This window comes from Nycticebus coucang, chromosome 18 (genome assembly GCF_027406575.1).
Source record: "Nycticebus coucang isolate mNycCou1 chromosome 18, mNycCou1.pri, whole genome shotgun sequence".
NCBI classification, from domain to species: Eukaryota; Metazoa; Chordata; class Mammalia; order Primates; family Lorisidae; genus Nycticebus; species Nycticebus coucang.
In genome coordinates this window covers 45,301,876-45,425,566 of record NC_069797.1, presented here as the reverse complement: position 1 = coordinate 45,425,566, position 123,691 = coordinate 45,301,876, and the positions used below count along the sequence as shown (strand labels likewise).

Sequence of the window (123,691 nt, the reverse complement as noted above, 5' to 3'; positions counted from 1 at the left end):
CCAATTTCACCATAAGCTAATTAATACACATGAAGAAGGTTACTATACTATATTTCTGGTCACAAAAACTTCACCAGACTTCTAAATAAAGACTCAGACCACTTCTAATTTTGAACACTGAAATAAATGTGAACTATATATACATTCAGGAAAGATTAATAAAAACAAGTAAGATAATTATTTGACCAAATATTCCAGCACAGGGTCTTGGTGGTCAGAACCTGTCCTAGCAGCTCAGGGCACCGGGGGTGGGGTGGGGGGGGTGGGGGGGGATCAGCCCTAGACAGGATATTGTCCCATTGCAGGGCACACTCATACTCACCCACGCACACTCATACTCACCCACACTCACTCAAACTGGCTCCACATAGACATGCTGATTCACCTAACTTGCACTTCTTTGAGATGTGACAGGAAACCAGAGTACCCAGGGAAAACCCAGGCAGACATGGGGATAACATGTAAACTCCACAGACAGAGGCCCTAGCTGGAAATTGATTTTTTTTTTCTCATGAACATTATAACTAAAGAACATTGAACAAAATGACTCTGTTCAAGGACCTGCTCTATTACCAATTTGACAGCACTTAATATCATATGTGGAGAAGAATACCACCACCCTTATTCACATCAACTGAACATAACTAATACTTTCACCGCTGTGAGTTTCCCCTCTCTTTTTAGAAGGAATTGTCAAATTACACAAATATTTAAGGATCACTGACGAGGTCCACAATAGAGTTCTCAACACAATTGCACTGGATACTGTTCAAATTCTATGAGCTAAAGAAACTTTAGAGACATGGGAACGTTTCTTAAAAAACTCTAGAAAACTGGTGAATCTGCCACAACCAAGAGAATTACGATGTATCCACATTCTTTAAATAAATGTTCACAGTCCTTTCCATAATTATTTTCATCTTTTTTATTGTTTACCTTTCCAAGTGACTATAAACTCTATTTTGATAATGTACATATAACTATTTTATAATTTTTGAAGCAATGGTAGTGACTGTAAGAGCTGCAGGTGCACACATGCACACATTAGTTTACATGCACACATTTCAGGCAGATGCTAGGTTCAAGCAGGTACAGGAGACTGAATATTAGTATTGGTTCTTGACCACCGCCCCATATTTCTGCTGTTACATGACTTTGAAGACCTGCTCCTTGACTTTGGGCTTGAACAAGTGACCTGCTTTGGACAGTGGGATGGTAGCAGGCATGACACTAAAAAAGGTGTGAAATGTGTCTGTGCAGTTAAGTGTGCCCTCTGGCATTTCTACCAGTGCTATGAAAAGAGCTGCCCCCAGCTACCTCCTGCTCCTTTACATTGAATCTCAGAATTAACTCACATACTAAGTACTTGAGCAGGGAGCCAAGCTGGTGCAGATCTGCAGCTCAGAGGAAACCCACTCAACCCAGCACAGCCTAGCTCAGCTGACTTCCAACTATCACAGTCTGAAGCAGAGCCACACAGCCCGAGAATAAGTGATTGCTATTTTAAGCTACTGGGTCTGGGGTGGTTTGTTACATAGCATTACTCTGACAAGCACTGGCTGATATAGGGGATTCTACTGGGATAGCTGGTATATCCAAATCTGGGTGCTACTGAGTCCAGGTTAATGAGAGTGTCCTGCCAGAATATTCATTCAAAAGTGACTGAATAGCTACTGCATAGGCAGTGTGACATAATGGTTACAATTGTGGACTGTGAGGTCATCAACAGACATGGCTTGAATCCTAACTCTGAAACTTAATACCTATGTTACACTGAAGCCAAGTGGCATTGGGAAAATTTATTAACCTTCTAAATTCTCATTTATTAAAAAAAGAATTATAATAAAACTTACCTCATAGGTTGTCTTGAGATTTATGAGAGATAATGCATATAATATGCTTGATAGAGAGTAAAAGCCTAATACTTGGAAACTATTATTGCTATTATTATTATTATTCCCCCTTCTCTCTGCAAATCATCCTAATTTATATTTGCATATCACTCCATTCTTGGACACACAATAGAAAGTCTAAAGGTTTTTTGCTTGTTCTTTTTTTGTTGTTTTGAGACAGTCTCACTTTGTCACCCTCAGTAGGGTGCGTGGCATCATGGCTCACAGCAACCTCAAACTCTTGGGCTCAAGAGATCCTCTTGCCTCAGCCTTCCAAGTAGCTGGAACTACAAGCTCCCACCATAACGCCCAGCTATTTTTAGAGATGGGGTCTCGTTCTTGCTCAAGCTGGTCTCGAACTCCTGAGTTTAGGCGATCCACCCACTTCAGCCTCCCAAAGTGCTAGGATTACAGGTGTGAGCCACCATGCCCCGCCTTTAAAAGTTTTTTGAATGACAAAAGCTATAGAGACTAATCACGTATATATTAAAATATACAACTTTACATGTAGTTGAAAGAAACATATTTTATTAGAAAATATGGTTCTTTTTTTAAATATGATTTGGCTCTTATGACCACACCCATGCTCCCGGCTTCCCTTCACATTTCCTCAGCACTTCTATACACACACACCCCTTCCTGTTTGGAAGCAGCAAGACAATGGTAAGATGTTTGGAACTTGGACATGGGCCTTTCCAGACTGCTGCATGGTTCTGAAAGTGGACTATAATTTCTGCCCTGGGTCCAGGACATTGCCCTCAACTTATGGCTGCCCAGCAGGTGGGGACACTGAGGTCACTGTCTGGTTCCCGATGGCCAGTGCCAGGCTTCTTTCCAATCCAAACAGAAATGAGAGGAACACTGGCAGAGGCTTAGGAGCATGAGATGGGTACAAATAAACATACTAGGGGAGTAGACTGGACAGGGAACAATCTGTGAAACCACTTCTAAGGCTAATGTTATATGACATTTCATTCAAGAAGAAATGCTAGGTCGGTGCCTGTGGCTCAAAGGAGTAGGGTGCCAGCGCCATATGCCAGAGGTGGCAGGTTCAAGCCCAGCCCCAGCCAAAAACTACAAAAAAATGTATTTAAAAAAAAAAAAAGAAGAAGAAGGAATGCTAGACTTTTAATTGGAAGAGAAAAGCTCTAGTTCTTCTGGGGGGAAAATAGGGAAATATGTTTTATATCTCTCTCTGTGGGATCTTATTTAGGATGATAAAGGTTCAGACAGATTAGGAGACTCTCTAGCAGTAGTTCTCAAACCTTAAAGGGCTTAAGAATTATCTGAGGGGCAGAGCACAATGGCTCATGCCTATAATCTCAATACTTTGGGAGGCCGAGGCAGGAGGACTGCCTGAGACCAGGAGTTTTTTTGTTTTTGAGACAGTCTCACTCTGTCACCCTGGGTAGAGTGACTTGGCAACTTCAATCTCTTGGGCTCAGGCAAGCCTCTTGCCTCAGTCTCCCAAGTAGCTGGGATTACACGCATGTGCCAAAACACCTGGCTAGTTTTTTTCAAATTTTACTAGAAATGGGGTCTCACTCTTGCTCAGGCTGGTCTTGAACTTGTTAGCTCAAGCAAACCACCCACCTCAGCATCCCAGAGTGCTAAGATTATAGACATTAGCCACCATGCCCAACTGAGGTCAGCAGTTTGAGACCAGCATGGGCTACATAGCAAGACCTCTGTGTCTACAAAAAAATTTTAAAAATTATCCAGACATGATGGTGTATGTATGTAGCCCCAGCTACTTCAGAGGCTAAGACAGGAGGACCACTTGAGCCCAGGAGTTTCAGGTTTCACTGAACTATGATGAGGAAACTACACTGTAACCAGGGCAATGTAGCAAGACCCTCTTTCTCAAAAAAAAAAAAAAAGAAAGAAAGAAAGAAAGAAAGAAAAAGAATAACCAGGGATTCACCACACGTTCAGAAAGCCTCTGATGTAGAAGATATAGACAAAGCTTAAAAAAGAAAGAAGGAAAATAAAAAGAAAAGGTAACTTGGGACAATGAGAGACCATGCAATTAGAAAAAATAAGTAAAATAATATCTTCTGAGATAAGAGAAATTTCCTTCCATGAAATGTGAACAATATACTGTAAAAAAAGAAATATTCTGGCTCTGCGCCCATAGCACAGTGGCTGAGGCACTGGCCACATGCAGTGAAGCTGGCGGGTTCGAACCCAGCCCAGGCCAGCTAAGCAACAACGACAACTGAAACAAAAAAATAGCCAGGCATTGTGGTGGGCACCTGTAGTCCCAGCTACTTGGGAGGCCGAGGCAGGAGAATTGCTTAAGCCCAAGAGTTTGAGGTTGTTGTGAGCTGTGACACTCTACCAAGGGCAATATAGACTCTGTCTCAAAAAAAAAAAAAGAAAAGAAAAGAAATATTTAGAAAACAAATTAACAAAAAAAGATCTTGCCTGTGGCTCAGTGAGTAGGGCGCCGGCCCCATACGCCAAGGGTGGCGGGTTCAAACCCAGCCCCGGCCAAACTGCAACCAAAAAATAGCCAGGCGTTGTGGCGGGCGCCTGTAGACCCAGCTACTCGGGAGGCTGAGGCAAGAGAATCATGTAAGCCCAAGAGTTAGAGGTTGCTGTGAGCCGTGTGACGCCACAGCACTCTACCAGAGGGCGGTACAGTGAGACTCTGTCTCTACAAAAAAAAAAAAAAAATACAATAGCAGAAATTAAAAGCTCAATAAAAAATGCAAGGATAATGCTAAGGAAATCTTTTAGAAAAATAGAGTAAAAATAAGAGTGAGATTAAAAAAACAAGAGAAGCCAGGTGTGGTGGCTCGTGCCTGTAACCCTAACACTCTGGGAGGCCAAGGCAAGTGGATTGCCGGAGCTCAGGAGTTTGAGATCAGCCTTAGCCAGAGCAAGACCCTACCTCTAAAAATAGCTAGGCACTGTGGTGAGTTCCTATAGTCCCAGCTACTCAAGAGACTGAGACAAGAGGATCACTCAAGCCCAAGAGTTTGAGGTTGCTATGAGCTATGATGCCATGGCACTCTGCCAAGGGCAACAAAGTGAGACTCTGTCTCAACAACAAAAAAAATAAAAAAAGAGAGAGAGAAAATATTTTTTAAAGAGAGGACATTTACCCTCACCAATTGAAAACTTATGTTGACACAAAAACCTGCATTCAGATATTTATAGCAACTTTATTCATAGTTGTAAAAACTTGGAAGCAACCAAGATGTCCTTCAGGAGGTGAATGAGTAAATAAACTGTGGCACACCCAGACAACAAAATATTTTCAGTACTAGAAAAAATACAGAGAGAGCTATCAGGACATGAAAAGACGTGGAAGAAACTTAAGTGGATATGACACAGTGAAAAAAGCCAATCTGAGGACAGGCTGCCTGCTGAGCCTGCTGCAGAAGTTGATTTGTACTTTGTTTATCTTGATGACTGGACAGTTTGAGTGTCCCTGCCAAAACACACGTTGAAATTTAATTGCCACTGATGGTACTGGAAGATGGGGCCTTCAAGAGGTTGTTAGATGAAAGGAACATGACCCTCCTGAAAGTATTAAGGAGTACTCTTGAGAGCAAGTTCTCAAGGGAGTGAGTTTGTGCTAGAGAGTGCAGGTTGTTATAAAAGCAAGCTTGGCTTGCTCTTTTGGTCTCTTTGTGCAGTGTTGGCCAGCTTACCCTTCAGTCTCTTCTCCCAGTTACGATGCAGTACAGTTCAAAAGCCTTAGTCAGAAGCTGACACCACATCCCTGGACTTCCCAGCCTCCAGAATAGTGAGCCAAATAAACTTTTCTTTATAGTTTACCCAGTCACAAGTATTCTGTTAGTGAGTTATTACAAGAGTTTTGAGATACATAAAAATCAAGAAATGTATTTTCTTTTTTTTTTTTTTGTAGAGACAGAGTCTCACTGTACCGCCCTCGGGTAGAGTGTCGTGGCGTCACAGGGCTCACAGCAACCTCTAACTCTTGGGCCTACGTGATTCTCTTGCCTCAGCCTCCCGAGCAGCTGGGACTACAGGCGCCCGCCACAACGCCCAGCTATTAAGAAATGTATTTTCTCGTAGGGACAGAAATGAAAGAAGCCCTCCCAGCAAGACTGATAAGGCCAACAAGTTGAAACTTCCACAGGTGAATTAGAAAGGACGCTGTCAACTGTACTTCTTAGAAGTAAAATAATGGACCATGATGTATTCTGTCTAGTGATCCACATAACAACAGAAAATGAACTAAGACAGGGTGGCGCCTGTGGCTCAAGGAGTAGGGCGCCGGTCCCATGTGCCGGAGGTGGTGGGTTCAAACCTAGCCCTGGCCAAAAACCACAAAAAAAAAAAAAAAAGGTGAACTAAGACAATGACCTGATGAGACTCTGCTCTCCCTTTCCTCTGCTTCCATTCCCCATTTCCTGGATAAACTGAAGAGACTCATGTCTCCTTTGAGGGAGTCACTAATGAGCCAAGACGAAAATATCAAAACCAGCCCCCTTCCTCTCCGACTAAACATATTTTTGCCAGGTGTTCAAACCACAGCCCTGCTCCAATACCTGCCTGGTGATTTCCCAAGGTGGATCTTCTCAGGGAAGCTGAATCCAAACTCCGTCCCAGAGACACTGTTGGGCCTACCTCCTCCTGGGAACCTTCCCTTCTGGGTGGCTTTACTATTTCCCAGCAAATCCAGGTTTGGGCTTGTTTTCAGTCTTTCATAATAAACCTATATTGTTTAGGGATACTCCCAGGGATGGCAAAACTATAAAGAAAAGCAAAAAATGAAGGGCACAACGTTAGGATAGTAATTCCCTTTGATGTTGAGACAGAGGCAGCAATCAGAGGGGCACAGGAGAGTCCCCTAAAGTCCAGTATATTAAACTGGGGAGTGGGTACACAGGTATTTGTTTTATTATTTTTTAACTGTATATATGCTTTCTGATCTCTTCCTTATGTGTAATAAGTTTTGAAATTTAAGTCAAGAAAAGTTTGAGTGCATAAATAAAAGAATTAACTGGGGAACTCATCAAGAAGGCAAATTCCTGGCTCCACTACAATTCTGATTCAGGAGACTTCATTAGGAGCTGAGAATCCACATTTTGGAATGACTCTGATGCAAGAAGTCCAAAACTCACATCCTGGACACCTTACCTGTGTTAAGAGCATCACATGCTTTGGCATCAATAAAGCTGAGTTCAAAGCACCAGCTCAGTTGACTCCTGGCTAGGTAACATCAACCAAGTTTTCTTTGTCTGCAAAATAAGGATGTTAAACTGAGCACAGTGCTTAGGACCTACTAACCAGGCAACACAGCTTGGCTATCATAATAATAATAAGTTATTTTTTTCTTTGAGACGGATTCTCACTTTGTCATCCTTGGTAGAGTGCCATGGTGTCACAGCTCACAGCAACCTCAAACTCCTGGGCTTGAGTGATCCTCTTGCCTCAGCTTCCTGAGTAGCTGGGACTAGAGGCATCTGCCACAATGAGGCTTTTTTTTTTTTTTTTTTTTGTAGAGACAGAGTCTCACTTTATGGCCCTCGGTAGAGTGCCGTGGCCTCACGCAGCTCACAGCAACCTCCAACTCCTGGGCTTAAGCGATTCTCTTGCCTCAGCCTCCCAAGTAGCTGGGACTACAAGCATCCGCCACAACGCCCGGCTATTTTTTTGGTTGCAGTTTGGCAGGGGCCAGGTTTGAACCCACCACCCTCAGTATATGGGGCCAGCACCCTACCGACTGAACCACAGGCACCGCCCGCTTATTTTATTTTTTAAGGTGGGATTTTACCCTTGCTCAGTGTGGTCTCAAAGCAATACACCTATATTGACCTTCTCAATATACCTGAGCTCTCCTGAGCTCAAGCAATACACCTGTATTGACCTTCCAGAGTGCTAAAATTACAGGCATGAGCCACCACAGCCTGGCCCCTATTGTTATTGCTTTTAGTGAAATAAGAGTGTATTTCCTCAGATGTGGTCATTTCTTTCTTTCTTTTTTTTTTTTTTGAGACAGAGTCTCACTTGGTCACTCCCCCTGGTAGACTGCAGTGGCATTGCAGCTCACAGCAACCTCAAACTCTTGGACTCAAGTGATTCTCTAGCCTCAGCCTCCCAAGTAGGTAAGACACCAGGTGCTCACCACAACACCCAGCTATTTTTAGAGACGGGGGTCTCAATCTTGCTCAGCGTGGTCTCGAACTTCTGAGCTCAATCCACCCTCCCCAGCCTCCCAGAATGCTGGAATTACAGGCATGAACCACCGCGCCCTGCCTAAATGTGGTAATTTCTATTGATATGACTCTATACAGGTAAATCTTCCAGATAATTTTTGACTCAGCAAAGAAAGACTAATATGGTTAACAATTTTCCCATAAGCCTTACATTTTTCATATTCTTTAGCCAAATGTGAGAATAAGGAAATAATCCTAAACAGAGGAATTATTTATAATAGAAAGATATTAGAAACAACTTACCTAGTCAACAAGAAAAACTGTGAGCTATCTTTATAGACTGGAATATAATATAGCTATTATATATGACTTTTTAAAACAACATGTAGATGTTATTTTGCAATGCTAAAATGAAAAAGAATCAGATAGAGAATACAAGTTCTAACAATTAAGTTCAGGATCTCATCTTAGAAAAAGTGCTACATACCACTTTGCTGAACATCACTACTATCACCTTCAAAGTATTCCCCTTGAGAAAGTAGACACTGATGCCAGTGCCTGGTCCACTCTTCAAAGCAATTTAGAAACTTTTTCTGGAATGATCAGGCTGTAGTAATACGAGCTTTAACAATTAAGTTCATGAACTTGCCACTGTGTACTTAGGTTGGCAGCACTGTACAACCAACTTGGTAAGATTCCATAACTTCAGTATATCGGTGTCTCACAGCTGTGTTCATGTCAACATGTGGCAGTGTCTTGCTGAATGGTATTCATTATTGTTGTTACATGTTTTGTGTGCCATATGATAGTGCTGATGGTCATTCCAAAAAAAGTGTTCCAAAATTGCTTTGAAGGGTGGACTAAGCACTGACATTGGTCCACAGCTTCCCAAGGGGAGTGTACTTTGAAGGTCACCATAGCGATATTCAGCAATCAGGTATGTAGCACTTTTTCTAGAATGAGTTCGCAAACTTAATTATCAGGCTTCATATATCTACCCACATCATCAAAAGTATATATACAAAAAAAAAAAAGAAAGAAAGAAAACCATTTCCATAGAAAATAATGGAAGAAAATAGACCAAAATGTTCAAACAGAGGGATAATCCAAGATGGCGGCCAAGTAACAGCCTCCCTACAACAGGGCACAGTGAGTCTGGGGAGATAAGACTCCAGGCATCTCCGGTTGGTGGGATCTACCTATAATCATCCCTTTAAGGATACAGGGAGTCAGCAAGGGACTTCTGGACCCCAAGAGGAGGACAAAAACAGTGGAAAACTGGCAAGTGGTTGTGTGTGTCCGATTGACCTAATCTCACCAGCAGCCGTAAGTACAAGCAGCAGTGAGACTGCAAACTGGAAAGGCCTTACCTGTGAACTGTCTCAGTGTTTTTGGACTTGCCACTCAGTTTAACTGCCTTGGGGAGAGCTTGAGCAGGAGTGCGGAGAACTTTGGGTGTTGTGTAGGGCCCCAGCTGAGCCGCTGAGCCGGACAAAGCTAATAGTGTTCGGCTGTGGACCACAGGGAGCCATTGTGAGAGAACTGCCCTGGCAAGCTCCACCCTCAGGGTATGGAGCAAGGATCAGGCAGGAGCTAGTAACCTAGTGACTAAGCAGCCTAAAGGCGGGGACTGAGCTGCCTTACAGCCTTAACCCTCAGGGGCAGAGTGAGACCAGTTTTGGCACAATGGAGCCTCAGGCTATTGCCCTGGGTAGAGTGCCGTGGCATCACAGCTCATAGCAACCTCAAACTCCTCAGCTTGACGCCGCCCAGACCTCCATAAGAGCTGTGCCGCGACCCCCGATCCTGACCTGTGCCCACCAGGCCTCCACATGCACTGACCAGGAACTGCAGGAGCTGCGCAACCCTGCGTCCTCCCTCCTATACCCTCCCTGCCTCCACACCGGCCCGCTCATCTGGCCAGGGAGTCTGGTAGCCGTGTGCCCTCCGGAGCCCTCCCTGCCTCTGCGCAGAGCCCTTCTCCTGGCCAGAGACTGTTGGAGCCTTGGGCTTTCTATGCCAAAGTCACTGGGCGCCAGGAACTCCCAGAACCGTGCGCACCACCTCCCGCCTTGTTGCTGGATCCAGGTGTGTCACACTCCAGAGCTGCTTCCACAACCAGAACTCCCTGGCTGGGGCAGCCCCAGAGGAACTACACAGGGCCACTCCCTACAAAGATCCAGCAACAATACAATGATCCCACTGGGGTCTAATCTTGGAGAGACACCTCCCCAATTCTGAGAATGGCCAGAGGCAATGGTGAAAAACAATCATGAGGCGAAATCAATGGAAAAACTCTGGCAATATAAATAATCAGAGTAGATCAACTCCCCCAAGGAACAATGGGGCAGACACAGCACAAGATCCCACACACAAACAAATAGCTGAGATGTCAGAAATCGAATTCAGAATCTGGATAGCAAATAAGATCGAATTAGAATTCCAAGCAGCAACCCAAAAGATATCTCAAGAAGTCAATGAATTCAAAGACCAAATGACCAAAGATTTTGACACATTGAGACAAGAAATTGCAGCCCTCAAAGATCTGAGAAACACAGTAGAATCCCTCAGTACCAGAATGGAGCAAGCAGAAGAAAAGATTTATGACATTGAAGACAAAGCTTTTGAACTCTCCCAAACTCTCAGAGAGGAAGAGAAATGGAGGACAAAAACAGATCACTCTCTCAGAGAGCTCTGGGATAATTTGAAGAAAACCAATATTCGTCTTATAGTGATCCCCGAAAGCAACAAAGTGGCTTCACAAGGCATAGAGTCTCTTCTCCATGAGATTATGAAGGAGAACTTTCCAGACATGCCAAGAGATTCTGAAATTCAGATAGCAGACAGTTTCAGAACTCCAGCACGACTCAACCCAAATAAGACATCCCCCAGACACATCATAATCAACTTCACTAAAGTTAATATGAAGGAGAAAATTCTTAAAGCAGTGAGATGAAAGAAAACCATCACCTACAAGGGCAAAAATACTAGAATAACTGCAGATCTCTCTGCTGAAACCTTTCAAGCTAGAAGAGGATGGTCATTGACTTTTAATCTCCTAAAACAAAATAACTTTCAACCCAGGATCCTGTACCCAGCTAAACTAAGTTTCATTTATGACGGAGAAATTAAATACTTCAATTACATTCACATGTTGAAGAAATTTGCCATAACTAAACCAGCTCTCCAGGATATTCTCAGACCTATCTGCCATAAAGACCAGCATAATCCTCCACCACAAAAGTAAACCCACTCAGAAAATTTTGATCAGATTCCAACTTCCACAGTCACAAAAGGATTAAAAATGTCCACACTCTTTTTCATTATACCACACTATTAATTACCCTCTTGGTCTTCATAATTCAGACTGTTAAACACTTCAGCCTCAATATTCAAAATGTGTTCCTGGAACTAGCAGCAGCATCACCTGAGATCTTATTAGAAATGAAGATTCTCAAGCTTCTTCCCCCGAAATGAAATCAGAATCTGCATTTTAGCAAGATTCCCAGGACAAGGTTCTTAGAGAAGAAACAGAATAAGATAAACTCTCTTGCTGAGCAAGATGGCTCACGCCTGTTATTCTAACACTCTGGGAGGCTGAGGCAGGTGGATTGCTTGAGCTTAGGAGTTAGACCAGCCTGAGCAAGAGCAAGACCCCATCTCTACTAAAAATAGAAAACTAGCTGGGTGTTTTGTGGCACACACCTATAGTCTCAGCTACTTGAGAGGTTGAGGCAGGAGGATTGATTGAGCCCAAGAGTTTGAGGTTCCTGTGAAGTATGATGCCATGGTACTCTACCCAGGGCATCATAGTGAGACTCTTGTCGCCAAAAAAAGGAAAAAAAAAAGATAAAACTATCTCTATGATGGCTTAATTTAGGGTGAAGCTGAGTAAGTAAAAATGATCTTAGTCCCAACATTGGTTGTGTGCATGAAGTATGTTTCTTAATTTCTCTATGCCTTGTAAAATGGGGATGATGCACTCGGTATGGTGCCTACCAAGTGCAGAGATAGAGGCTGGGGTGCACTAAGCCATTACACACAGTGCTAGATAATAATGCTGCTTGTTAGGCATGTTTCAACAAGTCTGGTGCTCCCTGCATGGTGCCTGGCATATACTGTGCATTCAACCAGTATGCGTTTAATAACTAGCCAGGACTGCAGTGACATTTATCAATGTTTGACTGGACTATCACATTCCTTAGTATATAACACTCTCCAAACTGCCAATGTTCTCCATTCCAACATTCAAAACCATGCCAGCACCCACTTCTCACAGATAGTGAGGAACAGGGACGGTTGAAGGTCATAGATTAATCTTAACTCATACTGTAAATCTGCAGTCCCCAACCCTCAGCTGCAGACAAGGACTTTGTGGCCCGTTAGGAACCAGTTACACAGCAGTTGAGGGAAGTAAGGTGAGTTGAGGGAAGCTTCACCTGTACTTACAGGCCCTCCTGGTTGCCAGCATCACTGCCTGAGCCCTGCCTTTGATAGAGGGCATTAGATTCTCATAGGAATATGAATGATCCCTACTATAAACTGCCTGTACAAGGGATATAGATCGTGTGCTATTTATGAGAATCTACTAGCAGTGTTTTTGCAACCTGTGTGCCCTGGCATACTGGTGTGCTGCGAAAGGATCTTAGGATGCCTCAAAAATTTTTAAAGATCATTAATTAAATTATTTTTTAAAGAAATTCCAAGCACAGTAAGTATATTCTTTTTTTTAAATTCTTTTTTATCAACACAATTTAAGTGTGCCATGAGATAAAAATAAAGAAAGAAAAGTTGAGAAACACTGATCTAATGCCCCATGACCTGAGAAAGAGACGAAGTGGCTTGAATTATCCCTAAGCCATCCCCTCCCTTTCGCCCGCCTACCCCTTGGGGGAAAAATTGTCTGCCATGAAAACGGTCCCTGGTACCAAAAAGGTTGGGGACCGCTGCTGTAAATAATTTGTACTGTAACTTTCATTGGCAATCCACAGACTTCAAACATCCACCCTCTTTAACGCCCCCATTGTTACTCAGTCCCCTCTTTTCCCTAGGCCACGCCCCACTCTGTGGTGTCCCGCCCCTTCCATCATCCCTATTTTCTACGTCCCCGCCCCCTCAGCCCGGCCGCTTTCCCTCCCACCTCACACCTCCGCCCCACCCCTCAGCCCGGCCGCCAACCGCCGGGCTCCCCGCCGCAGGCCCCGCCCCCGCCGCCCGCGGCCCCGGCCGGGCGCTCAAGTCTCCAGTTGCTGGCGCCTCAACCCTCCGCACGCGCGGCCTGGTCGCCGCCCGCAGGCCCCGCGTCGAGTTCCTGTGGCTCGAGGACGGCTGGAGGGCTGACTGGGAGCCGCCCCTCCGCCTCGTGCGATAGGGCCCAAGGGCGGGCGGGGCTGAGGCGCCGGTCTCCGGAGGCATCGCGAGAGAGGCCGGGGCGCCGGGCCGCGCGTGGGTGCGGGCGGGGCCCTGGAGGAGGCCACGCCCCGGGCCGGGAGCGGCGGGACGCCCCCTGGGGGAGTGCGGGACTGAGGCCGGCGCTGGCGGTTACCGACACCGACTGGCGCAGTGACGCGGAGGCGTCCGGCCTCTCCGCGGAAGGCAACCTGTAAACGTGTGTTGTGAGCCTCCCAGAGTCATCCCGGCGGCGAGGTGCGGAGGCGGCGACAGCCTCCGGCTGCGGACGCTCTCCCGCGGCTGGGCCGAAGAAGGCCGGAGGGAGGGAACGGGAGCGTGACGGCTGGACGCTGTCCCCTTGGCTGGCAGGTGCGCGGTTGGCGCCTGGGAAGCGACGCGCGTGCCGGCCCGGGGAGAGAGCGCAGCCACCTGGACGGATGGCGCTCGCCTTCGCCCGTGGAAGGCGGGGAGGGAAGAGCAAGCCCGGCGTGGACCCCGCCTGTTTCTTTCCTAGTTAGACGCGGTCCTTGGAGAAGATGGAAGGGGAGAGGCGGCCGGCGCTGGTCCCGCCCTCCGAGGGCCTGTTTGCAGACGGGCATCTGCTCCTGTGGACGCTGTGCTCGGTGCTGCTGCCGGTGTTCATCACCTTATGGTGTAGCCTCCAGCGGTCGCGCCGGCAGCTGCACCGCAGGGACATCTTTCGCAAGAGCAAGCACCGGTGGCATGACACGGACCTGTTCAGCCAGCCCACCTACTGCTGCGTGTGTGCGCAGCACATTCTGCAGGGCGCCTTCTGCGACTGCTGTGGGCTACGCGTGGACGAGGGCTGCCTCAAGAAGGCCGACAAGCGCTTCCAGTGCAAAGAGATAATGCTCAAGAATGACAGCAAGGCCCTGGACGCCATGCCCCATCACTGGATCCGCGGCAACGTGCCCCTGTGCAGTTACTGTGTGGTTTGCAAGCAGCACTGCGGTAATCAGCCTAAGCTCTGCGATTACAGGTATGGCCTTTATGGGTACGCGCTGGCCCAGAATGCACAGGTGGGAGTCATGATTTCATAGAGTGGACGTAAAGGCCTGCTTTAATCTCTGCAGGTGACCTAAACTGTTCATTTCAAGGAAGCAAGCTAATAAACTTTCCCGGTATTGTGCAAGCGGAGCGGCTTTGCATTTAATCGTTTGCTGAGATGATGCGCCTATCCTGCACTCCTCAGCCAACCTGCCCTTTTCGGGTAATAAAATTTGGCTCCTAACTTTCATCCAGAGGTTTCTAACTGCTGCGTACCACTGTTGTTACTATTAATTATCTCCTTTTTTTTTTTTTTCTTAAGACAGAGTCTCACTCTGTCACCCTAGATAGAGTGCGGTGGCGGTCATAGCTCACAGCAACCTCAAACTCTTAGGCTCAAGTGATCCTCTTTAGCCTTAGCCGCTCTGGTAGCTGGGACTACAGATGCCCGCCACAATGCCCGGCCAGTTTCTCCTATTTTTTTTAGTAGAGAAGGGGTCTTGCTCTTGCTCAGGCTGGTCTTGAACTCCTGAGCTCAGGCCATCCACCCATCCCAGCCTCCCATAGTGCTAGGATTACAGGCATGAGCCACCAGGCGAGGCCAGTTATCTCCTTTTCTAAATAAAGAAAAATGAAGTGTTGACAAATTAACTTTTTCCTTCATCCAGAAAACTGATTCATGGTGGGTTTTGCGCTAAGAATGTACAGCAAAAACAAATGTCATTCCAAAGCAATGCTTAAATATCTTTTCCTAGTATAGCTATTAGTGCCATCGTGAAATTTACTGGAAAAAAAAAAACCTGAAAGGAACATTCCTTTTGACAGATGGTCTTTCAGAACATGTAGAACCTTAGGTAAGTGACCTTGATTACGCCTGGCTTATACATACGTACTAGACAACACACATTTGTCATTAAATATTGTCTGAAAATAGATGAAGATGTTCTTTGTTGATGTCAGAGACGGGTTAAAAAGGGATGTTGTTTTGCGGATCATCTATTCTAAGCCATTTCATAATTGAGAAAATTATAGCCCCATAGGTCTACCCAGTTGTAAAATAGGACGGGCTTCCAAGATTTCTAACCCCCTGGATAGGATTAGGAAGACTAAGACGTAGCCTCCAGCCTCCTCTGAGCCTTAAGTCTGGATATCTTCATTGTAATGAATTTTACTTCTGACACATAGAAAGGTCTATAAACACATTTAAGAACGGAAATAGAAAGCTGGCGCTACACAGGAAGCTACTTTTTTGCAGATTCTTCTCATGCTAAACATTCACAAACGTGTGAATGTTTCTTGCAAAAGAATCTTTTCTAATTAGCATGAGCATATTTTGGACAACTACAAAGTTCTGTGACCATCTTTTTGTCTGGTGTCTTGGTTGTTATTGTTTTTAATTGAAAAACACTTTGTCTCACTTTGTCTCCCTTGGTGGAGTGCCATGGTGTCACAGCTCATAGCAACCTCAAACTCTTGGGCTCAAGCTATCCTCTTGCCTCAGTTTTTTATTTTTAGTAGAGACGAGGGGGTCTCACTCTTTGTCAGGCTGGTCTCAAACTCTTGAGCTCAAGCAATCCACTCTCCTTGACCTCCCAGGGTCCTAGAATTAGAGGTGTGAGCCACGTTGCCCAGCCTCTGGCGTCTTTAAAGTTTAGATGTCCTTCTTGGCATCAGTGAGAGCCAAGTTACAATGACTTAAGTATTGTTAGATTTCCTTTCCTTCTCTGCTTCTGTGCAGAATTAGATAAAAGTGGGCTTCCATAAATAACTATTTCAAACACTCCTTAATAAATAATCATAGTGCTTCTAGTTCTCCATGCAAATGATCTTTTTAAAAATGCACATCTGATCAAGTCCCTGCTCTGCTTAAAACCCTTTAAATTGCTTGTTACCATTTATGCTGATCATCTTACATTGTAAAGTCTGAAGTGCTTATTAATAGAGCAGGTGAGAGATGGTAATGGTCTCTGGCCTCTCTGCTCTTCTAGTCTAATCAACCACCTGCATTAATTTTTTTTTTTTTTTTTTTTGAGACAGCATCTCAAGCTGTCACCCTATGTAGAATGCCGTGGCGTCACAGCTCACAGCAACCTCAAACTCTTGGGCTTAAGAGATTCTCTTGCCTGAGACTCCCAAGTAGCTGGGACTACAGGCACCCACCACAACGCCCAGCTACTTTTTGGTTGCAGTTGTCATTATTGTTTAACAGGCCCCGGCTGGGCTCGAACCTGCCAGCCTTGGTATATGTGGCTGTTGCTCTAATCAGCTATGGGTGCTGAGCCCACCGACATTAAATTTTATGCACAAATAACACTAAGCTGGTTGGAGTTTCCTAAAACATCAGGCTTTTTCTTACTACCCTTCTTTTTCTCAGCTTTCCTCTCTTAGGATCCTTTTACTAGCTAGCTTCTAGGCACCCTTAAAGACTCATCTCATGTCCTTTCCTTCAAGAACCTTTCCCTGCCCTAGTTCTCTACCCCTACCACACATTTTTCCTTCTTTGATGACATAACATCCTGTATGTCAGTGGTTCTCAAAGTAAGACCCTACACCAGCAACATCAGTATCACTCCAAAAGCATACTGTTGTTCCGGTAAAATTTCATTCACATACTCAGATGGCAGACATTTTTGTGGTTTGCTAATCCTTGTTCTAGTGTCAGTCTCATAAATGACCATCTCAACTTCACATATAATTCAGCTGTCTTGTCCAGCATACTAAAGAAGAGAACTATTGCGAACAACTTTTTAGAGAAAATAAGCGGTATTGCCACTAGGGTTATTTTCCTTGTTAAGCTTTTTTAATAAATAAATAAATGAAGCAGTCATACTCCTGCACAAAAAATGCACATAATTTCATGAAGCAGTCCATATTTCCATTCAAGGGAACTTATTAGGGTAATGCTCTTTGGCTTGCTAAGGATTTTAATTACATGAATACGTTTATTTATCAAAATTCAGCAAGTATGCATATTTGTACATTTCATTGTATACAGAAATAAGATAGATTAATGAATGGATAAAAATGCTGGCTCGGCGCCTGTGGCTCAAGCAGCTAGGGCGCCAGCCACATACACCTGAGCTGGTGGGTTCGAATCCAGCCCAGACCCACCAAACAACAATGACGGCTACAACCAAAAGAAAAGACGGGCGTTGTGGCTTGTGCCTGTGGTCCCAGCTACTTGGGAAGTGGAGGCAGGAGAATCGCTTCAACCCAGAAGTTGGAGGTTGCTGTGAGCTCTAATGCCACAGCACTCTACCCAGGGCGACAGCTTAAGGCTGTCTCAAAAAAAAAAAAAAATTACGACACAATTGCAGTAAGTAATTTATTCCAGAATGTAACTGGTAGGCAATCAGTGTTCACTGAAAAAAAATTTTTTTTTGTTTTTTTCCTATAAAATACAGTGGAACCTCTGTAGTTGACCAGCTCCCTCCATTGACCACCTCCTTAAGTTGACCTAATTTTCATAGACTGGACATGCGCCACATGTATGTATCAGTACAGTAGGCCTAGTTCCTTATGTTGATCACCCCTGTATATTGACCAGTTAGTTACAGTCCCTTGAGTGGTCAACTTAAGGTTCTACTATGTTTAAAAAACAAAGGAGACTTGCTGAAATACTGAAGAGTGAATTCTCATGATGTCTGTGGTTTACTTTCAAATGATTCAGCAAAATACAAGTTTATGTTGAAAACAAAGACAATTGAGAGAGATTAATTAATTAATTAATTAAGAATCAAGCCAGATGAAGTGGCACACACCTATGATCTTAGCACTTTGGTTTTTAGACCAGCCTGAGCAAGACCCTGTCTGTAAAAAGAAATAAAAAGATTAGCTGGTCATGCTCACCCCTGTAGACTCAGCTACTTAGGAGGCTAAGGCAAGAGGATCTCTTGAGCCCAGGAGTCTGAGGTTGCAGTGACTTATGATGAGGCCACTGCACTCTTAACACAGGTGACAAAGCAAGACCCTGTCTCAAACAAAAAAAAAAAAAAAAAAATCAGACTAAAGAGGGAATTTAAAGGTATTGATTTTGCTATCCTTTGGACAAAGTTTGAAATTTTTCAAAATAAAAAGGAAAAATAAAGATCATAATAAAGATCATAAGCAATAAGCACAATGGCACAATATTATAACTAAAACCTCAAGACATTGTTAGTACTATCTTATTTTGTACTTGGGTTTGAAATCTAGGTTGATAAATACTAATTAGAGATATATAAAGACAATAATAGATTTCAAGTTTGAATATATTTCTAAAGAAAAATGTTACATAGGGCGGCGCCTGTGGCTCAAGGAGTAGGGCGCCGGTCCCATATGCCAGAGGTGGTGGGTTCAAACCTAGCCCTGGCCAAAAAAAATAAATAAATAAATAAAAAAGAAAAAAAGAAAAATGTTACATAAAATGAATAGTAAGCATTTTAGCTTTACCTTTACAAAGAAAAGGCTTACAATAACCATCACCTTGGTTAAAAGAATCTTACTGAAATTTGTGAGAATCTAGTAAATAAATGATATATTACAGATTAGTTGAGATAGAAAAGATTATTTTATGAATCTTGCTAGGACAAGTGCTGTTTGGGGGAAAAATGGTTAGCTTTTTGTAATACACTAAAATAAGTTCCAGGAAGATTAATGCAGGAGTTCTTAATTTTCTGGTTCATGGATAAAATTCCAGAAAAGCCTTGTACTTTCATGAGATTTTTTTTTATTTTTTTTGGCCAGTGCTGGGTTTGAACCCACCACCTCTGGCATATAGAACCGGCGCCCTACCCCTTTGAGCCACAGGCGCTGCCCTCTTTCATGAGATTCTTAATGGAATCTGCAGCACCAGAAGGTTAAGAAACACTGAATTAAAAATGCAAATATGAAAACTGAATGGTTGGGCTTAGAAATGGGGGCTTTTAAGCATAACAGCATTTTAATAAACTACAAAAGAAATTGTAGATCTGTAGTATATCAAAAAAATAAGCTTAAATACATTAAAAAGTACATTTAAGCCTGGCACAGTGGCTCACACCTGTAGTCCAGCACTTTGGGAGGCTGAGGTGGGAGGATTGCTTCCAGACAAGAGTATAAAGACCAGCGTGGGCAATGGATAGACACCATCTCTACAAAAAATAGAAAAATTAGCCAGGTATGGTGGTGCACACCTGTAATCTGCTTGGGAAGCTGAGGAAGGAGGATTGCTTGAGCCTAGGAGTTTCAGATTGCAGAGAGCTTGATGACACCACTGCATTCTAACCCAAGCAACACACTGCCTCAAGTAAAACAAAAAGACAAAAAGTAAATTTAAAAGAAATCTGAATCATGTTTGCAATAAATATGACAGAAAAGAAGTTGATATCTTAGTTAAACAAAAGTGCTTGTAGGCTTGGTGCCTGTAGCTCAGTGAGTAGGGTGCTGGCCACATACACCAAGGCTGGCAGGTTCAAACCTGGCCCAGGCCTGCTAAACAATGACAACTGCAGCCAAAAAATAGCCAGGCATTGTGGTGGGCACCTGTAGTCCCAGCTAGTTGGAAGGTTAAGGCAAGAGAATCACTTAAGCCCAAAAGTTTGAGGTTGCTGTAAGCTGTGATGTGACACCACTCTATCAAGGGCAACATAGTGAGACTCTGTCTCAAACAAACAAAAAAAAAGTGCATGTAATTATTTAAACCCCATGAAAGATGAATATAGGATATAAATAAAGTCACAAAAGAAGGCAAAAAAGGGGTGGCGCCTGTGGCTCAGTCTGTAGGGCGCCAGCCCCATATGCCGAGGGTGGCGGGTTCAAACCCAGCCCCGGCCAAACTGCAACCAAAAAATAGCCGGGCATTGTGGTGGGCGCCTGTGGTCCCAGCTGCTTGGGAGGCTGAGGCAGGAGAATCGCTTAAGCCCAGGAGTTGGAGGTTGCTGTGAGCTGTGTGAGGCCACGGCACTCTGCCGAGGGCCATAAAGTGAGACTCTGTCTCTACAAAAAAAAAAAAAAAAAGAAGGCAAAAAAGAATCTCAGCTTTAGGTAGCGATCAAAGACCTCCAAATGAAAACAAAAGAATACTTTTTCTCTCTATCATATTACCAAGGAAAACTTTTTAAGTACTGATGAGCAATATTAGCAAGTGTTAGTTATGATGGATTCCTTCATGTACTGGTCCCAAGCATATTGGACAAATATCCAGAAACTATCTAAATGTCTTTAAAAAAAAAAAACAGAAACAGGGTTAATTAAATTATGGTATGTCCGTATGATACATTGTTATACATTCTTTACAAACTGTGTATTTTTTGTTTGTTTGTTTTGTACAGACAGAGTCTCACCTTATGGCCCTCGGTAGAGTGCCATGGCATCACACAGCTCACAGCAACCTCCAACTCCTGGGCTTAAGCGATTCTCTTGCCTCAGCCTCCAAGTAGCTGGGACTACAGGCGCCCGCCACAATGCCCGGCTATTTTTTGGTTGCAGTTCAGCCGGGGCCGGGTTTGAACCCGCCACCCTCAGTATATGGGGCTGGCGCCCTACCAACTGAGCCACAGGCACCACCCTACAAACTATGTTTTTAAGAAATATCTGATAGGGGCGGCGCCTGTGGCTCAGTCGGTGAGGCGCCGGCCCCATATACCGAGGGTGGCGGGTTCAAACCTGGCCCCGGCTGAACTGCAACCAGAAAAAAAAAAAGAAATATCTGATGATGGCTCGGCCCCTGTAGCACAGTGGTTACAGTGCCAGCCACATACACCAAGGGTGGCGGGTTCCAACCTGGCCCGGACCAGCTAAACAACAATGACAACTGCAACAAAAAATAGTCAGGCTTTGTGGCAGGCACCTGTAGTCCCAGCTACTTGGAAGGCTGAGGCAAGAGACTCGCTTAAGCCCAAGAGTTTAAGGTTGCTGTGAGCTGTGACGCCACGGCACTCTACCAAGAGCAACATAGTGAGACTCCGTCTCAAAAAAAAAAAAAAGAAAAGAAATATCTGATGACATACAAAACTGTTCATGATACAGTGTATCCATGTATAGGTATATATGCATATTATATCATATTTCTAACCTGAAAAACAAACATATAGACACTGTAAAACTAAGACTAAGTACATCAGAATCCAGAATCTCTGGATGATTTTTTATTTTATGGCTTTTTATATTTCTAAATTCTCAAGCATAAGCTAGTATTATTTAAAATACAATTTAAAAAATTTATAGGCCGAGCGCAGTGGCTTATGCTGTAATCCCAGCACTTGGGAGGGCCGATGCCGGTGGATTGCCTGAGCTCACCAGTTCGAGACCAGCCTGTACAAGAGTAAGACCCCATCTCTAAAAAATAGCCAGGCATTGTGGTGGGCACCTGTAGTCCCAGCTACTTGGGAGGTTGAGGCAAGAGAATCACTTAAGCCCAAGAGTTTGAGGTTGCTGTGAGCTGTGATGTAACTGCACTCTACTGAGGGCGACAAAGTAAAACTCTGTCTCAAAAAAAAAAAATTTATATAAGTAGTTCATGAATATATTCTGGTTTTTAGGATCTTGAGTAATGATCAAAAGTTAATGTTCTTCCATCCCTCAGAGATTTTCTCCCAGAGGAAACTATTACAAAATAATTCAGTAGGTATCCCTGCAGGTAACTTTCAATAATAATATACTATTTTAAAAGTATATTGGTGATAGACCAATAAAAGGAGGTAGTATACCTCAGCATTTAATTGATCTATTATCTCAAGCTTAGTTTGAGAATAAGTATCAACACGCCCCCTGGGTGAGGGCTCTTCTACAAATGGAACTTTACCCTGGAAGTGAGAACAATATAACCTAAAAATTGTACCCTCATGTTAATTTGAATAAAGTTTAAAAAAAAGAAAACAAGTATCAAAAGCGTTATTGTGCAAGTTATTTTATGGTATTCTCTTTAATAGATTATGCAGATCACTCTTCTTTTAGCTGTAAGTAGAAACTCTCAGAATAAACAGGAGTAATTACTTGACAAATCTGAATATCCAAAGGCAAAAAACAGCCTTAACTAGAAAGAGCTCTGGGTGAAAGGGTATTTGTCTTCTTTTTAAATTCATTTAATAATAACAGTTCTTTTCTGATGGCCTGTTTCTATTTGTCTAGTCAGATCTGCCTATCCTTGAGTGGATTAAATACTTAGCAGATTAATAATAGAAACCTGGGACCTTTCTGAGCACGCTTCCCAGTTTGTTCCATGAATTGGATCCAAACTAGAGACAAATCTGAATCCAAATGTTCTTTCTGTATTTGAAAAGCAAACATAAATTGATTTTATATTAACTGCCAAAAACAAATGGACTATTATATTTATATTTATGAGCTAAGAGCTTTTCAAACTGGACCCTGGGAAACTCTTCAAGGGGCGAGGTCAGCAGGGCATTTGAGCAGCAAGGACTTCAGGCCTCACAAAACCATCTGTCAAAGCACAAATATGCATAAAACTGTTGTTCTAGATCAGCTTTGGTTTATATAGATTATATATCTTTTTTTTTTTTTTTTTTTTGCGGTTTTTGGCCGGGGCTGAGTTTGAACCCACCACCTCCGGCATATGGGGCCGGTGCCGTACTCCTTGAGCCACAGGCACCGCCCTATATAGATTATATCAATATTTACCAGGCTATAAATTAAAACTGAGAAACTTAAGATATTTGTTCATTTTAAAATAATAAGGATAACATAAGTAACATATCTTTATGAAAAATGAAAATTTGGTGGGAAGATAATCATTTTACAGTTTTGTGCATTATTTGACTTGAGATTCAGCTAGATTCTCATATCTGCTATTATTATGGCACATGTCATACAGCTTCGGAAAACTTCACTGTATACTTTTGAGAGAATGGGGATGAAACAACTTCTTAGTATTATTATTTACTTTAATCTCACACAGATACCCTGAATGGATCTTGGGGGTCCCAAGTCACACTTCAAGAAACAAATAATGTTCAAATGTTACTGCTCTGTTTTCATTATGCAGATATGGTTATATTATCTTTTATTTGCCACATTCTATGCTTAAATAATGATGAAATTATTATTGGTTTTTTGACAAAAATGATTGGGTTTGGGGTCAATAAGATTATGGTTTAAAATTAATTAGTGTCTTTGTTTCTTGCTTCAGGTGTATTTGGTGCCAGAAAACAGTACATGATGAGTGCATGAAAAGTAGCTTAAAGAATGAAAAGTGTGATTTTGGAGAATTCAAAAACCTCATCATTCCACCCAGTTATTTAAGCGCCATTAATCAGATGCGTAAAGACAAAAAAACAGATTATGAAATGGTAATTAAAGGTTTTTTCCTCATGTAATTGATTTCTAAAAAGTTAAGTCATTGTGTGAGACAGTTAAGATTGTATGTAAGAAGAATCAGAGCCAGGATTCTCTAAGGATGAGAGAAAAGGATGAGGTCAAAACCAAAGGGGAACATAAAATGTAATTATGGTAAGCCATAAAGTCCTATGCTGAGTAAATGTATCTCTCAGTCTTTATGTAGCTGTTACGGAAAGATTACAAAATTTATTTATTTCCTACTTTAATATACTGAAGTAATTGATCTATTTTGTTTTAAAATTGCACCTTGTCCAAGTTAAAATTTTGTATCTTAAATGTCACTTTTGTTGGCAGCGGCTGTAACTCAGTGGGTAGGGCACCGGCCACATACACCGAGGCTGGTGGGTTCAAACCCGGCCCAGGCCAGCTAAAACAACAATGACAACTGCAACAGCAACCAAAATATAGCTGGGCATTGTGGCGGGCACCTGTAGTACCAGCTACTTGGAGGCTGAGGCAAGAGAATCGCTAAGCCCAAGAGTTGGAGGTTGCTGTGAGCTGTTACACCACAGCACTCTACCCAGAACGACAGCTTGAGACTGTCTCTCAAAAAAATAAATAAATAAATGCAATGTCACTTTTGTCAATATTACTGCAAGGAAAAGGAGCATTTTAAATTTTTCAAACTTTAATGTTTTAATAAGTATTTTTTAAGTCTAAATCTCTTACTTATCTGAATTCAGTCTGAGATCAAAAGAGATAAGAATCACTAAGTAAAAATCACAGAACAGCTTCATTGGTGGTTATATCTACAAGAAGAGAGAAAAGGGAAAGAAAAGGTTAGATTGTGAAAAGCATTCATTTCGGGCAGGCAAGGTGGCTTATGCCTATAATCCTAGCACTCTGGGAGGCTGAGGCTAGTGAATTGCTTGAGCTCAGGAGTTCGAGACCAGCCTGAGCAAGAGCAAGACCCTGCCTCTACTAAAAATAGCAAAATTAATTGGGCATTGTGGCAGGCACCTGTAGTCCCAGCTACTTGGGAGGCTAAGGCAAGAGAACCGCTTGAGCCTAAGAATTTGAGGTTGCTGTGAGCTGCAATGCCATGGCACTCTACCAAGGACATCAGAGTGAGACTCTGTCTCAAAAAAAGAAAAGCATTTGTTTTATTTGATTTTGGGGTATTATAAATCTGGACTTTTGTATATTTTTCTTTTTAAAAAGAAGAAAGCTTGCAAACTAAGTGATACTGAAAAGGGAAATTAAGGAAAGAAGTTAGAGAAAAATCAATGTTCATTCTGTGAATGGTTGAAAGAACTTGAGATGTATTGCCTAGGAGATAAGACTGAGAAATAGAGTGCTTCTGTGCGCAGCCATTTTATGGAAAAACAAATGATTTCTAGTTGCTCTAGGAAGCAGAATTAGAATAATGAATCAAAATTATTGAAAGACATTTTCTACTCAATGTAAGTCAAAACTTTCTAATTTGACTTAGCAGTGTAATCAGCTGCCTTTTTAGTGAGTTCCTTCTTATGTGAGTGTGCAAATATATGCTGGACAACTTACCTAGAATGTTGTAGAAGAAAAGTATACGTCAAGTGGAAGGTATCGCTAAGGTCCCCTTCCATTCTGAGAATTCTTTGATTTTTATATTGCATAAGAATAATGGTATTGTTTTTTATTTTTTGCTTGGTACAGTTTTCATTTTAGCAAATTACAGCACCGTTATTATTAAGGCTTAGAAAATGTGCTTGCCATCTCTGAGGTATTAAACCTTTCTCTCTCATGTTAATTTTTTTAGCTCGCCTCCAAGCTCGGAAAGCAGTGGACCCCATTAATAATCCTGGCCAACTCTCGTAGTGGAACTAATATGGGAGAAGGACTGCTGGGAGAATTTAGGATCTTACTGAATCCAGTCCAGGTAACTGAAAAGAAAACCTTCCCTTCTTTGTTAAATTTTTTCATTTTTAGCTTTTTATTTTCCCAAAATGCTATGGTTTTTAAAGCTCTAAATCACTAATCATCTGATAATAGGAAATAATAGTATTACAGAAAGATCAAGACATTCAAATACGTGGAAACACAGGACCCCTCAGGGTGGGATGGTGCCACCACTTTACAAAAGTTGGGCAGTTTCTTAAAAATTTAAACCTGAATTTATCATATCTTCTAGCATTCCCTCTATTAGGAATTTTTTACTTTATTTTTACTTCTCTGTTCTGCCCAGGAGAAGTAAAAACACATGTCTCAAAAAGACTTGAATATAAATGTTCATAGCAGCATTATTCTTTTTTTTGTTTTGTTTTTGTTTTTTGTTTTTTTTTGTAGAGACAGAGTGTCACTTTATGGCCCTCGGTAGAGTGCCGTGGCATCACACAGCTCACAGCAACCTCCAACTCCTGAGCTTAAGCGATTCTCTTGCCTCAGCCTCCCGAGTAGCTGGGACTACAGGTGCCCGCCACAACGCCCAGCTATTTTTTGGTTGCAGTTCAGCCGGGGCCTAGTTTGAACCCGCCACCCTCCGTATATGGGGCCGGCGCCTTACCGACCGAGCTACAGGCGCCGCCCAAGCAGCATTATTCTTAAGAGTCAAAAAGTGGAAACAACCCAACTACAAAATGTGGTATGCCCATACAATGCAGTACCATTCATTGATAAAAAGGAACAAGCTGCTGATACGTACATATTCCAATAAATGTACCTCACAAACATGCTAAGTGAAAGAAACAAGACACAAGGGACCACGTACTGTATGATTCCCTTTATGTGACCTGTCCAGAAACAGCAGATCTATAGAGACAGAGAATAGAATAGTGGTTTCCTGAGGCTGGAGTTACAAGTGGTGAGTGGCTGCAAATGAGCATTGAGGGATCTTACCAAAGGAACAAAAATGTTTTAAACCGGATTGTGGAAGTGGTTGCACAGCTTAGTAAACTTACTAAAAATTGTTGGCTTGTTCCTTTAAATGGGTGAATTTTATGATATGTAAATTATACTCAATTTTTAAAACAAGGAAAGTTGCTAGTCATGAGTACATACACTAGCAACTTCTGCTTGGAAAAACTAAACCCATTGTGCCACAATCAGAAATGCAATAACTTTTTTCCTTTCAATTTGTATTTTTTACACTTTTTTTTTTTTTTTTTTTTTTTTTTTTTGGTGCAGTTTTTGGCCAGGGCCAGGTTTGAACCCACCACCTTCAGTATATGGGGCTAGCACCCTACTCCTTGAGCCACAGGTGCCGCCCAGTATTTTTTACACTTTTAATATAACACAGCTTCAGAAAATTATAAAAATAATTAAAAAAGAGGGCGGCTCCTATGGCTCAGTGAGTAGGGCACCGGCCCCATATACCAAGGGTGGCGGATTCAAACCCAGCCCCGGCCAAACTGCAACAAAAAAATAGCCAGGCATTGGGTGGCGCCTGTGGCTCAAAGGGGTAGGGCGCCAGCCCCATATGCCGGAGGTGGTGGGTTCAAACCCAGCCCCAGCCAGAAACTGCAAAAAAAAAAAAAATTTTTTTTTAAATAGCCGCGCATTGTGGCGGGCACCTGTAGTCCCAGCTACCCAAGGAGGCCAAGGCAAAAGAATCACCTAAGCCCAGGAGTTGGAGGTTGCTGTGAGCTGTGTGACGCCCTGGCACTCTACTGAGGGCAATAAAGTGAGACTCTATCTCTACAAAAAAATAAATAAATAATAGTAATTATAATAAAAAAATCACCTGCAATTTCCCCACATCGGTTTTCATTTGTATTTGAAATTTGTTTCCTTTAATTATCTTTATGGTTACATATTAGTCCTGTAACCCTAATCTAGATACAAATTTACATTTTGGGTTTTTTTTTTTTTAACTTAATGGTATAAATATTTTTTCCTATTGCACACAGTCCTCATAATTATGTATGACTAAAATGATTGAGTGGATGGTCATTGTTTATTTATCCAGTCTCCTACTACTGGAATTGATACTGTCTCCAAGATTGTACTATTACAAATAACGCCACAGTGTCATTGTTTATTTATCCAGTCTCCTACTACTGGAATTGATACTGTCTCCAAGATTGTACTATTACAAATAACGCCACAGTGAATATCTTTATCCACGGGACATTTTTGTCTTTTGAAATATTTTTCTAGGATTATTTATGGAATTATGAGTATCAAAGGTCTTTCTATTTTTATGTCAATTTATATATTGCAATATTTTCTGAAAATTTGTATTAACTTACTCTAGTGATTGTTTTTTTTTTAAACCATTATAAAATATGAAATACTAGTTAAAGGTGAACTTAGCATGGTGAACAGGAAGTTGGCAATGTGATATAATGGATAAACTATATGTTTGAATTTGTGTTTCAGCACTTAATTGTCTGGAGAATCACAGGCAAGTGACTTACCCATCCTGCACCGTAGTCTCCTGATGGACAGAATGAGACTAACTTCTGCTTTGTGGGCTCAGGGCAGAGATGAGCCACAGTGAATATAAAGAATCCGAGGCAGTGCCTGGCATCTTGCTAAAGATAGATACATAGTAGCCAGAATTGTTAATTAGCCTCATCTCTACTCATCCAGAGGGAAATCATTCTCACAGATGAACGGCAGTATGCCATAAGAATCATTTTTTTCTTTGTCTTTTAGGTTTTTGATGTAACTAAAACTCCTCCTATCAAAGCCCTCCAACTTTGTACTCTTCTTCCCTATTATTCAGCTCGAGTACTTGTTTGTGGAGGGGATGGGACTGTGGGCTGGGTCCTGGATGCAGTGGATGAAATGAAGATTAAGGTATTAGTCTTTAAGACCTACCATAGAAATACTTCTAAGATAAATATACAATATTTTTGGTTCATATTTATTATGTAAATGAATGTTAGAAAATATTGCCAATTTCGAGGGACTTTACCTAACAAATGCAATCAGTGTAACCTGGTTTCTTGTACCGTCAGTGAATCCCCAACAATAAAAATAAATAAATCCAATAAAATAAAAATTTTTTTAAAAAAATTGCCTATTTCAAATAGCTAAGAAGGAGGTATTAAGATTAAGCAATTAGCACAACCTTTAAAACAACATATAGTTGTTATATTTGTATCTTTATTGCTTTGGTCTTTAAACTTTATAAAATATTATTACTCTACAAATCTGAAGAAAATATATCTTCCATATTCTAGGGACAAGAAAAGTACATTCCACAAGTTGCAGTCTTGCCTCTGGGAACAGGCAATGATCTGTCCAATACATTGGGTTGGGGTACAGGTTATGCTGGAGAAATCCCAGTCGCACAGGTCTTAAGAAATGTAATGGAAGCAGATGGCATTAAACTAGATCGGTAAGTTACATTTCCCCAAAGAGTTGCCTTTTGGGATTTGGCAATATTGTTTGGTTTGTAAGTGAAGACTTCCATAGATACAAAGTGAAATGTAATTTAAATGTATAAGACTGTATTGTGCTTAAGTATAGATGTTGGTGTTTCCTTTAGTTCGGTGGTTCTCAAACTGTGGGTTGCGATCCCTTTGCAGGTTCCTGCATATCAGATATTGACATTACAATTCATAACAGTAGCAAAATTACAGTTATGAAGTAGCAACGAAAATTATTTTATATGGTTGGGGGTCACCATAACATGAGGCACTATATTAAAGGGTCACAGCATTAGGAAGGTTGAGAACCATTTTTCAGTTGTTATGTAGAACTGGAGTCCATAAGTTACTCCGAGTATTTATCCCTAAGTTTGCATGCTCACTTAGCTGTGTTTACTTTTTCAAATGTCCTTTTAGTAGAAGAACCTCATTTATCCAAACATCCAGATTGTGGGGGGGGGGGGTTGGTTAAAAGTATTGGTTTGTTGTGTTTTTGTTTCATCTTCTGTTTTTTAGATGGAAAGTTCAAATAACAAATAAAGGATACTACAACTTAAGAAAACCCAAGGTATGTTTTTAGTGCTTCTGTTGCAAATACATTCATCAAACATACTTGGGCTGCCTCCATTGCATAAGATGTGGCACCGTGTTGTGGAATAGAAATCTGGTGCTTAGCTGGAGGGAGGTGGTTATGGAGCAGAAGAGAAACCTACGTACTCACTTCACAAGCCGGACTGTGAAGCGTGCTGTAGGAGAGAACAAAGTGCTCAGTTCTGTCCCAGCTGCTCAGGCTAGGAAGATTGCAAAAGAAGTGACATGGGAGTTGGTGCTAAAAGGAACAAAGGAGTTCCAGGCAGAGGGAATAGTGGTGAGAGAGTGCAAAGCACGGTTAGCAAGTAACAACTGATACAGAGATAGCAGACCTACAGTCTTAAAGGATGCTCTAGAGCTAGCATGAAAATAGCTTAGAAGCCTATGCTAGGGCACAAATAAGGAGAATCAGAATGAGGATAGTCCAGAGACATTTTAAAGGTAGAATTGAGCAAGACTTGACAACCAATTAGTATATGTATAAAAAGACAGGAGAAAATACATACTACTACTAGATACGTAAATTAGAAGTTTCAGGTTTGGGTAGGAAGAAAGGGAGTTAGATTTTAGGCCTATTCACTCAAAAGGCTGTGAAGCATTGAACAAAAAGTTAGAAGCTGAAGCTTATTGCCTGGGAACAAAGACAGAGCTGGAGATGTAGGTTGAAGGATCCAGGCTGGGTTTGGAAGAAAAGCAAAGTGCAAGGGTCAATAGCCTGCGTTGAGATTGAATGAAGCTGAGATCCTGAGAGCTGCAAAAGCTGTGAGAACACAATAGTGATAAGTCTGAATGCATAACGAGGAGCCTTTCTTTTTTTTTTTTTGATACAGAGCTTCAAGATATCACCCTGGATAGAGTGCTGTGGCATCACAGCTCACAGCAACCTCCAACTCCTGGGCTCAAGCAGTTCTCTTGCCTCAGCCTCCCAAGTAGCTGAGACTACAGGTGCCCACCACAACACCCGGCTATTTTTTGGTTGTAGTTGTCATTGTTGTTTGGCAGGCGTGGGCTGGATTCGAGCCCGCCAGCTCTGGTGTATGTGGCTGGAGCCTTAGCTGCTTGAGCTACAGGCACCAAGCCATGAAGAGCCTTTCTAAATGGTCAGGTCTGAGGTGTAGCGTATAAAAATGGAAAGTGAGATTCCTGTCTATAGTTAGTTATCAGCTTTGAACTAAAGCTTTATTTATGGTAATTACTTCACCAAACAGTATGAAAATAGCTCTATGTGAAAAGTAAATGCAAAAAATATTCACTTTTCAAAGAAACATTAAGATCGGCCAAACGTAGTAGCCCGTGCTTATAATCCTAGCACTCTAGGAGGCAGAGGTGGGAGGATACCTTGAGCTGAGGAGTTCAAGACCAGCCTGAGCAAGAACAAGACCCCATTTGTACTAAAAATAGAAAAATTTAGCTGAGCATTTTGGTGGGTGCCTGTAGTCCCAGCTACTCAGGAGACTGAGGCAAGAGGATCACTTGAGCCCAGGAATTTGAGGGCTAGGCTGTGAGCTAGAGTGACACCATGGCACCCTAGCCTGGACCACAGAGTGAGACTCTGTCTCAAAGGAAAAGCCATAAAGATTAAGGTTGACATATTAATTATGATGAAGGCTTGGATGGAAGTATAGTCTGTTGCTTATTCTTAACCTTTCTCACAGGTATTTACAATGAACAACTATTTTTCTGTTGGACCTGATGCTCTCATGGCTCTCAATTTTCATGCTCATCGTGAGAAGGCACCGTCTCTGTTTTCTAGCAGAATTCTTAATAAGGTGTGTTGGATAAAATAACATTTCCTGCTTATCACTGAAGGTACAGTAAAAATCAATAGTTCAATTATATTTAGCACTCTTGGTTTGGATTGAGCTAACTTAGGGAACTATTTACCTGCTCTGTTATGTAAGAACATCAAATTAGATCCTTAAATGTCTTTTATCAAAGTATTTTATAATTATAACTAATATTTTTAAGTTCAAAGTAGGGATGAATGACATGCCTGGTGTGGTGGCTTACACCTGTAATCCCAGCACTCTGGGAGACCCAGGAGGGCAGATCACCTGAGCTCACGAGTTCGAGGCCAGCCTGAGCTAGTGTGAAACCCTGTCTCTAAAAATAGCCAGGCATTGAGGTGGGCACCTGTAGTCCCAGCTACTTGGGAGGCTGAGGCAAGAGAATCACTTGAGTCCAAGAGTTTGAGGTTGCTGTGAGCTGTGACTCTACAGCACTCTACCAGGGGTGACAAAATAAGACTCTATCTCAAAAAAAAAAAAAAAAAAGTAGGGATGATTTACAGCATATTTTGCTTAAATGATAACTAAATGGAATGTAGGATAGGTATCTTAAATGGCAACTAAAACTGGAAAGAAATTTTAGGCAGAATAAATTTTTGGTAAAATCATTAATGAAAAACAGATTCCACTGGCTTGTAAAAACTCCAAAAGGCAAATGAGGCAAGGAAAAGAGCAGCTTGTTTACCACAGCTTTTAGCTAAGGTCATCTTCTGCCTCTAGTATAATTGATTCCTTTGGTGGAAGTTTTATTTTAGAATTTTTTTAAATGACTTGTAATTGGGCAACAAGATGTGAAAAATAAATGCAAAACAGTTGCATTCCTGGTTCTGTTTTACAAATATTCCAAATTTTAAAATAGTTCCCTTTTATTAATAGTTACTACGGCAGTAAGTATTGCTATTTGTGCATTTGGTAATTAACACCACATCCCAAAGCTTCTGTCATTCAAAAGGGATAAAATGTTTGTTAGATTTATCTGCATTTGTCTGCATTACCATCCTTAAGTCATCTTAAGTACTAGAAAGAGATGAAATTTTCTAATTTTAATACAGTTTTCTTTATAAAATACAGGTTTGTTTTTTTTTTTTGTAGAGACAGAGTCTCACTTTATGGCCCTCGGTAGAGTGCCGTGGCCTCACACAGCTCACAGCAACCTCCAACTCCTGGGCTTAAGCGATTCTCTTGCCTCAGCCTCCCGAGTAGCTGGGACTATAGGCGCCTGCCACAACGCCCGGCTATTTTTTTTTTTTTTGGTTGCAGTTTGGCCGGGCTGGGTTTAAACCCGCCACCCTCGGTATATGGGGCCGGCGCCTTACCGACTGAGCCACAGGCGCCGCCCTAAAATGCAGATTTTTTGATAAAGTGGAAGAAAACACCAGTTAGACTCAAACCACCCCTATCCCATATTTCTTCCGAGAAAAAGGCTTATTGAACTTAAAAGTTACGGCATCATCTAAGAGAGAGGGATGATTAACATTTCATCTTTTGTGCCACAGTTCACCTAGAACTTTTAAATCATAATAGAATAAAATGTAATATTAAAAATGATGCCAGGGCTCGGCGCCTGTGGCTCAAGTGGCTAAGGCACCAGCCACATACACCTGAGCTGGCGGGTTCAAATCCAGCCCGGGCCCGCCAAACACCAGTGACGGCTGCAACCAAAAAATAGCCAGGCGTTGTGGCAGGCACCTGTAGTCCCAGCTACTTGGGAGACGGAGGCAGGAGAATCACTTGAGCCCAGGAGTTGAAGGTTGCTGTGAGCCTTGATGCCACAGCACTCTGCCCAGGGTGACAGCTTGAGGCTCTTTCTCAAAATATAAATAAATAAATAAATAAATAAATAAATAGATAAAAATGATGCCAGAAGTGTTCTGTAATGTGTTAGAGCAGTGGTTCTCAACCTTCCTTATGCCGCAATGTATTTTCATTATTACAAAGGGGTCACGACCCACAGGTTGAGAACCGCTGTGTTAGAGAAATTTTTACATTGTGTTTTTTTTTTTTTTGAGACAGAGTCTGACTTTTTCACCCTCAATAGGGTGCTGTGGCATCACAGCTCACAGCAACCTCAAATTCTTGGGCTTAAGCGATTCTCTTGCCTCAGCCTCCCAAGTAACTGCGACTACAGGCACTCGCCACAGTGCCTGGCTATTTTTAGAGACGAGGTCTCACTCTGGCTCAGGCTGGTCTCAAACCTGTGAGCCTAGACAATCCATTTGCCTCAGCCTCCCAGAGTGCTGTGATTACAGGTGTGAACCACAGCGCCTGGCCACACAGGTTTTTTTATACACAGAGGGTGCCAGAAAAAATGTATGCACATTTTAAAAAAGGAAAAAACTATATTAAATTTGTAATACTCAAGTCATGTTTGACTTCTGCAAATGTGTATACTTAAAATGTGTATACTTCTTAAAATGTGTATACTTTTTTGGCCCCCTCTGTATTTTCATTGCTGCCCCCAGAAGGTTCTAATTTTAACCTTTAAATTTTTTTTTTTTTTTCGTAGAGACAGAGTTTCACTTTATGGCCCTCGGCAGAGTGCCGTGGTCTCACACAGCTCACTGGGCTTAAGCCATTCTCTTGCCTCAGCCTCCCGAGCAGCTGGGACTACAGGCGCCCGCCACAACGCCCGGCTATTTTTTGGTTGCAGTGTGGCCGGGGCCGGGTTTGAACCCACCACCCTCGGTATATGGGGCCGGCGCCTTACCGACTGAGCCAACCTTTAAATTATTTAGATGGATATTGGGTGGGGCAGAGGTCGCATTCCAAAAGTATCCCTTTTGCTTTCCCTTCTCTCCATACCGAGTCCTCGCTAAGGAAACACAATTCAACATGCGTATCATAAAGTTTAGGTACGGTATGATTTTTCTTAATGTTTACAGGGTTTGTTACGTTGTTTTGATATCATATCTTCCATCTTTTTTTTTATAGGCTGTTTACTTATTCTATGGAACCAAAGATTGTTTAGTGCAAGAATGTAAAGATTTGAATAAAAAAGTTGAGGTAAGCTACTAATACCTTTTCCAAAGTTTAAGTAACTCTGGATTATAAAGATTTTTTTAACATTGTTTTTTTATTTTTTATTTTTTAAAACATTAGCCAGGCATGGTGGCACGTGCCTGTAGTTCCAGCTACTTGGGAGGCTGAGGCAGGAGGATTGCTGTAGTTCAAGGCTGCAGTGAGCCACTATGATCATGGCTATGAGGAGACACTGCACTCCAGTCCGGAGTATTTTCTTCTTCCTGGGCTTTGATAGTAGTGGTAGAGTGAAACTACAAGATCACACTTTAGGGCAGCGCCTGTGGCTCAAGGAGTAGGGTGCCAGCCCAATATACCAGAGGTGGTGGGTTCAAACCCAGCCCTGGCCAAAAAACTGCAAAAAAAAAAAAAAAAAATCACACTTTATTCCATTGTCTGGTATTTAACATTTATAGAAATTGTTTGTTTTTTCTTTGGATTAGAAAACAAGAAAAAATTAAAAAAAAATTATTTGTGAAACCACCCAAAAAATGCCAGAAACTGTCCTAGGTATTGGAGATATGATAAATTCCTTGCTGTATGTTTGCAGTGTAGGAAAAAGATATTTAAACCACATTGCAATGCAGCATGAGAAGTGATGTGATAGGAAAAGTATGTGGTCTTGTAGGAATAAATAAGAGCAGTACATAACCCATGGGCTGCAGAGAACGTCTAGGGAAAGGAACAGGAAGAAGAAAGTTTTTCCAGAAGTGACAAGCTGGCTCTGAAAATTAAATAAAAATTAGCTAAGTGAAGAAGGAAAGGAAGATTGTTCTAGACTGAGAATAGCATGTACAAAAGGCCCAGAGGCAGGGCAGAACATGGCATGTCTAAGTGAGTTCAGGCTGGGGCATAACTTGCAGGAAAGAAAGTGGCAAGAGCCAGGGCCAGGGAGAGATGGTCAGAGGCCAAACCACAAGGATCGTGAGAAGCGTGGATTTTTTGTTTTTTCTGAGACAGAGAGTCTCTTTCTTGCCCCCAGTAAAGTGCCATGGTGTCATAGCTCACAGCACCTCAAACTCTTGGGCTCAAGCGATCCTCTGGCCTCAGCCTCCCGAGTACCTAGGACTACAGGCACCCTCACAATGCCTGGCTATTTTTTAGAGACGGGGTCTCGGTCTTGCTCAGTCTAGCCTGGAACTCGTGAGCTTAAGCCAGAGTGCTGGGATCATAGACGTTTGCTACCACGCCTGGCCCTTGGATTTTTTTTTTTTTTTTTCTGTCTCACTCTGTTGCCCAAGCTAAAGTGGAGTGGCATTGTCATAGCAACCCCAAACTCCTGGATCAAGTGATCCTGCCCTAGTCTCCTAAGCAGCTGGAACTGCAGGCACGTGCCATTGTACCTGGCCTGGAGCAGGATTTCATCATGTGCATAGAGTCAAACCACTGAAAGGTTGTAATTAAGGAATGATACATTTGCCCTTACAAGTGTCAGTGTGCTTGCTCTGTAAGGGATGTATAAGAGGAGAATAAATGGTGTTCTGCACTAAGGTACTATCAGGAATAATGGAAAGAGAAAGAAGTAGCATCAGCTATTGCCCAGTGATTAATCAGATGTGGAGGATAAAGGCAAAGAAGTCAAAAATAACTCCCAGGTTTCTGGCTTAGCAACTGGGGTAGGGGGTAGGGATGCTGCTTTTTCCTCTTCCTGGGGACAGGAAGAGCAGTTCACAGAGAATTTGCTCAACTCAAGTTTTGTACACAGGAGTTTTAGGTGCCATAGTCAGTGAAAGTGTATTATATAGGAAGTCAGACTTATAGATCAGGCCCAGTTCTTTCTTGCGCCAGAAAAATAGAGCCCTCAGCACAGAGGTGGCAATTAAAGTCATGGAAGTGGCTAAGATTGCCCTATAGAGTCCATAGCATGAGAAGGGGAAGGGGCTTAGTATGTAGCTGTGAGGATTGCCGTCAACATACAGCAGGAAGCAGCGCTGTCCATGGTGACTGTGGGGGAAAATCCAGGGAAGAAGAGTCTGTGGTTCCCAGGAGCAAAGGGAGAAGTTTCAAGAAAACACCGGCTCAGCAGTGCCAGGTGCTACTGAAATAGTAGATAACGCCTAAAAACGGGGGGACTTAACGAAATGGATGTCATTGGTGACCCTCAAGCCATGGGAAAGGCCAAATAACGCTGAGTGAGAGATAGAAAGCAGTCTTGTATATGTCATCTCTCACATCTCACATGAAAATGGGTGTGAATTCAGGGCGGCGCCTGTGGCTCAGACTGTGAGGCGCCGGCCCCATATACCGAGGGTGGCGGGTTCAAACCCGGCCCCGGCCAAACTGCAACCAAAAAATAGCCGGGCGTTGTGGCGGGCGCCTGTAGTCCCAGCTACTCGGGAGGCTGAGGCAAGAGAATCGCTTAAGCCCAGGAGTTGGAGGTTGCTGTGAGCTGTGTGAGGCCACGGCACTCTACCCGAGGGCCATAAAGTGAGATTCTGTCTCTACAAAAAAAAAAAAGAAAATGGGTGTGAATTCTAAGTGGATATGTGTGGAAATACTGTGCTCTATAGTAACTATAACTGTTTGTATTTTTTTTAAAGCTAGAACTGGATGGTGAGCAGGTAGCATTGCCTAATTTGGAAGGTATTATAGTCCTGAACATCGGCTACTGGGGCGGTGGCTGCAGACTCTGGGAAGGGATGGGGGACGAGACTTACCCTCTAGCCAGGTATGCACACTTGTAGTCTGTTTTTTATGTCTCTATTTTCTTAAAGCAGTCTGTCGTTTATAGACTTAAATACTTTTCCCCGAAATTTTCTTTTCCGTATATTTCAAGAGTATGAATATTTAAAAAGTTGATGGTTCACCTAATGTTGAAAAGTAATTGCCCTAACATAGCTGATTTTATTTTATCACACCTTATTTTCTGTATTTCTTTTTTCTAATTTTAGACATGACGATGGTTTACTGGAAGTTGTTGGAGTATATGGGTCTTTCCACTGTGCTCAGATTCAAGTGAAATTGGCAAATCCTTTTCGAATAGGACAGGCACATACTGTGCGGGTAGGTGAAATATTACTGCAACAGTCTAATTTGTTTCAGTTCACTTCTAGGCCAGTGATATGTAGAGGAAAGAGTACACACAACAGCTTTGTTAAAAAAATAAAACACTCGGCTTGGCACCCGTAGCACAGTGGTTATGGCACCAGCTACGTACTCTGAGGCTGGCCGATTCGAACTTGGTCCGGGCCAGCTAAACAACTGCAACAATGAAATAGCTGGGCTTTGTGGTTGGTTCCTGTAGTCCCAGCTACTTGGGAGGTTGAAGCAAGAGAATCACTTAAGCCCAAGAGTTTGAGGTTGCTGTAAGCTATGATGCCACAGCACTCTACCAAGGGCAACATAGTAAGACTATCTCAAAAAAAAAAAAAAATAGAAAAGAAAAAAGAAATAAAGCACTCACTGAAAAAGAATCGCTTCCAGGGGCATCCATTCACCACCACCAGTTGGCTATGCATGCTTATCTAAGAGTTGTCTTGGCCTTCCATTTGACCCTGCAGTCCCATTACTAGGTATCTACCCAGAAGAACAAAAATCATTTTACCACAAAGACATCTGCACTAGAGCAGCAGTTCTCAACATGCAGGTCGCGTCCCCTTTTTAACAATGAAAATACATTGCGGCATTAGGAAGGTTGAGAACCACTGCACTAGAGTGTTTATTACACCTCAATTCATAATTGCCAAGTCATGGAAGCAACTAAAGTGCCCATCAAGCCATGAATGGATCAACAAACTGTGGTATATGCATACCATGGAATATTATTCAGCCATTAAAAAAGATAGAGACTAGGGCGGCGCCTGTGGCTCAAGGAGTAGGGCGCCAGTCCCATATGCCAGAGGTGGCGGGTTCAAACCCAGCCCCGGCCAAAAAAATAAAATTAAATTAAATTAAAAAAAAGATGGAGACTAGGGTGGCGCCTGTGGCTCAGTGGGTAGGGCGCCAGCCCCATATAATGAGGGGTTCAAACCTGGCCCTGGCCAAACTGCAGCAAAAAAATAGCCAGGCGTTGTGGCAGGCTCCTATTGTCCCAGCTACTCGAGAGGCTGAGGTGAGAGAATCAGCTAAGCCCAGGAGTTGGAGGTTGCTGTGAGCTGTGACGCCTGAGGGCAATAAAATGAGACTCTGTCTCTGAAAAAAAAAAAAAAAAAAATGGAGACTTTACATTTACCTGAATGTAGTTGAAAGACATTCTTCTTAGTAAAGTATTGCAAGAATGGAAAAATAAATATCCAGTGTACTCCGTGCTAATATGAAATCAATATATAAACAATTACATGTTGACTGGGCACAGTGGCTCACACCTGTAAATCCTAGCACTCTGGGAGGCTGAGGCGTGTGCATTGCTTGAGCTCACAAGTTTGAGACCAGCCTGAGCAAAAGCGAGACCCCATCTCTATTAAAAATAGAAAATCTGAGGCAAGAGGATCACTTGAGCCCAAGAGTTTGAGGTTGCTCTGAGCTGTGACGCCACAGCACTCTACGACCAGAGTGACAGCTTGAGACTTTGTCTCAAAAAAAAAAAAAAAAAAAAAAAAAAGGTTGGCACCTATGGCTCAGTGAGTAGGGCACCGGCCCCATATACTGAGGGTGGCAGGTTCAAACCCAGCCCCGGCCAAACTGCAACAAAAAAATAGCTGGGTGTTGTGGCGGACACCTGTAATCCCAGCTACTCGGGAGGCTGAGGCAAGAAAATCGCCTAAGCCCAAGAGCTGGAGGTTGCTGTGAGCTATGATGCCACACCTCTCTACCGAGGGCGACAAAATGAAACTCTATTTCTAAAAAGAATAATAATAATAATTACACGTTCATAAGAATAATCATAAAACACTATTATAGTCCAATTCGGGGCTAGAGGAAAGCGGGAGGGGGCAGGGGAGAGGACATACGGCAGAAAGAGGGAGGGCGTGAGGCGGGATCTCACCTAATGTGCACACTGTGAGGGTGTATAACACGCCCCCTGGGTGAGGGGCTCTTCTACAACTGAAACTTTATCCTGGAAGTAAGAACAATGTAACCTAAAAATTTAACACTCATATTAATTTGAAAAAGTAAAAAAAATACTCAAAAAAAAAAAAAGAGTTGTCTTGGGCCATACCTTAAGTAAACAAACACCGGCGAAAGTTGGTGAGCACAAAAAGGTCCAGGCATGATTTTCATGACACACCACCACAGATTAAGTATTCATAGCCAACCACGGGCTGCAGTTGGACACCCCTGAATGATTACAAGTTTAAAGGACTGTGGATGATATTTTTAAGGAGGACCTTCCAGAACTTTAGGAGGACTGACTTTTTTCTAATTATTTGTTTCCTAATATCAGCTGATTTTGAAGTGTTCGATGATGCCAATGCAGGTAGATGGGGAACCCTGGGCCCAAGGGCCCTGTGTTGTCACCATAACTCACAAGACACGCGCATCAATGTTATATTTCTCTGGAGAACAAACCGATGACGACATCTCTAGTACTTCGGATCAAGAGGACATAAAGGAGACTGAGTAGACGGACGAGGACATGAAAATTTAGCACAGATTCCTCACAAACAAGTAGATACATCCAAAAGTAGATTCTCTAGCAGCTGTTAAGTCTGAAGTCACTAGTAGTGTAATGGGTATGTGTTTATGTAACTAGCATCCCCAGACAACCTCCAGTTACTTACAAATACTTCGGGTTTTTTTTTTTTATTTTTTTTAGAGAAATACTTGATCATATATATTAGCTTTTAAAAAGTCACAAAAAGTTACACTAAAGTGAAATGTATTTTATGGCTGCATGTTTTGAGAATGGAACTCACGCTGAAGTATGTGGATGCACTGCACCATTCCTTATTGAACCACTTAGTTGATGGGCACATTACTTATACTACCAACAAGATGGAGGTGGAAAGATGATTTCTGGCTTACTTTTTAACATAGTGACACCATGGATTTTACAAATTAACTTGCTTTTTTGGAAGGAAATGATTAGTGTCAAGCCAGCATGGTTAATTCTGGGCACCTCCTGCAGCATGCCTCAAGATTTCCTGCAGCCCAGTCTATGTATGTATTGACAATACTTAAAATTTTTATTATAATTTTTATTTTATGACCGCTTAATGTTGTTTGATGAACCCTGTTCATGACCATGTTGAGCTGAAATTGAGGATCCTTTTTATAACCCTATCATAGCCAAAAGAAAGCCAGATAAATGAATTGGTAAAAAATAAAATTGAGAGCACTTTGGATTAAAAGTTACAAGTTGGCTAGTTCATCAACTTCTCTTTTGATTAAAAGACAATGTCAACAATATTTTCTCTCTCTTTTTTTTTTTCTTTTGAGACAGAGTTTCACTCTTGCCCCGAGTGCTATGGCATCATAGCTCACAGCGGCCTCAAACTCTTGGGCTCAAGTGATCCTCTTGCCTCAGCCTCCCATGCAGCTGGAATTATGCCTGTAGAGACAGGTCTCACTCTTACTCAGGCTGCTCTCGAACTCCTGAGCTCAAGCAGTCCACAGACTTGGGCCTCCAAGAGTGCTAGGATTACAGGCATGAGCCACTGCGCCAAGCTAACAATTTTTTTTAATACTTAAAAGAAACTTTGTCAGATTAATTGCTCAAAAAAAAAACAAGACTGACAAATTTTTAAAATTCAATGGTCTTGTAGTGTTTTAAAATACTGTAGTCTTTTATATCCAAAGTACTTAACAGAATTTCCCATTGGGGAGGGGAGTGGATAGAAACCTCTGCTAAATGTTTATATCATATTTATTTGACAATGAGAGAGATATATATTTTTAGCTTATTTATTATTTACCTCGTGGTATGATACCTGTGTTTAGTGTTTATATTATATAATTGTATTTAATAAGTTAAATTGACAATGTAAATTCTGCTAGTCACAATCAGAAATTTAGCCTGTTGACTAAGTAATTTAAATCCTAATTGAGTTCTCCAGATAGTTATATTATCCAGGTATTCTTATTCCCTAGAAGTACTCACCAGTGTTTAAAAAAAAAAGGAGGAGGGCAGGAAAAGCACTGGGAAACTACTTTTGGATAACTGAAAGACTTGTTTCATTGTTTTATTTGTCCCTCAATTACCAGAAACTCTTTGACAGGCTAGGTTCACAGTTACCCATTAGAGGGTGCTCTGCTGCCATTGTTGACAGGCCACCCCTAACGTCCTACAATTAGGCAGACCCAGTGGGCACCCAGCCTAGTGTTTGTCTGACACATGGCCCATAAGCAGGCCTGGTGGTCTTTCTAACATTATCTCTGAAAGCTTAGAAGGTATCCCCGGAAACACCATTAGCTCCATTTAAGGGTCTGTTGTGAATCTGTCATCCACAAGTTGCCATAAACTTAAATGCATCATCTCAGGCCTAGGCTGTATTTCAAAGGAGCAACTTAGTAATGTATACAATAACTAGTACGTTATATAAAATACTTTTGTCTTGCTAAATTAACCTCTTCCAGATCTCCATGGGTGGTCCTAAATCCTAGTATTGAAAGAGTCCATGAGCAGGTCTGTTTTTAGCTTATTTATATACATTTCACAATACCCATGGCAGTGATAGGAAAGTTTTACAGATTTTCTTTTCTGGGTTGATCATGTTCTCAGTATAATTAAGTTTATCCTTTAATTCATGATCAAAATTGTAGTAGAAGCAAAGCAAATAGTTAACATAAGCTATAGGAATTAAAATAATCAAAATAATAACTGCATAGTTTTTTAAATTACTAAAACTAACCATAATATTACATTATAATTATAACAGACTGTGTACAATGCCCTCCTGTATTTAAACAGACTGATTTTTCAATGATCATAATCCAGTGAGGTTTTGTCTTTACTGACCCTACATGTTTCCTGCTCCCTGCTCCCTTATTCACTCATTCAGACTTAATTTTTAAGCTATTTCACAATACCATATCATAAAAGATACTGTCTTGTTTTAGCAAAATTCACTTTTTTAGGCACATTTACCCAGCATTTCAAATAAAAATATAGGCATGTGCCTTGTTTAAATAAATACAGTTTATAAGACTTCATGTTTGTAAATATATTAGGGTAATAATTGTTAAGTTACCAGGAATTCTATACTTTACATAATAGATTTCCCATAAGATTTTCCTGTACCATTTAAAATCATCTTGATATTTAAAAAGGAACTTCTACATTCTCAGGAAGACATACATGAAGTAAGTCCTATCTCCATATCTGTTTTCAGGTTTCTCTCATCTTTTACTGTCCTAATACATTCCTAACTCCTTGTAAACTTAGTGGCTTAAATACTGAATACCTGACAGCTTTTATAGATCCTTTAGGCAGGCAAAGATAATCTTCAATACTTTGTTATGTTTAATAGAAACCAAACTGACCTGTGTTTTAAAATGCAAGCTGTCTAATAGTAAGATTACATGATTTATACATGTTTTAGGTTTTCTGCAACAATTAGCCAGTGAACCCCTACTGTAGCTCATGTTTATAAAAATTTTATAGTCAGAATTATTTATTTTTATTTTTTTAGGGTGTTCAAAACGTGTAGTATTTGCTTTTTTAAATACATTTGCCTTCTTAAGAGTTATAAAAATATACTGTGACTAGAAAATTGTGAAGTCCTTTTTGCGCTGTAAAAATGAATACTACCAGCATGTCAAAGGAAAATAATTTGCATTTGTAATATAAAGTAAAATTGTATTTAGTGTATATTATTGAATTTTAAATTTGCACTAACTCGAGAACTTTAAAGGTTTATATTAATTTAAAGATTAATGTGGTACTGAAAACATAATTTATTTGGCCAAAAAGGTCAACAGAATGGGTGATAATTTTGTGTGGTTTTCCTTCAACATAGTAATATTGAAGCAAGAACCAGCACTTATATTCAAAAAAATATTTTTTAATTGTACTCAATTTAGAACAGTGGAATGTAAGTAGAACTAGAAAAAAATCTAGAAATTTCAAAATCAAAAATATTGTTATTAATACTAATAAGAATGAAGGTACATTCTCAGCAACAAGACAGATAAGGTGGTTTTGGTTTCACTTTTAAAGAGTATTCCTGTCTTTTCTCAAATTTTCACATTAAGGCCTGACTCTCATTTCTCAAAGTATCTGCGGCATCAGAACTACTTAGGCAAGTTATTGATAATATCAATTCCTGGACCCAGCCCTTGACTTAATAAATCAATGGCTGTGAAAGTAGGACGTAAAAATCTGTTTTTATTAACAAGCACCTCAGATGATTCTCATGCATACTGAAATGTGAAAGCTGCCAGTCTGTACCTCACGTGTTCCCCCAGGGCTTTTGCCAGATGGATACTATGCACAAAAATTAATTGTATATTCTTAAAATTATTTTTCTTTCACTCCAGTAACTTTCCTCTTCCCCCCAAAAATAATTATTCTAAATTAAGATGGAAAAACTTGTACATATCCTACCTAAATTGATATATTTGTCTGAATTCTAGTATGTAAAAATTGGCACGATTTGTATGTGGAATCATAGTTTTTGGACGACTGTGATCCATGAGGTCTTAGAGAGCAAGGAGTTCTCTTGCTTTAGGAGCTAGTGTAGTAACCCCAGGAGCAATGAGCAGCGAGGCTCCTTCCAGTGCAGTCCGCGCAGCCCCACTTCTGTGTACTGGGTGCTGCTTAAGGTCTTGGTAGATAGAATACTTCCACTAGTTAAAAATGATTCTACTTTTTTTTTTTTTTTAAGGGTTCAGAAGCCACTACTATAATGGACTATCACGTGGTTAAGTTTCTACTGATTTTTGCATATTGAGAAACCTCTTTTTTTTTTTTTTTTTGTGGAAAGAATATTTTGGAGGTTTTTGTTACTGCTTTGAATGTGGCCACTTGGCAGTTTCGCAGTTAAGGGCATTTTTATTGAAGAGTAAAGCACTGAACTTGTGTTTCTGACTTTGGTATATTGATAAACTATATTTAATTTTAGATATGTAAATACACGTACACACACACATATATACCCACGTGGTCCTGATTGTGTAGTCAGTGCATGAGGCTTGCAGGTCCCAAAACAGTACATTCCACAATTTCAGGGAAAGATGAGAAAAATGTCACCCTGTAATGCAGATGTTTATAAAATTCAAAAGATTGCATTTAGCCATCGGCAAGAATGTCTGCAGAAAATAAGCCACCTAGAAACTGTAAATACAGTAAACTTCCATGCTGACCACCTCCTTAAGGGGACCTAATTTTCATTGATGGGTCATGCACCACATGTACGTATCAGTACAGGAGGCCTAGTTCCTTATGTCGCCCACCTCTGTATGTTTGTTAACAGTCCTTTGGGCAGTCAACTTACAGTACAAGTGTATGGCCGATGGTAGACCCAGAACACTTATCAGTCTCCATAAGGATGTCTTGGGCTACCTCACCATTAAGGAAAGGCATCAACACAGAAGCCTCTAAAAAGGAGAAAAACTATAATCTAGGAAATGTCCATGGCATGATACTTTCGGGTGACTGACATGACTTGAAAAGCTGGGAAGGTGGGCAGTTTTCCTTGTTCAACTAACAATTTCCAGGCAAAAGGGCATCCTGCTGCATGAGTACATTGGGCTGTCTGAAAAAAACACCGTGGCAGGGTGCTTGGTGCAGCTGACTGGTGGCGGCTCATAGAGGCATTTGTTCTCATTTCTCTAGACTGGGCTCTGCCGGCAGTCTTTCAGATTTGGTCTGAACCCTACAGATGAATTGGCACTCTTTTGTATCTCTGTGTATAGAGCCTAGCCTGAGTCCTGGCCCCAGTCACTCTTCCAGGTGAACTGACTGCACTGGACCCCTTAACCCATGGTGGTGAGGACGTGTGTATTGACTCCTTCTGGGCAGCCCGCCGGCCACTTGCACTTTCTTCCCCTCTCTGACCACAGGACTATGCACCTCCCACGTCATCACCCTGTGTTCTTTGCCCTTGTCGTGTTGGGTTTGTGTTGTTGTGGTCGGTACCTATGGATAGAGATGTGAATTAAAGCATTTGATATGTTGAAGATGTTTGCTTGTTTTTTAATAAAACTGAAAGCACGGTGCTTGAAAGTATGATACTGTGTTATTTTTTTGGCCCAGCAATGAGATAAAATTAGCAGCTTTGAGTTAATTTCCCAGAAAAGGGTCTTGGGCTATAGCAAGGAAGACATACTATGTAGCAAGTTCCAGGTCAGATACTTTTGGATAGAAGAATATGAGCATTATATTGCAAGTAGCCTAAGGTCAGGAAGCCTCACAAAGCCTACGCATACAGTGGAGAAAGATACATTCCAACACATACAATGGAGAAAGATACATTCCCATGCTTACGGCCGGCTCCTGGCAGAGGAGAACAGTAACTGGAATTCACCTTATCTTCAGTCGGTAGAATGTGGAAGAGTAGAGAATGTATTTGACATATCTAGATTGCAAAAAGAGCCTCCACTGGGCAAGTTATCCATTCTGCCTGAGCCTCAGTGTCCTTTCTCTATAAAAGCAGGAATTAATGCCCATGTGGGGGTTGCAACCCCAAATGCTTATGAGAGCTAGGGTGGGGATAAAGAGATGGAGACTGGTAAACTAGATAACATGTGATTGTAGGAAAGCAGGCTGCTGTAAACAACTGGTTTTTCTAGAAAATTTAGACTTCATTTCAAATGTTGGCAGCTAATAATTACCATAGGTCACCATAGGGCTGCTCATATGATTATAGTGAGTCATGTATAGTAATATGACTTGCAGAATTATTGCGTGTTTCCTTCCATTTGAATTTTAAAACTTCATGGCTTATCAGCTATGATCTGGGTTTCACATAACATTGTGGCATGTAACTTTTTTAATTTGTTTTATCATATATTAGAGGAAGGAAATTCTAGTATTACTTTATTCTGTCATCTTCACCCAGAAGTCTGTCTTGACAAAAAAAAAATTGTAATAAAAATTCATCTGATTATTTACTTGCTTTTTTTTTTTTTTTTTAAGAGACAGAGTCTCACTTTATCACCCTCAGTAGAGCTGTGGCATCACAGCTCACAGCAACCTCCAACTCTAGGCCTTAGGCGATTCTCTTGCTCAGCCTCCCAAGTAGCTGGGACTACAGGCGCCCGCCACAACATCCGGCTATTTTTTGTTGCAGTTTGGCCGGGGCCGGGTTTGAACCCGCCACCCTTGGTATATGGGGCCGGCGCCCTACCCATTGGGCCACAGGTGCCGCCCTTAACCTGCTTTTTTTAAAAACAGACAATGCCAAAAATAAATGCACTTCTTCTTTCCTTTTTTTTCTTTCTTTATTTCTTTATTTTTGAGACAGTCTGTGTTGCCTGGGCTAGAGTGCTATGATATCACCCTAACTCACAGCAACCTCAAACTCTTGTGCTCAAGTGATCCTCCTACCTCCCCAGTGGCTGGAATTATAAGCACCTGCCACCACACTCAGATAATTTTTCTGTTTTTAGTAGAGAGAGGGTCTTGTTCTCGCTCAGGCTGGCCTGAAACTCCTGAGCTCAAGCAGTCCTCCTGCCTTGGCCTCCCAGAGGGCTACGGTTACAGGTGTGAGCCCAACCAATGCACTCTTTTCTTTCTTTCTTTCTTTTCTTTTCTTTCTTGTTTCACTATGTCGCCCTCGGTAGAGTGCCACAGCATCACAACTTACACAAACCTCAAACTCTCGGCCTCTCAAGTAGGTGGGACTACAGGCGCCCACCATAACCCCCAGCTATTTTTCATTGTAGTTGTCGTTGTTTAGCTGGCCCTAAGCGGTTTGAATTCATCAACTTCGGTGTCTGGCTGGTGCTGTGACCACTGCTACGGTGCCGAGCCAGTAATTTTAGACATGAGTCTGGGTGTGGTGATTCACGCCTGTAATCCCAGCACTCTGGGAGGCTGAGGCAGGTGGATCACCTGAGTTCACGAGTTCGATACCAGCCTGAGCAAGAGTGAGACCCGGTCTCTAAAAATAGCCAGGCATTGTAGCGGGCAGTTTTCTTATGCCAAGTCCCAACTACTTGGTAGGTTGAGGCAAGAGAATTGCTTGAGCCCAAGAGTTTGAGGTTGCTGTGAGCTGTGATGCCACAGCACTGTACTAAGGGTGACAAAGTAAGATTCTCTCTCAAAAAATTAAAAAAAATATATATTTCTCTTAGTAAAGTATCTCAAGAATGGAAGAAAAAGTATCCAATGTACTCAGCCCTACTATGAAACTAATTTGTGGCTTTCACATGAAAGCTATAACCCAGTTATAACCTAAAAATATAGGGAACGGGGAGAGGGAGGGGAGGGAGGGGGGAGGATGGGGGGAGGGAGGGGGGAGGATGGGCGGAGGGAGGGTGATTGGTGGGATTACACCTGCGGTGCATCTTACAAGGGTACATGTGAAACTTAGTAAATGCAGAATGTCAATGTCTTAACACAATAACTAAGAAAATGCCAGGAAAGTTATGTTAACCAGTGTGATGAAAATGTGTCAAACGGTCCATAAAACCAGTATATGGTGCCCCATGATCGCATGAATGTACACAGCTATGATTTAATAATAATAAAAATAAATAAATAAGGGGCGGCGCCTGTGGCTCAGTGAGTGGGGCGCCGGCCCCATATGCCGAGGGTGGCGGGTTCGAACCCAGCCCCGGCCAAACTGCAACAACAACAAAAAAAAATAGCCGGGCGTTGTGGCGGGCGCCTGTAGTCCCAGCTACTCGGGAGGCTGAGGCAAGAGAATTGCGTAAGTCCAGGAGTTGGAGGTTTCTGTGAGCCATGTGATGCCAGGGCACTCTACCGAGGGCGGTACAGTGAGACTCTGTCTCTACAAAAATAAAAAATAATAAATAAATAAATAAATAAATAAATAAAACCACATTAATAAGAAAATTAAAAAAAAAATAGGGCGGCGCCTGTGGCTCAGTGAGTAGGGCACTGGACCCATATACCGAGGGTGGCAGGTTCAAACCCATCCCTGGCCAAACTGCAACAACAACAAAAAATAGCTGGGCATTGTGGCAGGCGCCTGTAGTCCCAGCTACTTGGGAGGCTGAGGCAAGAGAATTGGCTAAGCCCAAGAGCTGGAGGTTGCTGTGAGCTGTGATACCCCTGCACTCTACTGAAGTTGACAAAGTGAGACTCTCTTATATAAGTAAATAAATAAATAAAATAATTTTAGGCATGAATTATATATGGCTGTGATAGCTGTGGAAGTTGACAAGGAAAGCTCACATACTAACAATGTTTGGACTCTAAACATCTTCAACACACATTTATTGGACTCATGGGTATTATGCTAGATGCTCCAACTTTTTATCATTAGTTGGAGTCTGTAATTCTGTGCAGTAGGCATTGTTAACTCAATTTTACATGCTGACAACTCAGAGCTGAAGACTGACCCCAGGCCATCCTCTGTGTTGCCCTTTTATAAGCAACACAACCATCAGCCCCAACAAGAGTATTCAAAAACTCGTGTATTCATGCATCATTGTGCCAAGCACTAGGAATGCTAGAGTTTATGATATGACCCTCAAAGGGACTCCCCATTGTCAAAGAAACTATACAAAGATGAACTACCCAAGGAAGGCATTCAGAGATTTTGATGAGCCAACAAATTACAAATTGATTATAGTTTTTGTTTGTTTGTTTGTTTTTTTATTGTTGGGGATTCATCGAGGGTACAATAAGCCAGGTTACACTGATTGCAATTGTTAGGTAAAGTCCCTCTTGCAATCATGTCTTGCACAAATTGATTATTGTAAAAGAAAAAAGTCCAAAGCACAGTGAAATTTTAGAGTTTATTTGAGTAAGAAGCAATACATGAATTGTGAAACACCAAACTGAAAGAGGCAAATATTTCTAGAGTGGATACTGAAGCAAAATGAAGACATTATTAATATTTGATTGATAGCAGAAAGTTGCCATTTTTGGTTGACCTTGTTACACAATCCCTAGTCACATGATCATGTGTTCATTGGCAGAGGTTAAGTTTCATTTCTGTCTAACCTAAGCATTTACCCAAAATGACTCAAGTTTCATTTTTGTTTGTACTTTGAGCAAGGTAAAGGCTATTCTCAACGGTTAGCTGGCTTTGTTCGGGAGTTTTTCAGGCTCAGTCTCCCATTTTAATTTTGCTTTAACAATAACCTCCTTTTGGTCATCCTCTCAACAAGCTGAGAGTAACCAAATGGCGGAGCATTCTTCTCAGTTACCACCATTGACATAGACATTGGGACAAAGAGTCAGGTAGATGTCATCAACAGTAGTCAGGGTTCAGAATTACTGTCAGTGATCACATAGGGATGGTTTCCTTATGGCAACTGAGGGTATAGTGACTTCTGGAAAGCATGTAAAGTCTTAGAGAAAATACAGTGCACCATAGGGGTAAACACAGTAACTATAAGGAGAATAATAGCCAGTTAAAAATACCCCCTGCAGGGCGGCGCCTGTGGCTCAGGGAGTAGGGCGCCGATCCCATATGCCAGAGGTGGCGGGTTCAAACCCAGCCCCGGCCAAAAACCACAAAAAAAAAAAAAAAAAAAAATACCCCCTGCACAAAGATTCCCAGGAACAAAAACTTAACCAACTATATGTATAAAGCAAAGGAGGCAGTGCTTATCTGATGGAAAACCCATATTAGTTCTTTAAGATCTTTAAAATTAGGGGCAAGAATACCTGCTTGTGGACATCAAAACAATTTTCAGCCTGCTGCAATGGCTCACACCTGTAATCCCAGCACTTTGGGAGGTCCAGGTGGGAGGATTGCTGGAGGTCAAGCATTCAAGACCATTCTGAGCAAGAGCCAGACCCCATCTCTACAAAAACTAGAAAAATTAGCTATAGTCCCAGCTACTTGGGGGCTGAGGCAGGATGATCACTTGAACTCAGGAGTTTTAAGGTCACAGTGAGCTATGATGTCACTGCACTCTAGCTGGGGCAACAGAATGGGACTCTGTCTCAAAAACAGAAATAAACCAAAAAAATAAATAACATTTCTCACTAATTAGAGCACAAGCTCCTCCCTGTTGAGCAGGGAACTCTTCTATTTTGGAGTACTACTGAGGCCAAATGATTCATCTCAGATGGTACTATTGAAGAGAATTCTAAGTATCCTTAATCCAACTTTTTTCAAGAGTTGCTGAAATAGTAGTAAACAATTTTTCCAATTCAGAGACTCCGGGCTGAAGAAAAAGAGAGCTCTTACAAAAGAATGAAATCTGAAGCCAGGCACAGTGGCTCATGCCTGTAATCCTAGCACTGTGGGAGGCTGAAGCAGGTGAATTGCTTGAGCTCAGAAGTTCGAGACCAGCCTGAGCAAGAGCGAGATCCCATCTCTACTAAAAACAGAAAAACTAGCTGGGTGTTGTGGCAGGTGCCTGTAGTGCCAGCTACTGGGGAGACTGAGGCAAGAGAATCACTTAAGCTCAAGAGTTTGAAGTTGCTGTGAGCTATGATGCCACAGCACCCTACCCAGGGCAACAGAGCAAGACTCTGCCTCAAAACAAAACAGAAAAAAACAAAATAATGAAATCTGGGACTCCTTTGTATGATTGGATTTGAAAGATCACAAGAGGCTCATTTGTGAGGGATCACTTTATCTAAAAAGATCCTAAGTTAAGGATTTGATTCACATTTAAAGAGTCATGTCTGGCTATTTTTGGTAGGAGATAGCTCAAACGTCCAGACCATTTAGGTGGAAAACCTCTATATACAGCGATGCCAAAAAAATGCATACACATTTAAAAAAAGTGTATTAAAATTGTAATACTCTATATATATATCAATAACAAAAGATGAGCACAAGTCACATTGAGCATCTCTTGTAATTGCAGAAGTTAAACATGACTTGAGTATTACAGATTTAATAGTTGTTTCCTTTCTTTAAACACGTATACATTTTTTGGCACCCTCAGGTATTGTGTTGCCAGACAAGATGAATAATTCAGTATTATTGAGAGAAAAGGTCAAAGTGGATCCCATTACTCACTGGTTGGGGATGATGTCAATGTCATGGTTATTCTTAGTTACATCTACATCTGTGCATGACCAGGTGGAATGGTTATGGTTTAAATTATAGTAGGGACACGGCTCAGCACCCATTGCACAGTGGTTACAGTGCCAGCCACACCACATGCACCAAGGCTGGTGGGTTCAAGCCTGGCCTGGCCCAGCTAAACAACAATGACAACAGCAACAAAAAAAATAGCCGGGTGTTGTGCCGGGAGCTTGTGTAGTCCCAGCTACTTGGGAGGCTGAGGCAAGAGAATCTCTTGAGCCCAAGAGTTTGAGGTTGCTGTGAGCTGTGACACCACAGCACTCTACCAAGGGCAACATAATAAGACTCTGCCTCCCCAAAAAAATGGGTGGCACCTTTGGGTCAGTGAGTAGGGCACTGGCCCCAAATACCGAGGATGGTTAGGTTCAAACCCACCCCCACCAAACTGCAACAAAAAAATGTCTGGGCCTTGTGGCGGGCACCATGACATTGACATCATCCCCAATCAGTGAGTAATGGGATCCACTTTGACCTTTTCTCTCAATAATACTGAATTATTCAACTTGTCTGGCAACACAATACCTGAGGGTGCCAATAGTCCCAGATATTCAGGAGACTGAGGCAGGAGAATCACCTAAGTCTAAGAGCTGGAGGTTGCTATGAGCTGTGACGCTACAGCACTCTACCGAGAGTGACAAAGTGAGACTCTGTCTCTAAAAAAAAAAATAATAATAATAATGTAATAAAACTCCTCGCACTCTGGGAGGCCAAGGCACGTGGATTGCTTGAGTTCACAAATTTGAAACCAGTCTGACCAAGAGTGAGACCACATCTCTACTAAAAATAGAAAAATTAGCTGAGTGTACTAGCGCACACTTATAGTCTCAGCTACTTGGGAGGCTGAGGCAAGAGGATCCCTTGAGCCCAGGTGTTTGAGGTTGCTGTGAGCTATGATGCCACAGCACTCTAATCTGGAGCAACAGAGTGAAACTCCGACTGAAATAATATAATAATAATAATGCCAGGCACAGTGGCTCACACCTGTAACCCTTGCACTCTGAAAGGCCGAGGTAGGTGAGATTGCCTGAGCTCAGGAGTTCAAGACCAGCCCAAGCAAGAGTAAAACCAGGGTCTCTCCTAAAAATAGAAAAACTAGCTGGGCATTGTGGCAGGTGGCTGTAGTCCTAGCTACTAAGGAGGCTGAAGCAAGAGGATCACTTGAGCCCAAGAGTTTGAAGTTGTTGTGAGCTATGAGGCCATGGCACTCTACCCAGGGTGACAGAGTGAGACTCTGTCTCAAGCAAAAAAACAAACAAACCAGATCTTGAATCCAAGTTCACTGAGCTCCAAAACCCTTTTGCTTTCCCATACTGCCACTGGTAGAGGCGGTTTCTGCTTTCAGTGGTTCACAGTAACATCTAACAATCTTATAAAGCAGTGTTTTTCAATGTTTTTTATCTCATGGCACACTTGAGCCTACAGTTAAACTTCCATGGCACACTTAAATTATGTTGATCCTCAAAAATAATAATAATAATATACTTACTGTGCTTTGAACTCTCAAAAATAATTTAATTAATGATCTTAGAAAATCTCTGTAGCACACCTAAGATCCTCTCATAGTACACTAGTTGAAAATCACTGCTGTGTGGGTGGCGCCTGTGGCTCAGTGGGCAGGGCGCCGGCCCCACATACCAAGGGTAGCGGGTTCAAACCCGACCCCAGCCAAACTGCAACAAAAAATAGCCGGGCGTTATGGTGAGCGCCTGTAGTCCCAGCTACTCGGGAGGCTGAGGCAAGAGAATCGCTTAAGCCCAGGAATTGGAGGTTGCTGTGAGCTGTGTGATGCCACAGCACTCTATCGCGGGCGATAAAGTCAAACTCTGTCTCTACAAAAAAAAAAAAAAAGAAAAGAAAAAGAAAATCACTGCTATGGTGTGTAAGTGCATTTTTCTTTCACGTTTTTAAGTAAACATGGCAACAAGCAGAAGCACATCATGATTTCAGCCAGTTTTCTGGTCTGAACTGAAATATATTTGGGGACATGTTTGGCTCACAGAGGTCAGGAGAGGGTCTTGCTATGGCATTGGGGAGGACTTAGCCAACTTTTGCCCTCAGAGCTGGAGCTTCCTAGAAGCAGTGGTCTAGACACTATCTACCCTCTACAGATAGGGGACTGTAGAACGAGCTTACAGGATATGGAACTTCTGAAGGAGGCTACATGGAGCTCAACTCCACGACAGGGATGGCCAAGAGCTGCCATGAAGGCCCCATGCAGGTACCACGAAGGGGCCATTTTATTCTTTTGTGCATTCATTCCAAATAGCCCCCTTTCAACTAGGCTTTCTTATTGTACCCCTTCCATTCCCACTCCTAGACCTGCTTTTTTAAAGCCTTCCTGGGTTTAATGTCCTGATCATCACGAAATGCCAGTAGACTACAAGTCCAAGGTCAGTAACAGCTGCGGATTCATCCACCACTATGCTCTGACATTCCAAGAACACCTGGGTGCTGGTGAGGTGTGCCACGAGTGAGTCCAACAGTAACCCCACGGTCGCTCCAGCAGACCACAAGCAACTAAAAAACCACCCCCACACCCTGTGCATACACACACACACACACACACTCTCTCTCTCTCCTCAGGGTGGCTTTTCTTTATCAGGGAGTCACAAATGACCGAAATGACCGCCCTAAATTTTTACTGGAACAAGAATGTCCCCATGACAGCTGAAGTGTCATCTCTGAATGGAGGGGCAAGTCTAACTGATATGCTGAATATTTTCGTGGTTACAGGGACAGTGGAGAAGAAAAAACTGCTAGATGTTGAACCCAAGGGACTTCATACAGGAGGCATGAAGCTCCTGCTAAGAACAAGGTTTTATTCCAACAGGTTGGTAGAGAAGCATTTATTCAAGGTTTGTAGGCCCCCGCCTCTGCTCTGACACTGCTTGGTATGCTACGATATAACTCTGATGCCGAGCACCAGTTTGAGCAGACATCCCAAGTTGGTCAACAGGGTTGCCCTCACTTCAGATACAGCCCTGCTTTGTGGACCTCAGGTCACCCACACCTCTGACAACAAATGCAGGTTACTGTGACCTCCCCTCAGGTTCAGTGATTCATCGAAAAGTCATAAAAGTCAGGACAACACTATATTTATGATTACAGTTTTATTATAAAGGGTACAAACCAGGACCAGCCAAATGAAGAGACATAGGGAAGGTCTCAAACACACGGCTTATGTGCCTCACCAGAGGAATTGGGGCTTGTCACCCTCCCAGCACACTGCTGTGTTCACCAACCAGGAAGCTACATCAAGCTTCAGTATCCGGAGTTTTTATTGGGGTTTCATTGTATATTGATTGTATCACTGGCCACAGAATTCAACTCAATCTCCAGCTTCCCTCTCCATAGGTCAGACTGAAGCAAAGCTTTAGCAGTCAAGATTGTTTTTCCTGGTGACCAGCCCCCATCCTCAGTCTTCTCACCTCTTAGCATAAACTCAGGTGTGATCCCAGGGGATCATGAATAACAATGCTCCTCTTTTTTTTAGGCAGAGTTTCACTTTGTGACCCTTGGTAGAGTGCTGTGGCATCGTAGCTCACAGCAACCTCAAACTCTTGGGCTCAAGTGATGCTCTTGCCTTAGCGTCTCAAGGAGCTGGGACTACAGGTGCCCACTACAACTCCCTGCTAGTTTTAGAGACAAGGGTCTCCCTCTTGCTCAGGCTGGTCTTGAACTCCTGAGCACAAGTGATCCACCCGCCTTGGCCTCCCAGAGTGTTAGGATTACAGGGGTGAGCCACTGCACCCTGCCACAAAGACGCTCCTCTTATTTGGGAAATTTCAAGGACTGAAAGTCTCCCCCCAGGAACTAAAAACAAAGGCCACACGGCTTCCAATCCACACCTCCTGCAACTCCTACCCCAATTCCAAGGATAAAATTCATAGAACAGAGCCTATTGCTGTCCTGGGCTGTTTTTGTTTCATTTTTAAACTTTCTATTATAGAAATTATCGACATGTGCAGTAGCAGAAATAACGAGCCCTCCCATCTCCATCGCTGTCCTGACTACCTGTGTGCCATTTACCCTTCTCCCCTTCTCTATGCCCTGCTCTTGGGTCATCCTAATGTAAGGCCCAGACAGACATCCTATCAGTCTGAGAATTTTTTATCGACAGCTAAAAGTCTACTAAAATTTCAACCCTCAGGAGCACCTGGGGGCCTGAGCAGCAGCCTTCTGTAGCGGGTGACTTGTCTGTTGACATCAGCGTGACGAACACGGAACATTTTCTACCTGCACTGCAATGCAGGAGAGAATGCTAAACATCGCTTTATGGCATTCAAATCTTTCAAGGCACATCAGCCAGCCCCAGACCTGTCTATGGCTGTGATTATCACCTTTAAAGAATCAACTCTTTTATTTTTTTTTTTTTTGAGACAAGAGTCTGTGTCCCCCTTGGTAGAGTGCTGTGATGTCACAGCTCACAACAACCTGAAGGGATTCTCTTGCCTCAGCCTCCCAAGTAGCTGGGACTACAGGCGCTGGCCACAACACCCAGCTATTTTTTTGTTGCAGTTGTCATTGTTGATTTTAGCAGGCCCTGGCTGGGTTAGAACCCAACAGCCTCAGTGCATGTTGCCAATGCCCACCTACTGAGCGACGGGTGCTGCCATAAGAATCAACTCTAAAAAAAAACCAAAAGCTCAAAAAATAATTAAAATCAATAGTGAGAGGGGAAATGAGGTAAAAGATAATATATTAGTATTACAGATCACAGAATGATTTTGGAATAATTAAAACAGAAATAATTTGCCATCCTGTCCTGAATAATAAAAGGTTTGACCCTAACCTTCGGTGTACCACTCCACAGTGACTCTGACAATCCCCAGGCTCTGAGTCTAGGATCGTATTTTATGACTGTGTTTCTGGGGATTCCTGGTACTTCCCCAAGGTACCGGGGTTTTCTCTTCACGCACGCTAGAAGGCATCTCCTCCTGGGATGAACAGAGTGATCCTCTACCTCTTCATCTCATTCTGCACAATGAGAAGTCAGATGGATACCAAAGTGCCTCCAATTCTAGAACTCTAGGGTTGAGGCAGCCCTGCGAGGCTAGGTTATGTGAGGTCCTAACCGCTGCAAACGGACTGACTCCAGACAGCAAGGTGCACTCCTCCATTCCCAACTCCAAAGCACCTTGCACAGAGCTTGCCTTGGATTACCTACTTGACCCTCTCATAGAGAGAGGGGCTCCTGCTTCCCTTGCCTGAGCTGCACATTTGCCCGGGAAAAAAATCTCCCCAAAGCCCTCATTTCCGCAGCAGAGAATTTATCTTTGGTATTCTATTCCTCTAAGCCCCGCTGTTTCCCAAGTATAATTGCCTTCAGACAAGGCTTTTTTTTTTTTGTAGAGACAGAGTCTCACTGTACCGCCCTCGGTAGAGTGCCGTGGCGTCACACAGCTCACGGCAACCTCCAACTCCTGGGCTTAAGCGATTCTCTTGCCTCAGCCTCCCAAGCAGCTGGGACTACAGGCGCCCGCCACAACGCCCAGCTATTTTTTTGTTGCAGTTTGGCCGGGGCTGGGTTTGAACCCGCCACCCTTGGCATATGGGGCCGGCGCCCTACTCACTGAGCCACAGGCGCCACCCCAGACAAGGCTTTTGTTTCAGAAAATCAGCGAAGATAATTTTGTCCATCTTCAAAAGCAGAGAAGAATTACCAAAGAACGTTTCTTCCAAGTAACAAAGAAAACTTTGCTATTGCAGGGATGTCTTCCCCGCAAAGATTCTCTCTCTCCCAAGGAACTTAAAGTTCTCATTGGTAGATCACCCAGCTCAGGTGTGTACCTGTATGTCAGGTGTGTACTTGTCAGGAATACAAAGTGCTGTGAGCCCAACTAGAGTGCCCTGGGATTCCAGCACAAGGCCTGAGAAGGGGTAAATTCTCAAATATCCATATGAAATGGCCTGGGACCTCTGCTTCCCAACAGTGACCTATTTTCATATTATAAGAAGCCTGAGGGGAGCTCTCCTCTTGGCCAAGCCCAGAGCTGAGCTCGATTTGCTATTAGAGGTTTAGTTTCCCAGGCTTCTGTCCTGACATCAGGCTACAAGGAGCTTGGGCCAAGTCCAGCAATCCCTTCACTCGTGCCTCATCATGGACTGGGTTATTTTCACTGCACAGAAACATTGCACAGAAACCAGCCACTTGTCTCTTTAGCTCATTTCTTCCCTGATCCTTGAAAGTCCTGACCTCTCGCCTGGTCAACATAAAGATCTGGAATTGGCCTGAATGAGGAAGATAGCAGCAAGGGCTTGGGCCAGCCCCAGGCCTCTGGCTCATGCTAGGGCCAGTCGGAGATGAACAGGAATGCTGCTATTTCCCATGGGGTTTGCTAAAAGACCCTTTGGGACATAGCTAATCATCCAATCAGGTAACCAAGTACGGTTCCTGAGGCAGCCACACAGCCTGTTTGCATGACAGCAGGCTTCAGATACCCAGCCTTGCTGGCTGCCTGACTATGACAACTACAATGGTGTCATCTGTCATCCACCATCCACCCAACACCTTACGATCCAGGCGACAGGACAGGGGGGCTATAGCTGAGGAGAACTGTCAGTAAAAAGCAAGGTGCTGTAACACGAGCAAACCCACCAGTCAGTGCTTCTGCTGACCCAGGTCATGGGGACCTGCCCTGCAGAGCTACTGGCCCTGTGGCCTCAGCTACGGAGCAAGGCCTCCAGCAGAGCTTGCGCCTGCCACCAAGCATCTCCACCGAGATGCCACTCATAGCACTTGGCTATGGGGAGGATTTTCATCCAAATCAGAGCTGGGTTCAACTTGACATTGAATCACAAATTCAGCCTTTGAAGGCTTAGCTTAAAAAGTTCCTGCTCGAAGAAAAATTTTAAAACTATCAACGGGGCAAGCAGGGTGGGAGGGAGCGGTACTATTTTCTGGGAAGGAGGAGGAGGACATGCTTCTTTAAGAAACTTTGGTCATTGGGCGGCGCCTATGGCTCAAGGAGTAGGGCGCCGGTCCCATATGCCGGAGGTGGCGGGTTCAAACCCAGCCCCGGCCAAAAAAAAAAAGAAACTCTGGTCAGGGTGGACACCTCCTGTGGGCAGTTACCTGGAGCAGACAATAACTGGGCAATGAGCCCTGGTATGGGGGCAGTGGCAGCTACATAAGAATGAAATTCATTGACTTTGAAATTTCAAAAACACCTATGGAAAGTTATCAGAATTCCAGTATCTGAAGGCTACCCCAAGAGAGCAAAGGGCAGATACCAAATGGCCTGAGAGAGAACACGAGTGACTACAGATTTCCTCTAGGAGGAAAAGGGCACTCCTGACTTCCCGCTCTCTAGGCCCAGCAGCTTGGAGATTTCCCAGGCCAGCCTGCCCTGACCGGCACTAGGAGGCAGAGATGCTTTCTTGCCCAGGACACAATCATCCCTCTTCTTATCCTGTGTCCTCACCCTCCCACCAGCTAAGGTACCATCCTTCCAACCTTTGGGGACTCTTAGGGAAGTTCTCTGAGGAAAGTTCCACCTGTGGCATTTTCATAAGAGTCTCGGGTCTCCACAGGCATCAACCTGAGTGTCCGTGGCCTGCCTAGCTGGGGGCGCAGATGGTGAGTGTTGCACCTGCAGAGAACACCCAGAAGCCTGGGTACACCGCTTCGGTAAAATCCACCTTGTACTTATACAACAGGTGGACCTTGTCGGCAACGGCGAAGAAGATGACGAAGCCGTGGTCACAGTTGAGAAGCACACCGACCCGCGTGGCCTTGGTGGAGGGCAGAGTTTTCTCCACGTTGTTGTGCCAGGCAGAGATCTTGGTGTTGAACCACTCCACGCACCAGGAAGCACTGTTGCGGCCAAGCCTGCTCTCGGGGCCCTTCCGTTCCATGCTACCGTAGCAGATGCCGACCCCGCAGAAGTTATTCCTCTGCAGCTCCACCTCCCAGTAATGGATCCCTTTCTTATAGCAGTGCAGGCCCAGCACCTGAGAGCAGGATGTGAACCTCTGGGGATGTGGCCGATAGCTCTGAGGTGTGTCAGCCACAGAAGCTACAGAGTAGTTCTCTGACAGGGCCACCTTGCTGTGGGCAGTGTTGTAGTCCAGGATGACTTTAATATAATCTGAGGAAACACCACCCCAAGGAATCAGTTATAAGGAGCCCACTTGCAGACCTCTCATAAACTGGAACTATTTATTCACTTGTTTTATCTCTCCATCTACCCACCCATCCCTTCATCTATCCTTCTAGCCACCCACCCACCCAACCATCCATCCATCATCCATCATCTGCCCATCCATCCTCCCAGCCACTCATCCATCCATCCATCCATGTGCTTTCTGTCTGCCCATCCATCCTTCCTCTTACTCATCCATCCATCCGTTCTTTCCAGCCAGCCCGCCAGCCAACCATCTATGTATTAGTCATCTATTAGCTGTTCATTGACCCATCCAAAACTGAGCACCTGAATCAGAGATATAAGGTGCCTGGCTTCATGGAGCTGATATTCCAACAAGCAAGGTAAGTCCAGCACTGTGAGGCCCACACTTTGTTAAGAGGGTGGGCACAGGCTGTAGGCACACAAGGGGAAGGGAGAGCCCAGGGGAGCATTTTTCAGGCAGGCTAAAAATGGGAGCCAGGCAACAGAAGACTAGAAGAACTAGACAGAGGAGACAGGAAAGACAGGCTACTCCAGGCAAAGGGAACATGTAGGGGAAGCCACCGAGTCCCAGGATGGTGGCCATGGGCCAAGACTAGGCCAGGCTGGGTAGACACAGCAGCAGGGGAGGAGTGTGTTAGGGCCATAGAGGGAAGGGCTACAGGTCTAGACTTTAACTGGGGGGCAGCAGGAAGCCAGTCAAGGCTTGTAAGGATAGCAGTGGCCTGAACGCATCCTTGCTTGGGATGCTAGCACACCCTTTCCAGCTCTCCTGCCACTTTTAACCAGCTCCAGGAGCTCTGAAGCTGCAGTCCCCACACTCGGCCTTCTCCCTTAGACATAGCATGTCCGCCCCTCCCCTCATAGGTGGTCCTGGACCCATCCATGGGAGACAGGCCACAGGGGCAGCACGACAGAGAGAAAGAATCCCTAGCCTGGGAACTTGGGAGCCAAGAGACCTGGGTTTTCATCACCAGTTAATACTCCCTTGCTAGGCGGCTCAGGGCATAATGGTTTTCACTGAAGCCTGAGCTTCCCCCGGGTGAAATGAATGGGCTAGGGAAAATGTCCTCAAGGTCCTAAGTTGCTTTTTCTGCAACTAGAGGAGTGGATGGAGACCCAGGGGGTATGGTGGCTCAGGAGCCAGGGGAAGAGACTGCCACAAGCTGAAACACACAGCATCACTGCAAGCAGCTTGGGTGACAGTCAGCTCTATCCCCATACTGGTCAGAGTCTTACAGAGGGGCCAAAGATCCCCACCAAGTCTTCTGCAGCTGCAGAGAAAGGAACAGCCAGAAGTGCATGTTTCAGCGTTTGGCCCACTGTATGGAGGCAGGCAGTGAAGGGCCTATAGGTGAAGCTCTGGGATGGTAGGAGGGCCTGGGCCTGGCCTTGAAGAAGAACTCCACCCACTGTCAGGTCAGACAGTGGGGATACAGCTTGCAAAGGAGCTGAGAAGCAACTAGAGGGGTGGATGGAGACCCAGGGGGTGTGATGGCTCAAGGGTCAGGGGAGAAAGTGTTGTAAGGTGAAGCTAAATAAAAGCTAAAAGGTGTCCTTTGGATTTCATGGTGCAGAGGCCACTGCTAATCTCAGCAAGAGCTGCTTCAGTCTGGGGCAGGGGCAGAGGTCAGACTAAGCAGGATGAGGACTGGGTTTCTGCTTCTCACCTCAGCCACACGCTGCAACCCCTAGGCTGCTTGAAAAAAATAAAAATAAAAAACACTGAGATTCTAACCAAACTATTCTGGGGTGCAGTGTGGACATCAGGGATTTGACGAAGCTCCCCAAGAGATTCCAGCAGGCAGCCGCAGTTGAAAACCGGCAAGGTAGACAATCTGCAGAGCTGGGTTCCCCCAACTTGCCTCATGAGGATCACCAAAGAAATGAGTGAAATATACTGGCCCCGAGGCTCAGCGCCTGTGGCTTAAGTGGCTAAGGCACCAGCCACATACACCTGAGCTGGCGGGTTCAAGTCCAGCCCGGGGCCCACCAAACAATGACAACTGCAACCAAAAAATAGCCAGGCATTGTGGTGGGCGCCTGCAGTCCCAGCGACAGCGTGAGGCTCTATCTCCAAAAAAAAAAAAAAAAAAAAAAAAAAGAAAGAAAGAAATATACTGCAGCAGGGGCCAGGAATTTGCATTGTTAACAAGTGTTCAGCCAGCAAGCTGGCTCGCACCTGTAATCCTAGCTCTCTGTGAGACTGAGGGGGATGGATCACGTGAACTCAAGAGCTTGAGAACAGCCTAAGCAACAGCGAGACCCTATTTCTACTAAAAACAGCCAGGTATTGTGGCGGGCGCTTGTAGTCGCAGCTACTTGGGAGGCTGAGGTAAGAGGATCTCTTTAGACCAAGAGTTTGAGGTTGCTGTGAGCTGTGACGCCACAGCACTCTACCCAGGGTGACAAAGTAAGACTCTGTCTCAAAAAACAAAAACACAGTAAGTATTCAGTGACAGGGAGGTGAGATACAGAGCTCCAGCCCAGAAAGTCTTCTGGTTGTACCAATTTTTGTGATTTAGAGAAATGTAAACATGCCACATGGAATGGGCAGGCCCCTGTAGAGACAACAAGGGCAGAGACAGGAGTGAGAAACTTAACTGGGAGTGGAAGATTCCAGAGAGGGCAGGAGGAGCAGGCCTTTAAGTCCAGTGCAAAGGTGAGAGGAAGGGTGGCAGGTGCAGGGGAGGTGAGAGTCAGAGGCTGAGAGTGTTGCTTCTGGGTTGTCTCTCTTCTCCGTGAAGCCAAGGGTGGGCAGGACAAAGAGAAGACTAGTGTTATGGCCAGTGGGAAGGCTGGGAAATGGCGGCTCTGGGGTGATGGGAGGGTCAGCAGAGTAAGTGTGCCAGCAATGGGTGACCACAATCGCCCCAACTGCAGTTGGCTACCAGCACCAGCCCAGAGAAAAGGGGTGAGCTCGGTCCAGCCAGACTGGACCAAAAGAGGGACAAAGGCCTAACTGTGGGGTCTGAACTAGCTAGGAAAAGAGATGAGGAAAGGCAGGTCCCAAAGAAGGGAGGAAATGAGGGAACCAACAGCAGAGGGCAGGTGCAGCTGCATGGCTGGCCCAGCAGGCCACTGGCCCTGGACAGGGCCGAGGGCAAGGGGCAGCACCCACTGCACTGGAGGTGTGGAGGGCTGCAGAAACTCGCGCCCGCTGCCACACTACTCACACTCGAGGAGCTCGGGTCTGGACTTGGCTAGGAAGTTCCCCAGCACCGTGGCCTTCAGCGCCTCCGAGTTGGGCTTCGGGCTGGAGACTTTGGCTGCAGCAGGGAGAGGAAACTGAGCAACTTTCAGGACAAACTCAGACTGAACACTCCAGTGTCCCTTGCCCACAGTAACTCACCCTCCTGGTCAGCTTGTTTAAAATCCACTGACTCTTCCGGGGCTCCGAAGGTAGGAACCTTGGTAGATATCCCAGAGGGAGCTGCTGAGGATGAGGAGAAATGTGAGTGGCAAGGTGACAAGAGCAGACGGTAGCCTCTACTCCCTCCAAGCTGAACGGCAAGAGCCACTTCCAACAAGCGCACACCTGAACAGCCAGGGCAATAAAGAGGAGTCCAGACAGGGCAATGCCATCTTATGGGTCTTATATATACAGAATATACAGGATAGAACATAAAACTCAGCTCCATCACAGAACCCTGATGAGACAGGCCCACTCTCCCTGCCAGCACCTAGCTCCGGGCACAGGCAGTCTCAAGAGACAGAGATGCAAAAATGCATAACTTACGATGCTTCTTGGTTATCTTTTCATCTTCTGCAAAAGAAAGTTTTCAGGATTAAAATCTTTTAAAGCACAATACAATGACACTTTCAAAAGACCATAATAACGTTCATTCATGTAAATCTGACCCATTCAAATAAAAGGTGATTTTTAACTTAAAAAATATAAGAGGTCAGGGGCAGCACCTGTGGCTCAAGGAGTAGTGCTCCGGCCCCATATACCAAGGGTGGCAGGTTCAAACCCGGTTCCAGCTAAAAAAAAAAACAACAAAAAAAACCCAACAACAGGGCGGCGCCTGTGGCTCAGTGAGTAGGGCACCGGCCCCATATACCGAGGGTGGCGGGTTCAAACCCAGCCCCAGCTAAAAAAAAAACAAAAAAAAACACCCAACAACAGGGCGGCGCCTGTAGCTCAGTGAGCAGGGCGCTGGCCCCATATACCGAGCGTGGTGGGTTCAAACCCGGCCCCGGCCAAACTGCAACAACAAAAAAAATAGCCGTGCGTTGTGGCGGGCGCCTGTAGTCCCAGCTACTCAGGAGGCTGAGGCAGGAGAATCGCCTAAGCCCAGGAGTTGGAGGTTGCTGTGAGCTGTGTGATGCCGTGGCACTCTACCGAGGACAATAAAGTGAAACTCTGTCTCTACAAAAAAAAAAAAAAAAACCCAACGACAACAACAAAAATACAAGAGGTTAACAACAAAAACAAATCTATAGCGATACAAACCAGCGTCAGTTGTTGTGAGGGGTGGGATAGCCTAATAAAAAGCATGAAGGCATTTTCTAGAATAAGGGAAATTCTTTACCTCAATTTGGATAATGGTAACATAGGTACACATTTGTCAAAATTTATCTGTGTACATTAAGATCTGTACGTTTCAGATTTACTGCAGGTAAATCCGGAGATCTGTGGTTTACAAGCCCTCTGGGTGATTCTAAAGCATGCTCAAGTGGGCTACATTTCCCAGCCCCAGGAACGAAATCTTGGGATCTTCTCCCTGCCCACCTGCCCCACTCCTGTTATCCTCTGCCCCCCAACCAGGCCCTCCCTTACCCCTGCCACCCCTCTTCTCACTTCGGAGTTACATTGCTCAAAATTGTTCACTCTGCCCCCTTTCCTTAGCTGCTGCCACTCTCCCGCCAGCTCCTACTGGACCAGCATCTTGGTGGGGGTGAGGGGGCAGCCTGTGACACCAGCATATGGCACAGGCCACTCCCTCATCGCTACTCTCAGGGGTCTCACCACTGTGACTGTTTGCCCTCTCTTACCTACATCCTCATCTCAACCTACTTGAGCCAGAGAAGACCCTGGTTTACCCCCCAAATTTAACTTTCACAGCTTTAGCTGTTTTCTAGGGTGTCATTTTGCTGAGGCAGGAGGGCGTCACCTCACCAGGGGACGAGCCTGCCTGATGCCAGCGTTCCCAGCTCATTCATGCACCGAGAGTGGTGTCTGTGACCAGGGATAGCCACAGGGAGTTTTCCAGGAAGATGACAGGGACGGGATATATATAGACAGCGCTACTTTTTTGTATACTTTTTCATTTCCCTCTCACACAAAGTGCACTTCCACATTTTGCAGCCCAGCTGTGGGCTCCCTCCTCCACCTGGCACCAGGCACCTAGCCCTGACTCTGCACCATCCAGGAACTGGGCCCACACACTTTCTGCTGAAGATAACACAGACATTAACAACAAGCAAACAGCAGTGACAGAAAATAAGCCCAGAGCTCTCTCATTCCCCCCAACCACTCCATGGGGGAAGGGCATCCCTGCTAGGTTCATATTGACATTCTAAGCATGTTTATGACTTATAAAGAGCTCTCATAGGCTTGGAGCAGTGGCTCACATCTGTAATCCTAGCACTTTGGGAGGCTGAGATGGGAGGATTGTTTGAGGCTAGGAATTCAACACCATCCTAGAGGCTCGGCACCTGTAACTCAGTGGCTAGCGCGCCAGCCACATACACTGGGGCTGGCAGGTTCAAACGCAGCCTGAACCCTCCAAACAACAATGACAACTATAACAAAAAAATAGGTGGGAATTGTGGCAGGTGCCTGTCCCAGCTACTTAGGAGGCTGAGGCAAGAGAATAACTTAAGCCCAAGAGTTTGAGGTTGCTGTGAGCTGGGACGCCATAGCACTCCACCAAGGGTGACAGAGTGAGACTCTGTGTCAAAAAAAAGGACTAGCCTGGATAATAGCAAGATTCGATCTCTACAAGTTTTCAAAATTAGCCAGGGGCTGGGTGTGGTGGCTCACATTTGTAATCCCAGCACTTTAGGAGGCCGAGGCAGATGGGTTGCTTGAACTCAGGAGTTTGAAACCAGCCTGATCAAGAGTGAGACCCTGTCTCTAAAAACAGCTAGCCATTGTAGTGGGTGCCTGTAGTCCCAACTACTTGGGAGCTGAAGCCAGAGAATCACTTGAGCCCAAGGGTTTAAGGTTGCTGTGAGCTATGACGCCATGACACTCAAAAAGGGTGGCAAAGTGAGACTCTGTCTCAAAAAATAAGTAAATAAATAAAATAAAATAAAAATTAGCCAGGCATGGTGCTACACACCTGAAGACCCAGCTACTCTGGAGGCTGAGGCAGGAGGATCACAGGAGTTTAAGGTTGTTGTGAGCTAAGGTGATGCCATGGCACTCTAGCACTCTTAAATTAAATCACCCCATGTGAACATCACTCTCAGTAATCCTGGGGGCTGGATATCACTATTATCCATATTTGACAGGCAGGGGATTGAGAACCAACCCCCACATCAACAGTGTATGCCTTCCCAGTGAGGATGATATCACCCTCATGAGTGTAAAAGTACATTCTTTTTATTTTTCTTCTGGAAACAGTCTCACTTTGTTACCCTCTATAAAGTGCGGTGGCATCATAGCTCACAGAAAGCTCAGACTCTTGGACTCAAGTGATTCTCTTGCCTCAGCCTCCCAAGTAGCTGGGACTACAGGCGCCCACCACAATGCCCTGCTGGTTTTAGAGACTGGGCCTTGCTTTTGCTCAGGCTAGTCTCAAACTCCTAAAGCTCAAGCAATATACCTGCCTCAGCCTCCCAGCGCGCTAGGATACTGTACCCGGTACAACAGTAGATTCCTTTTATTTATTTATTTATGTATTTTGAGACACCGTCTCACTCTGTCACCCTGGGTAGAGTGCCATGACGTAATAGCTCATAGCAATCTCAAACTTGATTCTCTTGTCTCAGCCTCCCAAGTAGATGGAACTACAGGCACCTGCCATAACGCCTGGCTATTTTGGGGGGACAGGGTCTCGCTCTGGCTCAGGCTGGTCCAGAACTCCTAAGCTCAAGCAATCCACCTGCCTCAACCTCCCAGAGTGCTGTAATTACAGGCGTGAGCCACCACGCCTAGCCCCAAAAGTAGATAATTGAGGGAAGAGGACCAAAACAATCTTAGTCTTTCTATGTGTAAAAGCATAGAATATAAAGACTTGTGTGGTATATGGGTGGCATTAAAATTTCATGGGGGTGATTAGGGAAAAAAATGTTCTAGAACATCCTAGGGCCTCAAGAAGGAGGTTGATAAGGAAAACACTGTAATGGCAGAAGCACAGCACACCCCAAAGCCCAAGAACCACTGAGTGATCAGCGAGGTTTGGCCTTGGCTCGTCCAGGACAACCGTGGCCTCCTCTGGGGGATCTACCCAAGTGCCAGACATGAGCATAATAACAAAACAAGCCAACTTCGGGGATTCTCAGCTGCTACAATGGGGTCCTGCTATAGCCCTTGGACTCCCCCTCAGTGTACCAAACTTTGCTCCAGCTGAGGCCCAGGCCCCTGTGGTAACCTGTGAATGCCTCAACCGGAGCGCTGGCCAGCCACCTCCACGCTGTGGCCATGGGATGGGGATGGAACTACTTACTTGGGACCTTCCCAGGGCGTGAGGGTTTGTGTGTGGATGCTGGGCCATGCTCTCCAGAGTCACCTGCGCCAGAGAAAAAGGCTCAGTGTGTGCAGCTGCTCCTGCCAGCCCCAGAGCCACCTTTGCCACAGGTGGGAGTGGGAGGGCAGAGGGATTACACAGACAGCCATGTCCATGACCTTCTCTATCTGATCATTTACAAGAGCTGCAAACAAGATCAGAGAAGGACTAGTCTGGTGTGTTCCCTTTTTTCTCTGGCTTAAGATGCAGCCAGATCAAGTGTTTTCTCCAGCAGCACCCAGCTCTGCGACCTGAGGCCTCTCTGAGCTTCAGCTGCTTCAAGCACACAATGGGGATGATTCCATCCTGCTCGTGGTTGACGTGACCCCGTGTGAGATGAAGTTGCCTGGCACGCAGCAGAGGCTGGGTCAACATTTATCCCTTGACCACTGGGTTTTTCTATCCCTTCATCCTGCACACCAGCCATCAGCAGCTTTGCCCTCTCAGGGCATACCCACAATGCAGTGGTACTGGGGGTCAGGGTCAGGGTTAGGTTCAGAGTCCGCATAGAGGGAGAGGGGGCAGATGGGGGAAAAGGCCCATAGTCAAAGCCACAATGCAGCTGCAACGCTGCTCACTTCAGAAACCCTTCTGCAAGGACACTCAGCTGGCCAAGCTGACATTCAAGGCCACCCCTGGATTACACAACAGAGAGTTACTGTGGGACAGGCTCTGTGATAGGCATGGGGGCAGGGGGAACAGCACGAGCAAAACCCAGACAGCCCCTGTCCTAACAGAGATCATAACCTCTTAAGGGAAACAGAGAGGAATAACAAGGAAGATTAAAAAGGATGAGAAGGATCCAGGGAGCCGGTCTGAGTGGGAAAGGTTGCAGGAGAGGCTGGCTGGGACATGGAATGCTTCCATGATCTTCAAAGGGTGAGAGGGATGAACTGGTGAAGGTTGTAGAGTTTGAGCCTTCTGGGCAGTGGAAAGAGCATGTGCAGAAGCCCTGTGGCAGGAAGCTTGGCGTGTTTGAGGAGATGAATACAGAGAGATACACAGAAGGCGGAGAGCAGGTGGGGGCCAGAAATATGAACAGGGCCCGATCATATAGGGGCTTATAGGGGTCAAGGGTCTGCTCTGTGCTCCAAGTACAATGGAAAACCATTAAGGGGGGAAAGGGGAAGAGGTCCAAGGGATAGGACCTACACCCTGAAAAGCTCTCTCTGCCTTCAGTGGTAGGTGCCAACGGCTGTTCAGGAGGCTGCCATAGTCATAGCTGCCCACAGCACACAGTGGGCATGGATGTTGGCAACAGAGAATGGGTGGCTGTCACTGGGACCAGTGGACTGAGTCAGGAGTAATTAAAAAAAGCAAAATTTGGCAATGGATTGGTATGGGACAAAGGAAAGGGGGTGTCCAGGAGGAATTCCAGTTTTTTCTTCCCAAAATTAGACATTCCCCCACCAAATACAATGACACCCCAGAATCCATTCAAAACCTATCTGAGTTAGCCTTAAGATTACAGACTAAAGGAGCCCGTTTATCTAGAAAGTCCCATCGTAACATCAAGCCCCCAAATATGTTTTGAAGAGGGTGCTCTACTGTCAGGATGAAGCAGCTTCCCACTTCCCCCTAGATGGAGAACAGATGTTTCAGAAGCCCTGAAACTCAGGCCACAATGCTCTAGATCACAGCCCCTGGTTCTACCCCCAAACACCGAAGGGAGGCAAAGGGTTCAAGGCTCCATGAGGACAGATGGCGGACTGCTAATGGCTACCTGAGCCCATGTGCTCCTCGGGCTTCTTCTCCTGGAGCTGTCTGAGGCATCGCTTCAGCTCATTCTTGAGCTCCACAGTGCCCTGGTGCACACCCTTCATCAGTTCATGGTTCAGTTCCACCTTGGGGACATACACAGGCTTCGTGGAGATCCCTTGCAGTTTTGACGCTTTCTGGAACAAGCCAGGGGATTAGTCCAGGCAGCTCCGAGGAGACCAGGGCCTGGGTTCCCTCCTCACAAACCCTAGGAGGAGCCCCCTTTGCCCACAGGTAATAAGTCCAATCATCCCTCTCAACTCATAGGCCAAAGGTCATCAGGGATTCAAGTGCCACCTGAAGACACAGCAGTCTGGAACTGGAAGAGATATCACAGGCCCCTCATCTTAGAGATGCAGAAACTGACAAGTGGCCTGCCAGGACCTCTGCCAGTTAGTGGGACAGAAGTAGTTGAGACAAAGGTCTCCTGAGCCCTAAGACAATGCTCTTTCTGCTCTGCCAGCTGAGGAAACTGAGGATCACCTTCATCCCACAGAGTCAACTCTAATCACATGTCCTGATGACAGAAGGGACGTCTCAAGGATGTGGGATCAATTCAGGGCACATCCTGTGGGAAGGAAGGGTCATACTGAAGGTCTCAAACTTTTGAGACAAAGGAGGGCCATACAGTATCAGGAGGCTCAGATATGGACCTCTGAGAGAGCTCGAGGCACCTGCTCCCATAAACAGGAATGAGCACGTGGGATGGAGCTTGACACCACCAGCCTAAGCATGGATGGGGCGTCTGCACACAGAATGAAGGTGCCGTCACTCCTGCGCTCTCCCCATGACCTGAACAGGAACCAGGCCTCTGAGATACAGTGGCAGGTCACCCAATCAGTGGGGCCCACTGGATGCCCGCCGAATGCCATGCACTCTGCTGTGCACTGAGCAGGCCAGGAGGCAAGACAGCCATACAGCCGTGTGGACGAGCACCAGTGAAATAACACACTCAGCACTTGAACACAAGGAGTGTCATCTGCCTGGGAACACCAACAGCAGCACAGCAACAGGATCTGAGGCCCCGGAAGGACACCATTCACTAGGCAGAAAAGGCCAGGCATGGCGTCCTACCCAAAAGCCACTGTGTCTGGGGAAGGGTGGTTAGGGTATAGGTGAGAGGGTGGTGGTAAGAGATGAGGTTGCTGGCAAAGGCAGGACCTGGTTACTGACGACTTTGTGGGCCATGCTAAGGAATATGAGGCCAGGGGAAGCCCTGTGCTCTAGAAAGACACATTCAGGGCCCATTGGAGGAAGCATGCGAGGATAGGATGCAGCATGTGTGGTTGGCAACAGTTTAAGACGGCCCCCAAGGCCCCCAGCCCCGTGTACACCTGAGATGATCCCCTTCCCTTGAGTATGGGCAGGGTGGTGAACGTGATGGGGTATCACTCCTGTGGTTAGGTTATATATGGCAAATGGGAAGGAATATTAAAGGTGTAATAAGGATCTCAAATCAGCCGGGTGTGGTGGCTCATACCTGTAATGCCAGCACTCTGGGAGGCTGAGACAGAAGGACTGCTTGAGGTCAGGAGTTAGAGACCAGACTAAGCAAGAGTCTCTATTAAAAATAGAAAAATTAGCCATGCATGGTGGGGGCACCTATAGTCCCAGTTACTCAGAAGGCTGAGGTTGGAGAATCATTTGAACCCAGGAGATTGAGGCTGCTGTGAACCAGACTGAAGCCATGGAACGCTTGCCTGGATGACAGAGATTCTGTTTCCAAAAAAAAAAAAAAAAAGAAATAGACCAGGTGTGGTGGCTTATGCCTGTAATCCTAGCACTCTGGAAGGCCGAGGCAGATGCATTGCTTGAGCTCACGAGTTGAAGACCAGCCTGAGCAAAAGTGAGACCCTGTCTCTACTAAAAATAGAAAACTGAGGCAAGAGGATCACTTGAGCCCAAGTTGCTTTGAGCTATGACACCACAGCACTCTACCCAGGGTGACAGCTTGAGACTCTGTCTCAAAAAAAAAAAAAAAAAAAAAAAAAACAGGAAAGAAAGAAAAACAAAAACAGGCAATGCCTGTGGCTCAGTGGGTAGGGCGCCAGCCCCATATACCGAGGGTGGCAGGTTCAAACCTAGCCCCGGCCAAACTGCAACAAAAAAAAATAGCTGGGCATTGTGGCGGGAGCCTGTGTTCCTAGTTACTCGGGAGGCTGAGTCAAGAGAATCGCCTAAGCCCAAGAGCTGGAGGTTGCTGTGAGCTGTGACACCATGGCACTCTACTAAGGACAACAAAGTGAGACTGTCTCTAAAAAAAAAAAAAAGAAAGAAAGAAAAATAAAAACACAAATGAATTGATTATTTAACTAAAGAGACTGATTATCCTGGGTGGGTCTACCTTAACTAGGTAAAAGCAAGACCAGGCCTCCCTAGAGGGAGAAATTCTTCTGCTGGCTTTGAAGAAGTAAGCTACTACCAAGTTGAGAGTCAGCCAGGAAGAAAGTGGGGACCTCAGTCCTACAACCATAAGGAGCTAAATTCTGTCACCAACCACATGAGCTTGGATGTAGCCTGGCCAACCCCCTAGCCTGTGGGACCCTACGCAGATGACCCATAAAGCTATGTCCTGACTCCTAAGCCAGAAAAACTCTTGACATAAGTGTGTTTTCTTTCTTTTTGTAGAGACAGAGTCTCACTTTACCGCCCTCAGTAGAGTGCCATGATGTCACACGGCTCACAGCAACCTCCAGCTCTTCGGCTTACGCGATTCTCTTACCTCAGCTTCCAGAGCAGCTGGGACCACAGGCGCCCGCCACAATGCCCGGCTATCTTTTTGTTGCAGTTTGGCTGGGGCTGGGTTTGAACCCGCTACCCTCGGTATATGGGGCTGGCGTCATAGCCACTGAGCCACAGGCACCGCCCAAGTGTATGTTCTTTTAAGCTCCTACATTTGCACTAAGTTGTTGCCTTCTGTAGAGGAATGGACACCATGCTTACAAAAGACAGTTACTGATTCTTATCACATTAAAAGGAAATGCTGAGAACAGGACAGTCTCCTGGCAAGCCTAGAGACGTTTTGTGACTTGGGGGCAGTCCTCCAAGTAACTCAGTGTTCCTGAAGGAGCTAAGATCGGTCACTCACTAGCAGGCATGTCTTAAACACTGATGCTTAGTACTTCTTCATGGGAGCTGTGGGGAAAGAACACATGGCAATCCTTACGCATGAAGCCCTCATATGTCATTACCTTAACTCTCCACACCTGTTGGAGGTATAAAACCTTAATAAATAGCCATTGCGGAGGGGGCTCTGGGCTACCCTGCACTTAAGGTTAGCCCACCTCCCGCAAGCTGGTATTTCTAATCTGTGTTACACCTGGCTCCTTCCTGCGGTGACCAAGCCCAGGGCCTTAGGGGTCACCACAGCCTTCCTTAGAAAACAAATACAGGTGTGTGTCAGGGATGCCTTTAGTGACCTCCTAACAGCCCCGACTCTTTGAGGGCCTACTGCATCCACTGTCAGCATTGTGCCACTAGGCAGGGAATGGCCAACAATGGCCCCCTCATGACCCACCTCCAGAAACTCAAGCTCATCCCCCTTCGTCAGGCCGGCTTCGATCTCCTCCTTCAGCTTCTGGATCTCATTCTTCCTTTTGAGGAGAGCCTGATAAATGGTGTCAAACTTGCCATTGACCCTTCTCTCCTCTTCCTTTATCTTCCGGGTCGCGTTGGCCTCTGAGGCCTCAATGAGATCCTTCATTTCCTTGTATTCTTGTTTAAGCTGCTCCACCTTCTTGTTCATGGTAGCCTGAGAGGACCAGGGCAAGGGGTACCCATCAGTCAGCAAAAACGCAAAGGTTGCAGCCCCAAGAGCTGGAGAGGTGTGAAACACCAGGAACTCAGGCCCATGCCGTGTGGGAGCACAAACCGGCCCGGCCGCTTGGGAGAACAACGTGGCAATGTCCAGTAAACGTAGAGGTGCTGTGCATGATGTCCCAGCACCTCCAAACTTGGGACTACGCTAAAGACACATTCTCACCCATGCGCCCCAGAGACACACACAAAAATGTTCGTAAGCAGCCTTGTTCAAATTAGCAAAACATGGAAACAGCCTGAACATCTATTAATAGGAGGCTTAGGGAACTGAGAACTACTCATAGGATGGAATATCAGTTATGAAAACTAATAGGGTGGCGCCTGTGGCTCAGTCAGTAGGGCGACAGCCCCATAGGCCGAGGGTGGTGGGTTCAGGCCCGGCCCCGGTTGAACTGCAACCAAAAAAAAAAAAAAAAAAAATAGCTGGGCATTGTGGCAGGTGCCTGTAGTCCCAGCTACTGAAAAAAAAAAAAAACAGGGGCTGTGCATGGATTTATCTCCATGAGAGAAAAACAACTTGTAGAAGACAAGCAGTGTCACATTCTTTACGTAAAGCTTAGCAACGGAGTGGCAGTATTTACAAAGAGATGCTTTGGGGCCAGGCGCAGTGGCTCATGCCTGTAATCTTAGCACTCTGGATTGCTTGAGCTCAGGAGTTTAAGACCAGCCTGAGCAAGAGCAAGACCCTGTCTCTACTAAAAATAGAAAAACTGGCTCAGCGCCCATAGCACAGTGGTTACGGCCCAGCCACATACCCTGAGGCTGGCAGGTTCAAACCCAGCCTGGGCCAGCTAAACAACAACAAGTGCCACAAAAAAACAACCAGGTGTTGTGACGGGCACCTATAGTCCCAGCTACTTGGGAGGCTGAGGCAAGAGAATCGCTGAAGCCAAAAAGTTTGAGGTTACTGTGAGCAGTGACACCATAACACTCTACCAAGGGCTACATAGTAAGACTCTGTCTCAAAAAAATAAAAGTAAAAATAGAAAAACTACCCAAATGTAGTGGTATATACCTGTAGTCCCAGCTACTCAGGAGGCTGAAGCAAGAGGATCCCTTGACCCCAAGAGTTTACGGTTGCTATGAGCTATGACGCCATAGCACTGTACTGAGGGTGACAGAGTGAGACTCTGTCTCAAAAAAATAAAAAATTAAAAACAAAGAAACGCATGGGGATGAACGGATAAATTCAAGATGGTGGTTACTTCTAGAAGGAAGGAAGTACAATAAGAAAAACAGGGCTGGGTGTAGTGGCTCATGCCTGTAATCCTAGCACTTTAGGAGACCAAAATGGGCAGATTGCTTGAGCTCAGGAGTTCGAGACCAGCCCGAGTAAGAGCAAGACTCCATCTCTAAAAAAAAAATAATAATCAGGCGTTGTGGCGGGCACCTGTAGTCCCAGCTACTTGGGCGACTTGAGGCAAGAAGATCGCTTGAGCCCAAAAGTTTGAGGTTACTGTGAGCTATGACACTACAGCACTCTACTGAGGGCAACATAGTGAGACTCTTGTCTCAAAAAAAAAGAAAGAGACAGAGGAGGGGCTGCATGGGTGGTATTTTATTTCTTCAGTTATTGGTAGTTAAAAGGCAATTTGTTTCTTAACAAAAAAGGCGTGAAGCAGCTCTAGAAAATTTCTTTTTTTTTTAAGAGACAGAGCCTCACTTTGTCACCCTCAGTAGAGTGCAGTGGCATCATAGCTCACAGCAACCTCCAACTCCTGGGCTTAAATGATTCTCTTGCCTCCGCCTCCCAAGTAGCTGGGACTACAGGCGCCTGCCACAAGGCCCAGCTATTTTTTGGTTGCAGCCATCATTGTTGTTTGGCGGGCCCAGGCTGGATTTGAACCCGCCAGCTCAGATGTATGTAGCTGGCACCTTAGCTACTTGAGTCACAGGTGCAGAGCCTTTTTATTTTTTTTTTTATTGCTTTTTTTTTTCTCTTCTCCCTCCCTGTACCTTTTCTCCCAGACTAGAACAAAGACATAATGGTGAGCCAGCTTCCCCCCCCACCAAAGAGAGACGGGCAATACCCTGTGGAGTCGTAGGGCACTAAGAAGGAAGGCCTTGGCTGGGCATGGTGGCTCACACCTGTAATCCTAGCACTCTAGGAGGCCAATGTGGGTGGACTGCTTGAGCTCATGAGTTCAAGACCAGCCTGAGGGTGGCGCCTGTGGCTCAGTGAGTAGAGGGCGGGCCCCACATGCCGAGGGTGGCGGGTTCAGGCCCAGCCCCGGCCAAACTGCAACAACAACAAAAAAAAAAAATAGCCCGGCGTTGTGGCGGGCGCCTGTAGTCCCAGCTGCTTGGGAGGCTGAGGCAAGAGAATCGTGTAAGCCCAAGAGTTAGAGGTTGCTGTGAGCCGTGTGACGCCACGGCTCTCTACCCGAGGGTGGTACAGTGAGACTCTGACTCTACAAAAAAAAAAAAAAAAAAAAAGACCAGCCTGAGCAAAAGCGAGACTCCATCTCTACTAAAATAGAAAAACTAAGGCAAGAGGATCACTTAAGCCCAAGTGATTGCTGTTAGCTATGATGCCATGGCACTCTACCCAGGGCAACAGCTTGAGACTCTGCCTCAAAAAAACGCCTCAAAAAAAAAAGAAGGAAGGCTTTTTAGTCCCTGAGTGATCATGTGGAGCAGAGACATCCCACTAGTACAAGTTACTCATGTGTGGACTTACACTGTCACAGAGAGAAAATAAACTTCTATCATATTTAGGCCTATAAATGTGAAGGGTGTCTTTGCTACAGCAGTCTACTCTGCCCTCTAACCAATACAGGTAGTTTCAGATGCATCCTTTCATTTAAGTCCTACAATCATCTTCAGAAAAGACTTGTGAATCCATTGTGCAGAAGGGAAAACTAAAGCTCAGAGATGTGCCAACATAACCAAAGACACATAGGCTAATATGTAACAGATCTCATGGATTTAAGCCACAGCTGTGCAGCAAACCTGGGTGCCACAGCTCCAGAACAGAGTATTTAAAAATCAAACCTTGGGGGCGGCGCCTGTGGCTCAGTCGGTAAGGCGCCGGCCCCGTATACCGAGGGTGGCGGGTTCAAACCCGGCCCCGGCCAAACTGCAACCAAAAAATAGCCAGCGTTGTGGCGGGCACCTGTAGTCCCAGCTACGCGGAGGCTGAGGCAAGAGAATCGCTTAAGCCCAGGAGTTGGAGGTTGCTGTGAGCTGTGTGAGGCCACGGCACTCTACCGAGGGTGATAAAGTGAGACTCTGTCTCTACAAAAAAAAAAAAAAATCAAACCTTGGGCCAGGCATGGTGGCTCACACCTATAATCTAGCACTCTGGGAGACCGAGGTGAATGGATTGCCTGAGTTCACAGTTTCAAGACCAGCCTGAGCCAGAGACAGACCTTGTCTCTAAAAAATAGCCAGGCATTGGGCCAGGTGCCTGTATCCCAGCTACTCGAGTTGAGGCAGGAGGATCGCTTGAGCCCAAGAGTTTGAGGTTGCTTTGAGCTATGGACACCACAGCACTCTACCAAAAACAACTGAGTGAGACTCTGTCTCCAAAAATAAATAAATAAATAAATAAATAAAATTTAAAAAATCTTTGTAATTTGAAGGTAATTTAACCTAATAAAAAATTTGAAAAAACAGAAGGACTAAAACCACCTCTGAGGGTCGGCGCACGTAGCACAGTCGTTACAGTGCCGGCCACATGCACTCAGGCTGGCGGTTCAAACCCAGCCAGGGCCTGCTGAACAACAATGACAACTGCAACAAAACAACAGCCGGGTGGTGTGGCGGGCGCCTACAGTCACAAGGCAAGAAAATCTCTTAAGCCCAAGAGTTTGAAGTTGCTGTGAACTGTGACACCGTGACACTCTACCGAGGGTGACAAAGTGACACTCTTTCCCAAAAAAAAAATAAAAAAGTAAATAAATAAATAAAATATAAAACCACCTCTGAGTTACCACCCCTGCACTTTCAGTACTAGCTTCCATTATACCTCCTTTCACCCTTTTCACTATAGTTCCTATAATAGGTTGAATGCTGGCCCACATTCCAGAATGGGTAAATATAACCTTACTTAGAAAAAGGGTCATTGCGGGCGGCACCTGTGGCTCAGTCGGTAGGGCACTGGCCCCATATACCGAGGCGATGGGTTCAAACCCGGCCCGGCTGAACTGCAACCAAAAAATAGCTGGGCGTTGTAGCGGGCGCCTGTAGTCCCAGCTACTCGGGAGGCTGAGGCAAGAGAATCGCTTAAGCTCAGGAGTTGGAGGTTGCTGTGAGCTGTGTGACGCCACGGCACTCTACCAAGGGCCATAAAGTGAAACTCTGTCTCTACAAAAAAAAAAAAAAGAAAGAAAAAGGGTCATTGCAAATATAATTAAATTAAAGATCTTGCGACAAGCTCACCCTGGATTACTGAGGTGGCCCCTTAACCTAGCAATAAGGAGGCAGAAGAGAAGACACTGAGAAGGGAGAAGGCGGCCTGCGAGGATGGAGGCAGAGACTGGAGTCTGTGGCCATAAGCCAATCAACGCCTGAGCCCCCAGAAGCAGGAAGAAGCAAGGAAGCATTCTCCCCTACAGACTTGACAGCGTGACCCTACCAACACCTTGATTTTAGACTTCCGGCCTCCAGAACTGAAAGAGAAAGAATTTCTATTGTTGTAAGCCAAAGAGTTTGTGGCAATCGGTTACAATAGCTCTCTGAAATTAGTACACCTCTTTCTCTTTTTGTATAGATAGATGCAATCCTAGTAGGGTTTTGCTTCCTGTTTTCCTACTACTTTATATCATAACCATTTTTCTAAATTATTACTTTTTAACCCTAATTTTTAACGTTTCTTCAAAGTCAGGCTTATAAGATGTTTTCAATTTGGGTTTGGGAAGGATCTGCCGTGTGCAGGTAGCTGTCTCCATGCCTTGCAAAGTTGATGCTTAATCTTGACACTTGTGAGCGCACCCAACTCCACCCTGCTGCAGTCAGAGCCACACCTGTCCTGCCTGGGGGCGGAGAGAGGCTCCCCGCTACAGGGCGGTGCCGGCCTTGGGGAGCCCTGCCACTCACCCGCATATCCTGCTGCCTGGCTCTCACGTCGTCCAGCGCTCTTGATGCCCCATTGATCTGACTGTACATGACAGTTACTTTATGCCTCAGCTTGATCTGAGGAGAAAACAAACAAGGGTGAGAGAGCCCCTCTTCCGCCCAGCCCCACAAGCACCCAACCCCGTGAACCGCTCCATGAATCCACCCGATGGTTGTTTCTGCCACCTCTGAGCCTATTTACTGCTTTCATCTTTTTAAGGGGACAGGACAGTAAGGAAGTCAAGAGTACAAGATTTGGAGCTGGACAGAACAGAGTTCAAGTCCCAATTTCCAGCTGTGCAACTGTCTCCTCACTTCAGTCTTCTTGGCCACAAAACAGATGCAACTGTTCCCATCTCACAGGGCTATTAGGAGGGTCGATTGATACGATGTAAGCCCTTAGCACAGTACCCAGATCTTAGTAAGGACATGCTAAATGTTGGTTTTTATTATTCTGAGTTTCTCCACTACTACACATTTTATAGCTGATGAAAGTCAGGCCAGGGGGACAGCAGGGCGGCTAAGCTCACACAGGGACAGAACCAGATTGGACAGCTGCTTTGGGAATAGCAAGTGACATCATTTGCACCAAAACTCCCACTGCAAATCACCAGAAAAGGAGGCAAAATATTGGGGGCGGGGGGCAGTCCTGCTAAAAGACATCGGAAGAACAAAGCACAGGACAGTGAAACCAAGATCCAGGAGAAGGGGACCCAGAGAACTAAGCCTGGTATCAGGTATTGCTCTGTCCAGAGGCATCTGACAGTTCCAGAAGAGAAGTGAGAAAGACTTTGTCAGCCTTAGGGAGGCAGAGATGGAAGTCAGAGCAGGGCTCACCTGGCCACCAAGGGCTGGGAATAAGATGAATCAGCCCACAGGCGCTGAAGGCCAGCTGAAAATGCACTCAATCCCTGGAACTAAATTGAGGTAATCCAGAATTGCTAGGCCCCTAGCCACCTCCAGAAACAAAGGCAAATTGTACAGGAAGGAGGAGAATAGCATCCTCCTATTATTCCTATACATTTTCATAATCAATCTCTCTTACCTCCCTGCTCAGCTGAAATGTTGGGGCACAGAAATGGGAAGGAAAATGACCAGCACCGTCTCCATAATAGCAGCCAGTGTTTATCACGTACTCACTGCATGCCAGGCACTGTTCTAGTGCTTTACATGTATTAACTTAAAGCTAAAAACAATACTATGGGCCGGATGTGGTGGCTCATGCCTGTAATCCTAGCACTCTAGGAGGCCAAGGCAGGTGGATTGCCTATAGCTCACAAGTTCAAGACCAGCCTGAGCAAGAGTGAGGCACTGTCTGTAAAAAAAAAAGATAGCCAGGCATTGTGGCAGGCGCCTATAGTTCCAGCTACTCAGGAGGCTGAGGTAAAAGAATCACTTGAGCCCAAGAGTTTGAGGTTGCTGTGAGCTGTCACAGCACTGTACCAAAGGTGACAAAATGAGACTGTCTCAAAACAAAACAAACAAAATAATAGTATGAGGTGAGAATTATTCAGTCTTTACAGATGAGGACACTGAGGCACAGAGCCAATTAAATGACTTGCCATACTATTATTAACTGGCACTGCTAAGATCCTGGTATTAAAATTACAGACCAAGGACCAGGCATGGTCACTCTTGCCTGTAATCCTAGCATGTTAGAAGGCCGAGGCAAGAGGATTGCTTAAGGCCAGGAATTTGAGACCAGCCTGAGCAAAAGCAAGACCCTGTGTCTACAAAAAACAAAACTTAGTTGGTCAAGGTGGTGTGCACCTGTACCAGCTACTCAGGAGGCTGAGGCAGAAGATTGCTGAGCCCAAGAGTTTAAGGCTGCTGTGAGCTCTGTATGATGAGCTACATTCTAGCCCAGGCAACGGTATGAAACCCTGTCTCAAAAAAAAAAGGGATTTGCCAAAAATTGAGCATACTGGGCATTTCTAGGGAAAAAAGCTATTTCCCTTCCCTTAACTAGTTGGCTGCATACACTGTGGCCCTCCCTTCCATTTCCTGCCTCTTCCACTCTAACCAACATATTCCAAGCTGAATCTAATCTTGAATCTGGATTTGAACAAGTCAGTGACAGTCACATGTTAAGAAGTGGAAGTGGCGTTGTGGCGGGCACCTGTAGTCCCAGCTACTCGGGAGGCTGAGGCAAGAGAATCGCTTAAGCCCTGGAGTTGGAGGTTGCTGTGAGCTGTGTGAGGCCACGGCGCTCTACCGAGGGCCATAAAGTGAGACTCTGTCTCTACAAAAAAAAAAAAAGAAGTGGAAGTAGACCAAGGCTGTGCTAACCCGACCTAGATTACTGTGGCATTGCCCCTTAACCTGGCCTCTAACAGTGGCTGAGATAAAGTGCAGATCAAAGGTCAGGCCCAGACAGCTGTGGCCTTGCCGGTCTGAGAGCAGGAAGAGACCTCAGAATACCTGAGGTTGCCGCCTGCTTCATTTCCAAGAGCCTTGCTCTTACCACTGCACCCTGAACCCTATTATTTTAGAAGATTTTGTCTACCATCAATCAGACACATACGACCTCTCACCATGAATAGGGACCCACGTGCCTCCAGACGAAAGGAAAGCAGCCTAAGGATTTTGGTAGCTACAATAATCCCTAATCAAAGGTAAAGAACGTTTTGGAGTTCTGAGGATGCCTTCAAAGACTACAGACTTGAGTCCTCCACGGTGGATACTCCCAGTCCCAAGTCAGCCACACACCAGTGGCCAAAACAAGCCAGGCATCCCAGGTTGGGGGCATGGCTGGACTGGCCTTGCCAACAGCAGCGAGCAGTAGCAGGGTTCAAAGAAGAGACCCATGAAAGGATTGGGTAAGGGAGCAAGAGAATGGCAGAGCGAGGCGTGTAACAGGGTTAAAAAGCTGGGCTTGCACAGCACACAACATTGGGCATAGACTCCCACTCTGGCTTCGCTCAGGCTTACTGTCTCCTTTCAAGACATAAGAACAGTCCTTGTTCTTCCTGACAGTGCTGTGAGAATGAAATAAAATCAGCCAATGCTTTGGGAGCCTACACTGACAAAACAAAAGGTGGTTTCATTTCATCCTCTACTTTGAGTTCTTATAAGGCCCTTAGGAATCCACTAATTCCACCTTCTCACTATACTGATGAAGACCCAAGTCCAGGAGCCAAAACCTGTGCTCAAAGTCACACAGCTGGGGGGGGGGGGGGGGGACAACACTGTGGTGCAAGAGGGTTGGCTCTCCTTTGACTCAGATCCAGAGGTTGCAGAAACTCTACCCTGCTTCCCTCTCAGTCCTTTAATAATGCCCCTCCCTATCAGTAGAACTTTCCAGCCTCTGCTTACAAGACCGAAGGCTGCTGCCTCCACGATTTCAAGCCTTTGGGAGTGTCCGGTGCCCTGACTCTACAGACCTGGATAAGAGGCTGGTCATTGGGGACAAACTGCAAACTGGTATCAGACCAAGCTGGGTCCCAATGTCTGCTTGGCCACTTACTGAATTAGCTCAGGCTAAGTTAACTTCTCTGGACCTGAGTATCCTCAATAATATCTACCTCTTGGGTGCTGCCAGGATTTAATTGAGGGAAAAAGAGATAAACCCCAGGGTTCGTATTTGACATTCAAAACCCTCTACTAAATACCATCAGAGAAGGACAGGTTTAAGGCAAGCAACTTCAGGTGTGTCTTCAGTTGTCCCTTCTGTAAAATGAGTGTGCGGGGGTGGAAGGTGGGTGATGGGAGAGGGCTGCATGATCCCAGGATCTCAGGCCCAGCAAGGCCATCTCCCCAAGGAATCCAGGGTACGGCAGAGGTGGCCACCGTGCAGGCGATGCCTGTGGCTCAGTGAGTAGGGCGCCGGCCCCATATACCGAGGGTGGAGGGTTCAAACCCGGCCCGGCCAAACTGCATCAAAAACTAGCCAGACGCTGTGGCGCGCGCCTGTAGTCCCAGCTACTTGGGAGGCTGAGGCAAGAGAATCGCCGAAACCCAAGAGCTGGAGGTTGCTAGCGAGGGCGACATAATAAAACTCTAAAAAAAAAAAGAGAGAGAGCGCAACAGTGGCCCTCTGGGCCCTCAGGAGTCACTCCTACCTCCAGGTCGGTGCTGGCCTGGCTCAGGGACGTGGGAGAGCAGGCTTTGTGCTCAACCAGGCATATGTGGCAGATGCACGTGCTGTGCTCCGGGCAGAAAAACTCCCGCAGCCGGTTGTGCTGGGGGCATTTGCGGCGCAGCAGGTCTGCAACCGGCGGCTGCAGCAGGTGGTCCTGGAAGGCGGGGCTGTCCAGGTGCGGCCGCAGGTGCTCCTGGCAGAAGGAGGCCATGCACACGAAGCACGTCTTCACCGCGGGCTCCTTCAGGCAGTGGTCGCAAGCCACCCGCACGCCCGAGCTGGGGGCCGCGGCGCGGGCAGGCGGCGTCCAGTCGTCGGCGGGCGCGTCCCGGGCCAGCTCGGCCTGCAGGAACTGCTCCACCACCGCGCACAGCACCGTGTTCTTGCGCAGCTGCGGCCGCGCGTGATAGACGGTGCGGCAATGCGGGCACAGGTACGGCCCGCCCGAGACGGCCCACGTCTCGTTCAGGCACGACCCGCAGAAGTTGTGGCCGCACGGGGTGGTGACCGGCTCCTTGAAGGGCTCCAGACAGATGGAGCACGACAGCTCGTCGGCCAGGGGGTAGAGCTCCGCCATGGCGCTCCTGAGGCGACGAGACGGCACGCGCTGGAACTACGACCGCGACTGCCGCCCCAGCCCCTAGGCCGCCGAGGAAACGAAACCGAGCGGCAGAGGGCGGGCCGCGCGGCTTCCAGGAAGTCACGTGGGGCGGCGGGGCGGCCTCTGCTGGCCGCGGGGCGGCGCGGAGCGGGCGCTCTGCGCGCAGCCCGGGAGGTTCTGCCCGTCCCCGGGACCTCTGGAGCCTTCTGCGGCCGCTCTGCGGACGAGGAAACCGACGCGTTCGGTGCAAACCTCGGACCCGGGTCGGAGCCCGTGTCCAGTCGGGCTTCCGCACAGACTTGCCCTAGGAGCGGGTCCTCTCCAGAACTCCCGCAGGCTGTAGATAGACGGATGTCCCCACCGTCCCGCTAGCCCGACAGCCCTTTCAGAAAATAACAACTGGAGGGGCGCGGTGGCTCACACCTGTAATCCGAGACCCCGGCTCTGATGAAAATAGAAAAACTAGCCTGGCTGTAGACCCAGCTACTCCGGAGGCTGAAGCTAGAGGATCGTTTGAGCCCAGGAGTTTGAGGTTGCTGTGAGCTATGACGCCACCATACTTCAGCCTGGGGCAATAAAGTGAGACTCTGGCTAAAAAACTAACAAAAACTGTAGGAACTGTTAAAGACACAACTATTGGGCGGCGCCTGTGGCTCAGCGGGTAGGGCTCCGGCCCCATATGCCGCGGGTGGTGGGTTCAAACCCGGCCCCGGCCAAACTGCAACCAAAAAATAGCCGGGTGTTGTGGCGGGTGCCTGTAATCCCAGCTACTTGGGAGGCTGAGGCAAGAGAATCGCCTAAGCCCAGGAGTTGGAGGTTGCTGTGAGCTGTGTGAGGCCACGGCACTCTACCAAGGGCAATAAAGTGAGACTCTGTCTCTACAAAAAAAAAAAAACGACACAACTATTTATTTATTATTTTTAACCTTCCGCTTAACTTTCTTACCTCGTCCTGACGCTGACATTTCAGCACCCTATACCTGAGACTGGAACCCACACTCAGACTTAAACTTGGTAATTTCCTTCCGTCCACCAATATAAAATGCTTTTCTTTTTTTGTCATTTTACCATTTCTTCTTTCCTGAAATTTGGAAACGACTGGCTTAATAAAGGTTCTCTCTCTCCACACACATACTGGAACTTTGGAATGTAAACATTTTCCTCAAAATTATTTAGACTTATTTCCTTTCTTTATTTTTATTTTTGACACATTTTATTCAGATAACAGTCTGGTAGCACATGGTCCACTCAAATAATAAGACAAATGTCATCAGATGTTAAAGCTTGGTCTTCAAACATTATAGCCAATGATGGCCACCCTTGCCTATGATCTCACAGACAAAACTACATCCACACCTCAGCACAGCTTCCTCATCTGTGAGCTGTTTGAAACTCTATTGGATATTTTTTTCAGGCCCTGAAAAGCTCTAGGGATCTCAGCAGGGGTTGGAGGAACCAGCTCAATGTTGGCATAGTATCAAAATATGGCCAGTTGGGCGGCGCCTGTGGCTCAGTTGGTAAGGCGCCGGCCCCATATACCGAGGGTGGCGGGTTCAAACCCGGCCCTGGCTGAACTGCAACAAAAAAATAGCCGGGCGTTGTGGCGGGCGCCTGTAGTCCCAGCTACTCGGGAGGCTGAGGCAAGAGAATCGCTTAAGCCCAGCAGTTGGAGGTTGCTGTGAGCTGTGTGATGCCATGGCACTCTACCGAGGGCCATAAAGTAAGACTCTGTCTCCACAAAAAAAAAAAAAAAACAAAATATGGCCAGTTGAGGCTTCAAATAAGTCACAGCAGCATTCACCAGCGCCAGGGCCTTCTCGGCAAGGTTACAGACAAATTGAGCCATGGTGCTAGGATCACTTATTTCCTTTCATTGTTTCTTTTTTTTTTTTTTTTTGTAGAGACAGAGTCTCACTGTACCGCCCTCGGGTAGAGTGCTGTGGCGTCACATGGCTCACAGCAACCTCTAACTCTTGGGCTTACGCGATTCTCTTGCCTCAGCCTCCCAAGGAGCTGGGACTACAGGCCCCCGCCACAACACCCGGCTATTTTTGTTGTTGTTGCAGTTTGGCCGGGGCTGGGTTTGAACCCGCCACCCTCAGTATATGGGGCCAGCGCCCTACTCACTGAGCCACAGGCACCGCCCTCCTTTCATTGTTTCTTTGGCTTTATCTTCCCTCTGACCTAACTGCAGGAAACATAGTGGATGAGAGACTAGAAGTGTTCAAGAGAGGGGATGAGATGGTAGCAAAGTGAAAGATAGTGTTTGGGGAAGAGTTAATTGGAGTTTGCATTGGAGGCAGAGTGGGTAACAAAAAAGAGGAAAAGAGTCTTAGATTACTTTGTAATAGCTTCTATTCATAGGATATATCTACTGTGTGCTAGATAAATCACATATGCTATCTTTTTATAATCCTTATAAACCTTGCAAGTCAGTCATTTTTTTTTTGAGACAGTCTCACTTGTCCCCCTCTGTAGAGTGCAGTAGTATCACAGCTCACAGCAACCTCGAACTCTGAAATGATTCTCTTGCCTCAGCCTCCTGAGGAGCTTGGACTATAGGTGCCCGCCACAACACCTGACTATCTTTACAGACAAAGTCTCATTCTGGCTCAGGCTGGTCTCAAACCTGTGAGCTCAGGCAATCCACCAGCCTGGGCCTCCCAGAGTGCCAGGATTACAGGCGTGAGCCACCGTTCCAGCCACAAGTCAGTCATTTTTATAGATGAGAGTCACAACTTATATAAAGCAAGACAGATTCCAGCTCAGAACTGCTGGCCTATACATACGGTGTCATTCGTGGTTCCCCTAATTCTTATCCTCCAGGCTTCTGTTCTCCAAAGACCGTTTACATCCTTTGTTCTCTTGCACATTTTGTTGTTCGCATGGAGGAGGATGGAAGGATGAGGGGCTAGGAAATGAAGCCTTATGCATAGTGTCTCATTTCACAATAAAATCATCTCATGTAACAAAGGAGAAAATGGAGGCTTAGAGAACTAAATAACTTGCCTAAGACTGTGGGTGTTGGGCCCCAGCCTGATTTCAGAAGCGAAGGGTTTCCTACCATGAAATGCTGCCTCCCAAGGCAGGAGTGGAGGTTTCCAGGAAGTACGGACTGTGAAATCCCCTCCGGCCTATTTGTCATGAGTAGGATGGCCTGGTGACTCATGCCAGAATGTGGAATTTGCTTCCCCAGCTGAGAGGTTTAAGGAGAGCTCATGGTTAGACGGTGAGGATGACTAGAAGGGCCATACTTTGTCAAATTCCATGCAGAGGCTATCTACCGCGGGAACAGACTGAACTCTAAAGGAACAGAATGTGAGTCAAATCTCCTAATGCTGGGGACAGACAAGAATTTAACCAGTGAAGGGGAATACGGGGAGAGGCTAGTTCCTGCTAGGGGTACGAATTCCTCATCTGCAAATCAGGAAGCCGGAGAGTATCTTCTTCATAGGGTGTGGTGGAAACAGAATGAAGCTCACGCAAAGCCCACTGGTAGAGGTAGGACTGAGGTATTGTGACTGTTAATCCTTGTAATGGGCTTATGGAGGCCCAGGGACTATCTCTGGGCTGGAGAGTGTGTTTATCAACAGTGACCTCAGTAGAACAAAGTCTGTAAGTCAAATATGACCCAGCTGGTCACAATGGAGCTATGTGGCCTGTCTGCCCATAGTGCAGATGGCTGACTGTCTTAATCAGATTCCCACCCTGCATCTGTAGGTTGGGAAAACTAGGTGGAGTAATAAACCTTACTTGTCTGCAAATATAATTTGCCTATTATTTCCATCAATGCCATTTCATAGAATTTAAGGTCAGATTGTGGGTGTGGTACTGGCACCCAGTGTTCCAGTCCTCAATCTCTTATGAAGGACATCTGCTTCTGTTCTCATCTGAAGAATAGCTAAGAAGTCTGAGAGATCTGAGATCATACAGCTGGCTAGAGACAGAGATGGTTCTGGGATCCAGGCCTCTCGACTTTTAGATTTTCACTGTATGGAAAAGACAGTTGTGCCTGTGCTCCACACACACACACACACACACACACACACACACACACTTTGAAATTAAAAAACAAGCAAATGGCTCAGCCCCCATAGCACAATGGTTATGGCACCAGCCACATGCACCGAGACTGGCGGGTTCGAACCCAGCCCAGGCCAGCTAAAACAATAATGACAACTGCAACAAAAAATAGCCGTGTATTGTGGAAGGCGCCTGTAGTCCCAGCTACTTGGGAGGCTGAGGCAAGAGAATTGCTTAAGCCTAGGAGTTGGATGTTGCTATGAGCTGTGATGCCATGGCACTCTACTGAGGGTGACATAGTGAGACTGTGTAAACAAGCAAATAAACCAAAAAGTATTCTTTTTTCTTTCAAGACACAGTCTCACATTGTCACCAGGACTAGAGTGCAATGGCACAAGTTCACACTCCTGGGCTCTAGCAATCCTCCTGCCTAAGCCTCCCAAGAAGCTGGGGCTAGGGCATGCACACCATGCCCAGTTAATTCTATATTTTTGTAGAGACAGAATCTCACTTGAGTTCAAGCTTATTCTTGAACTGCCTTGGCCTCCCAAAGTGGGCGGATCACAGATATAAGCCAATTCTCCTGGCCTGGTCCTGGGCTTTTCTTCTGGGCAAGAGTTTTGACTACTCAGTCAATCTTCTTAAGTTTATTCAGATTTTCTATTTCTAAGTTTTTTTTTTGTTTGTTTTTGTTTTTGTAGAGCGAGTCTCACTTTATTGCCAAGCAGCTGAGACTACAGGCGCCCACCACACCCAGCTGTTTTTTTTTTTTGTTGTTGTTGTTGCAGTTTGGCTGGGGCTAGGTTCGAACCCGCCACCCCAGTATAAGGGGCCAGCGCTCTACCCACTGATCCACAAGCGCCGCCCAAGCAGTTTTGATATAGTATGTGTTTATGGTATTCATTTCAAAGTATTTTCTAATTTCCCTTGTGACTTATTTTGACCCACTGGCTATTTAGTAGTATATTGTTTAAGTTCCACTTTTTTTTTTTTTAAGAGACAGATTCTCATTTTGTCACCCCGGATAGAGTGCTGTGACATCACAGCTCAGAGCTTAGGCGATTCTCTTGTCTCAGCCTCCGAGTAGCTAGGACTACAGGCGCTGGTCACAATGCCCAGCTGTATTTTTGTTGCAATGTGGCCAGGGCCGGGTTCGAACCTGCCACCCTCAGTATATGGAGCCGGCGCCCTACTCACTGAGCCACAGGCACCACCCCCACATATTTTTTAATTCCTTAAATTCCTTTGTGTTATTATGTATTTGTAGTCAGTTGGTCTAGAGATTACAATAGGCTTCCTTTTTTTTTTTTTTTTTTTGAGACAGAGCCTCATTTTGTCACCCTCAGTACAGTCCGATGGCATCTTAGCTCACAGCAACCTCAAACTCTTTTTCTTTTTTTTTTTTTTTTTGAGACAGAGTCTCACTCTGTTGCCTGGATAGAGTGCCATGGCATCACAGCTCACAACAACTTCAAACTCCAGGGCCCAAGCAACTCTCCTGCGTCAGTCTCCTGAGTAGCTGTGACTACAGGCACCCGCCACAACGCCCAGCTATTTTTTGGTTGTAGTTGGCCTGGGCTGGATTCAAACCCACCATAGCCACTGAGCTACAGGCACTGAGCCACAACTGGCATCCTTAATTTAGTGTGTCATTCTACTATCCTCTGTTCTTTGCTGTTTGTGATAAGTTAGCTGTCGTTTGTACTGCTGTTCTGCGTGTAATAGATCTTGTTTCCTCTGGTGGCTTGGAGATCATTGCTTTAACTTTGGTTTCATCATTTTAACCATAATGTGCCTAGGTGTTATTTTCTTTGTATTTATCCTGCTTGAGATTTGCTGAGATTCTAGGATTTATAACGACACATGTATTTTTCTCCAAATTTGGATATTTTGGCTCAGCACCAGTAGCTCAGTGGCTAGGGCGCCAGTCATATGTACTGGGGCCCGGCCCAGGCCAGCTAAACAACGATAACTGCAACAAAAAAATAGCCAGTGTTGTGGCGGGTGCCTGTAATCCCAGCAACTTGGGAGGTTGAGGCAAGAGAATCGCTTAAGCCCAAGAGTTTGAGGTTGCTGTGAGCTGTGATGCCATGGCACTCTGCCAAGGGTGACATAGTAAGACTCTGTCTCAAAAAAAAAAATAAAACAATGAGATACCATTTATTAGAATAGCCAAATCCAGAACACTGACAACAAAAACTGGCAGGGATGTAAAACAACAGGAACAGTGTTGGTAAGGATACAAAATGGTGCAGCATCTTTGGAAACCGCTTGCAGTTACCGCTTGGCAGTTTCTTAAAAAATTAAACATACTTTATCACACTCCTTGGTATTTATCCCAGTGAAATGAAAACTTATGTCAACACAAAATCTGCACAGGAATTTTTATAGCAGCTTTATTCATAATTGCCAAAACGTGGAACCTGTTGTAAATTATGGCCTTGGAGCCCTGAGGTATCAGTCAACATGTCCTGCAGTCAGTGAGTGGGTAAGCTGCTTGACGTGCAGACAACGGAATGTTTTTTGTATTTTTTTGTAGAGACAGAGTCTCACTTTATGGTCCTCGGTACAGTGCCATGGCCTCACACGGCTCACAGCAACCTCCAACTCCTGGGCTTAAGTGATTCTCTTGCCTCAGCCTCCCAAGTAGCTGGGACTACAGGTGCCCGCCACAACGCCCAGCTATTTTTTGGTTGCAGTTTGGCCGGGGCCGGGTTTGAACCCGCCACCCTCGGTATATGGGGCCAGCGCCTTACCAACTAAGCCACAGGCACCGCCCGACAACGGAATGTTAATCAGCACCAAAAAGAACTGAACTGCCACGTCATGAACAGACGTGGGAGAACTCAGGGCGGCACCTGTGGCTCAAAGGAGTAGGGTGTGGTGCCGGCCTCATTTGCCAGAGGTGGTGGATTCAAACCCAGTCCTGGCCAAAAACCGCAAAAAAAAAAAAAGACGTGGAAGAACTCAGTGAAAGAAGTCGATCTGAGGCTGGTCCGAAAGCAGTGTTGTCTCGATTGTTCGGTCACAGATCGAACTCCTGGTTCTACTCTTTCTCCTCTTCTCACAACTGCACTTGACTTGTCTGCATAAAAAATAAAGGCCAGGTGCAATGGCTCACGCCTGTAATCTTAACACTTTGGGAGGCCAACAGTCAGTCATGACTTTTCTTCTTGAATGTTAGGGATCTGGAATTTTTTTGTAGAGACAGAGTCTCACTGTACCACCCTCAGGTAGAGTGCCGTGGCATCACACGGCTCACAACAACCTCTAACTCTTGGGCTTTCGCGATTCTCTTGCCTCAGCCTCCCGAGCAGCTGGGACTACAGGCGCCCGCCACAACGCCCGGCTATTTTTTTGTTGCAGTTTGGCCGGGGCTGGGTTTGAACCTGCCACCCTCGGCATATGGGGCCGGCACCCTACTCATTGAGCCACAGGCGCTGCCCGGGATCTGGAATTTTTTTAATAAGCCTCTTTTGAGTCTGATGAACGGCTTAAGAGTAGAACAACACTTTCCACACATCTGCTGTGTGCTAGGGTCTAGCCTAGCAGGATTCTGACTTTTGGCTGTGAGTCTGAGGACACGTTAGGCTGGTGCTACAAGGGAAGACACTTACCATATCATCCAGCTCAGATGTGACCCAACTCTGATTTCAAAACCCATTTTCTTTTCTCTGTGGACTCCTGCCTTTAAGACCGTTTTAGGGATCTGCAAAGTCAAAGCTAATAAGAAGTTTTTTTGTCTTTTCACTGCATTGATGTTTGCAGTGATGGTGAGAGAGCGAAAAGCAAAGAAGTATTGCACTTCATGGATCTTCTTGGAGCCAGTGGCACTGCTGAGTCACCCACTTACAGTGGTGGGGAAAAAGTCAGGTAAGTAGTAACAATTATTGTTTTTACCCTTGACCCTTAAAGACACACCTCTTAAGTACACCCACAGCATTTCTGCTGCATTCCATAATAAAATGGCTGCGTCAGAGGCCAGGCATCCCAGCACTCTGGGAGGCAGAGGTGGGTGGATCACCTGAGCTCACGAGTTCAAGACCAGCCTGAACCAGAGCAAGACCTCATCTCTAAAAATAGCTGGGTGTTGTGGTGGGCACCTGTAGTCCCAGCTACTCAGGAGGCTGAGGCAAGAGAATCTCTTGAGCCTAAAAGTTTGAGGTTGCTGTGAGCTGTGACGCCGTGGCACACTACTGAGGGCGACAAAATGAGACTCTGTCTCAAAAATAAATAAATAAACACAGCTATGTCAAAGAAAAGCACTTTTAGAATTGTTTGATCTGTGAGCCAAACCTGCCACATTTTTCATGGCAGGTTCATTTTTACTTGAAATAATTATGGAAAGAAAATTTGTGGTCATTCAGACTTGGGCAGTGGCTTCCATTTTTGTTTTTTTTGTGTGTTTTTTTTCTTTTTTAGTAGAGTGTCGTGGCATCATAGTTCACAGCAACCTCTACCTCTTAGGCTCAAGATCCTTTGCCTCAGGTTTTTTTTTTCTATTTTTGGAAGAAATGGGGTCTCGCTTTTTGCTCAGGCTGGTCTCAAACGCAGCTCAGGTAATCCACCCATCTTGCCCAACATTTTCTTCACAGTAAACAAAATGAGCTTCTCATATCAAGAACAACTGATAGTGTTTGTTGCCAATGAAAAAATGTGAGCTTTCAAGCAAAAACTAGAATCTTAGAAAACTTGTTATCTGCCGTGTGACTGATGTCTTCCCAATGCATAAAGACTTTCCCGGTGAGATCAGATATTTGGCAATATTTACAAAGGTAATTTTTCAATATCGCCAAATGAAACATACCAACATTTGGGAGATGGCAAGTCTCCAGCAAGCTCTACTGGTGCAGCATCATGGTAACTTCTCAGGCCTTCAGTGAGGTGTGGCCATGTTGCCCCTGGGGGCAGGGTGTGGGGGCTCCTCCTCCGGTGCACTCAGCCCCAGCAGGAGCAGCTGCTCCTCAGGTGGGCTATTCCTATATGCTTTGAATTTCTTTATTTCTCCCTAGCTAGTTCATTACTTCAATCCCTGTGGGAGTTAGTCATTTTTTGGGGGGGTGGGGGGTGGCGGGGGTAGAGTTAGTCATTGTTTCTATTAAACTTTTCCTGTTGAATTATTATGTGGTTTCTCTCTCCTGACTGGGCCTAGACTGATAGAGCAGGTCTTGCAAGCAAACGCTGTGAACAGTCAACTGGAAAGAAAAAAACACCAATGCAGTTGTTACAGTAAAGGGAAGGGCACAAAGGACAGGTGCCTGTGCTTGCTGGTCCTGGTTTGTGAACAACAAGAGGGGATGAACTTGACGCAGCGGGAGGAATGCATGGATTTAAGGGAAAAGTCTGCAATAGATGCTTTGCAGGCATCTTCAAACTTTTTATTTTTTTATTTTTTATTAAATCATAGCTGTGTACATTGATATATTCATAGGGCATCATTCATTAGCTTCACAGAAGGTTTACCAAGTTTCACATATACCCTTGTCCTCAAACTTTTTTTTTTTTTTTTTTGTAGAGACAGAGTCTCACTTTATGGCCCTCGGTAGAGTGCCGTGGCCTCACCCAGCTCACAGCAACCTCCAACTCCTGGGCCCAAGCGATTCTCTTGCCTCAACCTCCTGAGTAGCTGGGACTACAGGCGCCCCCCACAACGCCCGGCTATTTTTTGGTTGCAGTTTGGCCGGGGCTGGGCTCGAACCGGCCACCCTCGGTACATGGGGCCGGCGCCCTACCGACTGAGCCACAGGCGCCGCCCTGTCCTCAAACTTTTTAAACAGGGGGCCAGTTCACTGTCCCACAGACCGTTGGAGGGCTGGACTATAGTTTAAAAAAAAAACTATGAACAAATTCCTGCACACTGCACATATCTTACTTTGAAGTAAAAAAGCAAAACGGGAACAAATACAATCACACGGCCTTATGTGGCCCGCGGGCTGCAGTTTGAGGACCCTTGCTTAGGTATAAAGAAGTGGGCCAGTGCTTTCACCTGTGAGTTTTTGTGACCTCATCCCTTCAGGACAGTTGAAGGAGGAGGGAGTAAATCTCCCAGTCAATCTAGGTTTAAAAGCAGTTCAAAAAAAGTTAAGAGACAATCAAATTACATCATGGTGTGCAAGATGAGGATAGAAAAGCAGAGCCCAACTGTGACAGTGATATGGTTAGAGTAGGAGAGCGTCAGGGTTTCACAAGAAGGGACTCATGGGATCCAGTGGGACATGACTATTCAAGTCAGTGTCAGTCTTTTTATACTGAGTTAAAGCAGCTGGGAACTTAACAGTGAGCAGGGCTTGGTGGTGGCTCACACCTGTAATCCTAGCGCTTCGGGAGGCTGAAGCTGGAGAATCACTTGAGCCTAGGAATTGGAGACCAGCCTGGGCAACAATGTGAGACTCCCATCTCTACAAAAACAAAAAAATCAGTCAGGCTTGGTAGTGCACACCTGTAATCCCAGCTACTTAGGAGGCTGAGGCAGAAGGTTTGCTTGCGCCCAGGAGTTTGAGGTTGCTGTGAGCTAGGCTGACACCACAGCACGGTAGCCTGGGCAACAGAGAGAGACTCTGTCTCAAAACAAAACAAAAAAACAGTGAACAGACAATCTGAAATGGACAAAACTGAGTCATAGGGGCAGAAAGGTAATAAGCCAGAAGGGTCACATGCCCAAGGTTCAATGGTAGCAGAGAAGGAAATGTGTGAATGCTGATGCTCAAGGCCAGGCCAGAGCCACTCCAGGGACAGGCACCACACATCCCCTCACGTTTCAGAATACTGCTCTGAAGTTATACTAGGCAATCCCACTGCTGGTTGGTTGGTCTCTGGCAAGTTATTCAGCTTTGGCTTGAGAGAGGTTAGATGAGTTACTACTTTAAATCCACAGAATTATCCTATAATAAAAGGAGCTGGTATTTGAATATTTTCTATTTACCTCATCTATAAGAATGCTTCTGGACTATGGTGCATCTTAGAATGGGTACAGGCGATTGCACTAATGTACACAGCTATGATTTAACAATAAAAAAAAAATAGCAATAAAAAAAAATTTAAAAAAAAAGAATGCTTCTGGACCAGCAGTGCAGAAGCAGTCAGGCAAAGATTGAGTCTCTGGCATGTACTTCTTGCTCAGTACCTGCAATTTCATCTACTCTCTTCTCTCTTACTCCTGGGTAAATAGTGTCGCTTAGAGCTTTCTAAGTCTGAGTATAATCTAACAATTATCCCGGATTTCAAACAGTAAAAAATGCACTTAAAGGCTGATCCAGTATGCACATGGATATATATAAATGAAATAAAGGTATCATAAAGCAAACTTAAATTCACTAAATGTGACGTACTTTTTATTTCGATTCTATTGTTATTTTCTTTTTCAAAACACAGGTCATGGCTTCCTAAATTGATTTCGTAACAGTTCTAGTAGACTCTATTCATACTTTTGAAAAAACCATTGTAGAGGAAAAAGGTGACTCATAAACTGATTATAATCTGAAGAAAACATGCTCTGAGCTCAACAATTCCCTTTGGTCTAGTCAACATTTACTAGTTATCTTAATTTGTTTTTCGTATCTGCAAAGAAAGGGTGTGACACAGAACCCCAGGGCCATGATCCCACCATCTTCAGTAATTTCACTCTTTCTGGGGTAATACTTCTTATTACAAATACATAAATCCATATTTTTTTGTTTTAGAAACAGAGTCTCACTTTGTCACCCTCAGTAGAGGGCTGTGGCGTCACAGTTCACAGCAATCTCCAGCTCTTGGGCTTAGGCGATTCTCTTGCCTCAGCCTCCCAAGTAGCTGGGACTACAGGTGCCCACCATGACACCCAGCTATTTTTTTGTTGCAGTTTGGCCAGGGCTGGGTTCAAACCTACCACCCTCAGTATATGGGGCCGGCGCCCTACTCACTGAGCCACAGGCGCCACCTTATAAATCCATATTTTGATACACCTTCATGTCATATAAATTAAAACTGGGCGATGTCTTCATTGGTCCAATGGCTCCCAGAACTGATGAACTCCACTGTACCAAGCTCTGCAACACTGGACTCCTCAGACAGAACAAACCTTCTTGTTACAGAAGATTATAATCTCTCTCATCATTGTACAACAGGATGACAACCTACAACACTCAACTAAATAAGATGACTCAGCATGGATGTTTAGTTCAATAAGGTTTTATTTAAAAATTTGCAAAGCTGAAGGAGGGATACGATCTTTTGTTAAAAGAAAGCAATTTTCACAGTATATATTTACCCATTTTAGCTTCGTATCGAATAATAACAGAAAAAGAAGTTTCCGTTCAAGATCCTAACTCCAGCATACTCAGCCAGGTGCTCTGCGTCACGTAGCAGGATGACACAGTCCCTGGTCTGAAGCTCATAGCAAATCCTCTCATCCAAGTGGAACACCAGTTCTTCAGGCACTCACACAAGGTCTTATTTTCACTGCTCTACACAGGGCCCTGAGAATCCTTAATTTTAAAGTTAGGAAAAATGTGAAAGGATTCCTTAACTCATTGCTTACAACAAATCCAACTACCTGTTTAACTCGTAACAACTGCCAAGTATAAAATACTTGAAATTTCTAAGATGTTCCATTTAACAGAACTCTAATGTTAAAAAATTGGGTCAAGTAACACACTTTCACGTTGTAAAATGTGACTTAATAAAAATTATTGAGACAAGATATGCAGCACGCTCTTGTACTTGGTATTACTAACTGCCATTGACGATTGCTACTTGATGGTCAAAAATGTAAAAAAAGAGAAGAAACCATATATGTTGGTATCTAACAACACCTGCAGGGAATGTCATGTCTTAAATTTTTGAAACTGAAATTAAACCTGAAAAAAAAAAGTCTATAAAACCAATACCCATGTCATTTTAAATGATGAGGTAGATTTTTCTATGAAGTAAAGTGAAGATAACAAAAAAACCATACAACTTTCGAATCCTCTTTTGAAAAAAAAAAAGGTAAGGTTATAGTCACTTTCATAAACAAAACATTTATATAAACTATGAGATGGAGAGCTCATACTCAGGCAAGTTCTATGTTTTACTTGGAGATTCAATAATCAGCCTTGGATCAATCAACTCTCTCCAGAAAACAGTGATCTGAGGAAAAATACAAAATATTCAGTTTAGGTACTTCGTTTTGAGGTCATACAGGTTTTTAGTAAGTTAAAACTTCAGTCAAGTAGATTCTATTTGTGCTGAATGGTTGAAGAGCTGGAATGATTGAGTTCCAATAAATTGGGTATAAGAACTCATTTACCTAGAATGCAGCTGAATTTTACATTCAACATATTTCTTCTTTCTTGGATTAAGAGCAGGAGATGCAAGGGGTTGGGGGAAGGAGAAGCTGGTTAAAAGGTGGTCAGGATTTGCCCTGTGGACAGGTGGCCCAAAGATTCCTTGGGAAGCAAATGTGGCCCAAAGAGGTATCACTAGGCTGTTGATGCCCTTTTGTGCAGCTCTATACCTCTTATCCAATGCTGCCTAAAAACAGAACTGCCTACAGCTTACCAAGATAAAGTAAACACTGACGACTAGCCCTATGGATGAATTATGAGGGCCATCTAGTGTCAAAAAATGTAATTACAGGCTTTCTATTCTAATTCAGGCCTCTATAATAGAGCAAAGAGGGAAGCCTCCAAGATTTAATTTTCCATTGCAGTTTCCAGGAATATGATTAATATCTCAACGGACAAGTGGAGCTGCATATATTAAAAATAAATACAGGATACTGGACTAAACCTTCTGATCCTACCATAAACCCTGATATGTGTTTTGGGTATAAATCTCTAAGTGTCATCTATCTTAAAGTAAAACATACATAAAACCCGATTAGGACTTCTGTAAGTTCACATTCAGTAAAAATGTGAGTTTGTAATACTGAAACTTACAAATATCCATATCATTCAAAATAAAAGTACCTTATGAGAGAACATTTTCTTTTTTATTTTCTTAAGACATTGTCTCACTTTGTCACTCTGGGTAGTGTCGTGGTGTCATAGCTCACAGCAACCTCAAACTCTGGGCTCAAGCAATCCTCTTGCCTCAGCTTCCCAAGTAGCTGGGACTACAGGTGTGTGCCACAAAGTCTGGCTATTTTTTTTATCTTTAGTGGAGATGGTGTCTTGCTCTTGTTCAGGCTGGTATCAAACTCCTGAGCTCAAGTGATCCATCCACCTTAGCCTCCCATGGTGCTGGGATAACAGGAGTGAGACACATCGCCCACCCAGAACATTTTCTTAAATCTAAATTTTATTAGATTTATTTCTAGTTACTTTAATGCTACCACAGCCTAATATCCAGACATTACCAGCAATCGGGCAGTCTGGCTGCCTAAAAAGGTCCAAACCATATTCTTCCTAAAATGGCAACTTAAGGATTTAAACAAAGTCAAAAAACAGAATCATCATTTTATGTCCTCTTCAGATGTAGGTTATTCTAAGTCAGAACATTTGGGGGGTAGTAGAGACAGACATGCAGAAGCTTCTTTGGGGCATTAATGTTCTAGTTCCTGATCCGGATCTGGTTACACCTAGGAAAATTGTTTAAACTATACAATTGTGTGCCCTTCTCTGAATGTATACGCCAATAAAAAGTTTTTAAATGTTAGTCTTTTCTACTGGAATCCTCGTATTACTATAATTTTAAGCAACTTTACACCCTTAAACAAAAATTTGTTATTTGAGCATCTTGTCATGGAGGCTTTTTGAGGTCCAACATGGTACACTCATGTGGCAACTGGCCCTATTATTGCTTTACCGGAGGAAGGCCTGATTCCCTCAGAGCCTGCGTCCTTTGTGGTTTTAGTAGAGGCAGTTCAGGAAGCTATAGCAGCACTTTCCAGACCCCACGTGATCAGCTCTGATGGAATGTATGGCCAAGCAATGCAAAATTAGCACGCCTACCGTCTTCTCCTGCGTCACAGCATACTCCACTACCTCGGTTCCATTTTCGTTGTGATAAACCAAATCAAATTTCCCAGGTTCTTTCAAGGCTGAAACCAGAAGGCAGGAAGAAATACAGTAAGTTAGTCATTTCACAAGAGTTAAAACATTCCTCCAGGTGAATTTATATCATTAGGAAAACAACCACAAACTGTAAACTGATGTGAAGACTGGGTCTGTACATGAAAGCGTGGAGTGCTTAGTAACACGGGACCCTGAGAAAAACCCTTCACCAGTGATGGGGGCGGGGAGTGGGAACAGGGCTTCTTGGCCAATTATTGGAATTTTTTTTTTTTTTTTTTGTAGAGAAAGAGTCTCACTGTACCGCCCTCAGGTAGAGTGCCGTGGCGTCACACAGCTCACAGCAACCTCTAACTCTTGAGCTTACGCGATTCTCTTGCCTCAGCCTCCCGCACAGCTGGGACTACAGGTGCCCACCACAACGCCCGGCTATTTTTGTTGTTGTTGTTGTTGTTGCAGTTTGGCCGGGGCTGGGTTTGAACCCGCCACCCTCAGCATATGGGGCCGGCGCCCTACTCACTGAGCCACAGGCGCTGCCCTGAAAATTTTTTTTTTTTTTTGGCCAGGGCTGGGTTTGAACCCGCAACTTCCAGCATATGGGGCCAGCGCCCTACCCTCTGAGCCACAGGCACCGCCCTTGGCCAATTATTGGAGACAATCTTTTCTTCATGAACTTATGATCTCTAGTACTCCCAGAATAGAATGTGGAAATTTGGAACCACAAAATAATCCCCAAAAATAATTTCTATGTTTCTTTCTTTGTTTTTTTTTAGAGACAGAGAGTGTCACTTTGTTGCCCGCGGTAGAGTGATGTGGCATCACAGATCACAGCAACCTCCAGCTCTTGGGCTTAGGCAATTCTCTTGGCTCAGCCTCCGAGTAGCTGGGACTATACAGGTGCCCACCACAACACCTGGCTATTTTTTTTTTTAACCCACCACCCTTGGTACATGGGGTTGGCACCCTACTCACTGAGCCACAAGCGCCACCCGCAAAAAATAATTTCTATGTTTCAATGAGAGAAGGTAACATGAAATGTTGCTCTGTCCTCAGAAATCACATATGCTTACTACTTGGTACACGGGCAGTCCTTGCTTCACATAGTAGTATGGGATCAGAAAAATGGATGTGCAAGCTGAAACCATGCACAACAGTCCTAATAATCAATGGGAAAACTTAGATTGCCTCTCAATCTCTAAAAATTGCTGTAAAAACATTAAAACCTTTACAGTATAAGTAAAGTGAAAAAAACAGTGAAACTATGTAGCTGTATAATTTAAAACATTAGGAACACTATTATACACTTGTATAACTTATACTGAGCATCTTTTCTAAGCTTTACAGAACTGTCACACTCCTTTCTAAGTTTGGATCTGCTTTCACCGTCTTATCCTTTGAGCTTCTAATGTCATGAAATAGCTTTGAGAGTTTGTTTTTCACTTCGTGAAATTTTTGTGAAGTTTTTGCTGGTGTCGCTTCTGGGACATTTTCATCCTTTTTGTCACAACCACCTTCCTGATTTATGTCAACAAGTTCATATAATGGGCAGTGTCAACATTTGCACAGTCAGCCATTTCTTCTACAGCTCTTTTTAATTCAACTTGGATGGCCCTTTCGCCATTATTACTCTGTTTCTTCACTGTGCTTTCATCTGTCTTGGCCAATTCTGTATGTCAGTTACCTACTTTTGTAAAATATCATGTGGGTTATTACTGAGAGACAAGGAAGCCGCACAACTTCATGCTTTGTTATGTGTATGTGAATTGAGTAACAGGGGCACAGTGACCAATCTCTCACAGACTGGTCACAGACTGTGGTGCGCACCTGTTGTTTGTGCAGGGATTTGTGGACTGAACAGCTAGCAGTACCTTATACCATCACTCATATTAACACTTCCAATGTCATTGGTGGTTGGGGGGGGGGGCTGGTGTTATTTAACTAAACCATGACAACTAAAATTGATGTATATCAGAACCAGGCAAATGGAGGACTACCGGTATTGCTACTGGAGTCCAGACAAAGCTATTTCTTGATGACCCTCCCCAAAAAAGATCTAATTGGTTTATTACTGTCAATCACCTGACAAGCAATGATTAGACTGTCTCCATGGAATTTGCCTACAGACAATCTTCTTTGTCCACCACTCTTGAGAATTTCTATAAATGAAATCTCATCAGAAGAAAGACAGAAAACCAGTGTAAGTTATATCTAATCATTTACTTAATATCATAAAGAAATTTTGTTGAAAAATCCTTTTGATTCATTTCTGTCTACTGGGGTTTTGAATGTTTTACTCAATACCATTAATTCCTTTAGGGTCTGCTAAAGAAAAGGAGATCTCTCCCTGTTCTCTGACCCCTACAATATATCCCAAGTTAAGCCATATACAATGAAAACCCTCTTATTCCAGGCTTTCAGAAGCAATAATAGGTGGAATTAATCAGAGATAAGGTAGGGAACCATTTAAAGTTATATATGAGAGTGTGCGTATACATACGCACTTTAAACATTTCAACTTAATATACAAAAGTACTTTAATTTGCCAATCTTTTGAAATAGAGATGAGTAGGTTTTTAAGTTCACTGAATAGAGTTGTTTTTCTTTTATAAACCATACCCCTAATGTATTGTCTGCAATTTCTATAATTTACAGTTTTGAGGATTTTTTTTAAAAAATGCAAACATTTCCAAGGCAATCTAAGTGCAGAATCCTCTGGACTTTTACAGAATCCCTTCCAATCTTTTATACCTGACTCACTCATACATAATTTAAGAGCATTTTTTAAAATTTCAGATTAATATGAGGGCACAATCAGATAACAATGTTTGCATTTGTTAGGTAAAGTCCCTGTTGTAGCTGTGTCCCACACCCAGGAGGTGTGCCATACCCGCTCACCTTGTGCCCATCGAGTGGGAGCACACCAATCAAGGGCATTTTTTTCGTAATGTTCCTGAGTCAGCTTCAACTTAAGCTTCCTAGAATAATTCTTTTTTGCAGTCAATTTTTATCAGTCCATGTAATCTTTTATGAAATTACGTAATTACAGTAATAAGGACAACTAGCACAACAGCTTTGGAACAAATCTAACTAGTAGGCGCACAGGCATCCAGGGCTGCAATGTGCTAAAAGAGGGAGAGGAGAATGCCAGAGAATTGTGGGGGCAGGTTACATGGAGGCCAGTGCGAACACCTTCGGTATACACGAGCTGTTTAAAAATCACTGTAGATAGAAAGAGCTTAAATTTTCAGACTCAATTTTCTAAAAGACTCACCGGGTAAGGATGAAAGAATTTCTATGTCTATTTGCTGGGTCTCTGGATTGTGGCTTAATATTTTTCCTTCCTTTCAGAAATAAAAGTCCAAGTCAAAAATCAACATGTAAAATACTGTGAATATATTACTCAAAACCCACTGAATTGTAGACTTCAAAATGGTTAAAATGATGAATTTTACGTGAATTATATCACAATAAAAAAATAAAAGAATTCAACATGTAAAGGAAATAAAAATAAACAGGTGGACTGATAAGCTATCTGAATGTACAGAAATACCTTCGGAGGCAAAACAGATACATTTAAATCATAAATGGGAGACACTGAACTAAAGAACTCCAAGAGAAATAAAGAATATACTAGGTTACTGTAAGTGACTAGACAGGGGAAAAAAGGAAAAACAAGCTAGGATGATACACTCCACTGAGGACTGATCATCAGAGCATTCATCAGACTACACAGACCCTAGAGGGGGTACCCAACCCTTTCTTTCTCTGCCACATACTCAAAGAGTAAGAGTTGCCTGGGGCCAGACATTAAATACACAAACACTAAGAATAGTTGTTGAGTAAAACAAAAAAGAGGTCCCATGCATACTTCCCCCCACCCCACACACACCAGTCCCTGGTGACATGACAATTCTCTCCCTCCACGGTCTCCAGTGCTGGGAGCCAACCTTCTATGGCATCTAGAGGAAGCACTGCCCCGTCCATGTGGGTGATGGTGAGATGGATGGGTAGCCGTTGGGGGGCATGGAGCGAGGCTGAACCATCAGTTCCTCCTGCTTCCACCCAGAATTTCTGAGCATAGTCAACAGTGTTTTTCTTTTTTTTTTTTTGTAGAGACAGAGTCTCACTGTACCACCCTCGGTAGAGTGCCGTGGCGTCACACGGCTCACAGCAACCTCTAACTCTCGGGCTTAGAGCGATTCTCTTGCCTCAGCCTCCCGAGTAGCTGGGACTACAGGCGCCCGCCACAACGCCAGGCTACTTTTTTTGTTGCAGTTTGGCCGGGGCTGGGTTTGAACCCGCCACCCTCGGTATATGGGGCCGGCGCCCTACTCACTGAGCCACAGGCGCCGCCCAGTCAACAGTGTTTTTTAGAAACCAGATTCAATAGCGATCAAGGCCCTGGGAGACCACACTTTTGAAAACAGGTTTAACTTTTGGCAACAAGCTTAATAAATAAAGTTGATGATCAAGCTGGATAATAGCATTCGAGGTCAAAACCAAAAATTGGGACCAATTTTCATTGTCAAAACAGTTTTGAAAGCAATTTCAAAAATCTCCAAAAAGCACTGGGGACTAAAGTAAGTAAAAAACCTTCCAAGGTAATAAATATGATAAGTAACACCAATATTAATTCGATATTCATTTCCATTTCCTCATCTATCACACAATTAAATTAGTTGTATCTATGGTAAGGTGACAAAACATCCTGGTTTGCTCAAGACAGGGCAGGTCTGTACAGGTCTTTCCTTTCAGCATAATTATTAACAGCACTCCCTTTCATTCACAAGTATCCTGATCTGGATAATAAATTATATGGTCACCGCATCCATATGAGATATTAAGTGGCTAAGAAGATGAAAAATATGAAACCCAATGACACAGAAGTAATACACTGGATCCCTTCATTAACTGATTCTTCTACCTGTACTTGAGGAAAGCTTTTTACCAAGATTTTATAAGTCTTCCAAGGCATTAATCCAGATTAATTCAAATTCCCTTGTACTTTATCTGTATTACTATTACCAATTACTATCTTAAAAAATGGACTTATATTCCATTCCATACATTACAATAAAAAAAAGTATGCATTTTAACTATATATATAGGTTTTTTTTTTTTGAGACAGAGTCTCACTTTGTTGCCCTCAGTAGAGTGCCATATTGTCACAGCTCACAGCAACCTCAAATTCTTGGGCTTAAGCAATTCTCTTGCCTCAGCCTCTCAAGTAGCTGGGACTACAGGCGCCAACACCGGGCTATTTTTTAGAGATGGAGTCTCACTCTTGCTCAGATTAGTCTCGAATCCAAGTCGCTGGCGAGATTACACCCGCCGCGGGCTCCCATATGCTGGGATTACAGGCATGAGCCACTGAGCCTGGCCTTTAACTAGATTTTAAAGAAAATTTTGGTGGGCAAAAAAGGGAAGAAAATATGTAATTCTGTAATCCCACTAATTAAGCTGAGCTGTTACTGAACTATGAAAAACTTCACATGCCGGGCCGCGCCTAAGGCTCAAGGAGTAGAGCGCCGGCCCCATATACTGGAGGTGGTGGGTTCGAACCCAGCCCTGGCCAAAAACTGCAAAAAAAAAAAAAAAAAAAAACACTTCACTTGCCAATATACAGGGTGGCCATAAAGTTTGTCTGCATGAACTTTATGGTCACCCTGTATAGCTATCAAGTGAGTACATTCCAAGGACAGTATTTGTGAACTACCTGTGATTATCTGATAATGCAAAAGAAACCATATTAGATCATAATAACCAGAAGCAATTCACAAAATACATAGATTCCCAGGATGAAAATAATCAAATTTTCTGGCTGACAGCTATTTATTATCTTCTTTCATAGTTGTGGATCATGAGAGAATAGATACCCAAATAAATTTATGTGTCTAGCTGATTAGAAATGAGTGACCTGATGCACACCATTCTCATTCTATATTCTTCCCAACTATAAGGACAATAACACTAGAGACTTCATAGTGATACTATTAAAAAGTTTACATTTTGATGGCTCGGCACCTGTAGCTCAAGCGGCTAGAGCACCAGCCACAGACACGGAGGCTGGCAGGTCCAGCCTGGGCCTGCCAAACAACAATGACAACTATAACCAAAAAATAACCAGGCATTGTGGCGGGTGCCTGTAGTCCCAGCTACTTGGAAAGCTGAGGCAAGAGGATCACTTAAGCCCAAGAGTTTGAGGTTGCTGTGAGCTATGACGCCACGGCACTCTACCAAGGGAGACAAAGTGAGACTCTGTCTCCAAAAAAAAAAAAAAGTTTAACAATGTCTTCATTTTCTACTTTATGACACTGGTTACTCAAAGCTATGTATATTACCCAGGTAAGTAGTAGTTTTTTTTTTTTTTGTAGAGACAGAGTTTCACTTTATTGCCCTCGGTAGAGTGCCGTGGCATCACAGAGCTCACAGCAACCTCCAACTCCTGGGCTTAGGCGATTCTCCTGCCTCAGCCTCCCGAGTAGCTGGGACTACAGGCGCCCACCACAACGCCAGACTATTTTTTTGTTGCAGTTTGGCCGGGGCCGGGTTTGAACCCGCCACCCTCGGCATATGGGGCCGGCGCCCTGCTCACTGAGCCACAGGCGCTGCCCCCAGGTAAGTAGTATTAAATATGACTTTAGTTTTATTAATATACTGACAACTTAATTATTTTTAAATAAACAGCCTTACCTTATAGTCAGAGACATCAGGAGAGTAATCAGATGTAAGTTCCAAAAGCTAAAAAAGAAAAAACCCACAAGTACACAAGCCCTTTTATTCTCGCATTCCCATGGTTCTTCCCTCCTGCCCCTAAAAAAAACATGTGTTTGGGTGGTGCCTACCCCACCAGTCTGGAGGTTCTACTGTGAACCTATGATATATTAATACATATTTAAATATATGATAAGTATGTTTACCTGACCTGCTAAGTGAGTCTATTTGAAAGGAAAATTAAATTCTGTTGTTGTTATAATTGTTGCTGTTTTAAAATATACCTTAAATGCAATCTTCTCTCCAACTTGAGGGGCAGCTGCCAACAGTGGTAACAGAGTGTAGTCCTTCTTGTGTGTCTCCACTGGATTCTGAAAAATAGTATTAGTCATATGATGCTGTTACTGGTGAGAAAGTGTGAACCTATGACTGGGAACTATTGACACACTCCATGGGGAAATAGGAAGAAAGGTAAACTCACAATAAACACCACTTACCTGGATAATAGTAGACGAGTTGGTTACTATTTCACTTAACTGCTGCTGCTTCTGGTACTCAGCATTTCTATTTAAAACACCAGAAAAGGCAGGCCCTTGTCCTCGACCTCTCCCCCGCATGCCCCGACCCCTTACTCCCTTCCAAGAGAGAAGGTCCTCTCCTCTACCCCATCCTCTTCCTAAATTAATGGGGAGAGAAACATTGGGAGGACCAGGAGCCTGCCTGGCAGCATTCGAGTCAGAATTCTTCCATCTAGCAGCAATTGGAGACTGTGATAACAGCCCTGGACCTGGACAACCTCTTCCGGCAAAGAGGCCTATGGTCTTTAAGAAACTCACAGTACTCTCTGGGGTGCCCTTTGATATCACACACTGGTCATCTGACTCTGAAACAGAGTCTGAACTAGAAGATGATGTTCCAGAGATTTTGTCCTGGCTGGGGGTAAAGCCAGCTTTGGTAGCCAGTTTGCTTGCAGCTGTATTTTTTGTAGAGGCTCCTTCCTTTGATAACTCAGTTGGTATTTTCTCTGAAGAATTTCTGGCCTCCAAAGTGACATTGCTGAGACCACTGTTGGAGTAGTCATAAGACTCAGACTCAGAGGAGGAAGTGGGACTATCTTTTGAACAAATGCCTATCCCACCTTTCTTTCTGGCTTTAACAAGGCTGTTTTTGGCAGAACCTTTTGGAGGATAGCTCCGGACAGTCTGCTCTTTCATAGCCTGCACTTTTGCAGACTTGGCATTCTTGGTCTTTTTTTTATATTCACATTTCTCCTTTTTCTTTGGTGATTTTCTTTTGGTCTCTTCATCATCATTATCCACCACGCTGCATGTTGCTTTGTTTTTTCTCTTATTTTTTTTCCTCACAGTCTGCTCCGTAATAGCTTTTGGCTCCAGATCCAAGGCCTTCTCAATATTGCTATTGTTCTCTTGCCTCTTCCAATTCTTCTTTGAGTATTTGTAACCTACTTCAGTTTCTTCATCCTCCTCTAACTTAAATGCCCGCTTCTTTGCTTTCCTGGGTGATAAATAAGTACTGTCACCATTACTGACAATTAGAGAATTCTCAGCAACTCCTCTCTCTTCTAATTTAACTCTGTCGAGAAAACAAGAGGGAAAGCTAGAGTGAGAAATTCACAGCATGTCTCTAAGACATAGTTATATACCACCACGACTCTGTAAACTGTCACTACCATCAGTCATAAAAAACTCATACTACTTAAGGACAAAAGACTTTCTGGCAAAATAGCCTAAATATGTCAACTTTCAAAGAGCTTGTTTTATTTATTGAGTATTTACTGCATGCTAAACATTTTCTGTACTTTTTCCTTTAATCTAAACACCACTACCACAAGATAGGTATCTTTCATTTTACAGATCACAAAATTACAGCTCAGACAAGAAATATGCCCACGATTCAAGGCCGATAGGTAGCAGAAAGGCAATTCGAACCTCAGTCTAACTTCAAAATTCACAATCTTTCTACCATATGTATATTACTGAACCTAAAAGGCAATTATGCTGATTATCCACATCCTGATTTCACAATGTGGGCTGCTTTCTTTAAACCAAAATTTTATTTTTTTATTTTGTTTAAATTTAGGAAAATACTAAGTAATTTATGTTCTCTGGGGTAGTGACAGCCACCTGTAAAATTCCATGACACAATGAAGATTAATTTTACATGTCAACTTGACTGGGCTATGGGGGTGCCCACATATTTGATTAAACATTATTCTTGGTATGTCTGTGAGGGTGTTTCTGGATGAGATTAACATTTAAATTGGCAGACTGAATAAAGCAGGTGGTCTTCTGCAATTTGGGTGGGCCTTATCCAATCTGCTAAAGGCCTGAAATGAACAAGAAGACTGAGTAAGAAAGAATGTGCTCTCTCTGCCTAACTCCTCAAGCTGGGTCTTCAGCCTTCAGCCTTCAGGCCTGGACTTGGATTAGGACTAGAAGTATGGGCGGCGCTTGTGGCTCAGTGAGTAGGGCACCGGTCCCATATGCCGGAGGTGGCGGGTTCAAACCCAGCCCCGGCCAAAAACCACAAAAAAAAAAAAAAGAAAAAAGAAAAGGACTAGAAGTATACCACCAGCTCTCTTTAGTCTTACTGACTGCAGATCTTGGGACTTCTCAGCCTCCATAATCATGTGAGTCAATTCCTTATAATAAATCCTGAGTGTGTGAGTGTGTGTTGGTGTGTCTATTTCTTAATGGTTCTATTTCTAACTAATACACACTTTTCCCAAAATTATTTCACTATAGAAAAGCAATTTTGTTCTTCCATGAACTGGCAATAACTAACCCCAATATGTGCAGTCTGATGATGAAGGTTTGATAGGAGTATCCCTAATGTTGAGCAAACAGTGGGTCCTCAGAATTACCGACCAAAAACACATGTTATACTTTACAACGCATTTGCATCCGCTGTATATTTCATCAAGTTATTTTAGTTACCAGAGATAGATACAGATAATCATATTTGAAAATAAAGTATAATTTGAATGATGAGAATTGATAACAGCATATAATCAGTCTCTAAAAAAAAATTTTTTTTGAGACAGAGTCTTACTATGTTACCCTCGATACAGTGCCGCAACATCACAGCTCACAGCAACCTCAGGCTTCTCGGCTTAAGCAATTCTCTTGCCTCAGCCTTCCAAGTAGCTGGGACTACAGACACCTGTCACAAGACCTGGCTATTTTTTGTTGCAGTTGTCACTGTTGTTTAGCAGGCCCAGGCCGGGTTCAAACCTGCCAATCTCGGTGACTGTGGCTGTTGTCGTAACCAGTGTGCTACGGGCCCTGAGCCCAGTCTTTAAATTTTTTTTTTTTTTTTGTAGAGACAGAGTCTCACTTTATCGCCCTTGGTAGAGTGCCGTGGCGTCACACAGCTCACAGCAACCTCCAACTCCTGGGCTTAGGCGGTTCTCTTGCCTCAGCCTCCCGAGTAGCTGGGACTACAGGCGCCCGCCACAACACCCGGCTATTTTTTTTTGTTGTTGCAGTTTGGCCGGGGCCGGGTTTGAACCCACCACCTCCAGCTTATGGGGCCGGCGCCCTACTCGCAAGTCTTTAAAAATTTTTAAGGCATAGTAATCTTGTTGATTTACCTTAAGGTGGTAGTTGGAAAAAATCCTCAAGTATTTTTTCAAAAAAAACCTAACTTAGCCGGGCGTTGTGGCGGGCGCCTGTAGTCCCAGCTACTTGGGAGGCTGAGGCAGGAGAATCGCCTAAGCCCAGGAGTTGGAGGTTGCTGTGAGCTGTGTGACGCCACGGCACTCTACCGAGGGCAATAAAGTGAAACTCTGTCTCTACAAAAAAAAAACAAAAAAAAAAACCTAACTACATACCATATGCAAATCAAGACAAAATAAGAGCTACTAAATCAGGAGTAGGATTAAAGAGAGAAATAAAACTCTGAATGACCAGGGCTTTAAATTATAAAAACACATTCCCCTCTATTTCCAGTTGGGGACATTAGCAGCTAATGATAAGGAAATAATTTTTAATCTGACAAAAGCTAATCTGACATCTTGTGAATCTAAGAAGTATCAGGGACAAGCCAGAATATCAGAATTTTCCTTGATATTTTTGATCAATGTGGGGTTTTTTGTTTGCTTGTTTTGAGATAGTCTCACTCTGTTCTCTAGGTAGAGTGTTGTAGCTTCATAGCTCATGGCAAACTCAAACTCCTAGGTCTGAGGACTCCTCTTGCCTCAGCCTCCCAAGTAGCGGACTACAGGCACCTGCCACAAAACCCAGCTAGTTTTTCTATTTTTAGTAGAGACAGGGTCTCTCTCTTGTTCATTCTGGTCTCTAACTCCTGAGCTCAGGCAGTCCATCCACCTTGGCCTTGCAGAGTGCTAGGGTTACAAGCATGAGCCACGGCACCTGGCTGATCAATGTGTTTCTAATCATAGCAAGAGGACCAAACTTGCTATCAAGCTTTGAAAATGATTGTAAGACTTCTGTTCAGTCATTGCAATTATTAAATTCTTGGGACACAGAACATACCACATCTGGTTTATGCAGGACCCTTGCCTTTCCCAGGAGCTCGCAATGTCATCATGATTTCTAAATCAGCCCTTAACATGCATTGTCTCACACTTTTTTTTTCTTTTTTTTAATTTTATTAAATCATAGCTGTGTACATTAATATGATCACGGGGCTGTCTCACACTTTTTAAATTTTTTTTTAGAGACAGAATCACACTTTGTCTCACTATGTCACCCACGGTAGAGTGCCGTGTATCAGGGCTCACAGCAACCTCCAACTCCTGGGCTTAGGCGAGTCTCTTGCCTCAGCCTCCAGAGTAGCTGGGACTACAGGTGCCCGCCACAATCCCCGGCTATTTTTCTGTTGCAGTTTGGCTGAGGCAGGTATGAACCTGCCACCCTCGTTATATGGGGCTGGCGCCCTACCCACTGAGCCACAGGTGCCACCCCACACATTTTTAAGAGACAGAGGATCTCAATGAGTTGCCCAGGCTGAAATACAGTGGTGCAATCATAGGTCAATGTAACATCAAACTCCTAGGCTCAGGCAATCCTCCTACCTCAGCCTACTGAGTAGCTGGGACTACAGGTATATGCCACCACACCCAGCTAATTTGGGGGGTTTTTTAGAGAGGGAGGGTCTTACTGTTTGCCCAGGCTGATCTTAAACTCCTGGTCTCAAGCAATCCTCATGCCTCAGCCTTGCAAAATGCTGCAATTATAGGCTTGAGCCACCACACCTGGCCTTACCCATTCTCAAAATTATGCCTTTTTGGCTATTTGGCTTGAAGGTATAACCTATGATTGCTGTAGCCTCACTGCCTATTGTTCCTCAAGAGAATAATTTCACTTTCGAAAATATTAAGGGGCAAAAGGCCATCCAGAGAACAGGAAATAGTTCTCTGAGTCTGCTTAGTTACCATTCCTTTTAGAGTGTACACCTTCCTTGGCAACGTTCTTCATTTCTGTGCAGGATCACAGTCTAAATGTGGAGCTAACCTTTTACCAACACAAGTGAATGTAGTTGTCCTTTGACAAACAGAAGTGAATTACCTGAGTAGTTAGATGAAAGAGATTTGATTCCAAGAAACAGTTAAAGCAGATCTACTTTTCATTCAAACTCTTTGCAGGGCAGACTGGGTGGTATTATCAAAATGCAAATAATCCCTTAAAACTCCAAATTTCACTTGTAGGATTTGTTACATAAATACAGACATGGTCATGTGCTCTGCCTGACACTCCCTACCCACTATCTGCCAAGGTCAAAGTGATTGCCTGGATTCAAATGGTTCTTCTGCCACTAAAATTAAATTAAAAAAAAAAAAAATCATTACCTCAGCCTTTGTATAAAAATAGGGATAATAATAATAATTACAGTTCTCATCTGGGCTATTATATATTTACAGCATGGTTGCCTCAGAACAAGTGCTATCTGAATGTTAGCTCTAATTATTCTTAATACAATGGATATTCTTAGTCCTTGAACAGAGGAGTGGTGGATTTCTTTACGTTGTACAGAACTGTACAACTTTTCTGGAGGCTAATTTGATAGTACCTGCCAATTTTTATTTATTTATTTATTTTTTTGACACAGAGTCTCACTTTGTTGCCCTCGGTAGAATGCTGTGACATCACAGCTCACAGCAACCTCAAACTCTTGGGCTTAAGTGATTCTCTTGCCTCAGCCTCCCAAATAGCTGGGACTACAGGAGTCCACCACAACGCCCGGCTATTTTTTGTTGCAGTTGTCATTGTTGTTTAGCTGGCCCGGGCTAAATTTCAATCCTGTCAGCCTCGGTGTATGTGGCTGGTGCCGTAGCCACTGTGCTACAGGCACCGAGCTGAGTACCTGCCGATTTTCAAATGCAACTTCTCTTTGACAAAAGAATTCTTCTAGGAATACATCCTAGTGAACCCTGGCCCAAGTACATAAAGATACACAAAAATACCCACTACAAGACTACCTAACAGCGAGAAACAGAAAAAAACCTAAATTGCCCATTAATAAGGGGCTGTTTAAATAAACTATGAAAGGGTCATACGAAGGAACATGTGGCATTTAAAAAGAATGGTGAACATCACATACTGTATATAAAGAAATAAAACAATCTAGAAAGATATGCCCCAAACTTAACCAAGTATTCTTCTGGAAAGTAGGGTGTAAGAAGATTATGTATCAAGAGACATAGAGTACTTTTATCTTGGACTATTTTGAAGTATTAATATAATTTTTTTAACAGTGTTGTCAGGCTTTTTGTTTGTTTTAAAGAAGAATGGAAAGGGACAAGAAAAAGTTCTAGAAATAAAGGCAGCCAAGGCCTAACTTTATTAGTCTCAATTTACCCATAGGCTTTAGATACACATCTCCTTGATATGTGAGAGAGCAGCTTTCAGTATTTTACATCCTAGAAACTACTCGTATGCTGTGAAATAATATTTAGAGTCAAGGGACCCAGAGCTGAACAAAGCCAGGCAACCTTAATGGCAACTATTTTTGGTATTCGAGGTTTCAGGAAACCAAATGATCCTCAGCCTGAATCATACACTCTGTCCTCCTAACTCCCACTGCCAGCCCTCACAGACATTTTGTTATTATTTATCTATATATATGTTTTAGAGACAGATTCTCACTATGTTGCCAAAGCTGGACTCAAACTCCCAGCCTCAAAAGATCTTCCTGCCTCAGCCACCGAAGTGGCTAAAACTACAAGCACACATCACACCTGGTGGACTCACAGACATTTTAGGGGGGACTTTATTAGATATCCAAGAAGACATTACCTACAGTGGTATGACACAAGAACCCATCTCTAACATTTAATCAGGTATTAAATGCCACAGAGAGTTGAAAGTGTGAAGGAGGTAAAAATATACTTTGTTTCCTTATAGAACAATACTTAGTTTTCCATTCTGCCTGGTAGCCCTCCAAACCAGTTCCTGCAGACTGGCTTCTGTGAAACCCTGTGAGCCTCAGGAATAGGCTCAACTGTGTCCCCTTAAAATTTGTATGTTAAAGCCCTAACCCCCAGTACCTCAGAATGTGACCAGACGGGCTTAAAGAGATGATTAAGTTAAGATGACTCCGTTAGGGTAGATCCTAATCCAATCTATCTGATGTCCTTATAAGAGAGAAAATTTGAAACAGCAGAAATGCACATCCACAGAGAAAAGACCATATGAGAACACAGTAAGAGAGCCATCTACAAACCAACGTGAAAGGCCTCAGAAGAAACCAAACCTGACAACACTATGATCTTGGACTTCTAACCTCCAGAGGGTAAGAAATAAATTTCTTTCCATCAAGCCACCCAGTCTGCAGTATTTTGTTACAGCAGCCCTAGTCTCCAAGCAAACGGGAGTACTTCCTCTTCTCAGGGGACTTAGAGACCACCTTTAGTAGTGCCATGTTAGAAGCCCAAAGACAGATTTGGGGGACTTAAATGAATAGAATATGATAAAGGAAATGGCTGTGGCATAGAAGTGTGACCATGCCCCTCAAGCCCCAAAGGTTATTTCTCAGGATTCCCACAATCTGGCTCCATTTTTCCTCAACAGACTTCCCTCAGTATTCTCAGCTCTCCCAAGAGAATCCTTTGGCTGGTGAGACTCATCTCTTTACCAAGTCAAGCTAGCTTATGCCTGCCAACTGTGCTTTGGCCATCCAACATTTCCTACCCATCCTTCAATGTACTGCTGTATTCTTTGACCATTTTTGTTCCATACCGATCTCTCTTTTCTCAACAATTTTCTGTGCTTAGCAGTATAACCTGGTCTAACTATTCAGTCTAATTGCTTGTATCACAGAATATACAGAATCATGAAACTAGTATTTTGGTCTACTCCAACAAGATTTACCTCTGGGAACAAAGACTATGTTTTCTTCTGTAGCTCTGAAGAAAAGTGAATTCATCAAGGAAAGACAGAATGATTGTGGCATCAAACAACAAAAACAAAATTTTTCCAATTCAGTTTTACCTAAGGTTTCCCCACATTTACTACTGAAGCCAAATGCAGAGGAATTTCTTGCCATATACAATGTGCATCTGAAGCATTTAAGAGGAAGTTGCCTGTCATTGTGCTGTAATTATTACTTATATCAGTTTTCACAGTTTGTTTTTGACATTGATAACTTCATTATAAAGAGTGTAATTCCTTAGGAATGGTATTCAAAGAAGTTAAAAATTTTTTAGAAAAGAATGTAATTCTCAGATAATTCATTAATTGAAGTATAACTGTAGCTAGCAAGCAGCAAGTTATTAACTCATTAGACAGGGAGCAGTGCACAAAGTAAACTTAATAACGAAATATAATCCTTACAATTGTAATATTTAAATAGTCCCTGAATTGCAGAGAAAATAGAGACCTAGTTCACAAACAATAAAAAGAAAAACAAACTTTTTGAAATTTGGATTATTTCAAATTGTCATTTAAAACAGTTGAATATTATTAATAAATCATACCTTTTATGATTTGAGATACTCAAAGATGTAGTCACTGTTTCAAACAAATGTTAGGAATCTGACATGCTTTGGGGAAAGGAATATTCAACAACTAAGAGCAAACAAGAGAAAGTAGCACAATTCTGGAGTTAATACTGTAATTGAAGCTTAAAGATTAAAATTTTTTTAAAGCCCCAAATATATCAGTCCAAGATATGAATCTGAACTGGAATGACCACATCTCACCATCTTATTGAGACAACTCAACTAACACATCAGCAATGCATACTGTTTGCTCCTGAATACTTAACTTCAGTATCATTGTTTTAATTCCCAAAAACATATTTAAAATTATTTTGAGTTTCCCAATTCCTAGTCCAAAAGGACCGAAACACATATTCGAGGGAACCCCCAAACACCTAGTTGAATACAGAATGATATCCACCATTAGTCTCAGGCAATACCAGGCACAAGAGAACTAAGGTTGGACAACACACTCGTTATGTGTAAAACATGATTGATCTCTGTCCGCTTGGGTCTGTCTCCTGCACCTGACCCTGAGAGCCACCAACGATAAGGCCAGGTCTCCACACAAGAGTACCACGCGAACAGAACACAGAGCCTAGCTAAGTGAAGCGTTGCTCCACCAAGGAAATAAACACCGGCCCTGCCTAAACCCATCAGGGTTGTTTCAAGTGTGGTCCACATGTGATCAGAAGCATCCCGGGAAAGGATGCTCGTTAAAATCGCAGATTCTTCTAAGAAAATGCCATGAAGGTAGCTACGTTGAACAGTTTGATGAGAATATTTCAGATTGTATATGAAACCCGCACATTGTACCCCTTGATTGCACTAATGTACACAGCTATGATTTAACAATAAAAATAAATTAAAAAATAAAATAAAATAAATTTAAAAAATCGCAGATTCTTGAACTCTGTACTTGACCAATTAAGATCTCTGGGTTCACGAAAGTGCATTTTCACACTCCCATTCCACCTCCTCCCCTTTCCTCGCCCCCAGCCCCATCGCAGTCTAGCGGCCAGAGCAGCCCCCGGCGTGCGCAGGCGCGTCCCCGGCCCGCCGCCCCCGTCGCCCCCTGCCGGCTCCGCGCGCACCTGAGGCAGTCGTTGTCTCTCACCAGGCGCGCGCTCTCGATTGGGGGCAAGAGCCCCCCTTCCAGGTAAAGGCCGAGGAGGGCCCCAGAACTGAAGCCGAAGCGCTGTCGGATGAGACTAATGAGATCCGTGACAAATCGACATCTGTTCAAGTCGACTAGAAGCCAGAAGACCGTGCAGTGCGGGGTAGCTGGCGGCGGGTAATCAAATTGAAGCCGTAGCCTAACCGTCTCGGAGGCTGCCATCTTGCTCGGTACTCGACGGAAGCCGAGAGATGCCACGGGACTACGGAGAGGCGTGCTCGGGCGGCCCGCCCCCCGGCGCCGGTTACGTGTGCCGCCTATTGGTGGCAAGCGGCTACTGCAGGCGTCATCAGCGACCGCGAGTCCAAGCGCGGCCAGTTCTGCTCAATTTTGTTCAAGGCAGGGCTAGGGAACGGTGTAAGGGAGATGCCTTCCTTCCGTTTCTAGTTAGCACCATGCAGGGTCTAAATTTAGGAAAGTCCCTGAATAAGCAAGCACTTCTCCTCAGCACTGATAATTTGCTTGTACGCGTAAAAGATTTTTACAAAACAACTCCAACTCGTTGACAATTTGTTTTGTTTTGTTTTTTGCAGTTTTTGGCCAGGGCTGGGTTTGAACCCACCACCTCTGGCATATGGGGCCGGCGCTGTACTCCTTTGAGCCACAGGTGCCACCCTGACAATTTGTTATAAAGAGCTGGAAAAGGTGTAATTCCTAACATGTTGTCAATATTGACATTTTAGAATAAAACCATTAATCGCTCTTCTAAACGTATCCAGTAGAATATAAATACTTTTAAAACCCACTGCCATTGTTATTTTTACAAATTTTTTTTTTAGACAGTCTCACTCTGTTACCCCAGATTAGAACACTGTGGCATTGGTGTAGTTCACAGCAACCTCAAACTCCTTGCCACAGGCAACTTTCTGCCTCAGCCTCCCAAGTAGCTGGGACTGCAGGTGCCCACCAGAAAGCCCCACTAGTTTTTCTATTTTTAGTAGAGATGGGGGGGGTCTGACTCTGTAACTGGTTTTATAACCAAAATTTTACCATTCTCAAGTGTCTTAGCGCCCTTGTATACCAAAGGAGTTTTCAGTGTTCACGTAAGAACTGAAGCAGGCAGCTGAGTGGCCTTGAGTTGACGGGTGAAAAGGTGAGTGTTAGCTCCAGTGGCATAGCAAGGGAAGTCTTAGAAAAACTAGTGAACAAAGATGTCTCAATACAAATTGCGGAATAGAACTTTGTAACTTTCTATACACTCATGCAATTCTTTTAAGTTTTTCCCAGGAACGGAAGAACCTCCTTACAGCCCTGAGGTAACTGCAGAGGCTTAGTGTACCAGAATGTCCAGAGAAAGACAAGATAAGCCATATGCCACCACAGACTGCTCAAGAGCCACTGAGCCTGCCCACAAGGCTAAAAGAATGAACGGTATTAACCCCTAGCTCATTATAATACTAAAATCCCCACCCTGGGGAGGAATTTGTCCACCATTTTTTGTTCATAGATGTACGAACTAGCATAATTCCTCACTGTGCTGTCGTGCCCAAACTTGCAATGGGGTTCACTCCCTTTGTGAGTTATTCATTTTCACCTCCATAAAAACCCCTTAACCCTGCTAATCAGGGAGGTGGATTTGAGGTAAGCTGTGCCTCCCTCTCCCAGTTGACACATCCTCTGAAATAAATCCTTTCTCCTTTGACAATCCTCGTCTCAGGAATTAGTTTTTTGTACCACAGCAACAGTGAACCCCTCTTCGAGGGTTCCTTAGCAACTCTTGCTAAGGCTGGTTTCAAACTCTGAGCTCAAGAGATCCTCCCACCTTGGCTCCCCAGAGTGCTAGGGTTACAGGTGTGAGCCGCAGTGCCCTTACTTCTAGATAAGGAAAGCAGACATTTTACACCATTTCTTTTGTCCCTTGAACTTGAATCTTCATTTCTCTGACATAATGTACATTATAGTATTGACTCCTTTAATTTTCATGACAAAAGTATGAATTATTGACTATGATCACTGACTATTAGTTCATTTAAAACATTATAAAAACTAAGGCTCAAAAAAACTAAGGCTCAGAGAGACTAAATAATTTCCCCAAGATCGGTAGCACTTTAATTGCCATGTTAGCTGTATTTAACTCACACTAGTTTTGAGGCCAGGCCTTCATAAAGCACATCAAACTGGTGGACGGGCAGGAAGATCCGTATGTAGCATACTTGTGCGCTGTGAAACCTGTGCTCATTGTTTTTGCTGTCAATTGGCAAGTCTCCTCCACCTCCTCTCTTGCTCCTCTGCTCTTCATTTTGTTTTTGAAGTTTTTATTCTATTCTTGTAATAAAACACCAATCCCCCCAACCCCCCGCAAAAAAAAAAGCATTTTTTTTTCTAGTGCGCCAATTGTCATGTCATACTAGTAAATGGTAGATAGATACCTGGCAGTCACCAGAGGAAAACAAAATTTTTAAGTTTTTGTTTTTTTTTTTTTTTTTGTAGAGACAGAGTCTCACTTTATGGCCCTCGGTAGAGTGCCGTGGCCTCACACAGCTCACAGCAACCTCCAACTCCTGGGCTTAAGCGATTCTCTTGCCTCAGCCTCCCGAGTAGCTGGGACTACAGGCGCCCGCCACAGCGCCCGGCTGTTTTTTGGTTGCAGTTTGGCCGGGGCTGGGTTTGAACCCACCACCCTCGGTATATGGGGCCGGCGCCTTACCGACTGAGCCACAGGCGCCGCCCAATTTTTAAGTTTTTACTTCCTGTGATTTTAATACTCTATGTTCCTGGGTTATCATTCCTATTATTAGTAGTACACAATTGATGAAAATAGCATAAAGCATCACACATAATTATACATAACTGTTACATAATTATGAAACAGGGAAAATAAAATAGACATGGAAATGTATCTCTTTATGAAAGAGATGGGGGTGTGGGTTATTTTTAAATTGGTCCGGGTATCCATGAATGAATATTACTCAATGATACAGGATGTAGGGTCCGGAGAAAATTTGTTCATACATTATATAGATAAGAATGGAAGGACCGGGTGGTGCCTGTGGCTCAGTCAGTAAGGCGCCGGCCCCATATACCAAGGGTGGCGGGTTCAAACCCGGCCCCTGCTGAACTGCAGCCAAAAAATAGCCGGGCGTTGTGGTGGGCGCCTGTAGTCCCAGCTGTTCCGGAGGCTGAGGCAGGAGAATCGCTGAAGCCCAAGAGCTAGAGGTTGCTGTGAGTCCTGTGACATCATGGCACTCTACTGAAGGCAGTAAAGTGAGACTCTGTCTCTAAAAAAAAAAAAGAATGGAAGGACCTATGTTTCTGACACTGAATCAAGTCCTTAACTCCCTCTAAGTTACACACTAACATCTATAGAAATTTATATTTAAAAAGTGATTTTCAGGGGCGGCGCCTGTGGCTCAGTTGGTAAGGCGCCGGCCCCATATACCGAGGGTGGCGGGTTCAAACCCAGCCCCGGCCAAACTGCAACCAAAAAATAGCTGGGCGGGCGGCGCCTGTGGCTCAACGTGTAGGGCGCCGGTCCCATATGCCGGAGGTGGCGTGTTCAAGCCCAGCCCCGGCCAAAAAAAAAAAAAAAAATAGCTGGGCGTTGTGGCGGGCGCCTGTAGTCCCAGCTACTCAGGAGGCTGAGGCAAGAGAATCGCTTAAGCCCAGGAGTTGGAAGTTGCTGTGAGCTGTGTGAGACCACGACACTCTACCGAGGGCCATAAAGTGAGACTCTGTCTCTACAAAAAAAATAAAATAATAAAATAAAAAAAAAATGATTTTCAGGGCAGCGCCTGTGGCTCAAGGAGTAGGGCACTGGCCCCATATACTGGAGGTGGTGGTTCCAACCCGACCCAGGTCTGCTAAACAATGACAACTACAACGACAACAATAAAAAAAATAGCCAGGCCTTGTGGCAGGTGCCTGTAGACCCAGCTACTTGGGAGACTGAGGCAAAAGAATCACTTGAACCCAAGAGTTACAGGTTGCTGTGAGCTGTGATGCCACAGTACTCTACCAAGGGCAACATAGTGAGATTCTATCTCAAAAAAATAAAAATAAAAATAAATAAATAAATAAAATGATTTTCAGGGCCTGCCAAAGTGGCTAAAAGGGTTGCCTGAGCTCAGGAGTTCGAGACCAGCCCAAACAAGAGTGAGACTCCATCTCGACTATAAATAGAAAAACTACCCAGGTGTTGTGGCAGGCCCCTGTAGTCCCAGCTACTTGAGGATCCATTGAGCTCAGGAGTTTGAGGTTGCTGTAAGCTATGATGATGCCACAGCACTCTATCCAGGGCAACAGAGTTAGATTCTCTCTCAAAAAAAGTACCACTAATAGTAATTTTCAGTGCTCCATCAGCCAATCACTCAGGTACTTGTTTAATACTAGAAACAAAGAATTGTGAATCACCTGGTTTTCAAAAGGAATGTTGACTCAGTCACTGGAATCATTTGCTTTCTTATTATTTGGAAAAGCTCTACTAAGGCTTAGTGATTATTATACTACTTACATTTAGAGGTATTTGGTTTATAGGTAAGGGCTGGGTGGGGTAGCTCACACCTGTAATCCCAGCACTTTGGCGCTTTGGGAGGCCAAGATGGGATGATCACTTGAGGCCAGGAATTCAAGATGAGCACAGACAACATGATGAAAAAAAATTTTAAATTAGCTATGGGGCCAGGCAACGGTGGCTTACACCTACAATCCTAGCACTCTGGAAGGCCAGCAGGAGAAGATCGTTTGAGCTCAGGAGTCTGAGGTTGCAGCGAGCTATGATGATGCCACTGCACTCTAGCCAGGGTGACAGAGGGAGAAGGATGTGAGATGAGGTGAAGCAAGGCAAGGCAAGAAAGAAAAGGAAAGAAAATAAAAGAGAAGTAGGTGCCAGTGAGACTTTGGAGATGGTGGTGGTATGGGTTGCATTTCTTTTTTTTTTTTTTTTTTTTGAGACAGAGCCTCAAGCTGTCGCCCTGGGTAGAGTGCTGTAGCATCACAGCTCACAGCAACCTCCAACTCCTAGGCTCAAGCGATTCTCCTGCCTCTGCCTCCCAAGTAACTGGGGCTACAGGTACCCACCACAACGCCCAGATATTTTTCTTGGTTGCAGCCGTCGTTGTTGTTTAGCGAGCCGGGGCTGGATTCGAACCCACCAGCTCAGGTGTATGTGGCTGGTGCCTTAGCCACTTGAGCCACAGGCTCCGAGCCTCTTGCATTTCTTTAGGGAAAAGAGAAAACAGTCCACAGGTGCATTCTCAGACCATCAGCTTTAGGAAACAGTCCAGTTGAAAAAGATGTGGAACTTGATTCTTTTAAAAATCATCCATGCTGCTACTTGGGAGGTGGAGGCAGGAGAATCGCTTGGGCCCAGGAGTTGGAGGTTGCTGTGAGCTGTAATGGTGGCACTCTACCCAGGGCAACAGCTTGAGGCTCTGTCTCAAAAAAAAAAAAAAAAAATCATCCATGCTTGTCGTCTCCCCTTAGAAAGTGTTTGAAGAGCTGGGAATGGTAACTGACACGGTAATCCTAGCACTCTGGAGGCCAAGGCGGGAGGATTGCTTGAGCTCTGGAGTTTAACACCAGCCTAAAGTAAGAGTAAGACCCTGTCTCAACTCAAAATAGAAAGACTAGCCGGGAGTCTTAGCTGGTACCTGCAGCCCTATCTACTCAAGTGAGAGGCTGAGGCATGAGGATCACTTGAGCCCAAGAGATTGAGGTTGCTGTGAGCTGTAATGACACAGTGCTCTCTAGCCAGGGCAACAGAGTGAGACTCTGTCTCAATTTAAAAATCTTCTATCCATCTCTCTTGCCCGTTGATATAAGGGATTGTTGGCTCTTTTTATGTTGCTTAGTCTAAGTTCTCTGTAGATCCTAGTTATCAAGCTCTTGTCCAATTCATAATATGCAAATATCTTTTCCCATTCTGATGGTTGTCTATTTGCTTTGGTTGTTGTCTCCTTAGCTGTACAAAAGTTATTCAGTTTAATTAAGTCTCATTTGTTTATTTTTGCTGCAATTGCCACTGGAGTGTTCCTCATAAAGTCTTTCCCCAGGCCAATACTTTCAAGTGTTTTCCCCACACTTTCTTTGAGGATTTTTATTTCATGCCTTAGATTTAGATCTTTTATCCATCTCGAGTCAATTTTTGTAAGTGGAGAAAGGTGCAGGTCCAGTTTCAGTCTTTTACATGTGGATATCCAGTTCTCCCAGCACCATTTATTGAATAGGGATTCTTTCCCCCAGTGTATGTTCTTGTTTGGTTTATCAAAGATCAGGTGCCTGTAAGATACTAGTTTCACCTCATGGTTTTCTATTCAGTTCCAAAAGTCTGTGTCTCTATTTTTGTGCCAATACCATGCTGTTTTGATCACTATGGCCTTGTAGTACAGCCTAAAGTCTGGTAGGCTGATGCCTCAGCTTTGTTTTTAATTACTAAGAATCGCCTTAGCGAGTGGCACCTGTGGCTCAGTCAGTAAGGCGCCAGCCCGATATACCAAGGGTGGTGGGCTCAAACTGGGCCCCGGCCAAACTGCAACAAAAAAATAGCCAGGTGTTGTGGTGGGTGCCTGTAGTCCCAGCTTCTTGGGAGGCTGAGACAAGAGAATCACCTAAGCCTGTGAGTTGGAGGTTGCTGTGAGCAGTGTGATGCCACGGCACTTTACCGAAGGTCAAAAAAAAAAAAAAAAGAATTGCCTTAGCTATAGGGGACTTTTTGTGTTTCCATACAAAATGAAGAATTATTTTTTTCTAAATCTTGAATGTATGATGTTGGTATTTTCATAGGGATTGCACTGAATCCAAAGATTGCTTTGGGAAGTAAAGACATTTTAACAATGTGCAAGCAATGTACCCTGGTTTTTTGTACCCTCAATAATCCCCAACAATAAAAGAAAGGAAGGAAGGAAGGAAGGAAGAAAGAAGGGAGGGAGGGAGGAGGGGAAAAAAAAAAAAAGGAGGGCGGCGCCTGTGGCTCAGTGGGTAGGGCGCCGGCCCCATATACCGAGGGTGACGGGTTCTAACCCGGCCCCGGCCAAACTGCAGCCAAAAAATAGCCGGGCGTTGTGGTGGGCGCCTGTAGTCCCAGCTACTCGGGAGGCTGAGGCAAGAGAATCACTGAAGCCCAGGAGTTGGAGGTTGCTGTGAGCTGTGTGAGGCCACGGCACTCTACCAAGGGCCATAAGGTGAGACTCTGTCTCTACAAAAAAAAAAAAAGAAAAAAAAAAAAGGAAAGTGTTGGAGTACACCTTGGGATGTGTTTAGCCCTGGTCTAAAGACTGCTGCTTCATAACATGGATAGTTACCAAGCAGTGCATGGCTTCTGAGTGCTTACCTGGCTATTTGTTTTCTTCCCTAGTGGCAGGTAAAATACTGTGTGTCACCATTCTCCATACTATGGGGACCTCCATGCTTGTCTTCCAGTGAAGACAAAAGATAGAATTTTAGCTATGATTTTCAAAAGGAGTCAGAACTAAAGTGTTACCATTATTTTAATAAAGTTGAGCGGTAAGTACACAATTCTTCATATTTATCTATATTTTCCTATGTTCATGATTTCAAAACCTTTTTTTTTCTTTTTTCATGAGACAGAGTCTCACTCTGTTGCCTCAGGCTAAAGTGCCGTGGCATCAGCCTAGTTCACAGCAACCTCAAAATCCTGGGCTAAAGTGATCCTCCTACCTCAACTTCCTTTTTATTTTTTTTCTGCCTCAACTTCTTCAGAAGCTGGAACTACAGGAACCCACCACAACACCAGCTAATTTTTCTGTTTTGGGTAGAGATGGGGTCTTACCCTTGACCTCAAGTAATCCTCCTGCCTTGGCCTCCTAGAGCATTAGGATTATAGGTGTGAGCCACAGGGCCCAGCCCCATGGTTGCAAAACTTTATAGAAAGGATCCGTCCTTTGTCAGATGACCCCTTAGTCACCTCTAACGGGTTATTTGCAATACTTGGATTGCAATACTTAAATTATGAAAGTATATACTCTTTACACCAAACATTTCCACTTCCAGGCATTTTTCCTACAGAAAAACTACCTATGTGCAAAGATTTCTGTGCAATGGTTATGGCAACATTGTTTGTAATAGCAAGTTACTAGAAACAAAGTAAATGTCATCAGTAGGGACTGCATTAAATAAACAGTGTATGTCTGCAAAAATAGCTGTATGAAAATTCTACTGTATGAATATACCATAATTTGTTTAATTCACTACCTGTGAGGTAGTTCAAAATACATTGATATGGAATGGTGTCTAGAATGAGAGAACATGGCAAGAAGTATACATTATACATGTTATATACTTTTTTTTTGTCACCCTCTGTAGAGTGCTATGGTGTCACAGCTCACAGCAACCTCTAACTCTTGGGTTTAGGCGATTCTCTTGCCTCAGCCTCCCCAGTAGCTGGGACTACGGGCACCTGCCACAGCATCTGGCTCTTTTTTTGTTGAAGTTTGGCCAGGCCAGGTTTGAACCTGCCACCCTTGGTATATGGGGCTGGTGCCCTACTCACTGAGCCATGGGTGCCACCCATGTTATATACTTTTATTTGCTTAAAAACAAGGTATTGCTCTGTTGTCTAAAGTCCTTAAATTTATTTATTTATTTATTTATTTATTTATTGCAGTTTTTGGCCAGGGCTGGGTTTGAACCCGCCACCTCTGGCATATGGGGCCAGCGCCCTACTCCTTTGAGCCACAGGCACCGCCCTAAAGTCCTTAAATTTATATATCAATATGGGAAGAAATGACATCTTTACTATAATGAGTCTTCTTTTTTTTTTTTTTTTTTTTTTTTGTGGTTTTTGGCTGGGGCTGGGTTTGAACCCGCCACCTCTAGCATATGGGACCGGCGCCCTACTCCTTGAGCCACAGGCGCCGCCCTATAATGAGTCTTCTAATCCATGAACATAGTATGTCTCACCATTTATTAGCTCTTTGATTTCATTCACCAGCACTTTGCAGTTTGGGGAGTTTTTTTGCTGTTGTTATTTTTTGTTTTTAGTTTTTTGCTTTTTTGAGTCAGAGTCTCAAGCAGTCGCCCTGGGTAGAGTGTCATGACATCATCATAGCACACAGCAACCACCAACTCTTGGGCTCAAGCAATTCTCTTGCCTTAGTTTTTTCTTTTTTTCTTTCTTTTTTTTTGGCGGGGGGGAGAACAGAGTTTTACTATGTTGCCCTCTAGAGTGCAGTGGTGTCACAGCTCACAGCAACCTCCAACTCTTGGGCTTAAGCAATTCGTTTGCCTCAGCCTCTCAGGTAGCTGGGACTACAGGTGCCCACCACAACACCAACCTCTCAGTGTATGTGGCCAGCACCCTAATCACTGAGCTACAGGTGCCAGTGATCT

At 44.3% G+C, this 123,691-nt stretch overlaps 3 protein-coding genes across 9 annotated transcripts; 1 reads left to right on the top strand and 2 right to left on the bottom strand.

Annotated features, from left to right (window-relative positions):
* The first annotated feature begins 13,377 nt into the window (after window positions 1-13,377).
* On the top strand, window positions 13,378-54,399 carry DGKE (diacylglycerol kinase epsilon). 5 transcript variants are annotated; one of them, XM_053568173.1, is made up of 11 exons: window positions 13,378-14,420; window positions 23,535-23,694; window positions 25,482-25,601; window positions 28,319-28,462; window positions 28,849-29,006; window positions 29,554-29,605; window positions 31,284-31,397; window positions 34,347-34,418; window positions 36,974-37,101; window positions 37,325-37,436; window positions 54,173-54,399. In XM_053568173.1, exons 1-11 carry the CDS (start codon window positions 13,957-13,959, stop codon window positions 54,197-54,199), a joined length of 1,551 nt encoding a protein of 516 aa, XP_053424148.1. In that variant the 5' UTR covers window positions 13,378-13,956; the 3' UTR covers window positions 54,200-54,399. The 5 variants fall into 5 exon arrangements, 4 of the variants coding, with proteins under 4 accessions (XP_053424148.1, XP_053424149.1, XP_053424147.1 ...); XM_053568174.1 differs by lacking the exon at window positions 54,173-54,399 and adding an exon at window positions 45,168-45,462; XM_053568172.1 differs by lacking the exon at window positions 54,173-54,399 and adding an exon at window positions 44,138-45,462.
* Window positions 54,400-54,532: 133 nt separating this feature from the next.
* TRIM25 (tripartite motif containing 25) lies at window positions 54,533-82,618 on the bottom strand. Of its 2 annotated transcripts, none has more exons than XM_053568169.1 (9): window positions 81,941-82,618; window positions 77,862-77,957; window positions 72,520-72,753; window positions 68,968-69,139; window positions 67,185-67,247; window positions 63,305-63,331; window positions 62,918-63,001; window positions 62,742-62,834; window positions 54,533-59,529 (listed from the first exon to the last, which is right to left on the bottom strand). In XM_053568169.1, exons 1-9 carry the CDS (start codon window positions 82,535-82,537, stop codon window positions 59,000-59,002), a joined length of 1,896 nt encoding a protein of 631 aa, XP_053424144.1. In that variant the 5' UTR covers window positions 82,538-82,618; the 3' UTR covers window positions 54,533-58,999. The 2 variants fall into 2 exon arrangements, with proteins under 2 accessions (XP_053424144.1, XP_053424145.1); XM_053568170.1 differs by having other exon boundaries at window positions 62,918-62,998.
* Window positions 82,619-94,733: 12,115 nt separating this feature from the next.
* COIL (coilin) lies at window positions 94,734-114,593 on the bottom strand. Of its 2 annotated transcripts, XM_053570051.1 has the most exons (7): window positions 114,324-114,593; window positions 104,765-105,860; window positions 104,552-104,638; window positions 104,247-104,294; window positions 100,825-100,894; window positions 97,494-97,582; window positions 94,734-95,688 (listed from the first exon to the last, which is right to left on the bottom strand). In XM_053570051.1, the coding sequence occupies exons 1-7, from the start codon at window positions 114,566-114,568 to the stop codon at window positions 95,623-95,625; spliced, it is 1,701 nt and encodes a 566-aa protein (XP_053426026.1). In that variant the 5' UTR covers window positions 114,569-114,593; the 3' UTR covers window positions 94,734-95,622. The 2 variants fall into 2 exon arrangements, with proteins under 2 accessions (XP_053426026.1, XP_053426027.1); XM_053570052.1 differs by lacking the exon at window positions 104,247-104,294 and having other exon boundaries at window positions 114,324-114,586.
* Window positions 114,594-123,691: the final 9,098 nt, after the last annotated feature.

Bases quoted from the DNA above. Each gene is read 5' to 3' on its own strand.
- DGKE (XM_053568171.1), top strand. From the start codon at position 13,957: ATGGAAGGGGAGAGGCGGCCGGCGCTGGTCCCGCCCTCCGAGGGCCTG. The intron at 29,606-31,283 runs GTATGTTTTTAG...CCTTTCTCACAG, and splicing joins ACAACTTAAGAAAACCCAAG to GTATTTACAATGAACAACTA. The intron at 34,419-36,973 runs GTAAGCTACTAA...TTTTTTTTAAAG, and splicing joins ATTTGAATAAAAAAGTTGAG to CTAGAACTGGATGGTGAGCA.
- TRIM25 (XM_053568169.1), bottom strand. From the start codon at position 82,537: ATGGCGGAGCTCTACCCCCTGGCCGACGAGCTGTCGTGCTCCATCTGT. The intron at 77,958-81,940 runs GTAGGAGTGACT...TTTTCTCCTCAG, and splicing joins AGGCCAGCACCGACCTGGAG to ATCAAGCTGAGGCATAAAGT. The intron at 67,248-68,967 runs GTAGCCATTAGC...TCTCTGGCGCAG, and splicing joins CGAGGAGCACATGGGCTCAG to GTGACTCTGGAGAGCATGGC.
- COIL (XM_053570051.1), bottom strand. From the start codon at position 114,568: ATGGCAGCCTCCGAGACGGTTAGGCTACGGCTTCAATTTGATTACCCG. The intron at 104,295-104,551 runs GTATATTTTAAA...TTTCTTTTTTAG, and splicing joins GAGAGAAGATTGCATTTAAG to CTTTTGGAACTTACATCTGA. The intron at 97,583-100,824 runs GTGAGTCTTTTA...TTCTGGTTTCAG, and splicing joins AATTCTTTCATCCTTACCCG to CCTTGAAAGAACCTGGGAAA.